The 121,896-nt window shown below is 38.6% G+C and overlaps 2 protein-coding genes across 7 annotated transcripts; both read left to right on the top strand.

The window, feature by feature from the left end:
• The first annotated feature begins 419 nt into the window (after window positions 1-419).
• Window positions 420-11,486, top strand: wdr1 (WD repeat domain 1). Its single transcript, XM_031747780.2, has 15 exons — window positions 420-566; window positions 2,024-2,145; window positions 2,826-2,916; window positions 3,739-3,886; window positions 4,218-4,398; window positions 5,391-5,468; window positions 5,554-5,634; window positions 6,050-6,283; window positions 6,971-7,058; window positions 7,620-7,776; window positions 8,025-8,112; window positions 8,236-8,346; window positions 8,499-8,672; window positions 8,788-8,932; window positions 10,582-11,486. The coding sequence occupies exons 1-15, from the start codon at window positions 551-553 to the stop codon at window positions 10,686-10,688; spliced, it is 1,821 nt and encodes a 606-aa protein (XP_031603640.1). The 5' UTR covers window positions 420-550; the 3' UTR covers window positions 10,689-11,486.
• Window positions 11,487-13,474: 1,988 nt separating this feature from the next.
• Window positions 13,475-101,523, top strand: slc2a9l2 (solute carrier family 2 member 9, like 2). Of its 6 annotated transcripts, none has more exons than XM_039612289.1 (13): window positions 13,475-13,596; window positions 18,418-18,497; window positions 22,650-22,748; window positions 29,773-29,933; window positions 33,272-33,396; window positions 34,965-35,110; window positions 45,527-45,659; window positions 54,850-55,037; window positions 57,045-57,155; window positions 68,400-68,501; window positions 68,816-68,891; window positions 86,538-86,665; window positions 101,108-101,523. In XM_039612289.1, exons 2-13 carry the CDS (start codon window positions 18,435-18,437, stop codon window positions 101,348-101,350), a joined length of 1,575 nt encoding a protein of 524 aa, XP_039468223.1. In that variant the 5' UTR covers window positions 13,475-13,596; window positions 18,418-18,434; the 3' UTR covers window positions 101,351-101,523. The 6 variants fall into 6 exon arrangements, with proteins under 6 accessions (XP_039468223.1, XP_031603666.1, XP_031603667.1 ...); XM_031747806.2 differs by having other exon boundaries at window positions 22,647-22,748; XM_031747807.2 differs by lacking the exon at window positions 13,475-13,596 and adding an exon at window positions 16,608-16,745.
• Window positions 101,524-121,896: the final 20,373 nt, after the last annotated feature.

Here is a 121,896-nt window from a genome sequence, read left to right as displayed (position 1 = left end):
GACAGCGAGCTTTACTGCCCTGAGTCAGGCCTCTCAGGCAATCAAATGATTACGCAAAACTCACCTCCTTATTTTAGTTTTAACTCTATTTCTAGAATCCATGACAAGTTGTCAGTATATATATTTTTATTTTTTACTAACACGGTAACATTCTTTGAGGAATTAGAAATGTTGTTTCTGTATGTTTATCTTTTTAAAAGTTAAAAAAGGCTCTGTGTCCTGGCTGTAACACATAATATGCCTCAAAATGAGGCAAACCTGGCCATTTTGATTAGTGAAGCTTTGGAATGGCTTTAGTTTGGCCCTGGAGCCTGAGAGACCATATTTAGGTAAAATTTATCCCCAAAGCTCGAGCGCACGGTTACTGGCTGACAGCCTCAGCGTGGTATCTGAGTTTACTATATATGGGCAAAGCCAGGCAGAGCGAGAGCTGCACCCGCTTCCGTGTTTGTGTATCAGGGAGGGTAGTGCAAAGCCACGGGCGCTTTTCTGTCTTCACTGTTTCATTCATCTGGAAGAGAAAGGCCAAGCCAGAGGCAGCGGAGAAAAAATGCCGTATGAACTGAGTAAGTCTGTCTCATTTCTGTGTCAGTAGCAGGGCGGGGAAAAAAAGGAACAAGGCTCTTACTTCGCGTGACACTAGTCGGCAGATCTGCTAGTCATCCAGGTAGCAGCTAGCTAGCCTCGCCCATAGCTGCGTAATTTTGACACTTCATCCCACACAAGAAAGACCAAAAAAAAAAAGCTCCGCACATGCAACGATTCTGGCAGGTGTAGTGCGCACCTGTGTTTGGAGAGCACGGCGTGTTGTGCAGATGTTTTGGCACTCAGTGCAGCCGCTTCATGCCACAGCCAGTGGCTTTTTAGTTAGCTAGGTTGCTAGCCTCAGTCAGGAAATAGTTGTGCTCCCATTGCTTTGTTATGACATGTCCACACAGAGGCTGTCTGCCAGTGAAGCACCGAGGAAGTACTGAAGTACACATTTGTCGCTGCTCGAATGTCCTAACATATTTAACGCTACATTTTTTCATTGAATCAGTGGGAAAAATAAATGGCAAAAACATGGCAGTGATTTATTTATTTATTTTTGGTCTTTCAAGGCACATTCAAGTTACAACCGTGTAGTTACTGCATAAGGCAGGATTAACTCGTGATGTATTCAAAAACCATTATGAGCAAGCAAAAGTGTACTAGTACTAGTGCGTTTTGACCTGACCATTTTTGACCTGAGAGTTTGTATCTCGTTTACTTTATTACAATGTTATGTAAAAATTATGTAAAGCAAAGTGTTGGTAAATTTATAATATAAAACTATAATAAAACATTTTAAATACTAATATTTGAAAGTGCTGTATAATTAAAATTGTGCAATTATATAAAAATCGGTACACTTATTATAAAACAAGACCCATCAACATAAACCTTACTGAATGGATGCGCTGTACTTAAAAATGTGTAACTAAACAAAAGCAAATGCTTTAATTACAAGCAGTTACTTGTATTTTTTTTCTTTAGTAATTTACAAAGTAGAAAAATCACCCATATAATGATCAGCAACAAATCCAGTCTTGTCTTTTAACAGTCTTCTAGCATAGTTGGTGTCAAAAAAGATGGCCCAAATTTTGAGGAAGTGCACAGAAGAACATAATCTAGTTATGTTTTATTTTTGTTACTCCTTAAAGGTTGAAGTGTGAAACGCTTTGCGTTCAGGGGAATTAATAAGGAAGGTGAAACTGCTTGGTAGACCAATAGGAATAGACTTGGCTGTGTGGTCAAAGTGTCTGTGATAATCAGTAAGGTACCTGAAACCAGCTCCACTTTAAGTCCTATGGATGACTAATGAACGACTAGTTGATACAGAACACTTCTGTTAGTAATAAAATCTGCTATCTGAAATGGCAGATTTTGTTCCCAGCAGATAAAGGATGTGCAGTGCAACACTTTTTGTATTTGTTTAACACTGTCTGCAGTGCATTAATTGATCTGTTTTCCACATCTTTAATTTTATTTTCACTTTTTTCAGAACGTGTGTTTGCCAGTCTCCCACAGATGGAGAGGGGAGTTGCAAAAGTGATCGGCGGTGATCCCAAAGGCAACAACTTCCTCTACACCAATGGGAAATGTGTCATCATCAGGAACATTGAAGTAATTTTTTAAAAAAAAAGAAAAGAAAAAAAAAAGTCTTAAAGTTGTATCAACATGATGCTGATTTATTTATTCATTTGTATTTACAAATCTACTGGCTATGATAGAATCTACTGAATGAGAATAATAACCACATAAAATGTACAACATCAAAAGCTAGCAGCCACATCAAAGACACCATTTCACTCTACTAGTGGTTAGTTTTGTTTGTTGCCCTCCTGCTGCACCCAGTATTTTTGGGCGTGTTCAGTATCGTGCCCTTGATATTCTCTGAAATCTGACCATTATGCTAACAATTACTGTTAGCATAATGGTGTCAGTTAGCACCTAATCTAGAAGTAGCTCAGGATAGGATTTCAGCTTGTGGTTTGCTTACCAATGTTCTACCTAGATTTTGTTTTGGCTTTGATTTTTTGATTTTTTTTGATTTTTTTTCTCTTTGGGGTTGTGGTTTTTTTTTTTTTTTTTTTTTTTTTTTTTTTGGGTTTTTTTTTTTTTTTTTTTTTCCTTCGCCAACACTAATTGTTGATTAGATGTTTGGGTTTAAGTGACCAATTGGAAAAATGCTCATCATCTCTATACATCTAAATCTGTGTAATTTAAATGCTGCTTGCTTTAGTAGTGAACCACCTATTTGCCATTTGTGAGCTAATCTTTCCATTTTTGTGTTTTTTTTTAAGAACCCAGCTATTGCAGACATTTACACTGAGCATGCCCATCAAGTTACTGTTGCGAAGTATGCACCCAGTGGATTCTACATTGCATCTGGAGGTAAAAGAGAAAAATACATTTGAACATTTGCAAGAAAGAGTTTGTAAACCTACTGGAATTTACTGATTTTTATCTAAAACATAATTAAGGATGAACACCATTAGAGTAAACAAACAACTGCTGTGCTTCTGACACTCAGTAACCACTCACAGTGCATGCAGAAAAAAGAGAACTCCTTCTGCCGACTCGGCGCTTGGACCATTTTTGCAAACAAGCTCAATTTTTGTCTTTTTGGCATCAAAAAGTTAACTCAGTAGTGTGTGTGTGTTGTGTGTTTCTTGAAGTGGTGTTCTGCCCTTGGGTTCTTTTACGCTTTATTGAATGAATATTCTAGAATCCTCACTCCCAACAGTGTAGCACCATTCCTGATATCCTGTCAAATTGCAGATTGCGCACCTCTCCTCCAGTTTCATGCACTTTTGTAATGCCCCTTGCTAAGTTCCTATGAAAATTGCTGTTAAGACACAGTGCACATGAAACAGTTTTTCCTAGGAAGAGTAGATTGTGATTTATGGACATTTAGGGACAAGGCTTTAACTGAAACATCTGAGTCCAAGTAGGTTTTGGTGATGTTATTAGGTTAATTGACTTTAATTTATTTTTTCCAGCTTGCATTGTGAGTTATTACTTAAGAAGATGTGCTAAATTAAAACTTGTTTTTAAATGGATTTTGTCAGATTTTGTGTAGAATTTGGACTATAATGAAGGTCAAGCTACATTTTATCAGTAGTCAATGCAAAAATCCTGGTAAAACTGTGTATTCTCATAGTTTCCACAATAATGTGACTACTATGTAATCATGTGGCTTTTTATATCCGTTAGATGCATCAGGAAAGATCCGTATCTGGGACACCACCCAGAAGGAACACATGCTCAAGTATGAGTACACCCCGATTTCAGGGAAGGTGAAGGACATTGCATGGACAGAGGACAGCAAGAGGATTGCTGTTGTTGGGGACGGACGAGAGAAGTGAGTGTCAGGATTTTTTGTGCGCTACACTGGCTACAAATTGATTCATAGTTTAAAATCAACCATGGTAACTGTCTCATGAGAAACTTCTCTTAAAGCATTCACACTGATTTATTCCCCCGTGGCACAAACCCACTGTTTGCTTTAGATATCAAGGTGATATGTTTGTGCACTTGTAGGACCAATGTTATTTATTAATTGTTTTTATTATTAAAAAGAACTGTTTACATCACTATTGTGCAGCTCAGGAAATCTAAACCTTCTAGCATGTACCTTTCTTCCTCTAATTCAAACCTGGATCAACTGTATCGGTGTTCACTTGTCATTGTAGGTTTGGGGCAGTGTTCCTGTGGGACTCTGGCTCATCAGTGGGAGAGGTTTCTGGCCACTCAAAATTAATTAACAGTGTAGACATAAGGCAGAAGCGCCCTTACCGCCTTGCCACTGCCAGTGATGACACCTGTGCCTCCTTCTTTGAGGGACCTCCCTTCAAGTTCAAGTTCACATTACGGGTGAGTTGCATTTGTTGGCAATTTGAGGAGCTTTAGTAAAGGGGTGTTTGTTCCAGAGTAATTAGAGCTAAGCTGGATTGTTTTTTTTTTTCTTTTTTCTTGGCTGTTGTTTTGCTGGACAAGTCTTAGAGAAAAGATGATCTGCTGACATGTGCTGGATTAAAGTGGTCAGAACAGCCAATGGCTAAATGTTGTCTTTGACTTGCACTGGTAACAAAGCGTTGTCCTTCAGCTTTCTAACTTTCTCTGGCTTTAATGTCTGTTGGCCATCTCAAATCTGCCACACTCTGTTGGTTTTTGACAATGTGGCCTTGTTTGCCTGTTTCCATATTACATAATCCACATCCCCCATAAATTCTTGGAGAGTGTGAGCTGCTTCCTACAACCAGGCACTAAGTGTACTGCAGACTAATTTATTTGAAGTTAATATAAAATCCAGTTGGTCAAGGTACATAAAACAGTGGATATATTTGTTAAATTTTAAAGTAAATTACACCTTGTATTCCTTTTAAGAATTGCATTATTGGCTTATTAGTGGGGTGTTATTAAATTAAAACAAAAAAAACAAACAAGAATTGTATTCACAGCTATTGATCCATGTCTTTGCTCTGCACATGAACCCTGTGCTATTTGTGTCATACATAAATTTTAAATCCTCAAAAATCAAGGAAACCATTTGTTTTCCTTAAGCCTGCATACTGGTCAGTCATGATGGTCTCAGTTGAGGAAGGACTGAGTTTCTGTTGCTCATGAAGATGACTAAGCCGTCTTCTTTTTTTTTTTTTTTTTTTTTTTTTTGTGCTTCTTCCTTCCTCACTTGTTTGAGACTATGTTAAGTCTACGCTAGGACTATTGAAAATACTGGATGTACTTTCAATGTTTGGTTTCCATTTATACACAAGACCAAATATTATGTGTCAAAATCAAACACTCATTTGATCCATAAAGTTAACTTCTATGTTGATTTCCTTAATTTTTTTTCCTCCCCGAAGGACCACGGCCAGTTTGTCAACTGCATTCGTTTCTCTCCAGATGGAAGTCGGTTTGTTACAGCTGGTGCTGATGGCCAGGTAGGTGTCTGTTATCATGTAAAACCTAAAATTTTTAAAATAACTTTAAGCAAAATGTGTACCAAAATGTTTTAAATATCCACAGATTTTCATCTATGATGGAACAACTGGTGAACGTGTTGGCTCCCTTGGTGGAGAGAAGGCTCACAAAGGAGGAATCTATGCTGTAAGTGTTTTTAGGTTAAAAAACAAACTCCAGTGAATAATATGGATGGGTACATTAACAGTCTGCCTTGTTTAAAGGATCAGTCCTAGTGTTTTACCTCTTTACTACAGTGTTAACTTACAGTCACTTGGTTAAATGAATGGCTTTTGTTGTTCTGGAGAGCCAACTATAATCAGATTTGGCAGTCTGCCTAGAGGAATTATGTGCCAATAGGAATTATGTACGCTATAAACCCTTCTGTCCTCTAGTCACTAATCTTTTCTCATTTTTCTTTGTTTTCTTTTCCACATAGCGTTGGTGTGTTTTCTTCTGTTGTTTAATGCCCATTCATAGGTTGCACAAACAGTGCTTACAGAATTTCTGTCTTTGCTCACGTGCATTCTGACATATTACGTTTCTGTTTTTTCACCCATAGGTCAGCTGGAGCCCTGACAGCTCTCAACTGATCTCTGCCTCAGGGGACAAGACCGTGAAGCTCTGGGATGTCGGTGCAACCACGGCTGTCACCACCTTCAACCTGGGCTCGGATGTGACAGACCAGCAGCTGGGCTGCCTGTGGCAGAAAGACCACCTCCTCAGCATCTCCTTGTCAGGATACATCAACTACTTGGACAAGAACAACCCCAACCGGCCCATACGCACAATCAAGGTCAGCCTCAAGAATTAAAGGATGCTATTTCTGGATAGAATTAGTGATTTGAAAATGATGATAATGGCAGTTTTGTTAGGTTTTTAACTGTGTTTGAGCTTCTGAAATACTATGGAAATTACAGTGTCATAGTAGAAACATTTGCCAGTGTTTGAAAACAAAACTTGGCATCTGTTAAATGTAAATCGGCATCAATATTTGCATAGCGATGGTTCAAACTGCATGCCTAAAAGTGCAAATGCACACTGCAGATCCTGCTTTACTGCTTGTTTTCATACAAGTTGTGTTTTTTTTTTTTTTTTTTTTTTTTTTTTTTTTTTTTTGTTGTTGTTGTTTTTTTTTTTTTTTTTTTTCAAATGGGAAGAGAAATTGGTTTTTAATGATGAAAAAGCAGTGTGCTTAACATTTACACATGGAGGGTGTCGGTGTGAGGAGGCTAGAAGTGTCTTGTGACACGTCTTCCCAATGTATCCATCATATACTTGTGTTGTTTAGTAGGTAAGACAGGAAAATAAATCATTACATCAACTTCTCACAGAAGCATCTAAATGTGGACTGTGGCTATTACAAAGATGAATGTTTTCAGTTCTCTATGCCGTCTTTCATTTGTGTGGGGAGGCAATACTGTAGTGTTAATATCTTGTGTACCTTTCCATATATCCAGATGTGTGCTTATTCTTTCTACAGGGTCATACCAAGTCCATCCAGTGTGTGACTGTTCACAAAAATGAAGGGCGGCCGTACATCTACTCGGGGAGTCACGACGGACACATAAATATCCTTTCAGCACTTACTGATTGTCGCTAATGACTGTAAAGGTCACTCAGTGGGACATGCGTAGGTGTCCTGTCCTGCATGTAAGCTCCAATCTTGCTCAATTGTTTTCAATATAAAAGAGGTTTGCGATGTTTTTCTATTTAACACAAGGTCATTACACACCTGTAGTGATAATGTAACGTGCCCTTTTTTCATTCATCAAATTTAATTGATTTCTATCAATGTAGATTTGAGTCATATTGTGCAGAAGCTGAGTTTTAATCAAAATTTTAAAAAAAAATCAAATTGTTAAAATAATTTGAGCTTTTTAAATTGAACAATTACATTTTTAAAACCTGAAGCAGCAGAACTTTCTAATGGTTTGCTTAAAAGAACCATAAATAAAAATATGGCCCATCTACCACTATTGAATAGCTCTTTAGAGAGCTTTGTTATTTGAATAGTGACGCAAGTTACAAAACAATTTTTTAGTTTTTGTTTTTTGCAGGCATTTCTCAGACTTGCATATTTGCATAGAGTAACTGCAGACATAGATAACGTTCCTTAACTTATCCCTCACATTACTGGGATGCAGAAACTGGAGAGAACGACTGCTTCTCAGGAAAAGGTCACAGCAACCAGGTTAGCAAGATCGTGACTGATGAAGCTAATGAGTTGGTGACGTGCAGCATGGATGATACACTGCGCTACACCAGCATCAGCAAGAAGGAGTACAGGTGAGGGGCCATGATGTGGCTTTATGAATAAGCTATTTTATTAATTATTTTACATTTGGTCTAGTAAACAGAAGTTTGTCCTTGATCAGGTGAAGGACAAGGTGGAAGGCTAAGAAAGTACATTCTTTAATGTATGCTTGCAGTTCAATTGTTCATAGTAGGAAGAAGGTTTTGGTTTGTTCTTGTTTTGTTTTTTTTAAGTTCTTCTTCCTCTCCTCACATAAATAACCTCTTTTGTTGGTTTCTAGTGCCTCTGATGTGGTGAAGATGGATTTCCAGCCTAAAAGTGTGTCAGTAGCAGCAGGTGGGCTGTCATTGGCTGTGTGCATTGGGCAGGTAATGTCTTTGCTTCAGTCATTACTGCTTGCATAAATCGGATCCAGTCATTCTTGCACTTGCAAGGTTGGTGATTTTTGTTTGTGGAATAATGACCGCATTGTTATTCATGGCTCTTTGTAGCTTGTCCTTGTGAAGGATAAGAAGAAAGTCTTCACATTGGACAATCTTGGCTATGAAGCAGAGGTTGGCGCTTTGCATCCTGGCGGCACCACCGCTGCAGTGGGCGGAGCAGTAAGTGGACACAGATAATCTCACCACATGTATACATTCGGTCAATGTTTGTTTGTTTGTTTGTTTGTTGGTTCCATTTAATAAAAACACACTATAGCTATCACAGAAAAGCTTGGTTGGACTCTGGATTAATTTTCTTTCTTTCTCCTTAGGATGGAAAAGTTCATCTGTACTCAGTTCAGAGCAACACTCTGAAAGATGAGGGGAAAGCTCTTGAGGTCAAAGGGCCCATTACAGACATGGCCTATTCGAATGATGGCGCCTATCTGGCTGCCATTGATGACAAGAAGGTTATCACTGTCTTTAACGTGGCAGACGGCTACTCGGTAAATATTTGCCTTTCTTAATCATCCTATCTTCTGTTTGCTGCCTGTTACAGTGTGTTTTTAAAAAAATATTAATTATTGTTTTTTTATGGTTGCCTCTTTTTTTCCCCATCAGGTTAAAAATGAGTTTTATGGACACCATGCCAAACCTGTGACTTTGGCCTGGTCACCCGATAACGAGCACTTTGCGACTGGTGGGATGGACATGCTGGTGTACGTCTGGACGGTTAGCGATCCAGACCAGCGGCTCAAAATCCCAGGTCGGTCTCGCAAGCAATCCACACTCGGCACATCTAAGCGTGATTTTAAAAAAGACTAGGAGTAACTATAGCTCAGCTAAATTTATACATTTGCTGTTGGCTCATTTCACGGAACCATGAAGAAACTGCATCTGATTACAGTTCAGCTGAACAAACCTGCATCGTTTTCAAAACCGTCAAAAAACGATTACAGGTTTGGTCTGATTTTTGCGCCGGGCACAGCAAAAGCTGTTAGAAAACCAAATGCTGTTAAGTAACCCCAAAACAACTTTCCTGTGAACTGTCAGAGGAAAGTTTACTCAAGAAAATATTTCACTGTTGAATAAGTGATACATACATACATACATACATACATACATACATACATACATACATTCATTCATTCATTCATTCATTCATTCATTCATTCATTTATACTTCAGATAAATGAATGGTTTGAGTGGCTTATGTCACATTTTCTGTGACAGCTTTAAAATATAGCCACCCTCTGTTTTACCATTTGAATACTTAGTATTGAATGTGCTTATTAACTGTGACTGCCGTAGATTCAGTGCTGAACTGTGAAGCTGTTTGGGTGGTGAATTCTAACAAATGCTTTGTTCAGTATAAATCTCACAGAAACTGCAAACTCTACTACTAAAAAAGAGCACTGATGCTTGGCTGAATGGACCCATAATAAAGACATTACAGATCAGGGCCGTCTTCCAGGAAGCAGGTTCAGCTAACAACTGAGTTTAACCCTGAGATAAGCAAAACCCAGTTATATATAATCAGTCATCTATGTACCAGGATGAGGATTACGATTCATGGCTTATTCATAAAACTCTAGTCTCAGTCTTTCTGGACAGTGATGCAGGTGTCCGTCACCCAGTTCCTCTGAAATATTTGCTGTGTGTTACTGTAGTAATCAGTGTTTAAATCAGACACAGCACACTGATCAATGATCTGTTGTTCTGTAATCAGTCAGTGATGGAAAATGCCGGTCACATTTGGAGATTAAAACTGAAAAATAACCATCAAAAAAGACAAACTACTTGTCAGAATATACAGACACTTCATTTTCTTTATGGTAGCTTCCATGATTATCAACAAACTGCAAAGCTTGTGCCTCTTTGGTGTCTTTACTTTATATACGTTGAGTACAAGACAGACTTTAAAAGAAGTGCATGTCCTGCAGAACCAGTGAAAATGTGTGACGAGGAGAAGGAATAAAAATGCTGTGCAGTCCCACAAAGAGACATCTGGTCATCACAGATAGCAGTGACTCTGAACTGGATCTGCAATTAGGGTTTGCATCTGGGTGCAGTTACACAGCGGGACTGTTACCTTTTTATTTTTCTTTCTTATTTTCAGTAAGGAATAAGCTTTTTAATATTAAATGTTTACTGAACAATTATTGAAAAGAGGGTAAAAAATAAATGAAATTATCCTAAACTGTTACAAAGTTTATTCATAAACTCAGTTTGCTGAATTTGCTTCTTAAAATTTAGGTGCAAAACCAGGCTTGATTTCTTAAAGAATTGTAACTCACATCTCAGTCAGTATGGGATGTTAAACAAACTAAACTTTTATTAAACCCAAGCTCTTTTAGTTGAAGATGGGGTTTTTTTTTTTTTTTTTTTTAAATTGCTGTGATGTCTTTGTTGCAGACTCTCACCGATTGCACCACGTTAGCGGCCTGGCTTGGATAGATGCTCACACTCTGGTCACCACCTCCCACGACGCCAGCGTCAAGCAGTGGACTATTACATACTGAGCTTCAAGCAGACAAACATCCACATCTCCAGGGACAAGGACTACTGTTGAATTTAATCTTTTTTTCCCCCCCTTTTCTTTTTTTTCTCCTTTAACTGTATTTTCCCTCTATAAAAAGTGTTCAGTGCTGTCTATAAACACCAAAATTGTAAATGATTTTGAGCGGTGAAAAAGGTAAAAAGGTACCACATGTGATCTGTTTAATGCAAATAACCTCAGCTTACAGAGAGGAAGCATGTAACAATGTGTGCTTTTAAAGCACTTTAAGCATGATGGACCCAAAAAAATATTAGTGAGCTCATCATTCCATGGGTATAAACTGTGGTTGGGGTCAATGCTTTCTGGCTTAAAGGAAGAACTATAATCATATTATTTTTTTTTTTTTTTTTTTTTTTTTTTTAATTGAACAAAAGTATGTCGGAAACAAATGAAACCTGTTGGTTACATTCCTGAAATGAGCTGTAACTGGTTCCAACTGCAATTGCCTGTCACTCTTTATTTTCGAAGTTTTAAGGTGGGTGAGTCTTTGCCTTTTGGCTTTGTCCTACGTTTCATACTTTGTGGTTCACATTTCTTCTTGTTGGACTGGGGAGCAATAATAGGAACCGAGAGAAGTATGTGTACAATCAAGATGCTGCCTGCTTAGTTGAAGGTTCTGTGTTGTTGCTGTGCGTTTGTCTGGGCTCTCATTGCTTGTCTCTCATAATTTTTTTTTCTTTTTTTTTTTTCTATGTCTTTATGCATCCACTTAAAGTGGAACAGACTCATTATTAATAATAATAAAAAAACTTTTTATGCATTTTTCTTGTCACGCAGTAATCCTTTTAAACACCTGGAGTTGTAGACTGAACTGAGAATTTTCAGCACAGCTTCATGGCAAACATGAATACATTGAACTGTAGATGTTTACTTAGAGGGGCCTCCTGAGTGACCGGAGCCGATGAACGTCTTTAAAGGGCGTTTCTGATTCAAATAATTTCCAGTCTCTTTTTTTCATAAATATAACAAAGCAGAGGTGATTGAAATGTTTCCTAACATATTTTCTCTCTGACCTGTAGTACCCTTTACACATCCCTATTATTTTACATTATTTATTCAGCTGTTTGATTAAAAAACAAGTCTACCTTCTTTAGTATAATAGAAGCAGATGGTACTTGCCTAGAGGTCCTCATGGCAACAATAAAAGCACATTATTATAGCAATAGTTAGAACAGAATTTTGTTTAATGTTCAATGGATTATTTAATTAAAAAAAATATTTAATTAATGAAAATAATACCAGGCAAATTCTAGCTCCCTGAAAACTGTTTATTGAGCCATAGCACACACAACTGAGATGATGTGCTTTTACTTTGTAATCGTCAAAGCTTGTAAAATCAAATTAAACTGATATGTTCCAATTTACACACAGCATAACAACTTCAGGGAGGCTTTGAGCTGTCACTTGAGAAAGCATTATGCCAAAAACAAAGGAAAAAGTTTAGACTTGAGAAAAAGAATTGTTGATGCTTACAAAGCAGGAAAGAGAAGGATAAACACGGTTATGACAACTGAAGTGAGAAGTATCTTCAAGAAATTCAAAGAGAGCCAAACAGTACAGAACAAGCCTGGCAGAAGTAACTGAAAGATATCAAAGGCTCTGCGAAGAAAACTAGTGAGAGATGTGTCTAAAGATCCCAGAATAACTGCCAAGACACCAGTGATTGACTTAGCCAAGTCAGGATTTGCAGTCTTAAGACAATCACTAGAACTCTGCACAGGAATGGACTGTGACGTTGCAGGCTAAGAAAAATTGCACTTTTGCAGAAGAACTGTGGGGATGCTTCAGTGTGTCTGAAACTGGAAATCTTGTCAAGATGGAAGGAATCATGAAAGCAGAAGCATATGTGAAATGTTTGAAAGAAAAACCTCAAGCAGTCGGCAGCAAAACTGAGTGAGTGTGTGCTTTGTCTTCCATCAAAATAATGACCATAAACATATATATCGCTTCTGGTAAAGAACTAAAGACCAAAGTAAACTGACATAAATCTGTGTGGTGAACTGAAGAGCAAGGTCCACATCAGAAGATCATCAAATCTGGAAGAGCTTGAGAGATCTGACAAAGAAGAATGAACTGGGGTTACTCTAGAGGTGTGTCTGAGACATGAAAACGACACCTAACAACAGCAAAAAGGATACACAAATGAAGATTAACATCATTTGGGCTAATAATTTTGACCATTGTAGTTTTTGTAGAATAATTTTGTTTCTGTGCACAAAGTTAAATAATGTAACCATCGAAAATAAAACTAGGATGTTTGGCACTTGGGAAATACTTAGAAAAAATGTATTGGTGGGCTAATAATTCTATCCTCATGTGTAAAGTAGGCCCGTGTCTCTCTAGCACATAGGGGGTGAAAAAAATGATCTGTCTATTTTCCAAGTTCACAGCGTACTCGCACGGCAAGGTGTCCTTTAGAAAGAGCAGTTTAAGAAAGAAACAGCTTGACTCAAACAGGTTTTGTGTTGGAGTGAGAAGGAGCTCAGCTGGACTTCTTGAAGCAACCTGCTAGAGAAAGGCAAATAAAAAGGCAAGTGAAATACTATACTATGAGATTAAAAACAAGAATAGTCAGGGAAATGTGTTGATTAAAAATGATGTAAAGTGCTGTAAAAGAGATGTTCAAAGGTCAGCGCTTGTTAAACCATTATTTTCTTCCAGCAGTAACATTATGTAATGCTATCAGGCCAATGATTGACTGAGTTCCTGTCTGAGCAGTGTCCTTTCTCTTTTCATGTCCAGCTTCAGCAAATTAAGTTATCCAACAGGCTCGCATGTGATAATGATTACTTTTTAATTACGTGCCTATGGCTACTCTGAATCTGCAGGGAAACCCCAGCACTGGACAGAGAGATTCTTAACAGGGTCTGGTGAGTTTACTCTCTCTCTTATGCTTGTTTATGTATTTTTTCTTTTTACAAAATGAATGCTGCTGTCGTCAGGGGAATGTTTGGGAACTTTCATGTTTTTTCCCACTTGTGGAAAAATACTTTGTTGACAGTGACATCGCAGTAGTAGCAACAGTTTTCTGTCGTGACTATGTGAAGTCAGTGGAGTAGAAAGCACCAGAGAGAATGATCTCAGAGATAAAACAAGGCTAGGACATGAACTTTGTGTTGTTGGCACAACTTTGGCTTTAACTGTCTACCAAGTTATCAGAGCACATGAAGAGATGTAAACCGGGGGAAGTATTACTGAACTGGCAGTCTTACACGATATATATATGTATATATATATCCAGTCCATTTATGTTTGCATCTGCTGTTTTTTATCTTAATATATCCATATCTGTCATATTATATTGTACATTATTGCAGTACACTTTGACTGAGCACATTTTAACCCCAGTGTGTAACATGCAATGTATAAAATACACAAGACATCCTAGGTTCAATATTTTTGTTGTTAAAATAAAAATTCAAGTATGAATTTGGAGGTTTGACGCAGTCTATGGATTTTTCCCCTCCTGGAAGGTCCACACCCCCCCAGGCAATCTAATACTTGTGTTACCTAGACTCCCGAGCTGAGAAAAGCTGTCCCAAAGGGGGTGTTCAGCTTACAAGCCCGAGTTTCATTACTCAGCCGTATCTTTTTTCCCACGGCAGCTATTGACCCAAATGTTTCTTTAGGACAGTTTTCAAAGCAAAAAAAAGAAAAAAGAAAAAAAGAGTTGTTGCTTAATTCTTCAGTCATGTGCTGCTGCTGTAGAGCCTGTACTTTGCAATTTTGTTAAAAAAAAAAACTCACGTGATTCACATATTTGCATTATAAATAGTTGTCACAAGCTGTTTAAAAATGTAATTACTGTGAGGTTGAGGGAGAATAAAGAAGCCATTGAAAAAGCCAGTGAAAAAGAAGCCATTGAAAAAGCTGCCTGAGGAGATTTTTTTTTTTTTTTTTTTTTTTTTTAGGATTAAACACTAAAACTGCAGCATGTTATGGTTCTTTCTGCCTGCAAAATCAGGTTTTTCTTTTTGGCGTTGCAATATTATTGTTGCTGCTTTTGATAGCACGTTAGCCTCCGACATGTCTCTGTGGAATACTTTCATCTGAATGTTCACGTTACCTGAACAGCCAGTGGTCTCGCTCTCTCATCCTAGGTCTGTTCTGGACTTTGGATTAGTGTGTTCGTGAATGGTTTGCTCCTCATTCTCACACAAGTTCTAGGAATGTGGCCGAACAATGTGGTGTGTGGTTAAGCCGGATGACCACACTTCATTGTTCTTATATTTTGAGAGACAAGCCTTTATCAGCATGGTATTTGCACATTTGCATTTCCAGCGCCTGGATGGGATTTACTATATACCAAATTTCATGGTGAGTTCCAGGATCTCGATCTTGTCTGACTGCAGTATTTTCATGCATGAAATGAAGGAGAAGGCTTATGTTCCTTTTTCCCAAACACAATAGATGGTACTAAAATGGTTCCAGTGAGTTGCAGCGTGTTCCGGGTTTGAATCTCCTGGTTGTCATTTGTTTGGACTTTGTTAGACTTCTGCTTCTCCCATTGCTGGTGTTGGTTTCCTGTAGTTGCTCCACAGTCCAAAGACATGTGAGAGTCACTAGCTGTAGGTATGGATGTGGACCCTGGACCTAGGGCTATGGAAGAAAGAGGACACTGATCTGCAAGTCTGTTTGTTTTTATAGAATCCTTACCTTTATGTCGAAAACCAAAATATTTCTGTTAATTGTGACCTCATATTCTCATAGTTATGACCTACTGTATCAGAACTTTTTGTTTCATCAGGAGAGCTCATAACGGCGATTTCGTGTCTTGTAATTATGACTTTCTGTTGCATAATAATGAAATCCTTATTTGACTTGAATGTACTATGTGACAAATAAGAGACACAATATAGTCATGCTTTTACAATGCCTTTTCAGTATTATCACTTTATAATCTTTATAAATAGATTCTGAATATGAATATACTAGGGGGTTAGGGTTAACACAATGAGTATTAAAAAAAGAGTTTTCAAGAAGTCAAATATAGCTCTGGGCCTTTAGAAGAGATCAAATAAACCAAACTAAACTCAAGTGTTAATGCCAACATAGGATAACAATGTAACATAACTAACCAACTACTTAACAGACCCAAATCTAAAGTACCCAAAACTGACCTGGAAAAGCAAGAGACACAGGGGAGCTAACAAATTATCTAGTAAATGAGAAAACCCCCCAGTTAGTTCAGTAGTGATTTGAATGGTGAATAAAATATAAAATAGCCAGTGCACCTGCTATCCCACAGCATATAGGAGTTGGGTGCATTTTACCGACTGTGTCCGATTTGAATGCAGAGAAGTGAACTTAGTGATTGAAGACCTGAATTTCACTGCTTTGAACTTTGAACTTCAAAGTGTCAAACATGTGGATGCAGTTGGAAGTCAGACTTTAAACACCTGTAATCACATCTATGAGTGATGCCACCAGTTCCTGGAGTTCACCTGTGCTTTACTGCAGCAAAATGAAAAATGAAGCTACTTGTGCCACGATACAGTTGTGCAGTGGTTGTTGAGTTTACTATAGAATATAATGTAGGCGGTATGTTTGTGCATTTGTTGTGTATTTCACAGCCCTTGTTCTTCCCCACGGCATAAATTCTTTATTTAAAATCAATTCATACTGTGGAGCAGCTTGCTGGTTAATACGCCTTTTAATGAAGAAAAATGTGTTTCATCGAAACCCCCACCCCCTTTTTCGAGGAAGAGTTCTTTCTGTAAGTTAATCAAGCGTAATAAATTGTTATCACCATCCTCATGAAACTGTTCATGCTCTTATTAAGACAGGACAGTGGACAGATCAGTTATTGCTGTGTGTGTGTCTCAGTTATGCAGTAATACCAGCTAATACACATGCAGCGTATTTGTTCTTTTATCTGCAGTGTGGCTGATCTCAGATATGGAGAGGGAGGGAAGAACTCAAGGTTAATCATTTCTCAGTGCTGTTATCACAGTTATGTCTGGGAAATGTTTGGGGAGTATTCTCTTTGTATGCGCTGGATACGTTGCCTGAATGCTGGGTAAGTATATGCCCACAGTCATACTTTTTGTTAAAAACCATTTCTAACTCACATGTATCCACGGTGGGCTTTGATATGTTGACTATATTCACAACACCATGGCCTGTGTTGTTTTACCAAACTTTGTTTAACAGAGCTGAACAAGTCCAGTAAAGTTGTCTTTGTCGAGTCATCTTTGCTAGATTGCTACATCGCAGTGTGTTATTGTGCAAAGAAAGTGGCTTGCACAGGTCGCCTTTTTAGTCACTTTTCTGTTATATATAAGACAGCATAACTTTATTTATTGACAGCAGTTGTTTTTTATCTGGGTATAGGATGTACCACATACAAAAATCGTGGAGCAAGGTGCATATCTTTGAAAGCCACTACATGGGGTCTGGGTTTTATAAGCCGGAGAAAGATTTTGCTTTGATGAGGTGGTGTTTCACCCACAGCACTGCACTAATTGAGAGTTATGGTGTAGAATCTCAGACAAACACCCTAACAGTCACGCTGCTAAGGGTCACTATGTGGATTTGTTTTTGCTTGTTATCTATATGGGTGGCTTCCAACAGCGCAGAACATCATTAAAAGGCAAACAGTTTGAAGTCCTTGTACAAACCGTTTCAACCAACTAAAAACATTTTCTGAAACAAGACGGACTCGTTTGATGCTTGAACGAGCACATTTCCCATTGCAGATACAGTCACCTCATGAATTTTGTCTCATGCCTGATGAAACTTTCAAAATGCTAAATGTGTTAGCCTTTACAGCCATTTATTGTTGAAGAAATACACCGTAAAACATAAATCATCCACTCAGGCTGGCAATAAAATTAATCACATTTATTACTTTATAGCTTCCAGATCACTAATTTGACCTCCTGATCAAACAGCTGATTTAATTAAAAAGTTGCAGTGATCCTTTGGGTAAAATCAGGTAGGTAAAACAAGAACAATCTGATTTGTCACACGTCTTCTTAAGAATTCAATCCACAGCTGTGGGTTTTGATCCTGCTCCCTGTGACTCAGAGTCCTGCTGGCTTTCATTTGCATCCAGTCAGAGACTAATTTACTTTTCAGAAACTGTCTGAATGCAAAATGTAATTAACCTTGAAGTCAGAGAGGAGTGCCATACAATATCAACTCCTATCAGTACTGCATGAATTACCTCTTTCTGGTTTTGTCTTTGGTTTGTTCAGAATCCCCAAAAAGCTTCATAAAAAGTACTCTTTCTTCCCCTTTCACCACCGTGTAACCTGTGGTGGATAAAACTTCGTGTAATTTTTTATTTAACCCTACCAGTTTTCCACTGCCCAATGATTGCGTGCTGCTGTTCTAATAACCACTAGGTGGCAGACTGAGTCTGATCAGTCAGCTGGTCTAGCAGTAGAAAACGACATTAAAGTGCACTTTAAATCAAGACCAGTGTTCCCCCTGTTGTTGAGCAACTGGGTAAAATCCCCTCAAAACTTCAAGCTGGGGGTAATATTTCACACTTTTGCAAGCCAGAAAGCCAGTTTGCTTTCTGGCTTACAAAGATGTTCTGCATGCCCGTACAAAGAGGTCATTTCCTTTTCAGCACGTTTCACTTAGTTTTCGGTTCCTCTTCGTCCTCATTGTGAAATGTGTCCCGTCTCCTTTCCATATAGACAACGTATCTCATATGATATAACATGGCCTTCTCATTTAAGGTTGCTGACACGTGAACATGGACGAACAAAAGGATGATCAGACTGACCAAGATGACAGCACTAACAACTCTGAAAAGAAGGTTAGTCAGATTAAGGCACTAATTCTTACGTAATTCTTTGTGTTGTTTTGGCATGAAAAATGTTATAATATAGACAATCATGTCTTTGTTTTATGGAGGAACAGCCCTGTCCTAATAGTACTATACAGACCTCTGGTTTCCCTGTTATTTGCTAGTATGTCATACATTAACCCGTTATGTTATCCGTGGACATTATATAGCTGTGAAGATACTGCACCTCAGTAAATATGTACACGACCTTTGTAACTGAAACACATACATTTCCAGCTTTTTCCCTAAGACCTGCTGCTGAAACTTGGAACCCCACTCTTTGATCTAAAATGACATCAGCTTTAGTGGTAACTAAAACTAAAATTATGTTGCAATAAAATCTGTCAGTGGATCTGCATATTTCATTACTTACTTTTATTTTTTGGCCAGTCCACTTCTGTAGAAACAGTGTTATGTCTAAAATGCATAGATTTGTGTGAGCTTTGAGGGAGTTTGCATATTCTCATTGTGCGTGTGTGGGTTCTCCCTGGGTACTCTGGCTTCCTCCCACAGTCCACATTGGATTAGGTTCATTGGCAGTTCTAAATTGTCCGTAGGTGTTGATGTGAGTGTGAATGGTTCTTGTCTTTTTTGTGTTGGCTCTACAATGGACTGGCAGTCTTTCTAGGGTGTTCCCCGCTTTTCACCCTATGACAGCTGAGAGCCTTAATCGGATAAACAGAAGACACTGGGTGGATGGAAATGTGCTTTGGGATAAACAGAATTTAATTGGTTCTTCTCTTTTATGTTTTGCTGGGTGTTCATTTTTCTTATTTTCTGACAAGTACTCAAATCACACAAGTGTGTGTGTTTGCTTGTTGCTGAGGACAGTGGCTGTCAAATGCTGTATAGGTCTCAAAGCCACTTGAGGAAATTTTGTCATTTGTGTATTGTTGTATTTATGAAAAGAAAAAAAATTAGTCGTGTTGGAATTTGCGCCTAACTCGTCACAGATACTACAAAGTGATTGTCACACTGAGCCCCTGAGTGAGAACATAGTTTAGGACAAATTCATGTTATATTTTCATATCCCTCTGTCTTGATAATAGAAGTGTTCATATCAAATAGCATGTTCACCCAAGCAAGATTTATCTTTGTAAATAGCTAGACATCCGATACCTCTCAATGACACTGATTATGATATCTACTATACCACTATACTACTAAGAAATATTGGCAAACACATCCTGCATTTAGTCCACCATCAGTGAAGGGCTGTGGGTTCAAATGTCTGTTTTTATTTTTGGTCTTCACTGTACATTTTTGAAATAAGTACCTGTAAGTAACTCATCCGCACCATTGTTAGTCCAACTCCCTCATGCACATATGTCTGTTTCAAAGTTTGTAAGATTAAGCTTTAAGGGGCTCTAGAGAATCCATTACCAAACAAAGGAAATGCATGGAAAGACATGCCGTTACACATACGTGAAAACAACTCTCAGCGTCACTGGGACATATTTTTAAGGGACTGTGGGAAAGATGCTACTATCAGTGAGTTTTTAACCTTTAAAAATATGAGATATCAATTTCCCCTATATGGCACTACTCCCTGGGTTTTTAGGCGATTGCTTGAGATTTTACTCTTTATTAAAAATATATAAGGATGACTTATACATGCGTATTCAAGGCTCGCAGTAGCCTTATGTATTCTGTTTCAGCTTCAGCTCATGCTTTTGCTTTTTGGCTCATCTCCTTTAACTGTGATGTGGTTTCCTTTACTTTGACTTCTTTTTCTCAGATAGCATTGTGGATCAAATGTAATTTCAAATGCTATCCAGAATATCCTTCCCCTCCCCTCTCCCCCACACCCCCCCCGTTTAGCTTATCATTATGAGCTGGAATCCTTACTTTTCCTTCCTTTCCTCCTCCTAAAGCTTTATCTACAGTCTACTACTCATTTTCTTTAGCTTTAATCACTGGCTCCTCATAGCTCTACTGCATCTTATCCTCATGGACTTGATAACAATACTGTGAATTCAGTTTTTTGGCTCGTCTTTGCAGCCTATTGGTCCAAGGTATAGGTTGGTACTTCATAGAAAAGCTTATCATCCTTCACTTAATGCTGCATGATGTTTTAAAATCTGTTTGTTGCTATAAAACAAATTAATTACACTTACAAAATGTGCACTTAAATCACACACTGGATCTTGGTGAATGAAATATTCAAGTTGACACACATTGTGTAACTTCTTGAGAAAAAAATCTCAACAAGTTTCGTCAGTGGAAATGAAAATCGTCAAACCTTTGATGACTGCATTTGAAAACACACCAAAAATCAGAGTTACACATGCTGATACAACTTGTGTCATAATATGTGGCTCACTAGTGCATATGTTGCCTGTATACACTCCCATCAACAGCCTGATAAGATGACAGCTGGTGTCCTTGGGGTTCTCCTCCTGTTAGACCTGGAAAAGGCCGTTAGTGAACTCTGTGAAGCTATTTGGTGTCTTTGGATGCACTGACTCATAATGTTCCAGAGATCCCCAATTGGATTCAGGTTTTGGGAAAGTGAGAGCCAGTCAGTGGTATCAGTGCGTTAATCAACCAGGAACCTGTATACTCTGGCCACAGTTGGCTGGAAATTGTCTTGAATTAGGAGAACCCAGGACTCACTGTACCAGCGTAAGGCCTGACGGTGAATCTGAGGTTTTCATTCCCATGCATAACAGCTGTCAGGGTACTGGTACTAACACATGGAGATCTGTGTGACCCTCCAAGGTTATGCTTACCTTGATCAATCAAGTTAAATGATATTGCAGGTAGCATAATGATTGGCACACCATCTCCAGACTCTTTCACATCTGTCACATGTGCTCAATGTGAGCCCGCTGTCATCTGTGAATAGAACAGGGTGCTAATGGCAGACCTGCCAGTTCTGGGGTTCTCTGGCAAATGCCAATCGAGCTGAATGACACTAGTTTGAGCACAGGCCTCATTACAGGAAATCAGGCCCTCATGTCATGCTCAAGGACTCTGATTCTCATAGTTTGGTCAGAAACATGCAGAAGTAGCCCACTGGAGGTCTTTTTGTGGTATTCTGGCGGTGCTTCTTCTGTTCCTCCTACACAGAGGAGCAGATCCTGGTGCTGTGCTGATGATGGTTCCACGGTTCCACGACCCTTCTCCTGGGATCTCTTTTACATTTTTGAGACTGTACGTCTTGCAGTGGCATGTATTAATGTGTCATCCTCGAGGAGCTGGACGACTTGTGCAACCCAGGCTGCTTGAACCATTTCAAGACACTAACAAAAAGCAAAGAGAAGAAAGAGATAAATAACCTAATAATGATAAAGAGAGAGCCATAGATTGTTGTTACCAAGTACGAAGTCATTCCCTATTTGGAGGTTGTGTTGTTGTTGCCTCTTCAGTGCCTCTGCTGTTGCCACTAGACTTCTCCGCTGGTTTATAGCAACATATAATAGCAAACACCTAGATTACCCCAGTATAGTCCCCAGAGGATGATTCCTAACATTCCTGGTCATTATTTAACCCTTTCTCTCCCGTAAACCTATACACAATAGAAATTCATGTTCTTCTATAACTCGTTTACTTAATATTTTACACAACCTTCTGATGGAGAGTGTAGCACCTTGCCAAGAGGATACTCGTAAAGTAAGTATGCAATAAAGTCTGCTAATCAAGTTTGTTCTCCTGATGGAAAATGGTTTCAATTTAATGATGTTATCTCCTTTCATCCTGTGCTACCCTGAGGGCAAACCGTTATGATTTTAACCCCTTTATTGGAATTTTTAAATTCTATCCTTCTCTTTTGTATTGAAGTGTTTAATGAGCTTCTTTCAGGTCATCACAGTTTAAGCCTTGATATGGTTTATTTCCTATTCCCATCCTCCTTTGTCATTTTCAGTAATAATACATTCAGTTGTCATGAGAAATGTATTTCACACAATGTTGACTTTGCACTAAAATGACACAATTGACAAAATAAAAAACAAAGCATGGATTTAAGAAGCTGTTTTCTTGGCATTGATGCCCAGAGTTACACAACTCACCCAGGGTTGAATTCCCTTGACTGAATCTGCCCTTGGCATTGATCAACACCAATGTGGAAAGGACTGCATGACTAGCATAATGTGTTCATGTGTGCTCTCTCATTAGCAGTCACTCACGGCCTGCCTGTTGTGTGCTGCCTTCTTTGGCTCCCTGGGCTCATCTTTCCTTTATGGCTACAACCTCTCTGTGGTCAACGCTCCTGCTCTGGTGAGTCAAACACTTGTTCTCAGCCTTTTTGCAGGGAACCACAAGTGATTTTGTATGTTTTCTTTGTGTGGTAATTAAACCTTTAGTACTCATCCATAAATATTGAATGGCAATGCTAAAACCAGGTTTTAATAAAGGTACAATTACAGAGATCCCCCCCATTAAGAAGAAATTATTCAAAATGAACACAGTATATCCCACTTATAGACACTGTTGTAGTCAGGCTTATCCCCAGTACAGTGATCATTTACAGGTAATATACCGATACATAATACCTTTAGGTATACTTTTTATATATAGGTATTATTTCCATGTGATTGCAGGACAGTCCCAGGGGAGTGTCCTGCTAGATTAATGGTTTCACAGTTTGTTTGGGCAGCTGAGAACAGGGGAGCCTAAACCTCCAGACCAAATACATATACTTATATTAAATATACTGTACACTACGCACTCGTTTTAAAACTCGTGGTGATCGGGCCTTTCAGGCAGTGGCACCATGGTTGTGGAATTCTCTTCCACTGTCTCTATGCTGCACGGACTCCATTGATTCTTTTAAAAAACAGCTGAAGACATTTTTATTTAGAAAAGCATTTTATTAATTTCCTCTTACGTTGCTTTTATTGTTTTACATTGCTATTTACTGTTACATTGTTTTACATTTCCATTTCTTGTGTTGTAAAGCACTTTGTGATTTTTTTTTATCTGTGAAAAGCGCTATATAAATAAATTTTACTTACTTACTTACTACATTTTAGAGTACTGTGGTAAAGTCTCACTCTTCGTTTCTTTATATTTTGCTTCCAAGGAGACAAGCTTTGTAAATTGCTCTTGTGTAGTAGTTCTTCAGGCTTTCTGGAGGTCTTTCAAAGTTTTTCTTTAGACATTGGGAGTTTTTTCAATGAGTTTCAGTCCAGTCCTTATACCTGACCATTTTCAGAGTAATGTTTTTTTCCTTTGTTTGTTTGTTAAGCCACTGAACACTGACATATTTGTGTCTGCACATAATAAACAACGTAGCAAAGAACCAATTTTAAATTATATCTTTTATGGAACTAGCAGCCTGTTGCAAACCTCATAATTTGTTCCCATTTCTTTTGTTGAATCTACAGAATATGTCAAGAATTACAAAGATTGACAGGCACGAAATAATATTTTTACACCAACAAGGTGATTCCCAAAGAGCTGTTAGTTGACAACTTGGCATAACTCGTCAAGGTGTGCTGTGTGTCTTTGAAAGATTTCAATAAACTGGACAAGTGGAGGAAAAGATAAAGTGGCAGACCTAAACTATCTGCAGCAGATGAACAGGATGTAAAAGTCATGTCCTTAAGAAACAGGACAAGAACTCCAACAAACACCTGACATGTGACCTAAAAGGCCTGATGAAGCTTCATCAGAAATGGTCTCAGTGGCTGTCAAGAAGCCATTCTTAAGGAACAAAAACAGGGAGAAAAAGGCAGAAGTATGTTAAGTTACACATGGACAGGACTGAAAATCAGTGGCAACAGGTCTGATGAAAAAGTTGATCCACCATGCAGTATCATCTGGAAAGCATGTGACTGGCAGCAGCTTCATTTTTCAGTACGACATTGATCCCAAACACACTGCCAATGCACTAAAAGCATACTTGGATAGAAAAATACACAGTGCAATACAATGAGTCATGAGTCTTCTTAGAGCTTGAACCTCAACAGCATTGAAGCAGTAAAGGTGGTCATACCAAATACTGACTTTCTAGCTTGTTAGAATTGTATGGACTCTGTTTTTGCATTATATACTGTGTTTCTATGTATTATTCAGTGCTACAACTATTTCAAATTTTCCAGCAAAAAATATAAAGAAATGAGGGGTTACTTTTGCAAAGTAATGTGTATCTAAAAAATACAACATGTGCAGCCAATGTTCTTGTAAGTTTACATTAAATGATTACAGAAAGCTCTTTTTATATTATATTCTCTGTTTAAATTTAACTCAATAACTTTAGTACTAAGGTCTCTCAACAAAGGAATCAAAAGAAATCATCTGATACATGCATTTAGAATTGCTTACTTATGTCCATATCTTCTGTGACTGGTGAAACAGAAATTGCATTTTTGAGTTGCTTTTATGTACAAGTTCAATTATGTGGTGCCACTTGGATGGGAAACGTTTTTCAGAGGTCATGCTTTCCAATCAGGCCGTTTGTTTGTTCAGAGGTAATTAGATGTCTCACAGGTTATATAATTAGTCTTCAAGCGCCACGACCTTCAGCTCTGCAGTTACACCTACACTAACAACTAATACTGCAGAAAACATAAAAACTGGTTGTCCAGCTTTTGATGAAAATTGCTGAAGCAAATATTAATTTGTGCCACCGTTCACTTAGAATTATGATCATGACTACAGCAGGAGTGGGTGAAGTGTACCCTCAAGTGGCTGCACTGGTGAAGAAATGAGTACAGTTTAAAGGGGAATCGGTCTTTAAAGCCTGTAAACATTTTTAAAATGAAGTTTACAGAAAAGGTTATTCTTACAAATACCATTTTAAACCATTTTTGTGATCATTACCATTTTACCATCACAATATTTTCAAGTTTATGGATTTATTAAGACACAGTTTAGTGTGATGCAACATAGTAACTTTGTTTTTAAAATCTAAAACCTTACCATTCCTTCTCTTAAGTCACAGGAAAACAGTGGATTCATGCACCACAGTTCTGGTCAGGTCACACTTCTGCTTTTATTGTCCCTGGATTGCTTTAACAAGCATTCATGATGCAAAACATGTCCAGTGAGGAAGAGTGATGAAATGGCAGGACCTGGCGGGGCTGACCTCAAGGTCTAATTGGCAATAGTAGTCTCTTGGAACAGTACTCCTATTCTGTGGTTTATAATATTTGTATTGAAAAAAAGGAGAGAGCCAGTGACCAAAAAATGCAAGTGCCAAAAGAAAAAAAAAAGGTGCAAAAATGCCCTCTATTAATATTTTACCCCCCGGTCAGAAACACAGAGAACCAAGGACAACTAGGACTGCTGTGCTAATCTGTCCTCAGTGGCAAAACGTTTCCCAGATGCCCTTATTAAGTGTCCCTTTTCTTTCACACTGACTTTCTTTTCATCCTTTGTGAAATAGCCAAAACATGTGCTGATGCATCTGCAAAAGACATCCATATCTATGGAGGTCCTGAGGTGGAAAACACAGTGACAAACACCAAAAATGTACAGTCTTCTGTTACAGGCCAAATAAGTGCCAAATTAAAATAAACACATCATTAAAGAATGTGTCATCATTACTGAATACATAGTTAATTATATGTATCATTTTGTGGTATTTTCACTGTAAATAATAGTCATAAAAAGGCAGTAAAACACACAGTGAGGCTGAGCTGATGTCATCAAGTTTGCTGCTGGTTCACTGTGAGCTGTTGTTTCATGTTGCTTCTTGAACACAAAACAATCTGGAAAGATGTTAAAATCATTTTATTTTTTTGTAGTACAATTCCCAAGCTTAGATTAAGGAGCTGTAATTTAGAAAGCTGATAAAAACTGAATTCAGTCTGCTTTATATTTTAAATTAAGCATAATATTTTGTTTTACAGTGTACTTTCTGACAGTTCAGTGTAATTTCACATTTTGATACCGCTCTTAACAGTGTCCATATTTTAAAATAAATTTGAAAATAGAAGATTGACCTTATATGGGAATATTTTAACAGAACAGATTCATATGATGTATTTCTCAGTATGCCTTCAGTACATTAGGAGTCCTCCAAACAAGCTTGAAAACAATATATAGGGGGCGGTAGTTGTACGCTTACCAAGAGCCTGCATATTTTGTCACAGTACCTCTGAAAAATAAGAGGAGCAGAGCACAGTTTATGAACAATGCATTCTTTGTCTAAACAATGACAATAATTTTCCCACTGTTTTTTATTTCAGAATGCAAAGTTTTGAAATGTTGTTTTCTTGTCAAGGACATCATTTTATTATGTTCTCTAGGATCTGCTATGCTACTATCCAAGTGGATTATTCTTTAAACACTGTACATGCATGACCTTCTACATATCCTCCAAATTTCTTAGCGGCAGGCTATAACTGAAATTGCTTTGCTTTCATTAAAAAACATTCTGTTCACCCTGGATTTAGGCTGTGCGAGACTTCATAACAGGCTGGTTTTATTTGCACCTTAAGGGCTTCATTCCCAATATTTCAAATCGTTCACTTCTCTATACTTGGTAGAACTCAACAAAACACAGCATACATACTCTTAAGGCTTTCCTTTTTAACAATTTGTTCAGAAATGTGATGATTTTATTTTATATTTTAAATTTATTTCACTGTTATTTATACAAATGAACCTCACTGAGACACGGGTTCTCATTTTCAAGCGACCTACTGATTACTGCATGGAATTAGTAGGGTGTAAAATGCACTTAACAACAAAAAAAAGAATTAAGAAGTAATTAAAAAAAACAAGCAAACAAAAATACAAAAAAATTAACCTTCCAGATCTTCTTTGCACACAGTTCCACTCTGCACAACCCCCAAATCTGTTGCCTGGATATTTTGTTTTCTGCTTGGCTTAGCAAGCTTAAAGGTCCCACCTACTGTTTAATCTGTATTTTGCAGCTAATTCTCCAGTTTATGTCCTTGTTGAGCCATTGCTTTTTTGTTTACTCCCCTTTATAGAATCTGCCCACCAGAAGCACTAGCTGATCATTTATGCAGCGCTGGCTCTCCTCCACCTCAGTAGGGCTCACCACTTCTCCTGCTGTCTTTACAAAAGCCGAACAGAATAAACCAACAAAAATGTCGAGTAGAGTTAGGATAACACAACAGAAGGAATATTACAGACAGAATTCTCACTACATTTCAAAAAAGCCCGAGTCGATCTCTTTAATAGTTCACTAAAGCCACAATCATTTCTACACGCGGCACAAAAACCTATAAATGAACATTCAGCTTTCTCCACGCACAGCAGGGCCACCCCCAGCAGCGAGCCATCTTCAAATGTGGGCAAAGGAATATTATATGAAGTGTTAAAAATTCATTTCCATTGAACTCTAACAGGTTGAGCTCTTGAGGTATCAGACATTAGCTATGCAAGTAGACCACAAACCTCTACTCATTTTAGAGGGGAAGCATCAAAGTAGGGGCAAAAAACTATTTGCTACTCTTCATTCTACTTCCAGACAATGTCAAGATGATGGGAATTTACTCATTAATAATGTATAACTACCTTCATTTTCTGTAGAAATTAAATTTACCCTGCTAAAGAAATCTTCACAAAGACATTTTCTTGGAGTTAACTGGGTGCACCGGTAACATCTTTGAATTAATGTGCATGATAGTGGCATGGCATTAATCTCCCCACGACACAACACCTGTTATGAAGGAGTCTTAATCATTATTTATGCAAACATTTCTTATGACAGCTTGACATTAACTGAGACAACATAACAACAGATCGACTCAGAAACAGCTTCACTGTGATAGAAAACCAGTGAGCGTAAAATATTATATAGCCGTGTCAAACAGGTGTTGCCATGGTACAAAATCTAAAAATATAGATTGTGTTTTGTGGCTGTGATGCTGGTGAGAAATAACTGTTGAACCCATGAATAACTGAACTCAGTGTATGTTTGCAGGGAGTGATGTGATGATGATGTGAAGTAATATCTTTGGTAATTATTTATCTATTGCACGTGACTTGGCTGATCTTCAGTAACAGTAGCAATAAGGGTGATGAAAACCCTGTAGAAACTGGTGTAACCTGTAACCCCCCCTCTTTTCCCAGTGATAGAATTGTTTTCAGAAAATTTGAACTGACATCAAAGGTCATTTTTCAGTCTTAAGTTAAACAAAGCCGGCGATCATGCTCGTGATACGTGATGCTTACAATGAGTAGCTCCTAAGCCAAAGCAAGCAATGACAGCAACTGTGTGACCACTGCCCTTCCTGACAGTGCTGAAGACAGGGAGGGCTCCAGCTTTGGTTTAACAGGAATTCAATAGAGTCGCAGTTGTTAAATGAAAGATCAAAAAACTACAAGGCCGTTTTCTGTGCTTTCTACGCAACCGACGTCTTCACGCTCGATGAAGACACTTCGGAATTCTCGTGGGTTGACACAGGTGCCAATAATTTAATGCGGCGCATTCACTGACTCATTGTAGTCTGTGCTTTAACTTCTTAAAGTCACTCAGTTTGTTGCTATTAAGCTATTTGCTATTTTTTAAAGTAAAGTTATATAAAACGTCAGACACTGTCTGCTACTTAAAGGTTGAAGTCAGGTGCTTCAATGTTGCTTTGACAGAATGATACTGAAATAAGCAATCAGTGCAATTTGAGTTTTTCACTTTAAGCAGTAGCATTAAAACTATGATGCTGATGAAGCAGTTATATGCAAGTTTGTATGTTGACATGTAAGTTTGGTGCCTCTGCTCTTGTTCTCCCTTCTGTCCTTTCTGTAAAAAGAATGCAATCGTGACGCTCCAAACTATCCAAATCTCAAACTTTTGATGTGATGATTGATTAGGTGTTTTACACGTCATTTATTAACTTTATTGGATACGATAAGTCAGTCAATTATGTATATGAACACATTAACACATTTTAGATTGCATTAGAGCAGGTAGGTCAGACAGAGATAAGAGTGTTTCACATGTGACAAACTTGAATACAGATGCAAAGAATAAAAAGTTTTTTTATGAGATCTGGAGCTATTCAATAAACATCCAGGGCCGCCCAGGGCTAATGGCGTGCCTGCATTAAGCCTGCTGAAATTAATTTATTTGCATATTGTGGAGACCGGATATAAAAACTTACCAATATTATTACTGGTGTTAAAACAAAATGTTTTCAGATCATATCATTTAACGATCATTTAGGTCATAAAGTCAGATTGGAAATGTAAAAACACACTCATGATACATATGATATTTTCCAGGTTAACTTTTTAAATATCTGTCTTTTTTGTTTTTTTTAAATCATTTTTTCATATGAATAATACATTTAAAACATCTCTTTGTGTTCCTTTTGTATTGCAGTACATTAAAGCTTTCTACAATAAGACATGGATTGAGAGATATGGGGAGCCTATTTCAGCGGAGACGGTGACCCTCCTCTGGTCCATCACAGTGTCCATATTTTCTATTGGAGGCCTTTTTGGAGCCCTGTCTGCCACGTTAATCATCAAAGTCCTGGGCAGGTGAGAACACTGTTATGTGCTTACAATATCGCTGGTAAGAAGTTTGCTTTTATATCCTTCACTCATCAGAGAGTGGCGAACAGCGGTCAGTGTGGTGCAAACGATTATGTTATGAGTGAATATGAACAACACTGTAGATGCTTTGGCTTCCTTTGTTGTGGGGAGGGGTCTCTCTGCATCGAGCTTGTTCTGGTGAGTCCCACAAATGCTTGGTCGGATTGGAATGGAGGGACTGCAGGATAACACTGTGCTGCACAAACACAAGAAAGGGGAATTTTTGAAGTGTGGTGTGCTGCTGTTAGCAGGGGAAGAAAGAAACCACTAACCACTTGATCTGCAACAGTGCTTAGGCAGGTGGTAAATGTCCTTGTTTGTGCCAGAACTGTTGGCTTCTCAGTATGATGTAATTTAACAAAATGATCCAACAAAATCATTGTGGTTTTAACACTGTGGCTAATCAGTGTATGGAGCTTTACTCTTGACAAAGCAACATGACAGAGGACTTCCAAAAGATTTGTAGGGCTCAGTTTAAGGTAAACAAAACACAATGACTTATGATTGCACGTTAAATTTAAATGACACTGGTAATATTATTATTATGAATACTTTATGAATATTTTGTTTATTTACAGTTTATTTACAATAAGGTGAATAAACAAATCTAAAGTGGTGGAAGCTGTCAGGCATGGCTCTGTGGATGAGGAGAGACAGAGTCAGCGATGGCTTAAATGTAGAGGGCAGTTTGAGGAATTGATTGTAGGGATTAGAACCATCTTATTTGAGTTAGAGGTGGATTTATCCCCGGGAGCTGCCTATGAGGCAAGGTTTCTGTGGTGGGCAAATGGAACTGGTGTAGAACGGGTGGGTGAGTCCTTTTCTCTACAGGTTTTTGAGTTTCCAAGCTGAAGCAGGCTGAAGTGTGGTTGGAGGTTTTAACAAGTCGGAAGATTTAAGCATCCCAGAGAGACAGATGACTCACTTGTGCACGAGGCTGGCAGCTGAAAGGAGCAGAGAGACTCACGGTTAGCTGGCGAACAAAAGCGCTAATCACAGGTGACAGAGTTGGCCCTATCTTCACTATTGTAGTGAGGATTAAATGGCAAGGAACTGAGATAACATCCAGCCTTTAAATGATCAGGTCCGGATGCGTAAAGGATGAAGCAGACAGACTCCGCCCACAGGCGCATTAAAATTCCAACCTCACCTCTCCACCTGTGACTAAATAACAGTGATGTTAAACATAAACACAGACCCTTAAAGTGCAGAAGTGTTATTTTTGTCCCTCATGTCTCCCTTTTGGTACAAGGCTCAGTTAGACAACCAGTTCCTTTAAGTACTATAATGAATCATTTTAAATCTACTTTGTAGTAATCTCACTGTTGTCTTTAGCCTCCATTTACAATGATCAAGTACCAGTATGTTTTGTAATGGATTTAAGACATAAAAGCCTAAGCTGTCAGTGACTCCAAGGACATAAAAGGTATTGGTCTTTACTGACTTGCACTGGTTTGACAGCCTATATACTGCACAATGAGATCCAATCTCACAGCCAGTGTGATGCATTTAGGTTTAAGTCTTGCTCATCTACGTGTTGGACTGCAGAGCCACATGTCCTACTATCCTCAAGGGACACGTTCAGACCCTAACAAAATCACCTCAGTGCTATGAAATGATACGTCTTCTAAAGAATCTGTTATCCACTAATGACACGAGTGTCACAGAGAGACTTATGAAGCTTTTACTCAGAGTCATTTCAGACAATTAAGATACCCTTGAGGTTCACCTTGGATTTCTCAGGTTGCGATCCTCACTGTGTTAATTAGGCTGAAGCGTATAATTCATTTTCCCTCCACACTCCCTGCTAGACATCTGTGGGTCAGCTGGAAGTTTTACACAGAGTTTCGGAAAGGTTGAAATTCAGATGTCAGGGACAAGAGTTGAATATATATGTTAACTAATGAGGACGCATGGAACAATCGAAATGAAACACACTTCAAAGTATGCCAGGGAAGCCGAGGTAAGTTTAGTTTTTTTTTAAAAATCAATAGAGGCGCGTGGACATTTCACCACAGACATGAAAAGAGATTAATAAACATTTGTGGTCGACTGCACTACTACATAAATGAGTGTATTTAAATTTTAGATTTAATTGTAGATTTAGACACAGCAAGAGAGAAAAGCCTTCGTCTCAAAAACAAAACACGGCTGATTATCATGCTGCTGGTGTTGTGTGACTGATGTTGAAATACCGAGTGCAAATGCTATAACTTACGAAATGTGCTGCTCTGAGAGTCTCAGTGGCGTTGTTAAGCATCTCACTACAAAGATAGCAAAAATCAATAGGAAGAAAACATTTTTCTTTGACCCCTGACATTAAAAAAGTACAGTTCAGACAAGACCTGAATGCACACGCACGGCAGACAGGCAAGCTGAAGAAAAAAAGCAACTTGGTCCACAAAGGCTGGTAGGGAGGTAGAATCCAAAGAGTAAAAGTAAGCAGATGAGCTGAAGATCACACGCAAATGGCCCGATGCTGGAGAACAGGGGAACCAGAGACGTTGGGTGGCCTGGTGGCAAGGCGGACAAACAGTGCTGCCCAGGTGCTGCAGATGGGGGATTAAAGAGAGACTACTCCAGAAGGCAGGACCTGCTGTGAAAGTGGAGCTCCATCAGGGCCATGCCACAGGCTAATGGTTAAGATATGGCGGGGAACAGGCAGGAAAGCCAAAGAAGAGATCAGGGCAAGACAAAGGCTGGAAACCAGAACAGTCGGACAACAGAAGAGGTTCAGCAGGCAGGACAGACAGATGCTCTTTGAAACGGGGGTCAGTTGTGACAGCTGATGTGACCTGGTGTAATAGTGTCCTCTGTCCTCTGCTGTTCTGTAGCAGCAGAATGGTTAACTAGCTAGAGGCCGCACTAAGTTCTGTTACGTAATAAGTGATTGAGAACTGACTGTTACTTGTCTAGAAGAGGAACAGTTCCCACTGACTTGGTGCTTCTGGGAGCTCGGGTTAATTTTTATAGAATACTAGCGACTAGCAATAATGAAATAGTTTCAGATTGAGCGTAGTGTAAGAAACCTCCATTACAGAACTGATTTTTCTGTTGTGATGGCCTCAAAGATGTGTTCCTTTGAAACTATAAAAAGTTATTCAGCTATTCCATGATGTTAGCTTTTTAAAACTCTTCTATCTCTGATAGTTCTTGCTCTGCTAGTTTTTTGTTAGGTGAAGTTCTCTTCATCCCAGGTGAAGCACTATAGAAATTGAATTTAATGAGTTACATTTTGTTAATTTTTTATATTTTTTTTCATGTATTTTTCTTACTGACTTTAGAAAGGGGACCTTGCTGCTGAATAACAGCTTTGCTGTAATAGCTGCTGTGCTTCTGTCTCTGGGTGAAATGTCAAGATCTTTTGAGATGCTCATCATTGGACGACTCATTATGGGGGTAGACTCTGGTAAGAAATATGCTTTTATAATTTCCCACTCATCAGACAGTGTAGAAAATTCAATATGGTAAAATGGTAAATGGCCTGCATTTGTATAGCGCTTTACTCAGTCCCTAAGGACCCCAAAGCGCTTTACACTACAATCAGTCATTCACCCATTCACGCACACATTCACACACTGGCAATGGCAAGCTACGTTGTAGCCACAGCTGCCCTGGGGCGCACTGACAGAGGCGAGGCTGCCGGACACTGGCGCCACCGGGCCCTCTGACCACCACATACACAGCATAATGCTGTAGTGTAAGGGAGTACAAAGAAAATATTCATTCAGTTAATCATGTAAATTATGATGATATCAGAAAATGTCAATTACATACCTCTTGTAGTGACGCTGATTTTTTACTTACTTCTAGGCTGGACTATTGCAATTCATTATTATCAGGTTGTTCTAAAAGGTCCCTGAAAAGCCTCTAGTTGGTCCAAAATCCTCAGTGAGAGTACTGGACATGGGCAAGGACGAAATACTGTATTTCTCCCATATCAACATCTCGAATAATCAGGACCCATCATACCTTATAGACTTGATAATACCATATTATCCTAATAGAGCACTTTGCTCTCAGACTGGAGGCTTACTTCTGGTTCCTGGGCTGCAGATCACCCACCCTCCTTTCAGTCCCTGGGGGTCACATGAGCTAAGATGTGCTTCTTGGTGTCAGTCGTTCGAATCACTTGCATCAGGTGTGAATTGGTGTGAGATGTTCCCCCATCCTGAATCATATGAGTCATTAAGATGACTTGACTCAATGTGTGAGTGTGGGTAGAGTCATCTGGAAAGGTATCTCAAGACTATGTTGCAGAAAAATGGTGTCATAGGCCACGACTTCCACTCAGTGATGGTCATTCAAAGACCACATCCAAGGTGATAGCGCCATTAGAGGTCAAATACCCGGGACTTCCCATCTGGTGTTAGAACTGAAGCAGCCATTGTGCGTTTTAAATTCAATGATCACTGATTTCACATGTGTCAAAAAAGTGTTACCTCATAAAATGCAACTCAGTTTTGGTTTTAAAAGTAGCTTGGTTATACCACAATGCAGAAATAGTAGCTACCTTTAAAAAAAATATACACATTTACAGAAGAGTGGGATAACTTGTTTACAATTTGTAGTGTGTGGAAATTGATTTGTTTTTAAGTATTAACTTGTTCTTCAGTGTAGACCGTTTCTAATGCACAGACCATCAATACTAGTACCCATGACCATGCCCCACAGTTCAAGACAGCCAACTGTGAAATGTGGCTTGATGTTCAATGTGTGTCAGTGCAGTGGAGCTGTTGGTGTGTCTGCACTTACATTTATGTGGTAAAACAAAACAGACTTCGATACTGATAAAAACACCCCCAGTGCTTTTAAAGACAGCTGATGCTTACAGATCCTAGATAAGATACATGAATGCATATTCCTCTACTATGTCAATACATACTGATGAGAGGAGTGTTTATGCTACATAGACATCAGTATATTGTGTGTCCCTTCCAGGTTTTAATATACTGTTTGCTTGTTTCTTTCTGACAGGTATTGCTCTCAGTGCTCTCCCCATGTACCTGGGAGAAATTTCCCCAAAACACTTCAGAGGTATGATTGGCCAGTTCAACTCCATTCTAATCTGCTTAGGAGTGTTCACTGGGCAAGTACTGGGGCTGCCTGAGCTGCTGGGTCAGGTTAGTGGTGTAGGAGGCTATGAACGATTACATTTTGAAAGTGTGCTGTATATGTCGTGTTGTTTTCTGTAAGAATGGTTTTGAGGCTGGAGAAATTTTAAATCAAGACAACAAAGTGGAGTTTAGTAAATGAAAAGTGGGCTAAACATAACCACCACATCACTCCAAGTTTTCAGTATACTGTCTGTGGAGAAGGTCTGTTGACTTTGGATGTCTGGGGGGGAATTTCTTTATTATTTTTATTATTTTTTCCCTTGACTGTAATAAAGTTTGCTCTCAAGTCACTGTCCTGCGATCATAAACAAACTGCATTTAAAGGCGTTTCAGCAAGCCCAAAGCCAGTGTGAGTGAGTGAGGAATCTGAATCAATAAATTATGCTAAACGTCATATAAATTGGCACTTTAAGTAAAATGTGAACCTGTCATGACTTCGGTGATGCATTAGCTAAAGTACTATTCACCTATTGTGAGACTCACTTGTCACTGGTTGAACTGGTTCCAGTCTTGGTTTACATTTTGTGTTTTGTTGTTAGCTGAATTTTTAGATTTTGACTTATTTATTATTCTAGTCTAATGTGAGAGTCTAATCTCGCATTATTGAGTCTTTGATTTTATTGCTTATTTTTGATGTGGTAACCAGTTACATGTTCTGTTTTGTCTTGTTTTGTCTTCTTTCCGGTGTATTGTTATCTTTAATAGTAGTATTAGTAGTAGTCTCCTCAGTATTTCAGGCTGTGTCTTATTGTACCTTATTTCTGCATTTATGCCTCTGTCCCTCTGTGTTCCCTAGTCTCTGACATCTTAAGTTTTTGTGTTGTTGTTTGTTAGTTTCCTTTGGTTGTTTCCTGTTTTGCTTTGAAGCGTAGTTTTCTTTCACGTCTGCTGTCAGGTTTGCTTCCTTCCTGTCCTCCTCTGATTCCCTGATTGTTTTCACCTGTTGTTAATTGCTTTCACTTGTGTCTCCTTGCTCATCTGTTCGTTGTCCCCAGTGACTTCTGAGTATTTATAGTCTCGTCTGCTTTTTGTCCTTTTTGTCAATGTGTATGTGTGTGTGTGCAGCCCAATTTATTCTCTTTGGATTTTCATGTACCTCATGTTGTGGTTTTTGTTATTTTTTGCATCTTTTGCATCAGCTGTACTAAAGGCTCGCTGTCAGCGCATTCTTTTGTTTCTTGGATCCTGTTTGTTTCCTCTCCCCTGCCTGACAGGTTCCACTATATGTCTGACTTACAACATAAACCTATCAATATTAACTAGAAAAAACACCTTGAAAAAATACAGTAGTTAATGAGTAGTAAAAAATTTTATTTTATCACCGATAGCTCACAAATTGTTCATATTCGGCATGTTTAGTTCACACATTGAGAGGAACCAGCACATCAGTTTAAGCTTGGGTAAAGACAGTGAAAGAGTCTAATCTTTTCCATCCAGACTGGACAATGCCAAGATCAAATGCACCCAGACAACCTGGCTGCTGGGGAGTTTCTAGTATTTCAATGTTGAAAGCAAAAACAAAATTCTCTATAACTGCATGTAGCAAGGAGATTATCCCAAGTAATAAAGGGCGAGAGACACATTACATCCTAGACAGGTTGCCAGTGTGTTGCAGGGCTAACACAGAAGGCGACAACCATTCAGACTCACATTCACACCTATGAGCAATTTAAAACCTGGAGAGAACCCACACAGACAGAGGGCAAATATGCAAACTTCCCACAGACAGATGGTGGATTTGAACCGAGGATCTTTATGCTGTGAAGCAACAGTGCTAATTGTGACATCACTATGCTGCCCATAAGGTGCAAATTAGTCCATTCAAATTTATTTGGAGAAAACTTAATTGTATAGGACAGAAAGACTGAAACATCTTAAGACTGTAGACACAGATTCCTTAAACTTTGTGTGCATATAATCTTGAGGGGTTCTGTTTCGTAAATGCGATTAATTGTGGCGCTGATGTATGCTTAGGAATCTGACTTCTGCTGTTAGCCATATATGTGGTCTTTAACCTCACATTTTGGGTTGTCTAGACCACAGTACTAAATTTTGCTCTACAAGGGCCTGATATCCACTTAGGGGGACATTATACTGCCACTGTTCTATCGAAACTTAAAACGAACGTCCTCATATGTGGATATCAGGCCCTTGTAGAGCAAAATCAGGTAAAAAGATAACTCTTTGTTTTTACATTCATCAGGCCCCAATCAGCCCAAATAGCAAAGAGAAATTAAAAATGCATGCCATGAAAGAGTTCTGGTCTTAGGAGGTTAATGCCTTTATTACTTTGCATATTATTTTAAAGTGTTTGCTTTGGGGTTAACTTAAAAATAATGGTAGGGAAGTGCAAATTGTGCTACACGAGAAAGGCTCTGCTACAGTTCTAGAGCAGCTGACATTATCTATGACCAAAGTGCATAGCTGCGGTTTCTTTGTCATTAAGAAATTATAATTTATTACCTGAATTATTGTCTTGTTTTTGAAAAAGAGAGAGCATAAATCAGAAGACGAAAAGAATTAAAGTGATGTCTCCAATCAGGAAAAAAGCCTTTTAAAACCACTTTTAAAACCACCTCGCTTTAGTTTTCATGTCTGTCTTTATTTACAATCAGAAAGCATTCATTGTTTATAAATTAGGTTACAGATATTTGCTTATCACAACAGCTCCTCTAGCATCACCCCTGGCCTAAAATGACCAGGGTCGTATTTGAAGTTATTCGAAATTTCTTTGGCTTCACATTAATTAATGTCTTAACTTTGTGCCTCTCACGTCTGTGTGTGACCTTGGCAACTATGTGACATTAAGGTGAGAATTAACCACCAGCGTTTAAATGTCAAGGTCGTTCTATTAGTCAGTAGTACTGATGAAGCCTCAGTGGCAGACTTATTCGCTCTACAGCTTCAGTATAACAGAAAATTTCATTTTGACTTGACATTCAAGCATGAAGTCACTGAAGGAAGAAGTTCCAACTCTGCTCACACTATTACTCCTCCCTTTCTAAGGCTGGCTGAAAGCGCTTTGCCCATGAGCAATGGCTTCCTCTGCCACTTGAGCAACAAACTCACATTTTTATCCTTCACGCTATCCGATTGGTTCTATCTGTCCCTTATTTCAATAGGCTATCAGTAGGAGTTCTCAGACACACCTTGTTTACCCTTGAGGAAATATTATCCATTTTATCCTTTCTCACCTCACTGCCCACTGTACACAACTTTAGCCATGTTGACTTGGTCTGCTGCTGAAATGTTTTTATGACAGATTATTTATGTGCTAGGTTTTCAGTTTATCTGTTGGGGCTGGAAACAGACATTAGCCTAAGGCACAGATGCTTTGAAAGCCAAAATCAGTTGTGTAATATGAACAGAAAGCCAATAATCTAAAGTGCTCTACTCCTGGCAAAATTTATTGACATTAGATCACTGCTTGCTTTGGCATCATATTAAAACAGAAATAATCATGGAATATGTTTTCCCAGAATTGCTTTTCCAAGTTTAAAGTATGACATTACACTTTTTGGCACCAGCCTGCTCAGACAGTTTTGGATTATGATTTTAAAATATATAAATAAAAAAAATGATGTATATTTATTCTGTTTCTCTGTGTTACCCATGTGATGGACTGGCAACCTGTCTAGGGTGCAGCCCAGAGATGTTAGGGATTTTTCTGCCTAAAAAGGAGGTTAAATAGAAACTAAACCTAAAATAAAAACATACTTTTTTGTTAGAAAAAAAGGGATGTGCTGTTACAAATCAAGTTTGGTACAAATCAGCTTTTGCTTTACGATGTTTGTGTGACATATAAAAAACCCAGACGCTGGAGTGGAAGTGGAAGATAATGAGTGGATGGATCCAAAAAAACCCATCCACTTTATGTCTTTAATCTAAATCTAAAGTGCCCACTCCCCATCTTTTTTAAGTCTTCTGTAATGTTGTGCTGGTGGTTGTCACGCTCGTCCGAAACAGTTACACCCAATAGCCCTTAGCATTAAGCTTCTGTAGGCGGTGCATTGTTTGCAGAACCATTAACATGCCATTCCAAATTTCACATTTCACAAATTGATCCCTGTTCACAAAATCACACCTAGTCCTCCAGTAGCCTTTCAGTGTGTAATCAACTCATAAAAGAAACAAAGAAAAAGCAATTGAGTGTAAAAAGCTGAGCACCTGTATGCTGTGTGCATTCATAAGTGTGTGCCAGCACATTAACCACAGCAACAGATGTTAATGCATATGAAGTGACACTGATTTGTCTGTGTAATTGTTTGTGTCTGATAACGTACTTCAAAGGCTTCAAAGACCAGACTGTATCTGCGTCCTGCTTTGTTTGGAGCTTATCCTTTTGTTCAGAAACCTATATGCATAATGCACATCTCCAGCAGCGCATGAGCCATCTTTCCAACAACGATAATATAAGAGCGACAAACATATTTTCAAGCCAGTGGATTTTGGCTGAAGCTTCCTTTTACATAATTTCTGTGGACCAATGCCCATCCCGAATAAAGGCACGAGTGTTGTAGTGATGAAATTGGTTTTTTGTTACTTTCTTCTGCCTTTTGCATGGTTGTCCTCTGCAAATATGTGATGCATTCCTGCTCTGGTTAAAAAAAGAAAAGAAAAAAAGATAAACATAATTAAAATAATGTATTCAACTTCCTTAACCAAATTCATTCTCCTATAAACCGTTTTGCATTTTTACCTTTGTTTCAAAAAGATAAACCAAAATAAAATCAATGATATCTTTACGCAAACCTACTCACTCTTGATTTGATGAAGTCCTCGTCTCCTATTTTCTTCCACTGCTACTTTGCACTTTCCCATTAAATATTGGTGTCATTTTATAGCTTTAGGCAAACAAAAGGATTTCTTTTTTATTTGTAAAGCATTGATTTGTCGCATGTCAGAATGACCTGCTGACCACATCTCTAAATTGAGTTTTGTGTTGACATATAGCCCCTCTTATCACGTTTCTTTCCTTTTCATTTCACAAGTAAATCACAGACATACGTGACAAATCTAATGATAATGCCTTGCTACAGTCTATTCTGACTTTGGTATGAAGCTCAAACAGGCCTGTTCATGGTGGCTGTCTTAAGATGTCGCTTGTTGTGTGGTTCTTTGTTTTGTTGAACCTTGAAAAATGATGCTTACTGTGACCCTCGTGCTAAGCCACTGTCCTTTTTAAAAAAAGCATGTTTATGTTTTACATTATAGCAGGAACAGGATCTTAACCAGGCATCCACTGAGCATGTGCAAGATAGTGAAGCTATCAGCCTGCCTTGACTACAGCTAGAGTCATATGAAAGGGACATGATAAAATATCACCTGGTCCTTGACAGGTTCTAAAATAATTTAAATAAATCTTCTGATGAGCAACAACATGTGTCACACTTTCATTATTTATTTAGCATAACTGAACCAAAATTCAGAAGAAGTGTGTGTGTGAAAAACGACAGCCCATTATTCAGTAGGATGCACAACTACCTTTAGCAGTAGTACATTGAAGTAAACATTTTCTATATGACTATCAGTCTCTTATGTTGTTGTGGGGGAATTTTGGCCCACTATTCTTTACATTTTTGCTTCAGTGCATTGAGGTTTGCAGGCATGCATTTATTTCCAGCTCTTTTAAGGTCCCACCAAAGCATTTCACTTAGGTTGAGGTTACCAAAACATCTGCTTTTATAGAGCCATTCACACTTGCTAATGATCAATTAGTCAACTCTATTTGATTTTTAACACCTGGATACTGTCTATTGTAAGCTCTGTATACTTAATTTTCCACATGACATTCTTTATCACATAGATACTTAGACTGTAGATTGGTTGTTATATATGGGGAATACGTACATTCATTTATTAACAGGATAAAAAAACAATTAAAACAAATATGTTCTGTAAGTATTTGTTGTTAATGCAACATGAGTCTACATTTGTTGGAAAGCCCAAGGTCTCTCAAGCTGATTGCTTTTATACGTGTACCATGTTAATATTTTTGAACCCACATTGTCACAGCGCATGAATCATCTGTCTGTCTGTCAAATAATAGAAAAGAATATAATATGCGGTAAGAGTTTAAGACCTGTGTGAATCCAGCACTTTCACATTTTCCCTTGTAGAAGAAGTCTTCTTTAATATTTTAAGAACAGCACACACCAGAGAGGGCCAGTGGTCAATTTGTTCCTCTGACAGACCATCGGGAAAACAGGCTTACAGAGAAGGTGACTTTCATCACAAACAGCTTTTCATCTGATCCTGGCAGATGTCCATCTATAAAGTATTCCAATGGCTGAGATCCTGGTGCCATGACATTTTTACCAAGTAGGCTCTCATTTTGTGAGAATTAAATATGGAAGAGGTGTTGTGATCTGCCTCTTATCATGCAGATACAAGATGGCTCCAGATAAATGTTTGTGCTCCATGTACGGGGAAACTATTTGGACAAGAAACACTTTAGAAAGTAGAAATTTAAAAACATGTCACATCAGGAAACCGAGGTTTGAGGTTTTTTTTATTAAAATTTTTACTCAGTGTTTATTTTTTAATTCGAACAACTTTATAAGTTTTAGAAAAATATAGTTTGGATCAAAGTGCAACCATTTACACAAACGTAAACAGCTCCTTTCTGCATCACCAGAATGATGACTTATGATCCATCTAAAGGTAATTATGCAAGTCCAACTTCACCACTGCCTTTGGAAAACACAACACTTGTATAAAGATGCCAAAGTGACAACTTTTCGTTTTGCAATGCACACTGTATCCTTCATGTGTTAATTATGAATGATAGAGTGCCACACTGACAGTGAATGACTGTCTTAATCTCACTGCCTGTTGTGGAAAATAAAGATTTGCAATTAAATGATTAGAAAAGATTGCTACAGAACAAGTTCACCTCTTGGCTGGGGAATGCACTGGTCAGCAAAGGTAATTAAGGCTAGCCACACAGAGATAATGTTAGTGTTTATAACTGTCTATATCAAAGATGTGGTAAACCTGACTTTCCATTATCTCTGTCTCAGATAATGTTCATATCAAAACCCCTGTGGTAGTTGTAGTAGTCCTCTGTGCATTTCATGAAGCCATGCTGCTGTTGCAAATCTTCTCCATTTCATTCCTGTCAGCTCCCAACAACAAAGGCATGTCTCATGCTTTGCATTTGTTCAATCCCAGAATGTACAACCGTCAACATCTCACATGTAATAATTGAAAGGGAAAGCTACACGGCCTTTGTAATAAGGCAGTAAAATATTTGTCTCCTTTGTTTATGACAATTATTAGACACTGAAAGGCGTGCATTTAGTTCATACTGTTGACTGCACAGATAAACCTTTGTGTGCATTTGGGTGTGTGAGAGTGAAACAGAACATTTAATGCATTACACACTAATGGAACAGGGCCTCAGTGTGAACCCACAACTTATCATTCTTTAGCTGTCTCACAATTGCCAAGTCAACTATGGTTTCCTGTGTGTATACCTAATAAGCATTGTGCCACTTGATTATTAGGCATTTAGGTTTGATTGCTGCCAGTCTCGTAAACTCTGATCAAGAACTGGCTCATAATTTAGACAAAACAGAAAAGCGATCATGTTAGCTAGAGATAGGTGAAGAAGAGCGGGTGATCGTGGATGCTTTAAGAAATAACAAGACAGACTAAACAAGTAGGCAGATGGGGTCATCACAGGATTAAATTAAGTTTGTTTTTCTTCTTTTTTTTCCTTGAATCACACTTGACAAGCTTGTTAGAATAGAAATAATCACTTTGTGAGTGCAGTCAGCCTAAGCAGCTTCTATTACATCTTACCAGAAGATTACGCAGAGGTAACATGAGATGTTTATAGTACAGATCACAGAAATCAATGCCTGCAGCACAGATTCTTTATCTCTGAGAGCAGGCTATAAAGCTTTAATCTAGTCAGCCACTGTCACCTCCTGCTGGGATAAGATGATCCACTGTTCAGCATCAGAGAGACAGAGACAAAAAACTATACATCTTATATATTTTTTCTATGTTCCAAGAAATATCTGTGAAGGGCTTCACTGAGAAACACAACTAAGTGTTCCCCAAGATAACAAAGTGATTCACTCTCCCAGCCTGGCTTCATTTGAGATTTAAAGCTGCACAACCAAACATTTTTGTATATCCAGTATATTTCATCACTGCATATACCATATAAAAGATGTCGCTAAGAGACAAACTCATAAATAATCAGTGTTTCACCCACAAATTTAATTTTATTTCCAGCACTCTCAAAACTTAAAAGAAGAAAAGTCAGTTATGAATAACAAAAACACAAGCCGATCTTGTCTGACATATCAATAATGTGTCAGTGTTTACAGCTTGTTCAGTTGGTGAAGATGACCAAGAAAAAAATGAAACAAACCTTTTACCAATTCTTGCGTGAACTTAATCTCTGGGAAACTGGAAAGTATTTTGGGGATTTAGTTCACATAAATTCAGAGCTGACATTTTCTGTCCAAATGGCACCTCCTTCCGAGTCTGTGCATACGAATACATACTGTCCTCCCATTTGCTAAAGTGACATCCATCAGGAAGCACAGCCCTGCAAAGAGATGAGACTGTGCATCCTCTCATCTTTGCAATAAGCAATAGCAATGTGTGATGACGCGCGGGTGACTTTTTACGTCTTTTTCACATGCTGCTACTTACATAACTTTTAATCGCTCCATTGTGGTGAGGCTACACGGTTACTTCGGATTGTTGTGATGCCTTCAAGGATCACTTGATTTTGTTTTCAAGGGTACTTTTAATGAAAGTATGTTTTAAAGAGCAAGCCGCTGAAAAGACCGTGTTATCTTATCTGCCATGTTGTGTTATCTGGTTGGATGAAATGTTCAATTTTAATAAAAACCCTGTATTTAACACACATATACACACATATACATTATACATATGTAAAATGTCAATCATATATATTTCACCTCTGTAATGTTCTGGATATTTATAATTGACCTTAAACTGTAACCACATAATTTCCTTTGGGATTATTAAGGTGTTCTGATTCTGAGACACACTTGCTGGCACAACTCAAAGCTGATGAGGTGAATTAGTAACATTACTGGATGTAAAAAGAGCGTTATGGAGAAGATAAGCCATTTACAAGTAAAGCCAGGAGTTCACCTCTCTTTGAAAAATTGCATGTGCAACTGGATAAACAATTTGAGATTAACAATGCTCAATATAAAGTTACAAAGAATTTGGAGATCTCATCATCTGCGGGACATAAAATAATTAAAAGATTCAGAGGATCTGGAGGAGATTTCTGACCACATGGGACAAGGACAAAAACCTGTTATGAATGATCTTTGAGGCTGTAGATTAGTTAAAAAATATACAATTGTTTAGTGGAAATCTCTTTATGGCATTAGGCACACACTTTATAGCTAGACACACAAACTACTCTGCCAAAAATAACCCCAAATCTACATAAATAGAGTGCCTAACTTGGACCAAAGTTTATGGGTTTATTTATACAGAGATTGATGAAAAGGAAAAATCTTGTCTGCGGTCTAAGAAATCAGGTTTTGATGTTGTGTAGTGCACCACTTAGTTTGAACCACTCAGTCTTGTTTTTTTTTTAAAGAAAAAGTCTTTCTTATTTCAACAATATAATACTAAAATACACTCTGCATGCATTATAGCAGTATGAATCTGTAGCAAGGTGTTAAGCTGGTCTGCCCAAAGTGCCCACACAAGTGACCTACTGAATATATTGAGTATATTGTGACACAAAAACTCCTATAAAGGAGGTGTGAAACCTTTTATTTGCCTTCATAACTGCAGCAATTTCCCCCCTGAGTTCACACATGCTTACAGCCTGTTGTTAAGAGGTGATGCAACACCATGGTAACAGGTGCCTGTCAAGTTTCTTCTTTCTTTTTTTCTCTTTTTTTGTTGCAGTCCATGCCATCAAATTAAATCTGAGCACATATTTAGTTAAATGCCTGCATCCTGTTTTTATCCAGTGTTGTAACTTTTCTTTTTCCTAAATTAGGTTTTAGAAACTTTACAATATTCATTACCATTGCTTGACATTTGAAATGCTCTTCACATTTAATGAGAGCAGCAGACGGCCTTCAGCCCATATAAAGATTCCCCTTCTGCTTTAAGTAAATATATGCAAGAAGGAATGCATCGCTTTACTAAACCCTCACATTCTTGACTAAATCTACTCAGTATTTGCTAGCACAGTAGCCTATGATGTTATATTCACATAATATAAATAGTAGCCTCATCATCTTGCAGAAATTCTTAAAAAAAATCCCAATGCATCCACCCATTCAGTGGAACGTGTTGTAACAGCTGTGATATACATCTGTTTTATCGCTGTTTAATATGGTGTAGCCGTTCCGTGTCTGAACCTTTGATGCAGCTCTTTTGTTGATGTTTTGACTGCAGGAGTCCACCTGGATTTACCTGTTTTCCTTCCTTGCGTTGCCCGCAATGCTGCAGCTGTGTGTGCTGCCCTTCCTCCCTGAGAGTCCTCGCTACCTGCTGATGGAGAGGAGGGATGAGGCTGGAGCGGAAAAAGGTATTCCATAAACAACACTTAAGAACATCTGCAAAATGCAGTCCGGCTGACACAAGAGGCTTTGGTGTCTCATTGTGGTTATTATGTTTGAAAACCCTGCTGTTGCTCTTTACAACAACTACCACACATTACCACTCTTTTAGAGTTGGAAAAAATGTCTGAAAAAGTAAGACTTGTCATCTCACTCAGGTGACTGGAGTATATCTGCAGGGACCAGACAGAGTTTTTTAGGGAAACAGAGGTTCATGGTTGCTTTCCCACTGGTGAGATTTGTGGCTTTTAGAGTGTTTTATGCTTTTTCAGCAATTTCAGTGTACAGAAGACTAGCTACACAATTTTCACAAAGTTTTGCTTTATATAAACACTTCAGCTTTTAATACTGGCCAAGGTTTTAAGAGGACCTTGCAAAACTGTGAACCAAATCAGAGAGTGAATTCTTGAATTCTTCACTTTTAAATGCAAAAATATATTCTTAAATACAGCTTTCAAATACTAAATGAAAGACTCAGAGATGGCTTCACATCTTTATTTATGATTGTAAAGCAGTTTCAAAAAAGAAGTGCATTGGTAATGTGAGTTAAATAAACTGCGACTCTCAGTGGTTTTAATTCTACACATAATTGGTTTTTATTATTATTTTTTCACAGCATTTTGACATGCTTCCTTTGGAATTTATTGCAGCCATTATTAATATAACTGTTTTTTTCTTATATAATAAGTGATAAAGCTGGGTGTGAAAGTCTTTTAGTTACCTTTTCAACTGACTTGTTGCTTCTTTTGCAAACTAAATCATATCCAAGTAGTTTGGTTGTATTTAAAATCAGCTGTTAGTTTTCCCGTTGCTGGAAACACTGGTAGTACTGCTTTTACTTTTTAATGTAGAAAATCAATGTAAAGACTGACTTTAGTTTGAAACTGGTAAAAAATGTGTTTGCTATGCTGATGAGAGGAAGAAACTACCAAACATATACAGGCCTTTACGTAAAATACAATGAGAGCAAAACAATAAAATCTAAAATCTGTTTTAATATTCAGTCTTATATTACTATACCAATTCCAAAAAGGTTGGGATGCTGTGTAAAATGGAAATGGAAACAGAATGAAATGCAAATTTCGTAAACCAATATTTTATTTTATTTTATTTTTTTCATGTTTTAACAGCGAGATCTTGTATTTCACAAAAAATATTAGCTAATTTTTAATTTAATGCCAGAAACACATCTCAAACTTGAGACTTGAGTTTGTTTTACAGCAACAAATGCTGGAAAAAGTAAGTGGTACTAAAAGGAAAGACATGGAGGATTGTTTTGCAACTAACTGGATCAACTGGGAGCAGGTCAGTAACATCACTGGGTATAAAAAGAGCATCTTAGACAGGCAGTAAAATGTTCACCAGTCTACAAAAAAAAATGCTTCTATAAATTGTGGAACAGTTTCAGAATAATGCGTCACGCCTCCGTTGCTGAAGTGTTTGCAGTGTGGACCCAAAAGCAGACACGGAAGAAAAGAAAGAGTGTAATAAAAACAAGCCTTGTATTAGGCTGAATACCAAAAACAAGGCAAGGCGAAACAAGGGAGGAACTAAACTAACCTAAACTGGGAAAAATCCTAGGATCAAGTATAAAAACAACGACATGAGACAAGAACATGAAACCGAACAGGAACATGCAAAACGTAAACGTGAAATAATCAAAACATGAGCATGAACCTGAACAGCATTAAGAAAAACTCTGTAACTTGCTGTGACTTGACGCAAAGTAAACAGATGAACCAACACTGAACAGATGAAGACAGAGGACTTAAATACACAGAAGGGTAATGACGGAAGTGGAAACACCTGGGGAAACACAGCTGACACGAATGAACATGACGCCACAGGGGAAGTAAAACTAAACACACTGAAAATGGAAACACGAGTCTCTTCAAAGTAAAACAGGAAACATAATTGAATGTAGAGATGAGAACACAAGCTTGACAATAGAACATGGAAACATGCACACACGACAGACTGGGGAGACACAGAACACATGGAGAGACACGTGGGAACAGATAAGGGAGACGAAAGCATGGGTATAACTAAGCGTTAAACATAGAGGACAAGACAGACGTACACAGAAGACAGGAAACGACTCATAAACATGGAGACATGGATGAAACACAAGCTAGAATAAAACTCAACTAAACCCTAACTAAATAATAACACAAGAACTCAACAGTATTGCAATCTAACATAAGAAAATCAAGATTCAGCCCCTGACAATAATATTCCTTAAAATCATGGAGACTTTGAATATTTAATTATCTACAGTACATATCATCAAAAGATTCCAGGACTTGAGAGATGTACACAAAGGACGAACCTGAAGAGCTGTGAATTTCATGGCCTCAGGCAGCACTGCATTAAGAACAGGCATGATCCTGTGATGGGCTCAGAAATACTTCCAGGAACCAATGTCTGTAACCACAGTTCACCATGTCATCTACAATAGCAGGGTAAAGCTCTATCAGGAAGAACAAAGCCACATTATGAACATGATCCTGTCAAAAGTGCTCCTTTAATAATAACCATTGAAGTGAGTCCAGTATAACAGGGCGTGTATACAGGCAGTCTGACAAAAGGGAAATGGAAACTGGGACTACATATACACACAAAGACACTGAGGGTAATCAAGGGAAGAGGAAACAGGAGAGGAACAAGGAAGAACTGAAACTAATAAAGCCCAGTGATTCAAAGGAAGTAAAACTAAATACAAACCACAGGCAATTACACTGGGAATTACAAAATAAAATAGGTAAGTAAGTAACTCAACTGTAAAACGTGTAACACAAATAGACAGGGACTTAACAAGAAAACACTAAGGACCTAGAGTGATACATACACTAAAATCACTGCACAGTACACTGAACCGAAAACAGAATAACAACTCTCACAGCAATCAAAATGAAACAATAATAGAAACAACAAAACTCAACCCTCAATAGTAATAAAAACTGAAGGGCAAGAGGATAGGATAACAATGAGAGGCAAACTAAAAAAAATCTTAACAACCAGAAAACTCAAAATAACCAAACCCCCCACACCATGACAGACACCCTGTCTTCTCTGGGCCAAAGCTCATTTAAATTCGATTGAGGCAAAGTGTAAAACTGTTCTGTGTTTAAACACATCAAAATTTTAAATTGGTTTTGGAAAACATGAACACCACACCTCTGGACTACCGAGGAGAAAAATTGTCCAGCCAGTTCAAAGACCTGCATCTCTGATGGTATATGGGTGCACTAGTGCCTATGCATAGATAGCATGTATATCTGGATATTGCATATTTCTGCAAGACAATGTAAAACTACAAACAGCATGGCTTTGCACTGAACTAGCCTGCAGTCCAGACATGTCACCAGTTGATTATTGGTGACATTATTGGATGATAGTTGCCCAGACTAATGAGCAACTATAATCCCATATTACACAAGAATGGGAGAGCATTCCTCTCCTGAAAATCCATCCTCTTTTAATTGAGTAATTCAGTTCCTCAGTTACTCAATTAAAATTATGTTTTTATATTTTACAAATCTTTTTTTTTTTTGATACCTCACAAATCATTGATTGGAGGTATAAATGTCTTGTACAATCTTTTTAAAAAAAAAAAAATTCTGTTTCAAAGGCACTGATTCAGTGCCTTTGAAACACAGTAAGCTGCAGCTGCCAGAGAGGCAGAGAGGTACTTAAAATCACAGCACATCTTCATCTTTCTGACCTCAAACAAAGGAAAGAAATGAGGAGATGGTCTTTCGCACAATTTTTGGCTCTTATGACACAATAGGGGCAATAAAAAGTTGCTCTTGAATGTTATGTCCCAGTTAAGAGTTTTATCCATTAAAACTCTGTTTTGAAACTGCGTAGACCCTTAACCTTTAATCTGCAGCTACATTTTCACAGAAATGTTTCATTTGAAACAAACGGAAGTGAAAATTATTCATTACCTTTTATTCATGTCTATTTAGTATTCTGCTTTTGAAAATGTTTTCAAATCACCTTCTATTTTTACTTTTTTGGTATTCCGATTGCACAGCTGCAAAAGGCAGTAAATGTCAGAAAAACACAGCAGTGAATCAGCTGTTTTTTATGAAGCATGAGAAATATATATATTATTTATTGCAGCAATCTTTGCACAGTTGTGTAACATTTCCCCTTAGACCTTATTCAAACAATAATTTATTCTCACTAACCACAACCTTTTCCAACAATTTGTTTTGTTGTACCTTACCTATACATTGGCCATAGTAAAAGGTTACAGGTGCAAAATTATAAAAAGTTTACATGACTATTACAAATATTTCAAGCTTCAAAAAAAGAATATTATATAAATGCTGTGACACGAAAAGGCACAGCATGGATTAAAGGCATACATAGCTCACACTGCATGTGTTAATTAAGTATAAAGAAAAATGTAATTTCAAACAAAACTTTAATGAATTTGGTCTCTGGAGTGGTTTGAGCTGTTTCATGCCTGCGTCCATACATTATAGATTGGTAATCTCTGAAGGTTTGGTGGCTTACAGTTTGTTCTTTGTAAAATTGAACATGGTCTTTGATTCTTTTGAACATGTTGTGCATGAAGGTCTCAGAGGACAAAGCAGTATTTATGATGATGGTGTTGCATGATAAAATTAATGATAAAAAATACAATTAAATGGAATAAACAGATTTATTATGCAGGAATAGACATGTTACCAAATAGTAATGATAATAATAATTGGTTGGTCTAATGGGCTTCTTTGAAAACACATTCTAGTTCTACAGTGTCTTTTATCTGCACACTTTATGTGAAAATTCAAGGAGAGTACGTTTACCTCTCATGATGGAACACTGTTTGTTTAGCTCTGGTTTTGCCATCTGTCTTTTGTTGCTGCTTCCTTTGTGTAATAAATTCCTACCTTGAGTATTTCCAACAAGTTAGAACCGAAGAAATGTGCTTTTGTTGCTTTTAACTTACAAAAAGGACAAAAAGAGAGGTGAACAAGTCCAGAAACCAACTGCAGAAAAGCATGATGTTATAAATTTAAAGTTTCTAAATCTTTTATTTATATAATTCTGTCTCACTTTTTATTACAATTGGATTAAAACAGCGTGCCTCCAGTGGTGTAGTGGTTAACACATTTGCTTGGCAAGGAAAGGGTTGCTGGTTTTAATCCCAGCTGGAGACACAAATCCTCTTTAGGGCTTTTTCAGGAAGGGCAACTAGTGCATAACAACTAGTGCAAGCCCTACCGGCTGTCATGACCCCTTGGGGCAAGGGTGAAGCCGGAAGCAGCTTTTTCATACTAACATTAAATAACTGATGAAGCGATGAATGGTCGGGTAAAGACTTCCTGCTTTCTTATTGTCTCTACAAGTGCCCTTCATGGGCATAATACTTTAATTTAACACACAATGCTTTCCCCTACAAATGATCTGCTTAGTTACTGAGTGATATTACTAAAACCTACAATATCTGACGTTTTAGGGAAACTGATGGGCCTCGTAGACGAGTGTTTGTTTGTTTTTTGGTGAAGTAAAATGCAACCAGTGCAATACATGCAGAACTTCTTCCACACAGATAATTTACAATTTAAAGGTATCACAGAGAGGTGAGCTATGCATTGCTTGTTTTAAGTATTTTTGAAGGTCGCCTTGGCTACAGGGGCATCATGGTTGAACAGTGGTTAGCATGGTTGCCTCACAGTAAGGTCAATTCCACCATCCAGCCAGGGTCTGTCGAGTATGCATGTTCTCTTCAGGTACTCTGGGTTCCTCCCAAAGTCCAAAGATGATGATTCTTTATGGTTCTCTGTCTCTATGTGTTAGCCCTGTGACAGATTGGTGACCTGTCCAGGGTGTACCTTGCCACTTGCCCTAAGACAGCTGGGAGAGGCTCCAGCTCCCCTGTGACCCTGAATCGGATAAGTGGAAGAGAATGGATGTTGACAACAGGCAGAGAAACAGAATACAGCAGCATCAACCTTTAAATTCTGGGAGCTGTATCCTAACACACACAACATTTTAATTCCCCTTGAGACTAACTTTAAATATTCTGCTTTTCACACTTGTCTCCATGACGATTTTATTGTCAGTGTAAAACTGCAGAACTGACAAGCCCATCATGGTTCTTTAAAGCTCCTTTGTTGCACCACATCCCTCCACCTTGTGGCACTGTGAGTCTTTGGTCACAACAGTGACACAGAGTGGAGCCCTGCAGTTCTCAGTAACACAGGATGGCTCCATGGGGACAGCGACACTGTTGAACAACTCACCTTACTCCAACAGATATCGATATCAAGTCAGACCTACTCAGATAGCAGCGAGTGGTGTTTAATGCTCATTTTTATATGGCAAGAATTACATGGAGTTAGTTTGATAACACTGATCATTTCAGCCTGTTGGTTCTTTTCTCTCCCTTTCTAAATTTTGTTTCAGAGATCACGCTAATGTAGTTAATGGATTTTAGAATTTGGGCTTCCATGTAAACTGATGGGAATACCTTTTATGTTTAGCTGTCTAAGATAGGCAAATGTTGTTGATGGACACAGTTAAGTAACTATATTATGCTATGTGTAGTATAATAATTTGTTACTGGGGATTCATATGTCTATACTCTGCACTGATATTACACAGTTTTTGGGACAACCTGCACTTTTGGGGAAAGAATGAGCTCTCTCTTTTTCCCCTCTCACCCTTTTCTCTTTATTAAATCAGTATCAAAATCCTAACTGGCCTTCTTTTGCTTGATTATTTGGTTTAGCACAGACACACTTATTTCACTTTAAATGCTTCCTTTTTCCTGCCTCAGAAACCATGGCCCAGCCTTTACTGTGACACTGGCCGACTCCGTCTTGTGTGGGCAGCGTCTGCACCGCGTGCCATTTCATTTCCACATCCTAATGACCTGCTTTTAGTCCTTGACTGTAGAGATTTGCTCCCGTGGACTGTGTCCTAAACCTGTGCCTAGTTGACCTGCACACAACTCCAGGGATTAACCTTCACAGGAGAAGGGCTCAAAGTGAGAAAAGAGTCTTTCCATCCACTTATTTTTTGCCATCTATTGCATCCAAGAAGGCATGAGTTCAAACAACCTTCAAATGGCCGAGCTAAAAATAACAGAAAACAGTTAGCAGTCGTCTCGCCTTGAATAAAAAAAGGTGTGGTGATTTCTGCTTCATTCTGACACAAAGAAAAGACATTAAACTTAAATGTAAATAATCTGTCTTGTATTGGATAGATATTATATAACGAATGCATTAACGTGTTAGGCAGTACATAGGACATCGACATCTAGTCACGGATGATATGTGTTTCTAAAATCTATTTGTGGCAATTAAAAAGAAAATCTCACCTATTTTACATTCAGCAGAGGTCAAAATAATGTGATAGATACTTAAATCACCGCAGCCAACAAACAAAGAGGGTCATCTGCATTGCAGCAGAGTGCATTATTATGCTGATGAATTATGTATCCCAGAAAAAGCATTTAAACAGGGAAAATGTGGCCTGTAGATGTAACAAATCTTTAGATTTTAAACGAGCGAAATATGTTTTCCATCTTGAATGCATTTTCTTCATGCTCTTATCCAAGTCAGTTTTTCAAATATTATATTTTGTGTTATGTTTTTTTCACAATATATAAACATAACAGGGAGCGGTCATTAAAAAAACTGAAAAATGACACACGGGACTCTGTCCTGTAATGTAACAGCTCCATAGGTTTGTGTTGTCGTGGCCAGTTTTAATTATTTTAGCTTCCAAATCTAATTACTGCCATACCCATGAGGCCCGTCCACCATTGTTATGGAGAAGACGCTGGTCACAGGAGCTAAAAGGAATGGTAGGAAATTGAAAATGTTTTGTTGTCACCATGGCTGTATAATTTAATGGCAAAGAAAGGGAAATGAGTTTATGTAAACCTGCTTGTACCTTTAGCAAAAAGAGAACCACATATTTTTTAACATAGTTATTCTTCTGACTGACTACTCAACCTGTGGTTTTCAATTGATTCAAGCCATAGAAATGTGACGCAACTATCATTCTCTATGGGAAGAATTGAAGTTGTCACATGAGTCAACAAAATTCTAATTCTACTGTATTGGTGACATTTAGGTATATTAGGTATTAGGTATATTACAAGTATGTGGAGATTCTAAATGCCACATATCTTGACGCATGCTCAATCATCCAGGTAAGTAAATCCCAAAAGGTTGATTCTGTTCATCTGGACGTAGCGTTTTCAATGGGAGAAACGTTTCGTCTTTCGTCACCTTATAAACAGTACATTTGCATAATAGCTGAACCCAGCCCACTGAATGGGCTGTGAGGTCAGTTCCCTGTACTGTTTATAAGGTTAGGGAAACCTGCAGCCAGCTAAGACTGAAGAAGTCACTTGGATGAGTGACGAAACATTTCTCCCATTCAAAACGCTACGTCCAGATGAACAGAATCAACCTTTTCGGGTAAATGCCACATAGTTTGCATCCAAATAATGTTACATTTGACCTTTGACCTTACTTTTGCATTTCGCATCTGTCTTTTCTTTCAAAATGTTATATCTTTGAAGAAAGTATTGTCGAGTGAAAGAGAATGAGCTGTCTAGATACAGAAATACCGTAGTATAATATCATATAATATAATAAATATCATATAATAGGCTAAAGTTATTCATGTCCTGTTATCTATGAATCAATACCTATTACCCATTACCTACTCCTACATAATGTTTACATAATACAATGCTATTCCCTTTAAAGGTGAATAGTACCCAGAGAGGGAGCTGCCTTGGTGGAGGTGTGCGCTCTCAGTGCTGTTTGTTGGTGCAGTGTTAAGCAGTGTAACAGCTCACACTTCTACATGCCCACATTATGTTGGTACAAAGAGCCAAAAGGCTGGACATAATTTCAGGGTTGAATTGCAGCCTGTTAATAACAAAAGTGTGGGGCTCAGTTTACTTCACTTCTAAGTACCGTTGATAAACCAATAGAAATTTTGCATTTTCAAAGTTTCATTTTTGACAAACTGCTCCATTTACAGCAATATGTTCTCATTCGCCCGTGGAACAAATCGTTAGGTTCTTTGATCTCAGCGTGATGGTTGTTATTGAGGGTTATGGCACTGTCGATATTTTTAACGCTGCTGCGCTTGTATGTGTGAATGTTTGTGCGTAAGCCTTTCAGAGGTTTTTGGGAAAGAAGGATGTGTCCCAGGAGCTGGAAGAGGTCCACATGGAGTCTCGAGCTCAGGACAAACTACACACCGTCTCTGTCTTACAGCTGCTGAAGAGCCCAGCTGTTCGCTGGCAGCTCATAACTGTCATCATCACCATGGCCTGCTATCAGCTCTGTGGCCTCAATGCAGTAAGTTTTTGATTTACGTTACCTTTCTCAGATTTTGAGTGGAATCCGCTCCCTTTATGCTATTTCACAGTGCATTTGACTGTATTTATAGATCATTTATTATTCATTTAAATAGATTCAGATGCACCAAATCAATAATGCAAGCTCTGTGTAAATATTTCATTATAAGGACCCCACCCCAACACCATTCTGAAAGCAAACATTCAATATATCTTTAAAGATGCTCTGTCACTCTGAGAGTTACACCTAGACCTTGTTAATAAGTTTGGAGCCTTGGTCCTTCCCCAGGCAGGAAGGTGATAAGTGTTACCTCTTCTACTGGAGAGACTCCAACAGGAGAAATTGTCATTCTGCTCTATTCTGGCACTCTGGAGTACATTCCCAGTCGATTATGCTGTTTTCTGAGTTTTCTGATTTTGGCTTGAGCTAGAGAATATCGCAGTATACACTGATGACAAATTAAAGACAAAAAAAAGGAACAGAAAACGCACGAGTAAAGTGTTCGACCACCATGTGCCGCATGAGAAAAAGGCTTCGTGATTTCTATTTGAGGGATGGAACTGCTTTCTTTAAGTGACATACTGCCTCACTTGGGCTTTTGATGACATTGGAGAAAGTTCTGTTTAACACATCAGTCCAAAAATGGGTCAGTGTTATCTTGGAAGAGATGACCCCCCCATCAGGGCAGAATAAAAGACAATCAATCACAGCTTTGTACTGATTTGCTGGTTTGGTAACAACTCCACCACTTAACCCACTGATGTCTGTGCCTGTGCATTCACAAGTGTGATCCTTATATGTTTCATCACTGTTGAAGTCAAGCATTTTTTTCCTTTTTAAATCAAGTTTTAAATGTCCTTTGCTTAATTACATAGTTCTTCAACTGCATTTTGTTATAAAAGTTTAAAGAGAAGGTTCAAGTGTAAATACAGAGAAAAAAACAAGAGCGCTTGTGCACCGTTAACCTAATTAAAGTGACTCTAGGTTTATGTACAGTGCTGTGCAGGAGAACCAGTGGGTGTGGAGAAGTCGCTGTGAGTCACTATATTTTGTGCACTTTGTTGGCAGACTAAGATGCTTAGCCATCCTTCACCTGCTGTGCTGCACTGCACTCGAGTGTCAATGATTGGTATGTCTCTGAGCTGGCTTTATAAATGCCAAGAATAGTCCTTCACCTGGAGGAAAGTTGCTGCTAATTACGGCAGACTGAGAAAAACTTACTTTAAAATTGACTTCAGACATCAACACCAGTGACTGGCAACTGAAAAAGCACAACATTTACAAATTATGAACTATTATGAATATGAAGTTTAAGCAAAACTCCAGTCCAAGAATAATTTGGTAATATCTCAGCAGCTATTCAGGAGCGGTAAAAAGACAACTTTACACTAGAAATCACATTTAGAATTCACATACAATCCACGTTTAACCCGCATTTGCTGCTCTGAACCTCCTAAGTGCTGCAGCCATGCTGACAACAGTGTCAATGTTTTCACCTTGTCAAATCTCATCATTTCTGATAGTCGTCTTAATGTTTTGTATTCTCTTTGTGTAACAATGGAACAAATAGTGCTGACCGTGGTAGGAGAGAGTTCAGAGCCAAATTATGCAAATGCAAAAAACTGGCAGTTTTTAAAACTCTAGATTGTATTTTCTCACTTCGCTTCCGTTTGTTTGCACTTACTCAGCCTTCTGTAAAACACTTTCAAATGTTTTAATGTCTTTCTTTGTGTTTTTAACAATATTAGTGCATGTGTTAGGCTGGTTGCATTTGAATGTCAAAAAATAGTCTAGTCCAGCTGCAGGATTTCATTTTCTTTAATTTCAGTCTCATCGTTCTAACTGTGATTAGAATATAGGCTAACTTTAGTGACATTGATAAAATTTGTGTGTAAGCTCTAAAGCGAACAGGATTGCTGAATTTTGTGTAAAGATATATATATAAATGAGTATGTTGTTGTTGTTGTTGTGGAAACCAAGACCAATGGTACGTTTTAATTTTTTTAGATCTGGTATTATACCAATGGGATTCTTCGTGAAGCAGGCTTTACTGAGAGCATACTTCCCTACATCACACTGAGCACAGGTGCCATAGAGACTCTGGCTGCCATCATCTCAGTAAGTATGGCTACTTGATTTATTACTGTAAGTCAGCAACAGCTTTTGAGGTTTACTGTCAAGTACTAGGAGTTCAAAAATGAAAAACAAGTACAGACAGGCAAAAAAAAAGCTGAGTGGTCAATATAACAACCAAAAAGAAGAAGAAATAACTCACACGGAAGAGAACAACAAAAGGTCCTGCAGGGAACAAAGAGAAAGTCCTGTTAAAAATGATAGCGAATCCAAAAAGAAACCAAAACTCTGGCAGCAATGACCTGGGACCTGAGGTTAGTCAACATACAAACTGAGGGAGGGGACGAGACTCTGCATACACACACAGGACTAATGAGGTGCAGGTGGAAACAATTAGGAAGAGCAGACAATTATAAAGGCACACAAAGACAGGAAGTGGAGACAGAAGATAAGATATTCTTGCAAACTGGAAAACCAAGAGTAATGAAAATTCAAACCCTTATCTAAGCCAGACACCATGACCCAGAAGCCCGCTCTGCTAATGAACAGTCACAAGGCACATTTTCTGTTTGATTGTATGCTTTGGTATGTTTGACAATTCTAGGTTTACACAGGTATGTGCTATGTGAGAGAGGTTCTCTTTTATTTTGTTAGCAGTGGATGATGCTTTTGTTGTAATTTACATTCCTGCACATGCAAACACACTCTGACCGGCCACTTTTTTAGGTGCAGGGTTCAGTGTATTGTGCATTCAGAGATCCTGTACTGCATACTGGGCTGTGACAGGTGGTTGTTTGAGTTACGGTTGCTTTGCTGTCAGGTCAGCACAGGCCGGCCATGCTCCTCTGACCTCTGGCATCAATAAGACATTTTTAACCAGAGAACTGAGGCCCACTGGATATTTTTCTCTTTTTTGTGGGAAATTCTCAGTAGATCTGCAGCTTCTGTCTGGCACAAACAACCATACCACATTCAAAGTCACTTAAATCGTCTTTCTTCTCCATTCTGATGCTCAGTTTGAACTTCAGCAAGTCGATGTCTTGATGCTATTGATACCATTTACATGCCTAAATGCATTCAGCTGCTGCCATGTGACTGGCTGATTAGGTATTATCGAGCAGTAAAACAAGTGTATGTTATAAAGTGTGTGTGTGTGTTTGTGTAAAGTCAGTTCTATGCATGTGTATTGAACAACTACTAAATATTGTCATATTTATTGATTAAATATGACTCATGATCTCAGTGGATGAAATCAGGGTAGTGTGAAGGGCAAAGACAAAGATGCAGTAGTTCACAGTCCTTTAACCCAATCAACCCAATCCTTTACTGTTACTATGTTAGCATATTCTAACATATTAGCAGCTCAGCTGTACTTGGAATGCTCTCAACCATGTCACTTCACTTGACATGCTTTTTAGTATTAACTCCTCTGGCAGTAAATCGCTTTCTAAATGATAGAGCAGGGAGCACTTTGTTTGGGAAACGGCTTAATGAAGTAATTAGTTTGTTGGAGCATCTCTCCTGGCAGCTTGTTGGGGAGTTGTTAGTATTTGACATCATGTGATGATTTACTTGCAATATTAACTTTGCATAATCACAGTTATGATCACATAAAGACATAAAACCCACTATTAAGACCATCTTACAGACATTCCACTGGAGACATGTTTCAGTCAGCAGCAAATGTTAGCGTAAAGCAGCATCAGTATACAGACATTATATTTTCAGGTTGTATGTCTGTCCCACACTGGAGGATTTACTAATTAGATTTTGGAGGTCAACAGTCAAAGCCACAGACACTTGTCAAAAACTCTAAACTTCAAAAAATTATTACGGTAAAACTTCTCAGAAATGTCAAGTAGGATACAATTATATTTTATGTATGAATATTATTCACAACTTTGAGATGCATGTTTTCCAGAGAAGACAAAGCAGTGTTTGATGTATTGGACTTACATTTGCCTCCTTGGTTCCCACGATAACTAACATAATTACTTGGATGAAAATCCTCTAAAGTCAGTGACTGCCTGAAGTAAAAGGCTCTACCAGGTCTTTGATGCAGCTCCCTTCAGTTTCTGCTTATTTGTGGGTCTCTCTTCTTTCACGTTTGTCTTCAGTAGCTGAAAAGGATGCTCTATTGGGATGAGATCACATGACTGGCTTGGCCATTAATAATATCCCATTTCTTTGCTTTGAGAATGTCTTGGGTTGCTTTTGCAGTATGCTTTGGCTCATTTGCGCTGAGAAGCATTATTGATCAGTTATGGAGCTTTTGATATTTGTTTAGCTGTTTTTGGAAATAATGATGTCATCATGCACTTCATTTGTCATCTTTGGTCTCTCAGACCTTTTTTATTGTGCTGAGCTGGCCAATGCATTCGTTCTTTTTAAGAACATACCAGATTGTTGAATTTGCCACTCCTAAAGTTTTTGCTCTCTCACTCGCTTGCACTTTTTTTTTTAATATATTTTTTAATACTTTCTCTTTATTGATTTTCATCTTATTTTACATACAGAACTAAAGAGGGCAAGGGAAACCAACACATTCACATATGTTCACATAGTCCAAAATACACATCGCCTCGTTTTACTTTCATATATTACATATTACACAGGTGCATGTTCCATTCAAACAAATTTGCAGCTGTCCCTCTGCATCACAGAGGTATCAGATTCTAGTCTCTTGACGTATAACGATCCCATCTTTCCCAAAGTCTCTCTCCTTTCTCCTTCTGCAGCCGCAGTGAGAAGGTAATCAGTTCCATATGATGAACTGTGTAAATAATGTCTATGACCAGCTTTCTATGACTCGCTTGCACTTTGCATCTTTTTGGACCTCATATTTAACGCATTGAATCGACTTCTGATATGTTTGCTTCCATTGTCATGAAATAGGAAGGGAATAGGTTTCACCTGGCAATGAAACTGCTTGTGCATCAGCCATCCTATTCATTTTAAACTTCTGAAAATGGTGACTTTGTATAAAAGTCAATATAACATTTAATGTAAAATTTTTCTAAAAACCCTTGAATGAAAGCTGAAGGTCTGCACTTCAATCAGATCTTGTTTGTTTGATTTAAAATCCACTGTGGTGGTGTGCAGAGGCAAAATTACAAAATGTGTCATTGTCCAACAGTTTAAGGACCAAACAGTAAAACTATTTTGCTGCAGTAGCAGTGATTCATGATGATGAAGGTACGCTATCGATCGAGATAGCATAACCATGTGTTACCCAATTCGCACACACAGCACAATGACAGGGTAAAAATATTTGTTTTTTTTATGATTGATACAAGAGCTGTATTACTGTCTCCTGAACAGTAGGAGCTGATCTACAGAGCAATGCTCTCAGTTTCCCAGTGCAGGGTCCTGTTCTTACCTATGATCAGTCAGTCTTCTGGCCAGTAACCAAAGGTTATAAAGTTGGCCCAAAAAGAGTTTTCTTTTTGGGATCTGTGGACTCACTGACAGAGTAAGGAGCTTATACATAAAGATGGAGCTCACAACTGAACAGCTGCTACTTCACACTGAATGGGAATGCTAATGTGGTATAGACACTGGACTAGGACGCTACCTGAGTTTCCAAGGGAGGTATTCTGGGCATGCTGAACTGGGTGGAGACCACAAAGCAGATCAAGTTTGCATTATAGTGATTGTCTATCTTTTCTGGCACGGGAACACCCTGGAATCCCCAGGAATAGCTACGGGAAGTGGCCAAGGATTGGTCTAATTGCCGTTATCTTCCTGTTATTGAGATGAATTTGAAATGCCAAAAGAAATGAACTAAGTGATCAATCAAATTTTTGTTGAATGAGCTCTTTGCCCCAAAAGGGCATTACATTTTTAGTTTAAACCAAATACTAATTGCAAAAATGCACTGGGAAATGCAGTATGTCACCTCTCCATATTTAATGTTGTGAGATTGTTAATGCCCTGCGTGGGCTGCTATCTATTTCTGTGATTCCTGTCAGCATGAGCACATTAAAGATGATCTTTGATCTGCGGCAGTGAGGAGACCCCGCTGAGTGACTTAGCTGCCAGGTGACTGACTTCAAACACCAGCATGTACTCTTCAGATACCAGTTTTACCCCCAGCTCTGCAGTATCTCTTCATCAGGCGCTGCTAACTCGCCTCCAGCTGCCTTTACTGAACACCACCCTTCTTATGTGGCCGACAATAATGATATCTGGCTGTTTTGGTGGCATGCACAACGTAGTCAGACATGATCCAAATGAAGCCAGTATCTGCTTCAGATTTATGACTGTGTATTAATCCAATAAATAACTTGTCATGAGTTGTGACTTTTCGGTAAGGCGTGACAGAATCCACAACTATCGTTAGCTGACATTTCACTCATGCTGAAGCTCAACTTTTTACACCACAGACGTTATGTTATGTTATGTTATGTTATAGTCATAAACTGTAAAACCTTTAGAAGTATTTCAGTTGGTACTGTGATACAGTTATTAGCATCTAGAGGGTTCTGGGTTTGAACCCACTGACTGGCAGAGACCTTTATGTCTGGAGTTTGCATGTTCTCCCGGTGCCTCTGTGGGTTCTGTCTGGACACACATTCATTTTGTGTCTCCAAATTGGTGGTAAATTTGTGTTAGCTCTGCCATAGACTAGTGACCTGTTCAGGGTGTTCTCTGCCTCTGGCCCTGTGACAGATGGTTTAGGCTCCTGCCCACCTGTGTGCAATTGCATTGGAATTGGATAAGTGGTTATGAAAATGGATGGATGGACAATACTATCAGGCAAATGTAAATATACAAGCCTTTATTTGTACTCTGTAATAAATAGAAGTAGCCGATGGAGCAAACTCAAGAACTTTACAGACATGTTTTAATCGCTGTTGGTGTTAAACATTGGTTGGATGTTCACAATAAGTTGACATGTATTAAGAAAGATGAATTTCAATTTTAACTTTGTGAGTTTCAGATATTTATGATTTTTGAATTAAGGTCTACACCTTACCTTTTCTTCAATTTAGGTAGGAAACATTTTAAAGTTAGAATTTAATCCCTGTATTTTACAATATATGCTTCGTAATATGAGAAATGAATGCACCTCATGATGTAGCTCTGACTTTCATCCATTAACAAAGCTTTTCCTTTTACATAAAGCTGCCCACACACAATTAATTTCTCATACATAGAGTTTTACATATGAAAAAGGCATGCGTTGCATGCTGGGACAGATCTCCTCCAAATCCCGGTCCTTGCCTGTAAACACTAAAATCTTCAAGAAAAGATTAGTTGCAGTTTGCTGTTAATGAGTTTTGGGAAGCCCAGGCATCAAGTGCACCCAGGAGAAATGTTCCTCATATTGCTTTATAGAAAAAAAATCAGATTTGTTCAGTGGTTTGTTAAACATCACAATACTGCATTCTGAATTGCTTTCACCTATGCAGTACAATTCACTTTACACAGGAAAGGATACAGAGGTTTAAAATGAAAATGAGCTATTTATCATAAATGGCATTCCATTTTTTGTATGCCGTGCTTGTATTGCATCTTTTGCAATCACCAGCTAAAGTTTGGGATGTTAAAAATGACAACAATGCACTGTGACCACAAAACAAAACATTTTAAACTGAATTAATGACAAAGAGAAACTAACATATAACATACTAACTATTATGATTTAGATCAAATGACCTATGCAGAGCTGTTTGATTAGCAGTTGCCCTTTTTCAGTGTCACTAGCTAATGCAATCCTTCTGTCCTCAGCTCATTAAGGCACCAGAATGCTTGTATTTGAGTATTTTTCTTCTTGAGCTATAAGCTCTTTTTATTCTCGATTTTTCCACTGACAGGGCACATGGCAAGATGGAAAGAATCTACCCAAAGATTACAGTGAAATAGTTTAGAGACAAAGGTCAATGTAGCTAAGGGAGGAAAAAAAGCACGTAAACAGACAAAACACAAACAAATTGAGAAAAGGTGCTCATCCAACCGAAAACACATGAGCTGGACATACAAAAAAGCCATGAAATAAATGAGGGGGCAACTTCAAGCAGTACAGATTGCAACAGATCTTATTTCCAGATGACAGAAAATGTAACGAACCTAGCTGGAACTCGCTTGTCGTGCATATCAGAAAAATTGTTTTTGGGCAGAAAGAAAAGTTTCCTTGCAGATCTGGCAAAAAGGCTTTGTAACATGTCACTAATATTACGAAAGGATCTATTTTAACCTAAACCATGTTTTTAGCTCCCTTAAGCTGCCTTTAGCTGCCTTCTGTTCTTACATGCTGAAGCCTTTATGCTGGAAAGCCTAATTTCCAATTTAACAATTAATCAGCGTCTATCTGTTCCAGTCACTACAGTCAGTTCTGTAATATTCATCAGCTACTGATGGACTCTTCTCTTTTGCTCCTCATTCTAGATCTAAATGTATCATTAAGCATTTTTACAATAACATGTTAAGCTGTATTGAAATAAATTTGTTGTTCACAAACAAATCTACTGTAACTCCTTTAAGAAATCTATAATGAAGAAAGAAAAGCGTGACAATATATGATTACTAAATGCAAAATGCTACCCACTGACCTCCTGCCATGTTTACTAGTGACCTACTGGGCAATCGCCCTTTCATTGTGGCAGACTTGTCACTATAAGGCTGGTTAACATACAAGAGCCGAGGACTGCATGCCAACCCGCATTATTTCACGCACATCTGGGCATGTCGTCACACATGTAACCCTTTGGCGAAACAAGCAAGTTATCTTGAAATAGCAAAATGGGTCTTCTGGTAGTGATGAAGCATTTGAATCTACAATAAAAGATTCAAACAGTAAAATGTGGATTTACTTCTAGCTGAGATTTTTTTTTTAATGATCAATAATTTTCAGTGTTTATACAGACAGAATGGCCGGTGGGTCCTTAAGCTGTGGCCAGTTGTCTTGAATGGCTCATCTGCTTTTTGATGTGATGAAGAGTGGCGTGACGTTTTAATCCTGCCAACCGTGACAGCTGAAGTTTCCATTCTGACCTCTGTCAAGCCTGCCAAGAAGGAGTATATTAGGTTGTGTGTATTATGCTGTTAGAGCTGTCATTTAATCCTGTTTAATCAGTAGTTAAGTGTGTTATTTATAGGCACAAATACTCCTGACACAGAAACACATAATCATATTTGGTTTTGCTGCAAGTCATATGAAAATAAATAAATGTATTTATATCTCTCTATATAAATGTATCTTTTTTTAAAGCTAGGAGCTGTATGATTAAGTCATTCTCAGAGTTACTGAGACATTGCCATTAGCAAGAAGATCTTTTTATAAGTTTGGGAAGTTATTAAAACTGAGCGTGACATGATGTAAAGCCACATTAAAGCAACAAAATAAAACTTAACTGTTCAAACTGCTTTATAGGAATGACACAATCAAAAAATTATGTCTGCCAGATCACGTCTGTGACAGTCATGACAAAAAGTGCACTGTCTTTCAATTCTAAGGTTTTACATGCAAAAATCATCTGGTCCTTATCAGATCTTAAGATGAATCACAAGATGTGACATATTATAGCATGACATTATTTATTTAATGAAAATTTCACAAAAAGTACACCTCATTTGATAGCTTGTAGAACCTAACCTCAGCAGCAGGACATTACAGAAAGTTTTCACATATGCAGCCATATAAAAAACACAATGGTAGTTTTGATTTTTGTGAAAGAGACGCTCTCATGACTAATTGAGTGATGTCACTGACTAGCCAATCTTTGGCATGCAGTCTGTTGATGTCACATTTTTGGATCACCTCGTATCGCTTGGAACCCTGGTGGAGTAGGTTCTAATAGAAAAGGGGCTTAAGTACACCCTTACTTCTTCCATGGGAATTAAGAAGGTAAGTAGCAGCTCTGTGCTGCTAATTAAATGTACTTGGTTAACTAATCATCAGTCAGCAAGTGTGAGCACTTTTGCAAAAGCTTTGACAGTTTGCTGCTCTGGAACATTTAGGTATATGTCAGTACAAGTATATGCAATGAAGAATGAATGAAGAAGCCATTTTTGCCGCCCATCAGTGTGGGAAGTGTCATAAGGCTGTTTTCATTAAGTGGAAAAGATTCAAGAACATTGCCAATTTTTCCAGGAGTGGATTCCCCAGCAAATTCACCCCCTGAAGCCACAGAAACCGAGGCTACGTCTCTAACTTCATAGGCCTCAGTTAGCATGTTGAATGTTAAAGTTCATGACAGTGCAATTAGAAAAAGACTGTTTGCAATGAGAAGGCTGGTTGCTATGTAATTTTTTCTCTACCAGCATGGCTTAAGTTTGCAAAATTGCATCTGTTTGGCCCTAATGCAGAGCTCCATGTGAAGCCAAAAAGAAATGCAGCATATCAGCACAAACACCTGACGCCAACTGTTAAGCATGATGATGGAAAGGTGTTTTGCAACCACACGACCTGGGCACATTGTTAAGTTGTTGAGGTGAACGTGAGCTCCTCTGTCTACCAAAAGTATGTGAGGCCATCTGTCCAACAGCTTAGGAGACCTTAAGAGAGCTATGCATAAACAAATACCCACAAACCTCAATGAATTTAAGCAACACTGTAAAGAAGAGTCAGCCAGAATTCACCCCAAACCATGTGACGCTGATAAATTCATGCAGACAGTGATTACTTCAAATTATTGCTGCCACAGGTTCTACAAGCTACTGAGTCATGGGGTGCACTTAATTTTTCACACATTATTTCTACATTGTGGCTTAAATATTCTTAAATAAATAATGACATTGTGAAATCTGTTGTTGTTGATCTGAGGAAGTTTATGACCTGGTAGGGACTAGATGATTTTTAAGTTGTCCTGATCTGTAAACCCCTAAAATGATCAGGGGGGGGTGTACTTTCTTTATACCATCTTTGTACAGCACACAAAAGCTACAATAGACAAATGTGTGTTGTCACTTTGTGTCATATAAATATAAAATAAGGCTTATAAATATTCAGCTTCTCGCACCTTCAGAGGTCTTAATGAACTGGGGTTTTGCTGCTGTGTGCAAATCCGTGTGCCTCTGCAGTGTGGGTAGTGCCTAGAAGATTAATAGTTGGTGCCTACAGGGACAAGTAGGGTATGGACACTGTATTTACACACATGTACACATACATCTTAAGTGAATTGCAGTGCTTTTGGAGTCATTTCTAAATGAAGACTGATATATTCTGCAATATGCTAATAGGAAACTGCTTAAAAGAACAAAATTAAAGCCAATGTATTCTTGGAACATAAACAAAATCAGTTTCCTTGTTAAGAAAGCTCAGCACCTCCCCTACACCATACATAAACACCCGCTATCTTTGCCTCGCAGTCTCAACTCAGAAGCCCCTTGGTACGGGAACAAATATTGTACAAATAACAGTGACCTTTTTCCACAACGTCATGAAGTCCCACTGGTTTTAAGAGGTAAGAGCAGTGCCATGAATACTTTAATTCACACAGACTATGATGGAAGAAGGCCTGCAGCTGTGGCCTGCACTTGAATAGACCTCGATCTCATGGCTCATGCTGCATCCATAATCTAAAAGGACCTGGTCAAAGACCAACTGTGACAGAATCATTGATGAGCCACATGCAGTGTTATGGATGATGCCATCTGTATGTATATGTTACTGTATATGTAGGCAGCACCTCAGACCATCCCTTTGTGATGGTAATTCCTGCATATAAGCCTTTGCTTCACAGAAGCAAATCACGGGGTGACCTGTGAAGTAAATCAGCATATCAGCAAGGACTAAGGGTTTGAGGGATAGGACAAATTTGCAAAATGATGCCATCTAAATCAGTGATATGGTTACCCATGAGACCAGTAGGAGCCAATCAGAACTCATTTATCAGGAAAGTCAAATGTTTTCAAGGTCAGACAATGCAGAATCACTTTAAAGACCTGTGATTGTAATGACTTCTGGTCTTTCAGGACACATTTGATTTGGACCTTAATAAGGAGAGTCAACCTATGCAAAGCTGCAGTACCTTAAACCATACGTATTCGTGGGCTCAGATGTTGTGCTGACCAACTGGCAAATTCCCTTTAATGGCTTTACTAGACTTTACACTAGAACCATTAGCATTAACTATTTGTTTTTTGATCTATCTCCTGCACTGATTAAGTAAAATAAAATTCCAGAGGACAGTACGTTACAAAAACAGGCTGCAATGAGCTCTGCCAATATAAAGAATTTGTCTCTAAACAATGAAAAGGTTTCAGCAAAGATATATCTCACTCTACATATAGCGTACACATATAATGTTCATATTTCATTTCATTTTATTTGATTATTGATATCGAAACTTGCTTGGCACAGTTGTTGTTGGGTTAGTTCTTTGTTGCACTGCAGCATGTGACAATGAAAACCTACACTTTAGCTATTAGCAGTGTCATTTTACCTGAATCCTTGAATCTCTCTCCTCCTAATTATGTTCCTCCATTAATTTTCTTACCAAATTAATTTCACCCTTCTCATCACTTCGCCTATTCTCCACAGCTGGTGCTAGCAGCTGCAGCCTCCTGTCACTTGTGAGGCCTGGTTATTAGTTGTTGCTGGTACTACTGTTCACGGTGCAGCTGCCGCGATAGCTAACATGTCGGTTAATTTGACACATTTTGCTTGTAGTTTCTTTTTATAGTTTTCTCTCAGCTTTCCAGCTCCACCTTCTCACCACTTCTTCCACACTAAAGCTTTTCTAGGCAGTGAAGGTAGGGGAGGGGCCGGTCATGCTATGAGATGTGATTGGGCAATTCAGTGTCAGTAATTAAAGTGAATGAATGGGTGAATGGGCTGCTCTCAGTGGTTGTACGGGCGGAGTGCAGTTAATTTTTTTTACAAATCATACAAGGAATGACAAGTTCTAATAGCCATAAACTTTATAACGGTGGACGTAGCTAAAGCGATCCATTAACTTGTGAATTGTTAGTAATTTCTAGCTGTTAGTTATTAAACTTTTCCACTTTCTTCCTGTTAAAATTCAATTTTTCCTTTCCACTGTTGCAAAGTGCTTGCTCATGCAGGGTTGTCTAATTGTTGGGGTTTTCTTTGTGTTATTAAAGGGTCGTTGTTGTGATTTGGCGCTATATAAATTGAATTTTCACAGTCACCATTTTGGTTCAAAATATTAATGTGCATGTGATGAAATGGGCAGAATTAGAAACTGCTTGCTCATTGGTGACAGTCAATCTAACTGCCAACCATTGGCATGTGGATCCTAGATCTATAAATTGGATAAAATTAACTCCGCAGCCAAAATGATATACAAAACCCTGTTGTTTATTATGCTGTCTTTTCTCCAGGGCTTGGTGATAGAACGAATTGGCAGGAAGCCCCTTCTCATATTTGGTTTCTTTTCCATGGCCGTGTTCTTCAGCCTACTCACAGTTTTTCTTAATTTCCAGGTAAGCCACACTTCCTGTCCTTTATACTAGACATACAATATCTGAAGAGGCAACATAAAAATGTATTCTGAGAAAACATGGATTTTAACACAGTTGCAAATCTCAAACTTGGAAATTCTATAAATATACATATATTTATATAAAAAAAATGCACTTTTAGTATGAATCATTTTTTTGCATCATAAAATCTTGAACTGTAATTACTTACTAGCAAAACTTTTACAATGCAAAAAATGTAAATACCTCACAGTACAGCAGCTGTAATATATGACAAAATACTGATTATGTCATTTGCTCTCTCTGATTCCTTTCAGGATAGAGTGTCATGGATGCCCTACCTCAGTTACGTCTGCATACTCGCTGTGATTGCCTCCTTTTGCTCTGGACCAGGTAAAACTACTCATATATTCTGTTTCGATCAAAGTAAACACCCTGCAAGCAGATTAGCTCAATAATCTGTGTCTGTAATTCAGTGAAGTACTGTACCTGTTGTATAATCAATGTGACTTTCCCCAACTCCGGCCTGGAATGATTGGCACTGCAAAATAAGCTCCTGTCATATATTAGCATACTAAAAAAGGAGCCATGCAATATACAGTGTATGTCATCGTCCTGCAAATGTGGCAGTGTCCACGGCAGGTCTTGTGCAAGTTTGAGTTTAAGTTTCAAGGTGAAGCTATTCCTGTCATCACACATGCTCATCCTTGTACAGTAATAATATCTCCAGGGAGCATTCGCCCAGTAAAGTGTCTCAGTGTCTTCAGAACGAGACTGAAATTGCAGAGTAGGAGAAAATATCAAAAACCTGACACGCACACAACAGTGAGTGAAGCACATTTTATTGTTTTATTTTTTTCATACCAGACAAAGTTCTTTAATAAAGACGAAGAAAATAAGACATACTTATGCTGAGACACAGACATAACACACATAACAACACCATTAGAGTCACTCAATGCCTTTTTAAGGTGCATTTTTGAGGTAATCACTGAGGAAAGGAAGATTGTTTGACTGCACAGTGATGATTTATAGCCTATTGAAACAAATGAAGCTTCCCACTGCTGATGACTGGTGAATGGCTTGAGGGTGGGGGTGGGTGTGGGGATTCACCAGAGGGATGACCCCAGTAGTGATGTGAGCCTTCCAGTGGATAAATGAGCAGCCACACCTCCTCTTAAGTCACTTCACCATGGAAACCATGGCCCAGATATTTCAAAAACAAAGATTATATTTCTCAATAAGAGCAGAGGGAGATTTTCCTGTTTGATAATGACAAAAGGCAGAGCTGTAGCGTTTATTTTTGTTTATTGTTTAATTTCTCTTTTAAGCTTCTCTTTTCATTAAATTATAATTTTATTTCTTCAAATATATGAATTTTTCCTTAATCTTGGAATCTTTGAATCTTGAAAGCTTTCTTTCTTGTCTGTCTCTTAAAGCTGCTTTCTTGGTGTTGTTTGTTATATCTGAATGTTTCTTTCTTTCTTTCATTTTCCTCTTTTTCCAATTTGCAGTTTGATAAGGGCATTCAAAATGCTTTGTCAAATGTCATTTTCATTTTCTAATGCTGAAATATTTCTTTGAGTTGTACTTAGAGAACAAAAACTACACCTTTTTAAAAAATGAATCTTTTATTCAAATCTTTCTTTTTCTGATCCTGATTGTCCCGGATGAGCTATTAACTTTCCAAATTTGGTTGTGTTTTACTTCACTTCATTTTTAGTTTTCTGTATTTTAGCACTATGAACTGGTATTTGAAATATAATCAGTGCAGCTATCACAGTTGCAACAAGTTCACAGATTTGTTTCTTTAACCAAAATAATGTCTTTGCTCATAAGAAATCATCAGGTACAGATTTGATTTAGTCCTTTTTTGCATTGTTATGTAGGTGTATCTTGTGCTTTTGTAGCATCTTGTATGAAGCTCACCTGGACTGTAGTTTAGTTTAGTCATTATCGCTCTCTCACCCGGTCCTTTTTGTGATTCTGCTAAACAGAGCAATAAAAGAGATAAATAATCTCTCTGTGCTTCTTCATATGACTGTCGCAGACAGTTATCCAGCTTTCACAGTGTCAGCGTAACATTCACAACATGCAGGAATGACACACTTGGGGCGCTTGTACAGTACTTGTTAGGGTTTAGTGGTGCGATGGGATATTTTAAAGGAAGCTGAATGAGCCTCAGACAGCACAGTTCCCCAGTGTGAGATCAGGGGAGTGACTTTATTGGATTCCCTGTTTGCACTGTCCTAGAAAGTGCTGTCACAAGGACTAATAGCCAATTTGGCATAGGTTTCAGTTTCTTCACTGTGTCTCAGGGCTCACCTTTAGAAGAACAAAATTTGGCAGACATATTTGATGGCTTTTAAGTTCACTTCCATCACTCATGGAGATTTTTATAGACGACATTAGAATAGATTAAAACTGTGATCCGTGGAAGGTTAATTTACTGCTAGCAGTTGCCCTTTGCAGCAGTTTTGTTAAATGGGAGAATGCAACAGAATAGACTTAACTGGTTTTGTAGCAGTACACTCAAACAATACTGTGTCACCCTTTGTGTTATGTGAAGGCTGCGTGCACGCAGGAGTGGTAGTAGGAGGACCCAATGTGCAGACACTTGGAGGCGGAAAGTAACTCAAACTCAGATTTATTGCTAAACTCAAAAGGTAAAAAAAAAAAAAAAAAAAAACAACTTGCAAATAAACTTACTCAGACAGCACACACAGCAAGAAGAGGGTAGATCGCGACACAGAGAAACACAGGGCTTAAATACACAGAGGGAGCAATCAGGGAATGAGTAACAGGAGGGAAACACAGCTGGGGCAAATAAGGCCTAACGAAACAGGGGAAGCAAAACCAGATACATTAACATAAGACATGGACCTTCAAAATAAAACAGGAAACAACACAGACTGAACTAAAGACACAGACTCACACGCAGGCACTGCAACAGAGGGAACCGAGACGTAAACCATAAGACAGAACACAGACCAAGAAACCAAAGACTAGAAATGATAAATAATATAATAAACTCAAACCTCTGGGTCAACGACCCAGGCATCCTAACACTTTGGTTTTTACAGTCCACCATATAAATAATTATATTATTTTGTCAATTGAATATTGGTATGTTTTATCGTTTAAAATAGTGACGTATCTAAAACAATAGCTCAGCGCTGGTTTAGTAAAAATATCATGTTTTCATAGTGTGGTTGCTTATGGAACTAAAGCATATTCCCTCAATATTAGTGCTGTCAAATAGAAAAAGATAGACTGGAAGATGGAAAAAGAGCAAAGTGTTAAATTGCAGTCAAGTGAAAATGTTAATTACATTTATAAGTTATAATGTAAGTAACATTTTTAATTATAACCAGTTGTTTATTAATGCTAAACTCACATGAAATCTGGCCAAGCATGTATCCATATGGCACCACTGCAGTAAATTACTGGCATCCAATAAAATCGATGTAACAGGAGGTCATCAATTAAAGAAAGGAAAGGACGAAGCTTCGATTAGCTCGCTTCAAATTATTACCACTGCTCTGTGTGACAGCGTTCTTCATTTTACAGCATTTAAAATGTTTCTTTAGGGTAACTTATAAAAATTAATTAGCTGTAATTACTGTATATGGCAGCAAAATTAAGACATACAGAGATAATAAAATGATATGTTATGTGTCAGTATATAATACACAATTATCTTGTCCTTACCAAACTTAAAATTATTCAGTGACAAACTCACATGAACAGCAACACGAGACACGTGTTACACTGTTTCATTAAGTGTCTAATAAAAACTAAGCCACAATGCAGAGTGTGTGAAAATACAAGTACACCACATGATTGTTACTGTAGAACCACCTTTAGCAGCAATAAGCTGAAGTAATCATTTTCTGCATGAATTCATCCGTCTCTCATTGGTCAACTGTTCTTTACAGTGTTGTTTCAATTCATTCAGGTTTATCCTGTTCCATGACTCAAAAGTCTTGTTGTTTTTATGTTGTCTCGATACATAAAACCTTAGATCTGTAAGAAGGCCTACTTTCTTTTTATTGTGATTGTGTTGCTCTATGAATTTGGCATTTTGTCCTCAAACTTTATAACAATACCTGAACAATACAGGTGATAGTTAAATATTTGATTCTGGCTTCTTTTTATCAACAATAACTGTAACGTTGTGACTTCGGCTTCTGTTTATTTTCAGGAAAAAAAAGAGGACAGGACAACAACAAAATGTGCAGATTCAGCCTGAACTGAAACTAAGTAACAGATTTTACAAAGTCCTCCAACACCTGCTCATTACAGCAAACACATATGTCCTCACACCTTGTTTGGTACAAACTACTGAATGTGCTGTTTTTGACATGTACGGCACGTATTACTTCTAATAGGGACAGACAGCTGTCGAAGCTTCAGGAAGAAAAAAAAATTATGCAAATTTTCCACACGTAGACAGATGTTCAGATGATTGACAGGTGAAACTGCTGTCTGTTGAGCAAACCCATTCTTGTGGTGTACACTGGAGCTGTTGTGGAGCATCCTTGATACAGATATGTCTAGTCAAGATTTACTGGGTCTTTTCATAGCTGCAGGCTGTATATTGAATCACTGTATAGGTTCATGAAGCTAATGATTTGTGTAGCTGTCCCTATGGTGACAGCTGCACAAACTATACAGCGATTATACATTGAAGTGCTAGGGTACTGAAATAGAAGCATTTGAGTACTGCAGTATAGCTCCACACCACTCCTTTTTTTAATTTCTTCTAGCAGGCTGACACTCTCACCTCAACTGGAAATTGTTGATTCTCTTTTTGTCGCTCGTGTTGAGTGTTGACCCCGTGTCAGAACCCACTGCTGAGCTGTTTCTAAACCCATTTAACTGTGCCTCCTATTTTTGTAAATGAATAATACTGCATAGTCTATAACAAACTTCCCGTTACGCCGCATCACATCACTCCTTCCATTCCTACACTCTGCATGGAGAACAAGCTGAGAGCTGTCATTTTGAAGCAGAAGCAAGTCAATAAATAGTATCTTCCTAAAATATATCTTTATTTTATAGAGTCCTGGGATTGCAATTCCTTTTATCTTGCCAAAAAGTAAATAGCTTTAATGCTGTTGTCAGTGTTTCCTGTGGGACAGCAGAGATAAATGCAACCCCAAAGTGTAGTGAAGTGTTTGTTAGTTTGGAATATTCTCTTTTCCCCCACGGCACTGGTGTTTCTTTCAGCGGTTGTGACATATTCTTCATTATTTTTCATATATGTGGGTACTTATGTTATACGTCATGAATCTAAAGGGATATGATTTCAGTGGTAGTGCCGAATTGTAAATCCAAATAATAAATAACCTGTGAATCTTGGGTTGGATCCAACTCATTAATGATCAGTTCTTAGTGGGTCTATGCCAGGGGTAGGCAACTCCAGGCCTCGAGGGCTGGTGTCCTGCAGGTTTTAGATGTGTCCTTGAACCAACACAGCTGATTTAAATGGCTAAATGACCTCCTCAGCATGTCCTGAAGTTTTCCAGAGGCTGGTAATGAACTAATCATGTGATTCAGGTGTGTTGACTCAGGGTGATATCTAAAACCTGTGGGACACAGGCCCTCGAGGCCTGGAGTTGCCCACTCCTGGTCTAGGCCAATACTTTATTTTCACAATACCTTCTAAAATTAATTATTACTTTTAAGTAATTACTTTTAAATGAGCTCTACTGGATTTGTAGTATTAAACAGTATAACAGATATCTCATTCCAACCCAATGTCACGACAAAGCCTGAAATAGACACGCCGTCCACTGTGTCCATTTCAGGCTTTGTCTGTCCAAAATGTGAAATGGACACGCATGCAGAAGTTGTAGGAACAGCAGAGGGTAATATTTTATTTTGAGCCAACATGAAAATAATCACGGGAAAGCATTTAAACAGACATAACATTTACATGTATGTACATATAAACATATATACATATAAAGCTTAATTGATTCTGACAACTTTTTGTTGTTTTGTTGTGGGTTGCTCAATCGAGGGAGGAATATCCTCAGCTGGCATCCTGCTGAAAATTCACTGCAGCGATGCCTGCTTCATGGGCCTGCAGCTCTTTGTGATAGCACTGACTCAGTTGCATGTGAAGTGTTGCTCCACAGCATGAATGACTTGGCTTTAATTTAAATCTAAACTGTAGAGTTGTCGTATCTCATATGATTTTTTTTGCATTTTTTTTCTTTAAGGAGATAATTTGCACAGCTGTAGCAAAAATCAATCAGTTAGTGGAGCCTCTGTGCATTTTGATTCGTCAGTGCAGTACCTTGAAGGCAACATCCAAAGTTTGGATGCATTGGCCAAAATAGCTGTCTTCCTGCTTACTGTGAAATAAATCTGCCGCCTGTTTGGAGTCAGCCCTAACGTCTGACAGAAATTATTGAAAGTTTAGTACCAAATTATTTTAATGCGACAGAAACTCATCCATTTTCTTAACTGCTTATCCAAATCAAGATTGCAGGGTAGGGCTGGAGGCAGTTCCAGCTGTCATTAGATGAGATGTGGGGTGCATATTGGACAGGTCCCCAATCTATCGCAAGGCTGAAACAGACAGATGTACTCACATTCATACCTACAGTACAACCAATTTAGGCTCACCTATTAATGTAATAACCATGTCTGTGGAGTATCTGAAGAGAATCCATACAGGCACAGGGTGAACGTGGAATTTGAATCTGTCGGGTTCAAACCGAGCCCCCCTGCAAACCCAGCCTGCAGACAGAGGTTTCTCCTGCTCTGTAAACAGTTTCAAATCTAATTTGGAAGAAGTTCTTGAAATCAATATTTTCAGCACGTGCTCATTTCACAGCTGAACAATTAAATCAGTTTATGCTGGTGAGTCACTCCTCATGTAAAGCGGGGATTATTCTGCCGCCGAGGATAAAAATAAGTATTTCACAGTCAAGCTGTCACCGTTTGCACCTAAATGTGTGCATTGTTATTTTGGTCGGTTTGTTGTGTAACTTTGCAGCTTTTCTTTCATATTGCACTATTGACATACCACTGAGAGACGAGCATGTAAAAAAAAAAAACCCATATTGTCAAACTAAGCACTTTGTGTATGGTACAAACTCATCTCTCATCCTCTTTATTTCTCCCTGTCTCAGTTCCCTGATGACTTCCCTTTAGTGAACAGCCTGGAGATGAAGTTTGTGATCTAACAAATAAAAGTTCTTCTAATCCTCAACAATAGAGCACAAGGGCAAGGGATCAATGTAGGCTGAACTCACAGAAAGTGTTGCCACTATAAACTTGTCACTTTGAGGAAATGGCAGAATTGATCTCTAGAGAAGAAGACGCTAACAAAGCGCTTTAAAAAAACGGACTGTGTGGTGGGCAGAGTCAGTTAAACAGAATTAAAAATAAGCTTGTGGCTATTCTTTGAGCTTAGTTATCTTCAGAAGAAGAACTCATTTATTTTACCCTTGATTAGGGATGGTGCTGCTTTTTTTTTTAGCCTTTTCACAGGGAAGCATTGTAATTGAACACTGGAATAACTAAAATGTTCAGTAAGGAGAAAGTTTTAAAAAGCTCCTCCCAGTCATGGCTGTGAGCTGCTGCAAACAAGCATTTTACAACTTTGACAAGTTTTTCTTTCTAGCAATGTGTTACTTTGCTTGTTGGTTACATGTAACTGTGATCTTGTCCTGCTCCTGACCAGTGATCATCCTCTTACTATTTTAATGTATTTTAATGACGCTAATCGGAAGTAATAGTGATATAATCATTTTACCTCTCATCCATAAAAGTTTGATGACCTATAGCTGTCCCCCTGCCAGGCCAGACAGGTTTGTGAATACAATAGCTTGAGAAGAAGGCAGTAACAATCTTGCAAATGAATACTATAGATGCATCTACTAAAAATCTTGGAAGAGTGAGAATCCCAGTGACCTCGACCTCAAAGTCAGAGGTCAACTTTTCTGAAAATCATCTAGGATTTTCTAATTTAAACCAAATGTACACCTACTAGAAGGCTGAGTGGTAGCACTGGCCCATGAGAGTTTGAGAACATTCATTATAGGTAGGTGGCTGAAGAAAACTTATGTTTTTAATTAGATTGTAGCATATTGTGCTCACTTTGCACAAACATAATCCAGTGGAGAGTCCTTGAATGCTTTTGTTCCCCAAATCAGCTGATCACGTTGATGGCACACAGTGATTTCTTTCAGCATTAACATATTAATATTGATTAATTATATCATGTTGCTCCTTTGATATTTTATCTGTTGGTCAGAATGGAAGTATTCATTCACTGCAGGAGCAAGTAAACAAACCCACGTGTTGTAGGAGAGTTTTCTTTGTGGGATAAAATGCAAATGACATTCTTTTGTGCACTACAGTGCAAATCTGCCTGGAGGCGATTATGGAAAAGCAATGAAGCAGTCGCTATAGATACACATTGTTCAGTGATAAAAGGAAAATAATTGTTGTTCCCTGTCATATTACACTAGACCACTTATTGTCCAAGTGTAAATTATGTATTTACATAAAAATGGCTCTGTGCACATTTTTCACTGGCAGACAACTTAAGTGAAATATTTGTGCAAAATTACTGAACACATATAAGGGTTGTACGACCAAGAGTGACACCTTATTCTATTAGTGAAGTGAAGTGAAATATATACTGCTTTCAGCTGCTTTAATGTGAACAGGAGCTAAGAATCAGAGTTCCTCTTAGCCAAAAACCAAACCTAGGACATACCTGCACCTTTCAAAGCCAGCACAACTGCCCCCGCTGGCTCTGCCAGATTCGATACACCAATCTGAACCACGGTGATCTCTTTTGTTTTCTTTTTCAAAAACAAAGAGTATCTAATTTGACAGAAGCAGCGACCCAGTGCAGGATGTGATGCCACAGCCACAGCCCAGCAGCACTCATCTTCAGAGCAGGGCTTGTGTGAGTACGGCTAGTAATAGAGTAGTACTGCTACTTTGAGAGTGAAGGACACTCAATTTGGCTACAACATTAAGGATTCTCTATGTGTAGTTCCCTTTGCAATCATGGTGGTGTGTGGGTGGTGAAGTACTGTTATTATTTATATCACTGGAGCTTTGGTGGAGTGTAAATTAAATCACAGTCGTAAAGATTTTCAATTGCATTGGAATTCAGCTAAAAGCTATTTGAATAAATAAAAGGCAGTTGTGGTCTGAGCCTGACTTGTATTATTATTTTAGTACAATTTAATAATTTTCTGGGGGTTGCAAAACAAAAGTAGGATAACTCCATCATACGCGACACTTTTAGGTCAAAGCAGTTCTATATTCTATATTCACAGTTTCTTTTTGGAAAGCTATGGATTTTTGCAGTCAATCGTCCATTTGGCCTGAGCGGCGTCTTCACTCACTTATACTAGAAAGTCGATATAAGCGAGGGAAAGACAAATAGATGGTTGCAAAGTGCTACAGACAGGCCACGACAGAGGAGACTGAAATCCACTGAACAAGATGAATCACCTTTCACCTGAGAATCTGGACATAAACATGTTGGGCCACCAGGCTTGCTGTTGTGAGAGGTGGCAAGTAATGAGAGACACCAGGGATAAGATGGGAACGCTTCCTGACAAGAGTGGCATGCGCTTTCTCTTTAGGAGCCACGAGCAAAAACACACAGAAACCCAAGTGATAAGAGCAGCGTCTCTGTGGAGTGAACCCACACCAAGGGGAAACTTAATGATGCGTGGCAGGCGGAGAAAAAAATGATTAGAAGAGCAAAAGAAATGAAGGAAGAAGTAAAGGCTTATGGATTTATGAGTCTGTGAGGCAAATGGTCTCTGCATGTGAAATTATATGCGTGTGGGTGCATCTGTCATTTTTGTGTTTATCATCTCTTGTCATTTATTGTTTCTTCTCAGTACACAGAGGCAGAGTTTCTACTTCTTTTTTTTATATCCCAGTCTTGCTGTACAGTATGTCGTTTGAATAATTTGTCATTTAGCCTCATGAATGAACACTTAAATCAACCCTCTACTTGAAAGCACATTATCACAGTTGCATTTAGCATAAAAATATAAATCATGATCATAAGTTGCTGTAGTTTGCAGCCCTCTGTAGTTGGGGCCTCTGGAGGCACAGAGCCCTGATTGTTGTAATTTCTTTCTTAGCTTCAGAAATATTTCTTTGCATCCCAAGGCTGATGTCTCCTGTGAGGATCGTTTGCAGTGTGTAATATTCCACCCATGGATACAGTCCCCGGTTTCTGAAAAGCAGGAAACAATGTTTTGTTCACACAGATGTGGTATTGATCTTCTGCCAGGAGCTCGTCCTCTGCTGTCTTTTGGGTCCTGAATGTGTAGAAGGGAACACTTGAAATGCCTTCGCTTCTGGATTCATAACTGTCTCTGCATTACCAGCTGGAAGAGGTTTTCCTATTGTTGGAAACATGAATGGTGTCATGGATCAGTGGAGAAATCCTTTGAGATGGCACATGAATTCCTTTGTCAATGCAAGCTCTGTGTGTACTCAGCATTGTGTGTCCTGCAAACAGTCTCCTTCTGACATCCCCCAGAAACTCTGGTCTTATAATAATTGCAATCCTGACTTTTCCCCTTCACTCCAAAGTTAACAGTGGTATAATGGATGTTTTTAAGCCTCTTGTTTCTGCCCAAAGATTAAGCATCACCTCACCAGTTAGCATGTTTCTAGTCAGGGCCACCAGTTTGTGCCATGACTCTGCTTGCTCCTGGGCAAAAATGGCCTCGCCTCTCTCCTCTGGACTCATCTACAATTTATTCAAGCTGAGAGAGCAATTGACCTGGAAATTCCTCAGCTGTTTTTTTTTTTTTTTTTTCCTGCTGTGGGCAGAATATGAGCTTAACTCCCCACAGTTCACTCTCACAGACATCTTTCTCTTTTAGTGTCAGAAAAGCCTTAGAGTAAACACAGCAAACTGGGTAATACAACAGCTGTGGAGTTAGTCAAATGCTGATGCTCGGCTAGTTTTTTTTTCTTTTCGCCAGAATACACTGAGTTAAAAATATCTTTTGATCTTCATTGAATAGCTGAAGCAGCCTCCACATTTTGAAGAGTTATTTTAGTGACATTTTACTTGCTACTCTTTTGTGTTAGATAAAAGAAAGATGTCACAGATGCCCAGAGCACACATACTGACTCCAAACCACGCTCTTAATGGTGTCATGGAATATGCCTGAATGGAAATTACTTTAAGAGACTAATCCAAAGTAATTATCTCATATTTATAATGACTTTTTATTGTGCATAATGGAGTACAATCATCAGTTTTAAAACTGCCCAAAATTAATGAGCCAAGATGGATAGTGAATGTAATATTATGATTAAAAGATGCTTTCTGGATGACACACAAAATACATGCCAGTCACTCTGTGCTGTGTGTTAGCAAGCACAGCAGCGTTTTGAGTAAAAAGCTGTTGCCTGCATCCCAACATGATGAATATGATAATGCTATGCTACTGATGATTAGCACATATAATGTGCAATATATTTACCACCTTAAACTCTTTAATCCCATTAATCTGAGGGCTTCTTAATGTGTAGGTCTTTTTTAAGTCAAAGATTATTTTCTATCTAGCTACAGAGCATTAAGTAATGTTTACTACCTCCTGTGTTTACCTACAGTTTCATGTCAAAATGGCTGTTGGGAAAAAGCCCACCCTGAAACTACAACAAATGCAACAAATTTGGTCTCAATTCATCAACCAGAGGGTGAAAGAATATGAGGTGATTGTAATGACCAGTCTGTAGGCCCATGTAACTCGAACTTTTGCAGTCATGTTCCCAGTAACTGCTGTCAACCTCCAGCAGCCAGTTACATCTAGCATCCAGTGGTTGCCTGATGATTGTGGATGTTTCTAAGCCCGGTTGACCGGGGGCTTATTGTCCAAAACAGTGGACACATTAGTGTTGCATTGTTTGTGGTCACATTCCTGCAAATAGCTTGACAAAACTGCAGTGATGTGTTGAGGTCCATGACAGCCTTACTTTATAAGTCTCATCTGATTATTTGAAGCTGAGTCGGTAATAGATATGTGCGTTTCTGTGGAGCGCAAAGAAAAGCAGAAACATCCGAGTAATTTTGTGAGTTTTGACAGTTTTTTCTCAGTCATGTAACATTTTAGACGACTTCTACATTTCTTGTCATATCAGCGAGAAAAATAATCTTTCCCTGTAGTTGCTTTTTTTTTTTAAATGTTATCCCTGCAGATGGTCTCCATAAATGCTCTGCTATAACCTTTAATAAACTCCCAAGCATTAAAATGTTTTAGCCAAGATTTTATAAAGTCACAATTAGCAAATGAATACCAGACTTCACTTTACTTTAGTCCTCAGAACAACTCAGAACTGCTCAGCAGTACATCAATTTAAGTAGTGTTGCTGCACTTTCCAACCTCCCCAGTGATGTGTTTAAATATTAAGTGGAAATGTTAAAAACTGGTACTTCAACAGTCTAACTCTAAACGCATCTACTGGCATTAATGATGATTTTCAGAGCACGAGTATCTTTTACTTCTAAATCCATTAAATACTTGGAGGTTTCTGAATATACTGAAAGTTTGACACCCTTGCTGCGTGCCTTGCTGTGCCCTTGCTGGGCACCATTCTGCTACTGTGACAGTATTATCCCATTATGTAATTAGTGTGTGAGCTGTTGTTAGATAATATTAGAAACATAGATACAACAAACTGAGAGCAATCGAGTAAGCCACATGAGTTATGACAAGGTCAAACAGGATTTTCCTTAGCTCAGAATGTGCCATTAGGGGTGACTACGCACATAACCAAGATTATTCCAGGAAGAGCAGTGTCTCTGAGACCTGTTTAAAACCAACTGTGACCATTTCATAAACAATAATGTTGATTATGCTTTGGTAAATGAAACAAAACTATATGTATGAAAAATGAAAAACTCCAGCATTGGTATAAAACACTGATTGATAAATATTTAAGTTCATTTAAAACAAAAAGATCTGTCGCAACTAATTGTGGGTGAGAGAAAAAACCCCACTGGCCTCTGGTGAGGCCTTCTTGTATTTGTTTTATTCTGCAGCTCTGTCTGCCCGAGGCACAACAGATCAAGGGTCTGGCACTAGTAGTGCGTAACCAGTCCACTGACATCGCAGCAGGTCAAGCTGAAACAGAAGGACAGTGCAACAGTTCCTGTCACAAATCCAACCCATTTTTTTGGTCTGATCTGCTCTGTGATGTTATATCATTCAGGCCTGATTTAATTCATGTTTTTTTTTAAATTAAACCTTTTGTTTTCTGTCTCAAATGATCTATTAATTATTATTATTTATGCATACATTGCCCACCAGCTGCGAGTCCCTCATACAGTGTGAACGTGTTGTAATCCAAACAATTTTATGTTTTATTGCAGAAAACATTTGCCAGTATGACTTTGATAAATGCAATTCCCTCTAGCAGGAGTCCCCCCCCCCATACATGTTTTTTTTTCAATCTTATCATGTATATACGCTGTTGGATATTAATCTTTAATATAAATAGGCCATACAGTAAAAATGTATCCTCACAGGTCATAAAGACGGATGGTTTCCAGAGAAAAGGGCTTTGACATTTAGGTAAAACTAGCACATAGATGGTAGCATGCCGTCTCCTCCACAAACTTATGCTGCTGGCCGTATAACATGAATAGCCCAATTAAATGGCTGTCCTTGGCAAATCCTCAACCACTTAATTAACTGAAGTTAAACTGTAAGGCATTTCCAACATATACACAAATAATGGAAAAATATTATTGGGAAAATATAGATTTTTAAGCTTAAATTGCTCTAAATATCACTTTGCTTTTCATCCATTTTTTTAATAGTTGTATACACACCGAACCCTAGCCTCTTATACAACTTATACATATGTACACATTCTCTCTGCATTGTGTGTCTGCACATTTGTTCTGTCCTGTGTGGTGCTGTCCTGTTACTGTGATTAGTTTTGTGTTACATTTATATCAGAGTTGCAATTCTAGGGATGAATCAGGGACAGGCAAAGAAAGGTTTTGAAAGAAAATGCCTAATATGTCTGAAATTTGTCAGTAAATGTGATTCGTGTTTGCAAACTTTAAAGCTAAGGCTTCGAATGTGAAATGTGAATTAGTTATGTGAATTAGTGAATTCATATTCATGCACAGCTGCTCACTGTCTTCTTTCTGCTACTGTAACATTAGGCTCTGATACACAAAGCCAAAGCTGGGAGTTTTTCATTGCTGCAGAAAACAAGGTGAGACAGAAAGACAGAACTGTGACTGGTATGCATCTCAGACTGTCATACCCCTAATTAATCGGCATTAAAACTGCTTGGTGTCAAGTTTAGACTTTGGGAAGAGGAAAAGATCATTTCTCAATCAGAGTAAGGCTTTATAAATAACTGGTTTTCTGTGTTAGCATTATAAATATAAAAAAAAAAATCACAGTAAGTGAATTTTTCAAATAACGCCCCAGATGTGAAGCTGATTATCTTATCTACTACCTGCTGCTGCTGTTTGTTTTGGTTTGTTCAAGAATCGGAGGCTGTAATGTGCTCACACAGAGCCGGTCCTTTATCCCTGTGGTAGGTAGGTAGGTAGGTCAGCTCTGTTCTTGCATGAATACATGCAATCCCTTTTAATCAGCTGGTCACATTTGTTAAAAAGCGTCTTTTTCCATCAATGGGATAGTTTATTACTACAAGCAATTAAATGTAAGAGGATGCTAAGGGCTAATGGAAGCCATTCCTCCCTTTATTCACCACACGCCAAAAATGCTCATGTGGCTTGTAGCTCATTAACTGTCATCTCAGAAGCAATTATGTGACAACAAAAAACCTGCTGTGAGGATTAAATGCAAAAGCCACTGGTCTGAAAGATTTTTATCTTAGCCGATGTTTTTGTTGGATATTTCAACCACATTTACAATGCACAAGGCAATAGCAGTGATATCTAACAATGAAGATATAAACTCATCCATGTGTGCATGTCTTGGTTTAGAATCAGTGTGGGAGAAACTGTGAGATGTGTGAGATTATAGGGAGCCACGTTCGTGAAGCTGCCTGCGAACACCAATCGACAGCATGCTTTGGTTTACACAGAACACCATCTATACCCTCACATCAGTATTCTGTAGGCTGTAGCTTATTCCAAATTAGGCATAACTTATAATAATAGTGTCTACATTGTGAAAATAAACAATGACCCTGCGTGTGATTCTCTTCCATCACATGTCCATGCACAGCAATGTTGAAAGGCATTTTGTTTTCAGTCATACACATTCAAGCAAAACAAAGCATGCGCCCTTGATCATACTTTTTTTTTTCAATCTACTGCACATGCTAAACGCCCACCGCAACAAATTATTGGTACTCTTGGCTTCTCTGCCACCATTATCTACCCAAGACTCAGCGCTCCAAGAGATGGTTGCCTTGTACTGTACTAGCCTTTTCTTGCATAATTGTTTCTGTGGTTTGTATAAGAATGCCCGAAGGGTTTCCCTTTTAGCCATTTTCAGCTGTGGCACTGTGTTTACATCCATAATTGAGGGGCGAAGAGAATTTTGCAAATCCATCTTCATGTGTGTTGTGTGCTTAAGACGCACTTTACCCTGACGCACTTTCTTGATGGGAGCTCCACAGAGAAGTTCTCAGGACCGATCATAAGAACTTCAGTTTTACCAGAATTGAGATGGGAGGAAATTTGAGGACATCCACTTTTTACAGACAATAAAGCATCGCCTGATGTAGGGGAGGCTGTTGAGGTTGTTAAGCTTGACAAAAAAAGTACAGCTGTGTATCATCAGCATATACATGGTAAGAAATGGCTTGGAAGCTCAACCAGGGTAACATGAGTAAAGAAAACAGAAATGGTCCAATGACTGCGCCTTGACTGACTCCACATAAGATAGGTGCGGATAAGGACTGAAGTATCTGTCAGATAATTGTGATGAAAACCATTTGAGAGCTGTGGCAGTGATGCCAACCTAATTCTGTAATCTATTAGTAAGAATGACATGATCAGTGGTGTCAAAGACAGCAGATGAGTCTAGTAGGACCAAAGTGGAATAGTCACCTTTATCTTTAGTGTTATATTTTTAGTAATTTTAGGTAATGGTCATGTTTCAGTGGTGCTGTTTGATCAGTAACCAGATTGGAATTAATCAAAGATGTTTCCCTCAGCCAGCTGAAGGAAGTGATGAGTGACAACTTTCTCAAAGATGTTTGAAATAAATGGCTGTTTGGAAATGGGTCTGTAATTCTTTAAAGCAGTGGAGTCTGAGGAGGGGTTTTTTTAAGAAGAGGGAAGAAACTGGTTGTTTTAAAGTAATCTGGATCACAGCCAGATGAAAGGGATTTGTTTATGATAGAGAGGTGCCAAGGATACATGACAGGTAAAACCTCTTTAACCCTTTAAAGCCGAATGTATCATATTTTTTAAATGACTTTTTGTGAGTTTTTGAGACTTCCACATCATTGGTGTGTCGTGGAACTCATAAATAAAACTCGGACAACAGAAATTTTTCACAAACCTTAGAAGATATAGCAAAGATAGAAAACTGAGTATGATGAATGAGTCAGTTAATAGGGTTGAATCTTGGATTGTGCTTATTGTTGTTACTCAGACTAGGAAAACAAGACATATTTTTTATGAGTTGGTTGTGTAAGAATAATGACTTTCATTAGGCGATAGTTAACAGATATGTCAAGCGTAAAAGCCAGATCCAGTGTGTGCCTACCATTATGTGTGGGGCTGGTAACACATTGCCCTAAATGAATAATTTAGCAATGTTAAGAAATTCTGTTGCAGTATAGTTAGAGGGATTATTAATATCTAACTTAAAGTCACCTGGCACATTTTTTTGTCAATTGTAACAACAAGAGAGCAGATTAGAGAAATTTTTAAAAAATAATAAAATTAATACAGCTGAAAAGAATTTCGAAAAGTAATTATTATAAATTCATCTGATTTAATCCAGCACAGTGAACACATGTAGTTTGATGGTCAGCTAAAGCAAGGAAAGTGCCTGCTTATTTAAATTCTGCAAGTCAAACTCCAGTGGATACAAATAATACTTCATTTCAGTGCGAGAAATTACTGATGGATATCTGATAAAAAGGGGAATATGTGCTGTGGAAACTAAATGCAAGGATAGTCAAAAGAATTTGCAAAGAAAAGCGTCTGGACTTCTTTAAGTTGCTTGAAGACGTTTCACCTCTCATCCGAGAAGCTTCTTCAGTTCTAAGGTCAAATGGCCGAGAGTCCCAGATTTAAACCCAGTGGGAGTATCCCCCCAAAGAGGGACAAAGGACCCCCTGGTGATCCTCTAATCACATGAGCCACGGTGTGAAAGCGGGTGTGGGACCTAATCAGCCAGGGTTTCGGGTGAGCTCATTGTGAAACCTGGCCGCACCTTGTCATGTGAATTCCTGAGGTCAGATAGCCCAGGATGTGAGTGGGCGTTAAGGCGTCTGGGGAGGGAACTCAAAACTGGATTATAGATGGCAGACAGTTGGTGTCGTAAACCACCGCCTCTGTTCAAAGATGGTCGCTCACAGTGGACATAGATGGCCTCTTTCACTCCTCTTTCAAACCATCTGTCCTCTCTGTCCAAAATGTGAACATTGGCATCCTTGAAAGAGTGACCTTTATCCTTAAGATGCAGATGGACTGCTGAGTCTTGTCCTGTGGAGGTGGCTCTTCTATGTTGTGCCATGCGCTTGTGAAGTGGCTGTTTGGTCTCTCCAATGTAGAGGTCTGGGCATTCCTCGCTGCACTGTACAGCATACACCACGTTGTTGGTGCAAGGATGGTACAGTATCCTTGCATTTAGTTGGACTGACACATTTCTGGTTAAAAGTAGGAAGGCTCGCAGAAAAGGCAAAGATAACATGGCTTACTTTAAAGGTGGGAGCTCATATTTCAACTTTAAGAGTTAACAAGAAACAAGTCTCATTATTAAGCAATAAACACAGAATTCCATTCTGACCAAAGCTCTTTGTTTATTGTAACTAATGGTGCATCTGTCCCTTTTTCTCTGTCAGGTGGCATCCCCTTTATCCTGACCGGGGAACTGTTTGAACAGTCTTATCGACCTGCTGCCTTCATGATCGCTGGCACAGTAAACTGGCTATCTAACTTTACTGTGGGCCTCCTTTTTCCATTTATTCAAGTGAGTGGCATTATTTATGTATACTCTCAGGCTACCACAATATCTGTTTTTTATCACACGGTTATCATGACAAAAGTAATACACAGTATACTTATAAAACGTATCTTTTCTGCCAAATGGGGTTAGAAAAAACTGACAAATGAGGAAAGCTAGCTTCTGTAAAGTGTGAACGTCTCACTCACATCCACAATCGTCTGTCAGTCAAGTTTGTTAACTGCTTATCCAATTCTCAGCTGTTACTGGACCGCGTACACCCTCGACAGGTCGCCTCATTTATATTCACCTCTGTGGAGCAATCGTATCCACACACTGGGGCACTGGCCACTGGATGTAAAAGAGACACCATGACACCAGTCATTGGTTAGTTTAGATCTGTATCAAAGCTGTGGGCTGAGTATTTTAACCACCATCTCATAGGCTAATGACTTGTTAGTCACAAGATAGGCCTACCCTAAAGCATTTTATCATTCTCTTTAGCATTAATGTGGACCAATTTGTTTATACATAGTTTACCAGTGGCTTAATTTTTTAATATCAAAGCTATGTCCATCTTTTAAATATGTGGATATGTGTATCATTCCCGTGATATTATCATTATTAAATATCAATGTTGTGACACTCCATAATGTTCACACTGTATTTTAGTTATGGTATGATTTTGCAGCTTACTCACTCAGGTTTACAACATCAGGAGCATATATTGAATTTACAATAAAAAATATATTACAAAAGAAGCCAAAGCTGTAGTGTTATTAACCAATCAACACATGATTTTTAACCTAATGAAGAAAATGTCCTTGAAATTCATGCTTGTAAGCCTGAATGTATTTAAAAATGATGATAGGAAGATGAACTCGCTTCCCCTGGCGCTCCGCCACATACCACTTAACTTTTATAAGGTAGTTTTCTTCAAGGCACACAGATTGAGCACAGAAGACTTTAAACTTAATCCTGACCTTTATGTAAAGCGCAGATACGAAAACTGTGATCCTGCTTCATTTACTACAAGCCTCGCCTGGCACAGCCGTGAGGAAAAGCAGTTAAGCCATGCAGGGCATACTCTACAGGAATTATGAATCGGGGTTTTATTTCCCTGGTTAGTGTGATAATATTGTGAGCTTTAACTCCGTAACAGCAAAATATTGGCAGTAAAAGTTACTGTTAAGGGGCACTTAACCCACTTTACAGATTAGATATAATTTTCATGAGAATCACTACCTTTGAAAACTGTTTTATAATAACCCGTCTAGCTTGTAAGCTATTTTCCAAAATTAAGAACTTAGTGATATCAGTGATATCAAAGAGGTTTTAGTTTAGAATTGAATTTTTAAACGAAAATCATGCAAACTAAAGGCGGTAGTACTGAAAATATTTGTACAGATCTGATACTAAGTAAATACAGGGCCAATATTGCCAATACCAATACCGATAATTTTAAGGCAGCGTATGTAGGGAAGAGTAGTGTGTCATGATTTATGAGATGAATCATTATCAATTTGTTTATTCTGAACACATTTTATTAAGCACTAAATCACTGTGATTTTTAATTTCTGGAATAATTACCAGCAAAACACACCTTTTATAGCCTTTCGTGTATTTTGAAACTGGGTCTTTTCGAACTGGGTCCACTTCTGTTGTTTTAAATGTGCTACAGACTATAAATAAATCAAAAATTAACATAATTCATTAGGGTACAAAGTGAACTTGGAGGGTAGAAACAAGTTATCGATCCTGTCATGCTAGTATCAATCCGATACCAATACCGGCTGTTGGTATCAATACTATCGATACTTGGATTGATCTATAGTTTAAAAGAAAAGGGCATTTTCATTTCTGGAGTTGGGGATCTTTAATTAAAGATTCAGTTACATTTTGGAATATGTTGGTATGTTTTTAACATGTTGTATTTGGAGCTTAACAGCAGTAAAGATTAAAATACAGGATATAGTTTACAGCCTTCATGAGCTGTGCAGTAATGCTAAAATTTAATCTCACGTGTTTCAGAGATGTTGTGATATCTGGTGTTTTTCATCCCCTTAGTCAAAATGTCTTTGAATGTCCAGCAGCACTGTGCCTAAACGCATCCTGCATTGATATTTATCCTGCTGTACCGCTGATGTGCCGGTTTCACTGTTTGGACATTTCTTAACAAGGTGTAACAGGTGAAGTGTGAGACGTGACAGCAATGCTGAATGCATAGACACAGAAACAGATTTACATTCAACGCTGCATAAGAGCTCGAGTAATTTGGTGCCAACAGAAAAGGATTTTTATTTGAACAAGGTGGCGGTTCAGGTGTATTTTCTCCCAACCAGCACACAAGCCGATACTCATTACTTTAGCCTTTTAAAAAGAGCTGCTAAGGATAGACAGAGCACCCAAAAGTACTGTGCAGAGGTTAATATAGAGAGCAGGCTGAGAGTTTTGCTTTAAATGCACATAATTTCTCAAAAAACTGCAAAAAAAAGATCCTTGAATGTTGTTTGTTAGAAATGAAATTCGGGGTGACATAATAAAAATATACAGCAGTTGAGGACAGAAGAGCCTATCGGTGTGTAAAACTGGAATGTTTTCCCGAAAGCCACCAGGTCCTCTTTCATGTCCTGAAACCCAACCGGTTGCTCCAGGCAACTGTTCATCACTGCCTCCTCTCATCGTAACTCTTTTTGTTACATACCTGTGTTTTTGTTTGTTTGTTTTTCTATTTTCTTTTTCATTGTTTTACTGCAGCATGTTTTACTGCAAGTGTTTGGAGAAAAAAAGTTGGTCTTTTTGTGCCACATTTTAGGTTGCATTAAAAATTAATCATTTGAGTTACCACAACAGCCACACCTTTTCACTCAGACGCACAGAAACATTGCATTGATACACACAAATCAGATTATGCCAGATAAATTAAACTGCATGTTTTCAGTGATGGATGACATTTCTACCACCCAAGTAGATGCGTGAGCTTTTTATTTGTATGTTTTGCTTTTTTAAGATCAAGGCTGATGTGGTCGGATCATTTAATGTTAATGGTGTTTACAGCTATGACAGACATAGACACTGGGCTGCAAAGTGTGGACATCTGACTTCCTCTGGAGTCTTAACTGTTGTGCTTGTGCAACGCTGGTGGTTTTTCTTTCAGCAGCTCTCATACTCTGAGCCATTTTATGTGTATGTGTGTGTCTCTTACACCCATTTGGTTGCTTTTGTCTTTAGCTATCAGCCAGCTCACTATACATCAGATCCTATGGGACTAAAATTGACCTTTAGGTATTGTAAATGTGTTGGGCCTTTGGATTTGTCCTCATTTCCTGACAACCAACTGCCTTATCTGAAGTAATTTCTAGTTTATCCTTTGCAGCCTTATAGTCTTATCACTTAGTGGATTTCAGCTCATTGAAATTAGTTCTTTAAGTTTTTATAAAGATAAGACCAGCCTGTATTACTTTAAAGTAAACCTGACTATCCTGATAGACAATCCAGAGAGATTAGATACTTCAGGAAATCCGCTCCCAGTGTGAGAAGTCAAATTTCCTGAATTGACATCCCTTTTAACAAGGCCTGTGATGTAGCATAGGCCTGGGTTGGATAGGATCTTTGGCCCATGGGGATAGTTACTCTTTTGCAGCTACATTCATAACAGTTATCTCCTGTAAAGCAGCGAGTGAGTCACTGACAAGAAATAAGGCTAGACTTGGTAATATGGGGCCATGATCACAAAGAGGAAAGCAAGCACGCTGGACAGAGAAATCAATTTACATTCCTCATGAGAAGAAAATGGAGATCAGCGAAGCACCATCAGATCTATTAATATCCAAAGATTAAATGAACTTATCATTATGAACACTAAAAGAGCCTTAGATTGCAAGCACAACCCAGACAGCCCTGGGACAAGCTGGTGGACTCAGATGGTTAGCAGTTTTCTGGTTCTGGACTGATGTCATGAGTAAAAAATGTCTTCAACAACTGCACATTCTTGCAGTGTGCGCTTTCTCAAAGACAAGATCAGCACTGGGGATTCAGAGAATCACTGAAGCAGTGCAGTAGAAAGCACAGGGATGTTTTTGATCATTCTCCAAGAAGAATAACGCACCAGAACAAAAGAAAAAGTGATATGAAATAATTTGGCTGTTATTACACCTATTTCAAATATGTTACACTTCAAACAGCAGACATCAAGGATGGGCACTTTGAATGGTTTCCATCATGGTGGGGGAAGACTGGCAGCATTTTGATGCATCTGCTGTTCAAGGCCTAGAGGGCTAACTGTTCTAAATGAGGGTGTTAAATTCCTCCATGCGACTGGACTACATGTATAACCTCCTGTGCAACTTGGGTGGCTGCACTTTTCCCCAACACGAGCTGGACCAGTTCCAACACAATTATAAACTGTACTGCCACTCTGGGTGTAGTAGGGGGAAATCAGGCTGATAACACAGAGAATTCACTGCAGGTGTTCCAGCGCCAGTTTTCTGCCACACAGAATGGCACTGAGCTTTTGTGTGTAAGATAACAGAATGCCCTGCACATGTAGTATCTCTGCCAAGCCCCCCCCCAAAAAAAAAGCCCGAGGATTTTAGAGGCCTTTTGCTGGATAGGAGGTTTATGGCTCCTGGAGTTCAAGACATATGCAGCTCCACACTATTATACACGCTGTGTGCATGCTTATTTTTCCCATTATTGGGAAAATGCAATTTATAGAATAAGCTATGAAACAATAGAGTCACAATACCTGTACAGGGGACACCCTGAGGTTATCACTTCTTTATTTCTAGACCTTTAGTACTCTTCCAGTCACAAAAAAAATAACATTATTATCTTGGAGGTTGTTTTGTCCCATGTCAGACTTTCTTTTGACAACGCCGGCACATATATGATTCATTAAACGCTGTTGCACGAGGTGTTTTTAGCGAGCTGCTGCTGAGCTGCTGTGACAAACGCAAAACTCTCGTCTGGGAGGCAGAGGTGGGAGTCCCCCCACAGGAACATTATCTGAAGACACAGACTTTGATTTTCAGTCGCGTTCTGTAAAGGCAGCGGTGACACAGTTACTTACAGTGAAGCTTGCATGTAATTTTAACACTATAACACTGAATTCAGAGGTGCAGAAGGAAAGCTGGGAAAGGCTGGAACTGTAAAGAAGAACAAAAGAGTTTAGTTTCAGCGAGTAAAGTTGGGACTGTCGACCCCTCCTGTCTGAAAAAGCACGTTAAAATCTGATGCTCGGGCGCAGCTGGCTTGCAGACACTGGAGGAAACCCTGGAGTTTTATTGGGGAAATCACAGCCTGTGTGTGTATTATAAATGAGCCATTGCTGTTTCGTCCTTCTGATCCCTCTGTCTTTGATATTTTGTAGCAGCCATTAATATCTTGACAGGCAACCTTAATGAGTACATTCTGTATAATAACTGTCCAACTTGGCTGGCTGCGGTGTCCTGTGAAGGTACATTAATGATCATTCATTGATTTATTTTCTCTTGATACTGCATGAAAACAATTCTTTTATATTCTTTGTTTTGTTTTGTTTTAAGGTGGACCAACTTCTTTGTAAAGACAAGCAGTATTCCTTTAAGACGGTGGGTGGGGGATCCAGTGTTTTAGAGTGAAAAAAGGGACTTTTACTGAAGTGTGAGGGTTTTTTTTTTTAATCAAACATTGCAAAAATGGGAATCCTGATGAAAAGGCGATGAATGCAGGTTATCTACCTTTAAAAATGAACAACTCGGTGAATCATTGCTATATGCACTGAATCTGATGATTTGTGGCTGCCTCAACCTATCATATACATCTGTTTAAGAACTGAATGCAGGCAAGCATAAAAGATACTGAACTGAAAAGAGGATAAATCAGTCTGACATAGTTCTATTGCAGCAATGTGGTTCCTCATTCCACAGACTGAATACTTGTTTGCCAGCCTCATGCTTCACACAGTATATGTCTCCTCCTTTTTCCCTCTGCTGTTAGTGCTTATCTTCCAAGGATTTTATAACTAAATGATTAGAATTAAGCCCATCTGCTATTCCTTTGGCCTCTTTCACATTTTAAACAACTATATCAGTCTCTTTCTGTGTCTTGTGTCCTTCACTGCTGCTATTTTTCATTTCAATCTCATGTTAGCGCACAAAAAATGAAGTAGTTTAGTAGTTAACTGTTAACTTTGATCTTTCTCTGTTATCTGTAAGAACTGTGGTTAAAATATTCTTCTCATTTCAGCCAGTGAAGCTTTCGAGCCATCCACAGTTCATTGCTTTAATTTTGTCCAAGTGTCTCAGTATTAATTGTGTCTCGGTACTCTGCACCGCACCAGTGAATACAAGTTTGTTTACAGCATTGCAAGCAAAGGTGTTCTTCAGTTTGACATTTCCATTTCTGTGCTTCACTGTACCCTCAGTGTATTGAGGTTAGAATTCTTAACACAGATCTCCAACAACCTGCTGTTTTCCTTGTGCACGATCCCTTGAAAAATTTATATGGAGCTGTTTTATTCTTTGAGTACTTAAGTAGTTTTTGCTGTATCACTCCCACTGATCTGTTAAGTGAGTTGTATCTGGTAATTCCTACTGACGGAATTTGATTTTAGTCAAAGCATCTTTTGTTGATCTCTCTGGATCTGTCTGTACAACTTGTGTCAGTCCCAAGTCTTCTATTTTTCAAACTTTACACAACATACAGCAGTCTGTTGTTCATGCAGATGATTTTTTTCCTATATCAGCATTTACCTATTTCAAGGTACATGTGTCTATAATAAAAACAACAGTTTTCACTAACGGAGTGCACTCCATGATTCAATAGCGTGTAAAATAGTCTTCGGCAGGAAAACTAGAAGTATTCATTTCTTGAAAACGGTTGGTCATCTTTAGAATACTTTGGTATACACAGGATTTCATGTCTGACTCGATGATTGCAAGGTGCCCTGCTCCTGTGGCTGTAAAACAAGCCCAAATCATCACCTCTCTACCAGTGTACTTAAACATGGTGCTGTTCGTTATGGCCCAACATCTCCCCTCTGGTCTCATCTCTCTGAAGGGCATTATTCCAGAAGTCTGGTTTGTTCAGATGCAACTTTCCAAAGCTAAGCCCTGCTGCCATGTTCTCTTTAGAGAGAGTTTCTCTTTGCAACCCTTCCAAACAAGCCATCCTTGTTGAACCTCTTTCTAATTATTCTCTGATGAACTTTAACATTTAACATGCTCAATGAGGTCTGTAGAGTCTGAGATATAGCTCTTGGGTTTTTTTGCTTGTTTGTTTCTCTGAGCACTCTAAGCTTGGGGTGACTTTTCTGTCCATACCTGGGAAACTCATCGCACTGTTTTAAAATAAACCTGTATGCTCCAGAAAAGCTAACTACACAAACCTCTGCGTTTATATAGGTGCTCACACTGGCTGATGATCACTTAATCAAATGAATTTGATTAGCAGTAGCTGGCTGCTACTTATGCTCTTTATTCCTATTGAAGCATTAACGGTATACTTCGTTTTTTATAGGACTGCATAGAGTCCTGTGAAAGCTTTCTTTATCACATAACCTAACATATACCACATTAGCTTGGGTGCTTGCCATTCCTGTCACTCACAGCAGTGATTATCGCACTTAAGCAGACTTCTTTATTGGCAACCTGTTGGCTTTATAGATTCAGAGAGCTTTTATATCTATTCAGCAAGTTGTCTCTGAGCTTTGGGCAAACATTCACCAGTGCTGCTTCACAACTGTGAGGCTTGCTCTGCAGCTGCAGACAAACTTCATTCTCTCCATCTGCTCTTTTCAGTGAGTGTCAGTGAGTTAAAAACCAACAGAGCTCTTAAATGGGCTTCTTAAAAGTGTGAAGTGTTGCTTTTTTGGTTTCTTACTCAGATGGAGGTTTTGCGTTGCTTTTGTCTTGAAGTTATTAAGTTATCTTAATCAAAAAGAGAGAGAGAGGCGAAATCATCTTCTCAGGCATTTCGAAACAGCTTTCAGTGTGGCTGCCATTTTTAGATTGCTCTCTGGCAGCCTGAACTGTGTGCTTTCTAATTAGAGCATTATTAAAATTGTTAAACTATTACTGTGGACAGTGATAGTAATTTCTAGCTACTCCACAGTAGGAAAACTTTGTTGCTAACGACACCATGCCATCATTATCTGGCTCGTTAGGAAAACGGCATTATCTATATAACACATCGTTACAGAGATATTTTTAAAAATGACATTTCAACTGAAAGTGTGACCTTTATATTTCTTACATGGCATATTTGAGTTTTTAACTTTACTTTTCTTACATTACCTAATATAAAGTGCTACTGTCTGATTATATCTGCCCTGTGTGCAGAGGACATGGTTCTGCCTTTTTTTTTAGACAGAACTTTGCCCTTGGTTATAATGTCCCACTTGTCCCTCATTAGATCCTAATGGCATTTGACATTTCAATCTTTGTGAGATAAAAAAATAAAATCTAAATATGTACGTTGATGTTCCTGCACCCTTAAACGAACTTGTTCATTGTATTCTTGCTTGTCTTCACTGATTTCTAATGAATTAGTTCAATAAATTCATTTCTGAATGAATACATTGTACCGTAAAGCCAGAGTTTTCAGTTAATAAATCATTCATAATTACATAACCTATTGTATTTCCAACTAAACTGGATGATTTTTTTTATAGAAGGGCTATTTTCTATCTGATGCAGCTGATTTAAAAAAGTGAATTAATGCAGAAAAACATTGAATTTAATATTTTAAAGCTCTGAGCGGCAGGGTGGTTAATGCGGATGCATCTACACAAGTACATGTCTCTGCAAAGTAAATACATTTTGAATAATTGTGTTTGAGTGCCTGGACTACAAATACGGTTAACTATTCAGTGCATGTGAATTTATAGCTATAGCTACGTGTGATGATGTTTTAATTGCACAGAGTTACATAAAGAAACCTGTGACATGTCATTTCATGATTCCTTTGCCCGTCTTATCGTAAACATTCCTTCTGGGATTTCAAGTGCATCTTTGTTCTTGTGTTTTTTCTCAAGCACTCCTTTGCTCCTTGAAATATCGGGCGTGCGACGATCATCATAAGAGTGCAGCTCAGGAATGAATCTGACCTCCAGTTGATCCAGTTGGGTGCGTGACATTTAGCCTCTAGTACTCATCAGGAGTTTTGTGAACAAGAATCAGTTGTACAGTGTATTCACAGTCTGATAAAGATGAGCACAAATGACATTATCAGTGGATTTTTCAGGGATAACCTTGATAAGTTCTGAAAACAGGAGCAGGGCTTTGAAAATTAATAAATATGGGATTGAACTACACAGGAAATGCAAATGAATTCGGTTTACGGTACACGGGTGTGTGTGACTTCACAGGGGGGATTTCTCTTTTTCCTTTTGTCTCTTTGATTTTTATTCATCCATAAATGTAGATCTTGGTTACAGTTTCTACATTCTAGCTGCCCTATATGACATATGCGACATAAAATACTAAAGCACCATAAATTATATTCTATGGTTTTGACATGTACAAGATAAACACACATAGATAAGTGGCTTGAGAAAACGACTTGTCAATCAGAAGTGGTTTTAGCCTAGAGAGCAGATGCTGAGCATATGTGTTTGCCATGAAAATAGTGACTCAGAACCTGATTGTAATTACAACTAAACAGAGTTTCACCTTTTTAGCAGAAACAATGTGTTCTTCCCTCCGCCTTTGCAACTTTCCCACAAAGCAAGGTTCTCTAACTGTAGCTTTAAGGGCACCTTCATTGTGAGAAAGAAAAAGTTCGACAAAAGTCATCGTAGAAGTTTGAGATCAGAGTGAAAGTTTGCTTGAGGCACGGTGGACATTTTAGTGACGCCGTTTTGACCTTCCGTCAAATGTTTTCTGCCTGTTCGCTCAGTAGCCCCCCCAGATAAATCTAATTTTGTCCTTTCAGTCAGCTGTACCGGAGTGTCATGTGTTGGAGGCAAAGAGTGAACGGAGAACTAAAATAGCTGAAAAGGGCGTAACAAACACTTAGATGGTGTTTTCTTAGAGGTGGACGTTGTTCTTGCATGATCTGTCTTTTCCTTTTTATTTAGTCTTGTTGATTTTAAGAAGAAAACCAAATCATAGCCCAAACAGCTCAAAACCCCATTGGGCGATGCGCTCCTGCACCTCCACTCACACCGACTGTGTGATGCATGAGCTCCCGAATCTCCACAGGAATAACAGATGTGTTCTCAAAGCATTGTGTGATTAATTTTGGAGATGTTAAAATGTTTGCAAAGTCACTCTTTCATAGCTATACAGTCAGGCCCATAAGCACTAGGAAAATGACACAGTGTGGTTTTACCTCTGTACACCACCACAGAAGAGTTTAAATCTAACGATCAAGATCTGGCTATGGCGCTAGGAGAGAAGCGGTTACCAGAGTGTTACGCCAAAGTGTAACTCTGGAAAACTCATCAGAGCTCCATTCTCCAGATACTTCTCTCTGAAACACAAAGTTTGGTGGGGGAACTCATCTGTAAAGATATTTCGGTCTCGAGTAAAGTGTGACTAAAAAACACAAAATGCCATCCACATCTTCACATTGGCAGTGTGACAAAAACTACATTTGTTTTCCTTTGTGTCATGTTACCGATCACCATATAACTAGGTAAGCAACACCTGCTGCCAAGAATAGGAAGCTTGCATTGTGGAAGTCATTTACAGAAATGTGTTGAACTCTGCTGGTTTCAGCATGTCAGGTACCCTGTACATGTAATGAAACACCTATACTCTCCTGTGCTAGAGCTACACCAGTCTGTGAATCCTTAAATGAAGAGTTGTCAGCAGATGTACAGGAGCCTGAACACCTCACCATTGTGTCTGCACTGTCACTTCATTCTTGTAAAAAACAAGGATTGGAGAAATAAAGGATGATATATTGCACTTCGACCTGTCATGTACCACTGACCAGTAAGAAGACAGGACAAAGAGGTATGATGTCATGATAAACAGGGTTTTTTTTTGGTATTTTGATGGCTGAACAACGAGATTGCTGGTAATTTATGTCAGTAAATGGAAGGTCAAGTAGATATAGAGCTGAATACATAATTAAACAGATAATAAAGGTATACAATAAGAGCGTGTCACAGGAGAAATGGATTTTGAAAGTCCTAGAGCAGAGCAGGAGATAAGGCTGACCTGGCAGGGAAGATGTGGACACGTGCGAGAAACAGAAAGCAACAGAAGGTTATTTTTAGCCAGCCAATTCCACAAATATTGCAGAGTTGCTTGTTGCTTTTGTTGGTTGGGTTTTGCTAGCCCCACATACTCCCAGGCACATGCCTGGCATCCAGATCGCAGCAGTGACTCACTGGTTCCTGACGTGCACCTGAAACCAGCTCTGACCCCTTTCCAGACAACACACCGTTGAACTGTCACATCCCATCTTTCCATGGCAGGCCACTGCTGAGGTGTCAGTTGGTGTTCTGCAGTGGTAGGTGTGCAAGTGGGGTTATAAAATATAGCAGTTCAAATCTTGTAATATGAAATAATATCAGTTATTAGCACTTTTTCATTCCCTACAGGGATATCTAAAAAGACAGCAGCACCTGAACACAGATATGCAAAATGCTCCCAGGCCTATGGTGCAGGAAAAGGAACACATTAAGTAGCAATTATGGCAATTAACACTTCTGAAAACTCCACCGAGGCTCTTTCCTGATCAATGAAAGGCTGATATAGACAACTGAGACACTTGCTCTGGAAAATTAAAGGATGGCAATTAATTACTCTTACTACTGATTTGGCTGGTCATCTTTTTTATTTTATCAAATATTTGAGCCAAATGCATGATGATGGCACCAGATGGAGCATGTTAACAAGGTTCATGGGGGACAATCCTGACCCCAATTTTGCCACATGCAAATTGTATGTTTTATCTTCTACTTTGGAGATTTATTTTAATTATACCCAGAGTGTATTCAATTTTTTAATACTCGGTGTGCATGGGAATCCCACTGGCTCTGTTTAACAGACCAGAGGTTGGCTCTCTCTAATATTAAACACTGTCATGGTTTCAAAGGGCCCGACTGTTTTTTCAGGTAAAATAATTAAAACAAATCAAAGTGAGGCAAGACTGCCCGAATCCCTCTATATTCAAGACAAATTGCCAGTTCATTGCAGAGCTAACACCGACAACCACACACTATCATCATTTTGAATCATCAGTTCTCCAAATCAGTTCACTTATGGACTAATGTGGAAAACCATACAGGCACAGGGATAATATGCAAACTCCACATGAAAAGGCTCCAGCCATCCTGTATGTGTTCATTTGAGATACTGTTGATAGCCTAATTTAAAGTTTTAACAGAGATTTATTGTTTAACTGGCTCTTTTCTTTCTTTTTTTTTTAATAAATTTAACAGATCTAATGCGTGCTTTCACCTCACAAAGCCTGAACCATGAAATAATTGCCAGAAAAGTCTAACTGGAGGATTTATTGAACCTTCTGACAAATTAAGAGGAAAGAAATTAAATATCAATTTGCATATTAGTTTTAATTTGTATCCTTTTTGCTACAACATCTGTAAAACCTAATGACCCATCACATTCAATCACATCCATTCATACGCTATGAGTTTTGAATGCTTTTGTGTTTGCATTATTAATGAGTATGTAGCATTGCAGCTGTGATCCATAAACATGATGCTTAATGGGTATTGTTGTTTTTTTGTCTTGTATGCTCATATTGTAACAACAGTGATATAGCCAAGGATTAGCCACAACACTCAACTGTAGAGTCGGGCATCAGGACTTTGGGAGCAGATCCATTGGGTCCTGTGGGTTGTCACAGAAGCTTGAACATATTGGAATCTGGAGAGTCTTAAGACAAGGTCAAAAGATCCACATCAATGCCAGGACTCCTGGTTTCCCAACAGAACACTGCATTGTAACAAGATGATCAATGTTATTCTCTCCCAGGGGTTTTAATGTTGTGGCTGATCGGTGTAATCCATAAATCAGCCCAGTGTGGTCATTTCAATTCTTATCTTGTGTACATCTCAGTCTTTCATGCTTTGTGGAAATTCTCCCTCGTTGTGCCTCCCACAGGGAACACAATCTATGAAAGCCCACACTCATGCAAATATCACACCCCTACCCCCAGCAATGACTCATTGTTGCACCAGAAACCAGTGACTGACAGTATATGTCCAAGCATGGACACTCATTTGACCAGATTAGATTTACAGTATGTCTGCAGTGCATTTTAGAGCATTCACCTCGCTTTTTCTGTTTGCACATTATTCAGCCAACATTCATTTAAGCATGAAAAAAGTGTGTGTGTTTTTGTGTGTGTGTGTACAGCAATTGGGTCTTTGTGTTCATGCCTTACTGTCTGCGTGTGCACCACACTGAACCCAGCTGAGCCACCACAGCAGATCAAAGGCTTATCCCAGTGTCAAAATCAGGACTGTCTCATCCTCGTCAATCCACGGGCTTGCAAAAATTCGATTAATGACAAATGGAGTGAACGCATAAATGTCCTGTTTGTAAGATGACTCATCTACCCTGACAACTGAGAGAGAAAGGCAGTTCTTTCTGAAGAACTTGCTAACTTCGCAGATGAGTGTTACGTCACAGAGGCGGCACGGAAACTGGGTCAGGCCCTTTGCACGATGCTCTGAGGGTTTTTTTTTTATGGCGCTATTATGAAATACTCTTAACAGAGGAAAACAGTGTCAGAGACTAACAGCAGTGGTGATATAACCAACTGAAATCAAAGCGGTAAGTAGTTCTTTACTGAGGTCGTGGTTGTTTGGACACTGCATTTCTAATACCTGGTACATAGTTCTGCATTTGCGGTCTGCCTCCTCATAAGCGAGGGATTATAGTTGGTAACATACTGGTCAGGGTCAGCCAAGTTTGTCTGCCCTACACCTAACCTCTCTCTCTCAGACTCTTTCTCTGTCTTTCTCTCTTACTCACATACGCACATGCACAAAACCCTCTCTCCACATCTAAATCTCCCTCTGGGTAATCAGTCAGTGTGTATTTTTAAATCTGTCACTAATCTCTATTATTGGCATAACCCACAGGACAAGGTTACCTTTCATACTTTTGGTACTTGAACACACAAATACATGCAAGTAAATACAAGAAGAGTAATGTTCAGTTTATATACTTGTGGGATTCTTTTGAGCAGAAAATCATGGGAATGTTATGCTGTCCTCATCAATGACACACATTTGACAAAACAGATGACAAAACAGATGCCACAGTCTCTGCAGAGATGGACTGAAAAATGTCACGATCCAGCTGTGTGGAGGAGGACACGCCAGTAATCGTTTAATTGTTTAAAATTCTGCTTCAGATTTTTTTTTTAATAAACTTTACTAGATGTCATCTGATTGAAGAATGATGAACTGAGGGTAACTAGGATGTTTAAAACAGCACAGTGTATGCACAAATCTGATGTGTCTCATGTTTCTTGTCTGTATGTTTTCTGTTTGCACAGGAGACGCTGCAGTCCTTTTCCTTTCTTGTGTTTGTGGCAGTCTGCATTCTGGGATCCATATACCTCTATGTTGTCCTCCCGGAAACCAAAAATAAAACCTTTATGGACATCAGCCAGAGCTTTGCCAAGATTAATAAAATGCCCATTCCCTCGCCTGGTCAGGAAATGGAGCTGGTTCTGTCCATTAACTCTGACACGAATGGAAAAGCCCAAGATGCCACTAAGATGCAAACTTCCTTGTAAATGAAGGAATGAAGCACAGTCATAATCGAGAAGCAGGGTCAAATGTGTGAAAATATTTCTTGTTTTTACATATTTACTGAGCATCAACAATTAAGTAAAGTCAATGCTTTTTTTCAATGTCTTTTTATATGACTGCAATTTTTTTTAGATATATTAAAGCAATGAAGCAAGTATTTGTCTGTGTCTCTCATTAAGATGAAACAAATCATTCCTATTCTGTTCTGAGGCTCTTCAGCAGTCACAAAAATGATTTGGGGCTTACATTAGATGTTGATTCCACTGATTGCTTTTACAGTTGTCTAATATTAGAGTACATACAGAGTTGTGTTTCGGTCTGTTAGTCACTGTGTTTTTCACTTTACTTAAGTCTCTACCAATGTCTCTGAAAAATTGTATTTTTCTTTGCCAAATAGTCCACAAAAAAACTTCATGGGCTAGGTGTTTCTTGGCTTTTTGATACTGATCTGGTTGTGCACAGTGCCGTCTTCATGTTGACATTGGACCAAAACAGTACAGCTGGGGGCCAGAAAACCAAAACATGCTTTATGGGTTTATCACTGCAAGAAACATCTCTCAGATGATTGTGTCCTGACACCAAACAGAGGTATGCCAGAACAACTGGAAGATGATCATTCTTCTTTAGTAAGACCAGTTATAGCAACATCCCATCTCTCTTCATCTCGGTCTTCCCTAAGAGCCTAATAAATGAGAGGTGGGACAGACGTGCATCTGAGGAGAGACATAGATTTCAGGATTATAGCTGTAATCCTGATGTCTTGGTTAACGTCTTAATATACACAACATGGGAGAGAGAACGCAGAGAGCGCAGTAAAGCTGACAGGGAAAGCTATTTGGAGCCTTTCCAAATCTGAAACGAGCCAAGGCTACCTCCCACCAGATGGCTGGAGCCAGCGGAGGAAGTGATCTGAACAGAGGCAGACAAGCGTGGCATTGGATAGCAGTCGCAGTTTGTTCCACAGTAGGGCGTACTCAATATTTGAAAGTCTGCTGCCTGGGGGGCTGACACTCTACCCCCTCATATAGACACAGACACAAAGTGTGTTTCTGTGTGTATGTGTCATGCTATGATGGGATGTCCACGTTTTCAAATAGCATTGTAGAAAGGTGGTGAACATCCATGCGTCTTCATGTCCTTTTAATTTTTTGCAAATATCCAGTGAGTTAGTGTGACAGATTACATTTACCTAACATACAAGAAGGCGGAGAAGGGAGGAGAATCATAATTGTAAGTGTTGTCCCTTACAGCTCTGTTCCAGCTTGCTACTATTGGAGACTTATATTGTCAGAAGCATTACTTACTGGGCAATTTACAGAATGATTTGCTGGGCGAGTGCTGAGAGAGTAATTATGATACCACACTGCTGCAAAGCCGTATATGTTTAATGAGAGAACACTGCAGAGTAATGTATGCTTGATAAATCGCTGGTTAACCAACCTCTCAGGAAGCGGTGTCAAATTAACTTCAGATTATGCAAAATAAGAAGTGGGAGCAACAGGAGGCGATGTGTGAATCCCACTCACATGTCCTATGAAGAGAGAATGACTGAAAATCAAATTTCGTATTCGGTAAACAATTCCTTTAAGCATTTGAAAACAGAACCCATCGAGGATTTTCCTTCCATTTAATTGATGCACTCTAGTATTCAACAGCTCCTTGTGTGTAAATATTTAACCTTCCTCTTGTGTTAGCTTTCTGTTATCATCTCTTATGTTAACGGGTCGGTTTTGACTCGTGTATTAAATCAGCTATAAAATACACTAAAAACAATAAGTTATCATCCAATTTGTTTCTCATCCCTTGGTTACCTAGGCTTCCATATCCATGAAAATGTTGGTTTTAATACCTTTGGTGTGGGCCTCTGGGTCTTTTTTTGTCACAGTACCCCTCGATTTCAATTTAAAAAAAAATAGTAAAATTAACCTCAAGAGAATCCTATTAATAAATAAAAGGTTTTTGTGTTACCTGACTATTATTGAGGGGTATAGGACACATCTGTTAAATAAATCTGTTTTATTGATTTTTTCATTTTATTATTAATAACTAAATCGACATCTATGGTGTTACGGGTCAATTTCGACCCATAGATATTTACATCAAGAAAAGCCAAAAAAAAGTTTTTTTTTCCAGCAGTAGACCTTTAATATAAACTAAAAAACAAAGAAAAGTCCACTCCTCCTTTGTTTTGGTTATAGTCATGGGTAATTGTGGGCTTTTTATCACTTCCTGATGATACAGCTGTGTCTTTGTGAAGTTTCCTTTGTGAAGTTCTTGTCCGAGGTCATATCTGCTAAAAAAAATAAAATAAAATAAAATATCACAACTGATATTGTGACCCTGCAGTCCAGTGGTCATATTGAGGACCACACATTTTCATTGCCACTCGTTCTTTCTCAGGGTTTTGGCATGCCACTCCCAGATTTTCAATATCCCTGGCTTCATCATAGTAATAATGATCCTTTTCACCTCTGACAATGAACATCAAATAAGCTCAAAACATCTCTGATGATGTCACTGACTTCTCTGGTCAGATCAAACCTTGTCAAAATGATTCAGGGGTCATTTTTGATGACATATTTCTTGCAGCAGCTGCCCTGCCATGGCATCATTGCATCATCCAGCAAGAAGAACTGAGCATCCAAAAACTACCTTTCCACCATTTTTTTTTCCCTTTTTAGACTTGAATCTCAAAACATCAGCCAGGTCAGAGTAAACCTTGTGATTCCAGGGGTCATTTTGATGACATTTGCAGCAGCTGCCCTGCCACCTCATGATCAGACGTTACCATTTTGTGTCTTCTGCATGATAGTCCACATTGATCTTCCCTTCTCATGAAACCTTGTCTTCCCCTCAGAAACCTGCCCATCTGAATCGCTATGCTGCTCGTTGTCCTCTCCTTCATTTTCACCAAAAATATGATCCAGAACTTGGCTCACTGTAAATCTTCTTCTCACTTTTGTGTGCTGCAAATTGGAAATGTGCAATCTGGAAGTCAAATGGCCACTCAAATGAGTGAATTCACCTCACGTCTTGACATGCCCGTCTTTATTTTGTTTTGTTTTTGTGCAGGTATACTGCAAAAACACGCAAAATAAGAATCCCCTGAAGCTCATATGATTAGGAGAGGAGCTAGCTGTCAGTGTGTCAACTGACAGTGCACTTATTATTTCAGTTTTGGCTCTAATTATTGCTTTATACTCATAATATTATAACTGGGTTGAAACCGACCCTAACAACACAAAGGTCATAATTTCAACTAGGGCATTTTATAATTTAGTGAAAAGATTTTTTTGTTTTTGTTTAATTTAGTAAAAATAGAGGTTCCTGACAAAGTCAAAAAGCCTTGACACAATAAACAAATGTATGTGATTTTTTTATGCATTTGAAATTTAAAATGGGTTGGTGCCGACCCTAACACGAGAGGAAGGATAAATTTTTATCTTAAATCCAGGTTGTAATGCTCATTTAATTTTACAAAAATTTTACCAGCCTCTTTTCATCTGATGAACCAACTTCTGCCTGGTCTGGCCTGGATCTCCGCAGCAGCACAGCAAAACATACACTGAGTGACAGCTGACAGCAATTTGCAATGTGGGTGATGTGATTCCACTTGAAAATAACCATCCATGCATTTTCTTAAGTGCTTTTCCAATTCACTGTTGGTGGAAAACATAACTGCCACTCCCTCGTCCATCCAGCTGATCTCTTCTGCTTATCCTTGTCAGGGTTGCTCAGGGGTGGGTGGGCTCAGGGTTAGAATGACCAATTAACCCTACCCCACTAACTGGATGTCTCTGTAGCTGCAGTACCTGGTGAGAACCCACGCAAACATGGGGAGAACCAAGAGGTAGGTGAAAAGATGTCAAAAAGTAGCACATCATGCCACAATCTAAAGATATTTGTGTCAGTCAGTCTAAAAAGGGTTGAAAAAGTTTTTTTTAAGGCTTTGGGACTCCAGTGAACCACAGTGAGAGTGGTTATTCACAGTTATTCACAAATAGAAAAAAACTTGCAACAGTAGCGAACAATCCCAGGAGTGGACAGCCTACCACAATTACTCCAAGAGTACATCGGCAACTCATCTAGAAGGCCACAAAAGAACCCAGAGCAACATCCAAAAACCTGAAGGTTTCAATTGCCTCAGCTAAGGTCAGACTTCAACAATAAGAAAGAGACTGGACAAAAGTGAACCCATGGAATGTTCCAAGGAGAAAACCACTACTGACCAAAAAGAAACATAAAGGCTTGTCTCACATTTGCCATAAACGTTTAGGAAAATATTCTGTGGACTGACAACAGAAAAGCTGAACTTTTTGAAGATTTGCGTCTTGTTACATCTGGTGTAAAACTATAACAGCATTTCTTAAAAAGACTATCATACCAACAGTCAAAAATGGTGGAGGTAGAGTGCTTTGGTGCTTCAGGACCAGGACGATTTGCTGTAATTGATGGAACTGTGAATTCAGTTTTGAGTTATGCAGCAGGACAATTTTCTGAAACACACCAGGAAGTCCACCTCTGAACAGCTCAAAATGAACATAATTAAGATTTTTGGAGTGGCCTATTCACTTAACTCTAACAAGTTAACAGCTGTTGATATGGTTTGGCATATCAACAGTTTGCTGTTCGTGCTCAAAAAGCCTTCAATTTGGCTGAATTACAATTCTGCAAAGGACAGTGGGCCAGAATTCCTCCACAATTATGTGAAAGACTCACTGGCAGTTTTTCCAAACATTTGATTGGTGTTTGGAAACCCTGTTTCTTTTCATCCTTGCTGCCAAGGGTGACCAAACCAGTCATTAGGTCTAGGGGGCAAATCCTTTTTCACATGGGGCCAGATAGGTCTGGATAGCTATTTTCCCTTAGTAGTAAACTAAATAATAATTTCTCTAAAATTAAAAAGTGTTCGATTATTTAAAACATGTAGTTTTAGTTTTTAGCACTGTGAAAAAAGACAGTTTCATCTTTAAAGCACTTTGTTTGGTAGATCTAGACTTGGTCTGACTAACTCTGAGTGCTGATGTATCGCTGTATCTCTTGACTGCAGTTGTAAAATACTTTTTAAAGTTTAAAGTTCAGTTCATGTTGAAGTCAAGATTGTCTCAGTTCTCTACAATGAGAAAACTTTCAATAAAAGAAATGAAAATATGAATTTCTGTGGTTTTCTATTTTACCCAATGAAAGCTGTTCTGCAGTCTTCAATTTTTCTGTGCCTCTTATCCAGGTACACTGGAGCCCTTTTTTCTGACACTGCCTGGACTTTGTAGTTTAAAATAAGTATATTCCTTTTTTTCACACTTCTGTTATGGTTAAATATGAGGACAAAAAAGTTCTCTAAGTCAGGGTTTCTGACAGTGTGTTGAAGTTTATCCACATGAACAGTGACAGAAGGTTTCCTGCCCTGCAGATGTGCACTCTATTCTCTCTACATAGTCTGCCTCAGCATTGAATTATGACAACCATCCAGATGTCTTTGCTTTGTTCATAATGCTGAATCCTGCTTGTAATTCAGTACATTCATCACAAAAATCATTCATGTTTCATGTTTTCTACCACAATAGTCTCAAAGCAAATGCATTTTAATGACTTAATGATGATATGATATAATTTAACATAACCTGATCATTTATCTCTCTGTATAATTCTAACATTGTTCAACTCTTTAACCATTTCACTCTAAGCAGACATTTATTGCACGCTACATCTCTGCCATGCTCACCCTCGGAGTTTGTTGCCTCAGCAGTGAAGGATTAACCCACTTTGGAGTCTGCCTGCCCACTGCATTAAACACTCGCTGCTGGATTTGTCTTCTCCATCTGGTCACAGCTAATGGAAAACAAAAGAGACAAACAATAATCAGTTTATCCACCAAATTAACTGTGTCAAACCTGTAATTTACTTTGATGTGAAAATCGTAATTATGGAATTTGTCAGACTTTATCTTTTGTCTACACAGCTGCACTATGACTAAGCATCTTTATATTGCACACTATATCCCAAATTCCTTTGGAAAAACAGCTAGTATTTTCTTTAAATCATATGCAACTATCAAAGCTACACCTTATGGACTAAAGTATTTGGTCACACTTCTTAATCTTTGAATTTAGGTGCTTTCAGTGCCATTACTGCAGACCTTCCATGATTGAGGAGTTCCAGACCTCCTCAATCATTAACATCAGCACCTAAACAGTGTGCTGGGAGCGTCATGGCATCAGTTTCCATGGCCAAACAGCTCCTGGGGGTGTAATATTTACATGGCCCAGTACTTTTGTCCATATAGTGTATTTAGATTTTCACACACACAAAAGCATAGCCAGGATTCTCCTGTCACTTGATAATAACAAGGATGCTGCGTCCCCCGTCCACACAACCAAAAACAACAGTATTAGACCCTTGGCACTGCGATGCAATCTTCACTGGCGTTTAATAATACAGGCACATCTTGTTTTGCAAAGTAACATTGACCTGTTGCATCCCAGCCTCCCACACCTGCGTCTTGGGGCATTTTCTTGCTTGTTTTTGTGGTACTTATCCTCTGACCCTCTTTTGTTGACTGACTGGAAAGTTGAACGGTTGAACCATGTCACCCAACAGGAAGGTTTGGGGGCACTCTTGATACTGTGAACCATTCAATCGTGTTGTGTTGGCTATAGCTTTAAGACCTTTGTTGACATTTGCACTTAATAAAACATAATTTGGCTAAAGGGTCCTTCCACTGGCAGCCCTTTTATAAGGCCACTGTGGCCCTGAAGCACCTGCTTTCTCTTCAGTCTCAGTGGTGATAGTTTACCACAAGTAAGCTTTATTACTTCAGACACCCTCAAGCAAATAATGAGACGGTAAGTGTATGTGTATGTGAGTGTGTGTATTTTTAGTAAGCATCAGGTGCTTAGGTTTAGCGGATTCTTTTCTCTGGTTTATTACAGCACACATTTAATTTGTACTGTACATTGATTTATCTGTTTTAATCAAAAACAAAGAATGAAAGAAAAACACACTGATCACTGTAACCAAGGCATCTTGGACTGCCTCTAAAAATCAGCTTAACATCCTCAATTTGAATAAAATTTGTAGAGCTGAAAAATTCTTTATTCACACAATAACATGAGCTTGTTCTCATTCCCAGGTAAAGCTGTTTAATCGTAGCTTTAAGTGTCCTTTGTTGGCAGAAGCTAACGTGCCAGGTTGTTGTGTTACGAAGACAGGTTTGTCACGCTGAACTTTAGGATTACTTTCTTTTAAACGGGCATATTTACACAAACCACAGTGGGGTGTTTTTCACCTAGTCCTTTTTAGTGACTTAACCTAACCAAATAGTTTTAAAAGTCTAAATGTAATCAGTGAAGGGAATAAGTCAGAGAAAAACAGAACAATCAGCATGTGAAAAAAAAGAAAGCAAAACAAAGTGCAAAACACGCCAATGCCAAAGAACAGCTTGTGTATAACAGGGAGGCGCAGGTGGCCTTTGTTAAAACAACATTGCATGACACCCTGGGATGATGCTTGGTGCTTAGCCAATGAGAGAACACTCAATGGGTGAGTGATTCTCCTGTTACTGGCCGAGACGGTCACTTTAAGTGTGTGTGTGTGTGTCTGTGTGCGAGCTGGCTCAAAGCTCACAAAATAGGGAGACCACACATAGTTTGAAAGAACCTAATTTTATTTAATTCAATCCAAGTCTAGGGAAATGTGGAATGCTAGAACAGTTGTGTGGTGGTGAGTGTGTGAATGCTGATACGTGGTCTTTAAGAGAAAGTAAGTTCAACCTTAAAAACTACACAATTTAAAACAATTAGCCAAGGGCTGACAGGTGTAGTTCCTCTCAGGTCCTGCCTCTAACAGACTACTTTTCAAAAGTTGCTGCAGGTTGAATTTTTATGTTTATGTAGATATATATGCATGCAAATGAGATAAATATCTCTAGATAAAGTCATTTTTATCAATAAAATAAAATATTTTTATACCATCACCCACCAAGCTGGACTCAATATGTACACACTTTCTTTCTATGGCTGTGTATATATGCTTACATACACACTATGCTTCATCTGTAATGTTGCCATCATATGTAGTTCACCAAGTCTGCTGGCTTGATTAAATAAAAGCCAACTTTATGCAACATTACAAACATGTCTTTCACTGCAACCCAATCATCCCCCAAGTGTTGGTCTTCTCATCTGTTTTGGATGAAAACCTTAACAATTTGAATCAAGGTGTCATTAAAACAACAACACGGGAAACATGAACATGACAAAGATCTTGAAATGAGTAAGTTGCAACAGGGTTTGGAATATGTTTGGTATTCGAGAGCAGACAGTGCTACTGATTTCATTTCAGAGTCATTTGTTTAGGGTTATGCATTTAAACACTGATTTGAAAACAATTAGATGTGTGCTGCCTGGCCTATTATTCGAACAAATCAATAGGGTAGCCTAACATTACACTGGGAGAAAAAAGAAAAAAAAAAGAAAAAAGCAACAAGTCTTTGGATTCTATCAGTGAAAGGCCAAATCTGATTAGACTGGCTTCAACAATGAGCTGATTTGCTTTTGAGATGGCTTCATTATTTCAGAGACTTGATGGCTTTTATCAACCTCTGTGCCCTTTTATCACTGGACACTGCATGGTGTGGTGCAAGTCAAAGTGATCCAGTGGAAATAAATTATTCAGCATGTTGGTGCAATTAAAGTCTTAAACCTTGCTCAGTGTTAAAAAAATACATATTTTTATCTCGTTTGTCCGTTAGTCAAACCTCGGATACAGGAGGAACAATGCGGTTTTCATCCTGGTCGTGGAACACTGGACCAGCTCGAGGGCGCATGGGAGTTTGCCCAACCAGTCTACATGTGTTTTGTGGACTTGGAGAAGGCATTCGACCGTGTCCCTCGGGGGGTCCTGTGGGGGGTGCTCCGGGAGTATGGGGTGTCTGGCCCATTACTAAGGGCCATTCAGTCCTTATACGACCGCTGCAAGAGCTTGGTCTGCATAGCAATAAGTCGGACTCGTTCCTGGTGGGTGATGGGCTCCGCCACGGCTGCCCTTTGTCACCGATTCTGTTCATAATTTTTATGGACAGAATTTCTAGGTGTAGCCAAGTGGCGGAAGGCTTTCACTTTGGTGGTCTCAGGATCTCATCTCTGCTTTTCGCAAATGATGTGGTCCTGTTGGCTTCATCAGGTGATGGGCTCCAGCTCGCCTTGGAACGGTTCGCAGCCAACTGTGAAGCTGTGGGAATGAGAATCAGAACCTCCAAATCTGAGGCCATTGTCCTCAGTCGGAAAAGGGTGGAGTGCCCACTCCGGGTCAGGGACGAGACCCTGCCCCAAGTGGAGGAGTTTAAGTATCTCGGGGGTTTGTTCACGGGTGATGGGAGAAGGGAGCGGGAGATTGACAGACGGATTGGTGCTGCAGCTGCAGTGATGCGGACGCTGTACCGGTCTGTTGTGGTGAAGAGAGAGCTGAGTGTAAAAGTGAAGCTCTCAATTTACGGGTCGATCTACGCCCCTACCCTCACCTATGGTCACGAGCTGTGGGTAGTGACCGAAAGAACGAGATCACCAATACAAGCGGCGGAAATGGGTGTCTGGCCTCTCCCTTAGAGATAGGGTGAGAAGTTCAGCCATTCGGGAGGGGCTCAGAGTAGAGCCGCTGTTCCTCCACATCGAAAGGACCCAGTTGAGGTGGTCCGGACATCTGACAAGGATGCCCCCTGAGTGCCTCCTGGGCGAGGTTTTCCGGGCATGTCCCACCGGGAGGAGGCCCCGGGGCAGACCCAGGACACGCTGGAGAGATTGTATCTCTCAGCTGGCCTGGGAACGCCTTGGTGTTCCCCCGGATAAGCTGGAGGAGGTGGCTGGGGAGAGGGAGGTCTGGGCTTCTCTGCTTGGGCTGCTTCTCTGCTTGGGCTGCTGCCCCGCAACCCGGCCCCGGATAAGCGGAAGAAAATGGATGGATGATGGATATTTTTATCTCAAATGCAGCACATTTGAGTCCCAGACCGTTAACACATTGGAGCCTTTTCTGTAAATAGCCTGACATAAAAGAAAAAAAGTGATTGTAGTAAAAGCAAACTTTTATCGTGTTTCCATTTCAGAGTTGTAACAGATGGGCCAAATGTTGCCACCTACTCTTAAAATCTGCTTGAGAAAAAAGTGCCAAACTCCATTACAACTGGAATTGAGAAGATGGTAAGAGACATAGATGTTCTAATTAAAGCAAAAGAAGCAATGAGTTAACATACTGTAAATATATTGTCTGGCTTGATGAACAATTGAAATACAATCTGCTTGTCAGGCTCGGATCTTTATAAATGGAATCACTCCCCAAAGTGGAACACCATCACGGATAATGTTTTCCTGCTGTCAGCATCTCCTGGAATGGAGAGAAAGCTCCACCTGTACTTGCAGAAAGAAAGCTCAGGGCCAGATGCTTGCGTTCCCTGCCATCACATCGACCTAACATAAATGACATATTCATCAGTTACCATGGCAACAGACCACCATTCTGGGCAGGGACTTAGAGGGTGGGATGGGGGAGTGACCTTATACAGTATAGCAAAGGCAGCGCAGTCAGGCAGCAATGCGGCACCTCTTATCACCCTGTAGTTTAAGGAGGGGGGCATCATGCTAATGTTCTTAGCGCTGCTGCTACATCGACTTCAAACCTCCAGACCAACACTCCTGACTGGTCCATAGCCTAGCGCTGATTATATATAGATAAAGACGCTCATGCTTCATAAAACATCTGACTACTATGCTTTGCAATGAAACACAATTTAGGAAGCACGATATCGAGCCCAGAACCTCTGGGAATTATGTTTATATATTTAAGATCACAAGAGGAACCAGAGTTTCACAGCTAATAAAAAGTAGTGGCTTAAAGAAAAAGAGTCTTGTGATAGTAATAGGATGCATCAAGCTTCCCTAAATACTGTGTCCGAAGACTGCAAGACAGTTTCTGCCAATCAACCGACATAAAGTGCATGTGAAGCAGTGTCAGTGTTATGCCCTTCTCTTCCCACTGTATAAAAGGTCTAGGCTTCTGGGGGCTTCCCATGAAGCTGTGAGCCTTTCTTCTGCTGCACTCATCACCCTTCACTTCATGTGTTTATACACCACTCTGCATTTAATCAGAAATTATTATTAATCTCTGGCTCTCTTCCACAGCATGTCTTTTGTCCTGTCTTCCTCCCCTTAACCCTAACCAGCTGTGGCAGATGGCCGCCCCTCCCTGAGCACTGGTTCTGTTGGAGGAGTCTTCCTGTTAAAAGGGAGTTTTTCCTTCCGAATGTTGCCAAATGCTTGCTTATTGGAGGTCATCAGATTGTTGAGGTTTTCTCTGCATTATTGTAGGGTCTTTATCTCGCAATATAAAGCACCTTGAGGCACCTATTGCGATTTGAACTGAACTGAACTGAACTGCCTATGTGGCATCACTTAGTATGCCAAGACATACTCAAGTCACAGTGATACAATTTATCTCAAATAGACCTCTCGATAGCATGGTTTACAGGGAAAAAGTATTCAGCTGAGTTGGCCAGCATCTCAGAAAACACCTGATTGTACAAAGGTAGAAAGCTGATTCGATAAAACAGTCAGTTTTTTTGCAATACATTGGACAGGCCATCTGTTCTGCCTTGTATTCCAAAACGCAGACTGAAAAGAATATTTCTCTAGCATTCAGATCTTAGCATTTACTTTCAGCTCAAGGTCAAATTAATAAAGACTTTAGAGGACCAAGCCTGACACAGAGGCTGGTAACTCAGTGCTGCCAGCTTTTGTTGATTTAAACTGACCCTGTAATTTGTTGATCAAATACAAGTGTCAGTTTTTCACTGTCAGCTTGTACACAGGTTTGTATTTCATTCCAGGTGGAGGTTTTTCTATCAACTTGTGAGCAACCTGGGACATAATTTTTTTACACTGGCTGAAATAAATATAAGAAAAGTAAGTGTAAGTTCAGATAACAATAATGAACGCTTGATGTCAACTGCTTCCTGAACTCAAAGTAAGCAGGACAGTAAGTACTGTAGTGGATAACAAACTATGGCTCTCCCCCTTCAAGTAAATACCATTCATCATGTATTTAACATGACTTTTAGGAGTGTAAAAATAGGCTTTTGAGCAGTGCATTTTATTTGTATTTATTTGATCCTTCACTTGTAATCACAAACTACTTCTGTAATTAAAAATGTTCTACAAACACCACAGAGTAATTTATCATCAAGTTGTGCAAACTCCTGATGTCGTCTTATGACACGATGTCACGATGTCACGATGTCCGTGTTGTGACAGGGTTGCGAGGCTCATTTCTTCTGATCATAGGGAAACTTCATGTTTGCCGATGCCCAGTGGAACTCATCCATCAACTTCATATCTTTGATCTGATTTCATTTATTATTTTACTTTTTCCTTTTTACTGCCATCTGCCAGTTGCAATAATTAATTCTGATTTCCTTTTCTCTATCGTCTCAATCAGTCAGCAACTGTCCCAAAGCAGCAGAACTGACAGGACCAAAGTGCTGGAGCTAATCAAAAAAGACAGGCTCTATGGCTGTGGCTGAACTTTTTTAATGGTTGAGCAACATGTCAAGAGGAGCTGTGTGTCTGTTGGAGCAAGTGTATTTCCGTAAACTGCTGAAGAAGGAAGCAGCTGATAAGTTGTGGGTTGTTTCAAATGTGAATTGACTCAGTGACTCTTCCTGACCTTAATGGCAGTTCTCAAAAGACATGAGCAATGAGAGGACCAAAGAGGACTCTAAACCTTGTTGTCATTTTTGACACTAATAACAGAGTTACAGATCAGCTCAGTTCAGTTTTATTTATGTAGCTCTATTAACACAGCCAGATTAATTGTTATAGAGGAAAACACCAAAGTTCCATCTAACAAGCATTTGGTGGGAACTGAGGAAAAAAGATTCCAGCAGATACCTGCTGAAAGAAGGAGTGTGAGGAGAGAGAGGACAAAGCGTGGGTGAAAGAAATATTAAAATTAATTAAATGCAATAGTTGTATATGGGGAGTGAAAAGGAGGAGAGTAGAGGGGATGGGGAAAGTTTTACACTTTAAGACATTTGGTGTTCATGTCTTATCCAAATTTATATTAGCTTGTAGCTTTAATTGCGCTTACAGAAATATGATCTTGCACGCTCACACACACACACCCACACACACACACACACACACCCACACACACACACACACATTTATATATGTATGACTGAAGTACAGACATTCAGCTAAGATGCTCAAAATTAGTTGGGCAATTAACTGACAAGTGAGCATTTTTGTACCATCCGAAGACTGAAAAAACAAAATAAACCTATCAGAGAGACAGCAGAAACTTTAGGGGTGAATCAACAATATGGTTTATTCCTAAAAAGAAGTAATGCACTGAGCAGCTCAGCAGCACAAAAAGGCTTGAAAGACCACAGAAGACAAAGTGGGTGATCTCAGAATTCATTATTTGGTCAAGTACAATAACTTTGCAACAAACAATAAACAATAAACATGTCAAGAACACCATCGAGGAGGTAGGTGCATCAAAGTCATTATTAAAAGACACTTCCATGACTATAAATTGTCATATGGTGGTGTGAAGCAGGCAGGATTGAGGACCCATAATGCAGACTCTCAGAGACAGGACGAACTCAACACGCAGCTTTATAGCTGGAATGCAAAGTACATGAAAGCAAACTGAAAGAAACTAGGAACTACACGGACAGGCAGAGAACACACAGCCAGGGAATGAGGGAGATTGCGACGCATTACAGACGGCGACACGGACATAAATACACACAAGGGCAAACAAACCACAGGAGGGAACACAGATGAACATGGAACACACACAGGACAAGAGACTGACACACTAAAGCAGGATGTATGAGAAACACACACACTGAGACGCATACAGACGAAACCCAGGCAACAGAGGGACAGAGAGCGAGGGACAAAAAGAGGCCGAGAGGCAGATCAAGGGATGAGACAGAGTGAGAGACAGAGCAAGGGGCGAGAGAGGGTGAGAGGCGAGAGAGAGACACACAGAGACGTGAGTGGAGGAACAGGTAACGAGACAAACATAAAGACGAGACTGACCTAACTGGGGGAATGCTGAGGGAAGGACAGAGACGAGACAAACACATGAGCGGGACCAAATAACAACCAAGACAACCTAAACTAGAATTATTTGGATACATGAAACCAAGATGAATTTGAAGAGAAAACTACAAAGATGGAGGAGGTGACAAAAGGCTCATGTACTGAAGCATACCACATTATCTGTCAGACATGGTGGAGGCAGCATTATGGCATGGTTCCACTGGCAGCCAGGTCAGTAGTGTTTATTAAGGATGTGGCTGCTGATAGAAGTAGCAGGAGGAATTCTGGCGTGTACAGGGCTTTACTCTCTGCTCAGATCGGCCAAATGCTGCAGACAGTACTTCCCAGTGCAAATGGATAATGACCAAAAGCATGCTGCAAAATACAACCCAATAGTTTCTCAAAGCAAAGAAATCAGATATTCTTCAATAACCAAGTAAGTCACCTGATCCTAGAAAGGCAGAAAGACACACAAACAAGCAGCAACTGACTGACGGTGGCTGCATTGAAGGCCTAAAAGAGCATCTCAAAGAAGGTACTGGCTGCAGTGAATTTTCATCAAACATTTAAAACGATCCTTTAATCATAAAGGCTGTTCATTACTAAGTTTAAATATAATTACTATCCCACTACTTCTGAATATCTGAAAACTGTGAATACACATGGCTGTAATTTCTAAAGACAGATAATGCAATACAATTTGTGAACCAATTGAAGGTCAAATTCTGCACTTCACATGACGATTGTTTGATTTAAAATAACAGAAACTGTGTCATTTTCCAAAATCTTATAGACCTAACTGTATATAATGGGCTCAGATTGCTCTAGACGTGCTCAAATCACCAAAATTTTAATACATTTTAATGGTTTGCGGCATTATGAAACTAGAATAATGTAAAGATAAGCACACTGCAGCGGCTCTGATTTTAAGGGTTAAAACAGATTTATTGTATTTGTTAGTTTACTGTTTGTTAGTTATGTGTTCGTGCTGAAAATATAGTTCGACTGTGTTTCATTACTCGACCTTTAACAAAAACTGAGCCATTGAAGAAAAGAAAAAGTATCAAATAAATGAAATATAATATTCAAAACCAGAAAGTACATGTTGCAGAGATTCATTTGAATTAAATGCAGTCTGAGCCCAGTGCAGCAGGTCAGACAGCACATAGGAAATTCAATAACTGAAGCCCGTGAAAGGGATTTCGGGAAATGTGTGTCATCACTGTTCTTGCAGTGAGTGTGCAGTATCGCTTGAAGCAACTGGATTGTAGCTGCAGGAAAAGCCTGTTCATGTGGTCAGAAGCTGGAGAGTAAGTGGAGAGGATTATACATACAAAGCTCAGTGCACTGAAATAAACCATCACAATTTGTAGTCCCAGAATTACATGTGCCAAGATAATAACTGATTCCTGTAAAAGTTTTTGATTTATGACTCGTTTTCAGTCCTCATAAGCCTTCCTCCCTATTTGTTGTAATGTAAATTACCATTATTGCCATTAATGTCTTAAGTGTGAAAATAACTACCTTTCAAGTATATGAATACTGTTATGATAATCCCATTTAACTCAACAGGTCGCTCTTGATTATTTTCTTAATGTCTAGTAAAAGCTCTGAGACTCAGAGGGTCGATCCTCTAGATCAGAAAGTGGCAAAAACTATTAATCTAATTTTACAGGGTGTTTTAAAATGGAAATTGATCTGGTCACAGTGTGGGGTGGGATTTAATTAAGGTTTCCTTGGGAATTTAAAAAATCACAGAGAAAAGCAGGTATAGCCATTGAGTATGAAATGGAGACATCTGCCCTGTAAACTATTGCAAAATCTCTTGACCTGAAGCCATCAAGAAACACTCCAGGACACTGCACATTTTCTTCTAGAAGTCCAAACCCATTTTAAAACACTGAATGGGTTTATCACCTTTAATGAAGGGAAGCTTCTCGACGTCTAATAGCTTGAGATTGCTTTTGTGCTTGACCTCACAGTCAGCCTCATTTCCACTGAAGCCACTCTTTATCCCAGTAGAGGAGGTAAAGTAGTCTGCAGTAGTTTAGTCTGTATATGCCTTCAGTTTTACAAATTTATTTAGGAGCAAGATGAACAAAGATGCTTTGGTCTAGCTGATTTTGGCACACTGTAATTTTTCCCATGTTACTGCGTAAGTACAATAAACAGGACAAGTCTGCATACTGAGAAAAGTCATTAGACCCAGCGGTCTCATGGCTATTACTGGGTTCAGGGTGTAGGAGAGCAAAAATCTTCTAAAACAACAAACTAATTTAAGCAAGAGTACTGTGTGCTCTACTCAGCCTTTTAGAGGCAGAGTTGCAGGCTGTGACACATAGATAGGGAATTTATCTACAGATCTCATCAGATGATTATGTGTTGCAGTGTGATTGTGTTCATTCTTTTTTCTACATTTTCACTCAAAGATTGAAAATAAGATTTTCCATCACCTTTTACAAACCTTAAATAACTCAATGCAACGCTTTATCCAAATAAAATCAATTTTCAGCTGCCAAACAGTATCAGTGCAGCTTAGTAAAATCCTGAAGATAAACATCTTGCCACAAAAAAGGAAAAGAATAAAAAAAGAAGCTGGGATAATGAAATCTGCCTTAACTTTAAGTTAGCACGTCAACAGTTTCTACAGTTTAAAAAAAATGATTAGACCACCACCCATCGTAAGGTTTATGCCACAGCTTCATTAAACTGATACTGATAATTACCAATGTTATTTTTAAGGTTTACGTAATGTTTCCTCCACCTTTAATCTTTAATCAAAATGATATATTTAATGCTAAAATATAACTATTGTTGTTATCTGTTTAAATGAAGCACATTATTATTATTTGATTAAGATGCCAAGCTGCATGTTCATGGGTCTCCCAGCTGTTGATAAAGAACAACACTATTCACCTCTTCAAAAGGTTTCAAATGGCAGCATGTCAGCGCACCATTTGTACAGCTGATGATTGCAGTAACCTTAATGGGTGATGTAAAACTGGGCCACATCTTTCCTCACAGGTTCATAAATACAGCGTCTGCTGCTCAGTCACATTTCCCCCTCCAGAATCTGAAAATGCCTAATCTCATCATTATCCACACAGTTTACGCTCTTCTGTTCAAACAGACGTTTATCTTAAGACTGTAGATGGATGTTATTATTTTTAAAGTATATTTAAGGAACAGTGATAATAAATTTTAAAAAACATGCTTATCTGAAAAGTCTATAATTGTATCAGTTGAGGATTATTTGCCTACTGGAGCATCATCCCACTGAGAGCTTTCACAGTAATTACATGGGATTAGCCTTTGTCTACACACTAAATCCCTGCAACATGTGAACTGCCCAAAATGATAATCATTTTGTTTAGTATCTGGTTAAAATGTGCACTCAACAGAAGCGTGGTCAGTTACTGGTTTTCACAACAGTTAATTTTGTAAATGCTACGGCACTGATGCAAAACATTGGCTCAGAAAATGAATTTTGTTGAATTCAGTCTGCCAAGATAAATAGTCTGATACCTCTAAAGGCTCCAGAACAGTCACTGAACTCTTAATTGAACATCACCCTGTTGATTTTCCATATAGTCATGCTCAGTATTTCTGTAATAAAAATACAGCTTATGTAGTATACTTGCAGTATACTCTGAATTTGAAATCTGAAAAATGAGGCAAATGTGTTTCTTCTCATAAAAACAATGCCATGTTATTGTTTTTTAAAAAACATTAAATTTTATTGGTGAAGGCTTAACCCAATCAACTTACATCTGTTACATACCAATTTAAATATAAATACCCTTTTAAACTTTCATGTCAATTTTTCATGATTTGCTTTTTATTTTAGTTTTCAAATGCTGTATTTCATTTTATTATTATTATTATTTTGTAAAAAGCTAATTAAAATTATTTAGAGAAATCACATCTTGGGTTAAAATGCACCCTTTCACAATTACATAACTGCATTTGCTACCTTACCACAAATTTTAAAAGCACTTCTTTGCACAACCACTAGAGCATGTCTACATGATCCATATTGCTCTCTGCTTGTCAGAAATCACAATAGATGATAACAGCCCACTGAACCGACTTGAAGGTAGAGGAAGTCCCTAACAGGCAATATGTATGGAACTGATAACAACTGATAGTGGCTGGTTTAGGGAAACCAGGTGGTATAATTTCTGTTGTTTTACCTTTAAACAAATATAGACCTCGGCTGCACAACAACAACTAAAATTTAGATTCTTTAAAAACAAAGTATGAGTTGGGCTTGTATGTTTCACTGGCCTACATTTCAGAGTCAAATTTCATACATTATATTAAAAAAAACCTGGAATAATGGACCTATTTGCAGATTATAATCACATTATTTCAGCACATTCTTCATTTTGATGCTTTATATGTGTCCATGGTTTCCTTGAAAAAGCCTTTTCTATAATAATAAAGTCTGGTTTATGAGATAATTTTCTGGACTGACGGTTTAACACTTCATATCAACAATAAGTGACTCATGATAGGAAACGAGGGGAGTAAACATCAACTAACCTGCTGCATTTTTCTTTATTACTCAAAAAAAGAATTGCAGCAGAGCTTTTCTGTCTCACATGGTATGGCAGTGTGGCAGGAACATTTAGCAGAAATCACAACAGACATTTCTATTTTTCCCCAATCAAGGCAACAGCTTTTTTAGAACTGCATTTGCCACCGACAAACACACTTGCAGAAAGTCTTATAGCTTGGCAAATGTTTTTTTGTTTGTTTTTTCTATGAGCAATTCCACCCCAACAGTCTATTTTTCATCCAACAGGTTTTTGTCCAGAATTCATGCATACATTTTGACAGTTCAGTACTTGTGTGCATATGCATAATTCATTTTTCAACCCTCAGCCCATATTCTATACAGTTATAATAATATAAATGCTCAGAAAACAGATGCAGAAAACAAACAAAATAAAACAGTTATATACAGTTTCTCTGAGTAGTCTAGACAGCATATGGCTATGAGAGCATTGCAGCTTACCAGCATTTTATAGCATTTCATTCAATAGTTAGCATTTTATTTAAGGTATTATGCCTAAAAATGTTATATATAATACACTTCACCACAATGAGCTTTTATTTTAAATCTATCCATTTACAACCTTATTTATTCTATCCTCTAGGCCAGCGGTCCCCAACCTTTTTTGCGCCACAGACCGGTTTATGCCCGACAATATTTTCACGGACCGGCCTTTAAGGTGTCGCAGATAAATACAACAAAATAAAACTAGTACCGGTACCGAAAAAAAGATTTATTCATAACACACGTGAAAAGACCCAGGAAAACCGAGTTGACAATAAAATCGATAACAGAATAATGCTGAAAACCGATAAAAACCCTGAAAACCATACATTTCACACCTGAGCCTCAACTCTCGCGGCCCGGTACCAAACGACTCACGGACCGGTACCGGTCCGAGGCCCGGGGGTTGGGGACCGCTGCTCTAGGCTACACTTAACATCCTATCAGATCGATGATGTCTGTGCATTCTCCTCTGACCGCTCACTGAATATTTTCTCTTTCTCTGACCATCCTCTGTAAACCTTAGTGATGGTTGTGTGGGAAAATCCCAACAGTTTCTAACATACTCAGACCAGCCCATCTGGCACCAACAAACATGCTACATTCAGAGTTACTTAAATCACCTTTCCTTCCTATTCAAGTGCTAGATTTGAACTTCAGCAGGTTGTCTTCACCATATTTGCATGCCTAAACACAATGAGCTACTGCCATGCTATAGGGCTAATTAGACATTTTCATCAATGAGCAATTGAACACGGGTGCCTAATGAAGTGGCTGATGACTGTATAATAGATCAGCCAGGTACAGCTGATCAGAATGAGAAAAACATCAATCTTAACTCACTCTACATTTATATGTTTAATTTGTGATATTGTAAATGTTTAATTATAAAAATCATTTTGTTCAAATGACTGTCACTCAGTTTCATAATGCTGCTGCATACTCTGCCACCCTCTCTGCACAAAACTGACGCGGCTGATAGAAAACACATCCACCCATCGTATATCGTATTACTAAAATGCTATTTCCTGAGAAGAATAACTAATGGGATGACTGAAAAAGGATCTAGCCCCATGTTCAATGTCATTTCAGAAGCATAACCAAGTTTGCCATTTTTTGCTCTTGTCTGATTGTGGGTAATGAGTGCAGATGTTCTCCTTACCTGCAGTAATGTATCCAAAGTAACTAGACATGGAGCTTCATCCTCAGCAATCAGAAAATCTCTGCTCCAAATTGTATAACAGATATAGTCACATGAATGGACGGTTATGTGTCTTTTTGATAATTATATTAAAAGGTCATTCAGTCACTATTGTTTTAAATGGTGTGATAAGACATGCACATAAATAGATTTTAAAGCTATAAAGTA

Source organism: Oreochromis aureus, linkage group 5 (assembly GCF_013358895.1).
Source record: "Oreochromis aureus strain Israel breed Guangdong linkage group 5, ZZ_aureus, whole genome shotgun sequence".
Lineage (NCBI taxonomy): Eukaryota > Metazoa > Chordata > Actinopteri > Cichliformes > Cichlidae > Oreochromis > Oreochromis aureus.
Note: the sequence above shows the minus strand (reverse complement) of the source record. Positions and strands in the feature narration are given on the sequence as shown.

What these genes read in the sequence shown, in the direction of transcription:
- wdr1 (XM_031747780.2), top strand. An exon ending in TGGCTGTGTGCATTGGGCAG is followed by an intron (nt 8,113 to 8,235) that starts GTAATGTCTTTG and finishes GGCTCTTTGTAG; the next exon opens with CTTGTCCTTGTGAAGGATAA. An exon ending in ACGTGGCAGACGGCTACTCG is followed by an intron (nt 8,673 to 8,787) that starts GTAAATATTTGC and finishes TTTCCCCATCAG; the next exon opens with GTTAAAAATGAGTTTTATGG.
- slc2a9l2 (XM_031747806.2), top strand. Translation starts at nt 18,435, where the DNA reads ATGGACGAACAAAAGGATGATCAGACTGACCAAGATGACAGCACTAAC. An exon ending in TGCCTGAGCTGCTGGGTCAG is followed by an intron (nt 35,111 to 45,526) that starts GTTAGTGGTGTA and finishes TTTTGACTGCAG; the next exon opens with GAGTCCACCTGGATTTACCT. An exon ending in CTCTGGCTGCCATCATCTCA is followed by an intron (nt 57,156 to 68,399) that starts GTAAGTATGGCT and finishes TCTTTTCTCCAG; the next exon opens with GGCTTGGTGATAGAACGAAT.